Below are 129338 nucleotides of genomic sequence, written 5' to 3' on the forward strand. Positions count from 1 at the left end.
GCTCTGGAGCACGGGGTGGTTAAAGAGCAGAGATAAGTAAAAGAGTATAAAGCAAGTATAAAGCATCCTTTGAAAACACGGAATCACAATCGGGCTACAATAAGATCAACAGCAATAGCATCTGTAAAATAATACCCCAAAAGCAATTCCACCTGATGGACCAACACCTTAGCCAAATAAAAAGATATTGCGCCTCCTCTGAAATATTTCTACTGAAGATGGTGACAGAATGTCACTTGGAAGGTGCCACCACCGAGAATTCCCTGCCTGGTGTCACCACCTTTGTTGCCTCTGTTGCAGGTCGGACAATGAGCAGGACCTGTCCTGCTTATCAAAATGCACATAACACCAGTTACTTGAGTCCAGCGTCATTTAGGGCAGTGTTACTCAAAATGGTGGCCCACAGAGTGATGCCAGCCCATGAGCCATCCTCTGCCAGTCCACAGTGAGTTTCTAGGAAAGAAAGAAACAACAGGATAATTGAAAAATCACACTGGAATTCCAGCAGCAGGAAGGGAAGTGGCAGCCAGGAGGAGGAGGAGGGATGAAGGGGCCCAGACTATCTGTAGCTGCTGCGGAGAGAGAACTGAGTAGTGGCAAGAATACTCATGTCTTGGACACATCGAGCTGGGGTGAGGGGAAAACATTTTTCTGAACTGATGTGCTATGTGCCTGCATATATGACTACAACAATAATATGACTCATATATGGTCCCGGCCCCTTGCAGGTTGGGGTGGTTGGACTTGCCTGTCCACCACATTAGATAACTTGAGAAGCACTGATTTCGTCCAGAAGTGGGAAATCAGTTTTTGGCTTCAGAGTCCTATTCAGCCCCAGACCTTCGGCATCATGCCACGAAGGCTGACATGGTGGGTGGAGCCAGTGGCAAAAGAAGCAGAGGCCTGAATTTTGCCTTGTACAATAGAATAGTGTAGAAACTAGGCAAGCAAGAAGTATTATTGGAGTTCAAGGACACATTTCAGTCAGGCAAAATCACTTGAGGAGGGTGCAAAGCAGGGCTGGTGAGAAGTTTGGCCTGGGGAAAGTGCAGGTGTGGCTGGCAAGCAGGTGTGGCTTAGGGAGAGTTTTCAAGGGCCAGACAGAGAGTCTTTGAGGGCCACATTTGCCTGTCAGGCCTGAGGTTCTCAATCTCTGGTTTAGGGCTCTGTATTCTAACAGCAAAACTTTGAATTGGGCTTGGTAGCTCACATCCTTATTGTGTAAGGATAATAATGGTTCTGCTGGGGCCAATTATCAACAAGAACCTTATTGGATTTGGGTATCTTCTGCAGCCTATCTGGACCTAACTTCCAACTATCAGTAACAGAAAGAAAAGTGAAAGGGAATTTAATTGCTTTGTCCCTATAAGAGGCCATGTCAAAATGGCTCAACTGTACAGTTCGGGAACATTCCCTCCCCATCTTCCCAATTCATGATATGAAATTTTGTATAATTTTTTACAGCTTCTCTTTTAGAAACCACCGGGCAAATTAATTCACCTGTAAATAGGCCCGCTAAGCAAATAATAATAAACGTCAGCATCTTTTAAAATCCCCCCAATCTTTACACCAGCAGCTAATTGTTGTTGTTTAGTCGTTTAGTCGTGTCCGACTCTTCGCGACCCCATGGACCCCATGGACCATAGCATGCCAGGCACTCCTGTCTTCCACTGCCTCCCGTAGATTGGTCAAACTCATGTTCGTAGCTTCGAGAACACTGTCCAACCATCTCGTCCTCTGTTGTCCCCTTCTCCTAGTGCCCTCCATCTTTCCCAACATCAGGGTCCTTTCTAGGGAGTCTTCTCTTCTCATGAGGTGGCCAAAATATTGGAGCCTCAGCTTCAGGATCTGTCCTTCCAGTGAGCACTCAGGGCTGATTTCCTTCAGAATGGATAGGTTTGATCTTCTTGCAGTCCATGGGACTCTCAAGAGTCTCTTCCAGCACCATAATTCAAAAGCATCAATTCTTCGGCGATCAGCCTTCTTTATGGTCCAGCTCTCACTTCCATACATCTCTACTGGGAAAACCATAGCTTTAACTATACGGACCTTTGACGGCAAGGTGATGTCTTTTTAAGATGCTGTCTAGGTTTGTCATTGCTTTTCTCCCAAGAAGCAGGCGTCTTTCAATTTCGTGACTGCTGTCACCATCTGCAGTGATCATGGAACCCAAGAAAGTAAAATCTCTCACTACCTCCATTTCTTCCCCTTCTATTTGCCAGGAGGTGATGGGACCAGTGGCCATGATCTTAGTTTTTTTTTGATGTTGAGCTTCATATTTTGCGCTCTCCTCTTTCACCCTCATTAAAAGGTTCTTTAATTCCTCCTCACTTTCTGCCATCAAGGTTGTGTCATCAGCATATCTGAGGCTGTTGATATTTCTTCCGGCAATCTTAATTCCAGTTTGGGATTCATCCAGTCCAGCCTTTCGCATGATGAATTCTGCATATAAGTTAAATAAACAGGGAGACAATATACAGCCTTGTCGTACTCCTTTCCCAATTTTGAACCAATCAGTTGTTCCATATGCAAACTTTAACGTTCAGTTTAAAAACAAACTGAAACAAAGAACAAGCTTGTAGGTGGGAGGTGGGGTGAATGGAAAAGCTGAGAATTACATTCTGACTATCATGGCTCCCAGATACAGGAAGCTCCCTGCACCGGAGCTTTGCCCTTGCACTCATGGGCAGAGCTTAGCATGCTTGAATTTGCTCCCCAAATTCCTTTGCTGGTTTTCCACGCAAGGAGGAATGGGGGGATAAATTCAATTCATTTCACATTTAAAGGTGAAGCTACCTAAAATGCACTTTTCTGAAATAATATGAGAAGGGAAACACAGCCATCCTTTTGACATTCACGCTTCTCCGAATTTTGCAGCGCAGTTCTCCAGCCGAGTAATGTGTACAAAAAGGCATATGATGAAGTAAACTGTGCATTACAAAATGTATATATGAGTTTTAAAAGAAACAGATGCATTCTTTTAGACTAAATTACTCTAAATAGGCTTATTGGACAAAATTGCATACAATCATGCATATGGGGGAAATTCACACTAAAATGCCGGCGAGTATTGATGACGACTTTTTAAAGAATAGTGAACTGATGTGGAAATGTGGAGAACCGAACTTAATATTTGAAAAATGAAAAGCTGAAATTGACAGGTCCTCCCTCCCACCATCTCTCCACACAAACAGAATGCCCAAAGAAGGCTGGCAAATGGGCCAGGGTGTTGAGGAAGGGGGTCCACCGAAGGACATCTTGCCCAAGGACCCCTAAGATCTGAGGCTACCATTGCTTTCTATACATACTTTACTTCTGTGACTGTATGTTGGAATGCATTTGTCTCTCCCCCCCCCATTCTCAGTTATCACTGTTGTTGTGTTAATGTTGTGGGGGGGGGGAGAACTGCTATATCTGTTGGTAGCAGAATTCCAGAAGAGTAAGTCTATTATAGTCAAAGCACAGATTCATGTGGTACCTTATAGATAGCCGGGCTTTGGCCCATAGTTTCATTTTCAAGATACTACAACTCTCTATCTATCTATCTATCTATCTATCTATCTATTTCTGGGAAATTTAAAAGGTAAAGGTAAAGGGACCCCTGACCATTAGGTCTAGTCATGACCGACTCTGGGGTTGCGCGCTCATCTCGCATTATTGGCCAAGGGACCCGGCATATAGCTTCCAGGTCATGTTGCCAGCATGACAAAGCCGCTTCTGGCATACCAGAGCAGCACATGGAAACGCCGTTTACCTTCCCGCTGTAGTGGTTCCTATTTATCTACTTGCATTTTGACGTGCTTTCGTTTTTTTTAAAATATATTTTTATTAATTTTTCCAATTAAAACCAATTATATCACATTATTTCAAATTATACACATATAGATCAATCAAACCGAATGTTATACCAAATCATCTAACATTTTTTGGGGGTTCCCATGCTTCAAGAAATTGGGGATTCCTCGCAACCGTCTACTGCCGTCTTTTTTCTAAAATTCAAATCGTCTCTCCGGGTCCATAATAATCCAGATCTTTCCCTTACAGTCACATAGATGTTTTCCTCTTTCAACCGATTGTTTCCCAGCTGCTGAGATAAATATCAAACAAGGTTTCACAAATGTTCTTTCTCCTGTGTGGGTTAATCAGTCCAGCCTCCCCATAAATCTTCTTGGTCTGGAGCTCCCTGTTGCGTCGTCAACACGAAGCAGCGCCATCTTAAAAAACTCAAATCACTTTCGTTTTCTCTCATAACCATGTAGATTAACGATCTTTGTAAAATTTACAGCTTTTCCAGGCAGAAGATCCAAACATCAAACCATAGACTCTTGGTAAATTAATGGATCTCCTTGCCCTATAGCTGAACTTAGCTTCAGGTCGCTGCTCCAATTCAAAGTGCGTCACAGCTCATAAATCCTCCGAACGCGTCCAGGCACTCCTCCCGTCCAACTAGAGGGGGGCTTTTCTCGTCGGCAACTCCACATCTTTAAAAAATATGCTCAGTAACAACAGTTTATAAAGTTCAACTCACACAGTCTTTTGCTTCTCTTTCACTCCAAACAAGCCAGGACATCGCGTCTGGGAAGGTACGAAGTAACTCATATGAAGAAAAGTAAAAAAAAACTCACTTCCCTTATCGCTCCGTCCCCATCAATCCTTCTTCCAGATGAAATACAGCCTTTGACTCCTCTCCCTCAGCAGCATAAATTTCTCAGCAGTAAACAGCGCTTCTTCCCCTCCTTCTGAAGTATGTCCATAGATTTAAGCCTAATTATCTTCTTTAACCATGGAAATCCCCGCCATGCAGATTAGCGTCCGGGAGTCCCGGCCCTCGTAAGTGCTTCAGCCCAAGCTCCCCCCACTCCAAAAACAGTCGGAGTGGGTCTGGGGGCATCGCGGGCCAGCGGCCCCTCTCCGTAACCCCCGGAGAGGGTAGGGGGTTGCCATTTACTCCCCTAGCAACCGCCAAATTCCTTACGAAGGTCGGAGGGATGGAAAACAGGTCCGCCATTCCTGCAGGCGGGAACCGGAACCCATTTTGACGTGCTTTCGAACTGCTAGGTTGGCAGGAGCTGGGACCAAGCAACGGGAGCTCACCCCGTCACAGGGATTTGAACCGCCGACCTTCTGATCAGCAAGCCCTAGGCTCAGTGGTTTAACCACAGCGACACCTGGGAAACTTACCAATGCCTTATTTTTCCATGGAAAAAAACCTTCTATTTCATAAATTCATTAGTAACAATGAATTGATGCCAACTGAAAATACAATATTACACAAGCTTGGAAGTTTCAAAGTTTTTAGCTTTGTTAGCCAAATAAAAGTCAAATAAATGTGCTAAATGAGATCACTCTCTAGGGGAGCCTTCCTCAAACTCGGCCCTCCAGGTGTTTTTGGCCTACACTCCCATGATCCCAGGCTAGCAGGACCAGTGGTCAGGGATGATGGGAATTGTAGTCTCAAAACATCTGGAGGGCCGAGTTTGAGAAAGCCTGCTCTAGGGCATCAGAAAACTATCAGGGGAAAATTGATTCCTCCCCAAGCAAAGTAACATAATTTGCAATGGAAACATGCCCCCCCCCAAACCCACCCCATATAACTGCTAGCGATAATAAATAGTTTTACAGAAAAATAGGAAACACCTTGGGAGCCGACAGAGACCTACCTCTTTTTGATAGTGGAGGAGACCACAGAGAGGGCAGATCAATAGTGTTTAATATATTGCTATTATTATTCAGCATGAAACCAGTCACCAAAGATTTTTCTATGACATAAGGAAGTGTCCTTGGTTTCTCTCTGCAACATCACTACTTTGGATTTTGCGGGTGCAAATGTGTTAGAACAAGGTGTAAGCAAATTTTAACAAGATAATCTCTCCTGATGAATTAACAGGGGTTATTTTTTAGGAAGTTTGCCTAGCCTGCCAGGGATATTTAATTGGCACTGCACACCTCGCCAGTATATTTTCTCAAGTGCTGCTCTTGGGGTGGCACCCGCGAGCTTATTATGGTTGGCAGACCACTTGTGTTTAATAGGAAGGGTTCTTGTGTTTAAACGAAGGTTTTCTTTCCTCTTCCTGCTTTGCGTTCTTTGCACTGGAAATGTGACACATTTAGCAATTACATCTGCTGTGGGTTGAGAGGGAGTGGTTTCTTTAAAACCACCTGCAGCAGTGGTGGGAATTTGAATGAGGGACACTTAACACACTGCAAAATAGTGGATTGTTCAGATGTGTGTGGTGCAAGCCACCCACTGCTGGTTGGAAGTTGTTGCCTTAAGTTATGCCTCTGGCACACCCACAACTGGCTGGTGGCCCCCAGAACTGAATGCATACTCTCCAACATTCATCAGATGAAAATAGGGACAATTCTCACTCCGCCCTCCAACTGACCCTATTCCCTGCCCCCCCCCCCAGCAGAGCATTTCCACATACACTTCACCAACAGAATACAGTGGAACCTTGGTTCTCGAAAGGCTTAGTAGACGAACAAATTGGCTCCCGAACGCCGAAAACCTGGAAGTAAGTGTTCTGGTTTCCGAACGTTTTTCGGAAGCCGAACGTCCAACGCGGCTTCCGCTTGAGTGCAGGAAGCTCCTGCAGCCAATCAGAAGCCATGCTTTGGTTTCTAAACGGTTTTGGGGGTCGAATGGCCTTCCCAGAACGGATTGCGTTCAAGAACCAAGGTACCACTGTACAGCACAAACACCCCCCACTGCCCTCCACTGCCCTTCATTCCAATTTTGTTTTGTTTTATTCTTTGGTAGATTTACAACAAGAAAAACTCACACCAATAAATAAATTTTAGAAAGGAGCTAGGTTAGATGTGGTCACCCAAAGCATTTTTATTTTTAAACCAAGAGTCCACACACTCCCGGTACACTTTTCATGGTTGTGTTCCAAACAGTCCCAAGTCTTGCAGAACCAAGAGTTGTGCAACTGAAAGTAAACCATATTGACTGGCAAAATTCTTTACTAATTTTTAGATTGGATTTGCTGAGGGACATATGGGCAGATGAGCACAGAAGATTCACCACCGTACTGTGAGATTTCTCACCACATTTAAACTGCAAATATGTGTGTGTGTGTGTGTGTGTGTGAGAGAGAGAGAGAGAGAGAGAGGGAGGGAGGGAGGGAGGGAGGGAGGGAGGGAGGGAGGGAGGGAGGGAGAGAGAGAGAGAGAGAGAGAGAGAGAGAGAGAGAGAGAGAGAGAGAGAGAGAGAGAGATCTCACTTGAGTGTCCCGGGCAGCTCTTCTCAGCTCCCTGCTGCCATCACGAGGTTTGTTTTCTGCACTGCAGAAACGGTTGGCGGGGATTTGTCAAGAGCAGTACTCAGCTTCCGGAAGAGGCAATGTGAAGAGACAGAGAGCCTATTGTGGTGGCAAGGTTAAGAGAAACAGAATCATTGAGGTTAATCAACATCCTGCAGCAGACAATGAAGGGCTCCAGAAGGGCTTCAGGCTGTATTGCAGAGAAACATGTGAGAGATGAGATTAAATTCATTCACGATGCCTGAGACCAGGATGAAAGGCTGGCAGCTCCTTGCACATGTTAATGAAGCTGCATACAACTTTCCTCGGGCAAAGGAAACACACGCGCCACTGGGAGCAGATCCCATTTCCCACACACACACACACACACACTGCCGCAGGATGAACCCCAAACCATTAAGAAAAGAGAGACGAGAGTCAACTATTCGTAAGAATTTGGTGTTGCATCTCACTATTGTTCTACTTATGCTAATCCTGTTTTATTCATTTATTGTTTCACAATGTAGGTACCACTAGGGATGAGAGAGAAATTCAATTCAGTTTGCATTTAAAGGCAGATATACTGTACCTAATTCGCAGTTTGCAAAACCATATGCAAACTGAAACACAGGCATCCTTCAAAATTCACACATCTCTGAATTTTGCAATGCAGTTCTCCAGCCAAGTAATGTGTACAAAAATGTGTGTACACATCACACACACACACACACACACACACACACACACACACACACACACAATGTGCACAAATGCATATATTGGTGGGAAAATGCATTATATTGTGGGGAAGATGCTTTGCAAAAATGTATCTACTAGGCAAAATTGCATGGACAGTATACTTGTACATTAGGAGAATTTTGCACTAAAATCCTGGTGATTTTTTAAAATTGGAAACTCATGTGGCAATGCGGAAAATTGAATTTAAGATTAGATAAATGAGAAACCAAAATGCATAGATTTGTCTATCCATAATTTAACATGTAAAACCGTAGTTTCTAAGCCATGTACATTGAGGTTACAAAGAGACACCATAGAGATAAAAATGGTTAAAATTAGCCATACCATTTGAAACACGGAAATAAGAAAGCCTTCACCAAGTGCCAGACATTCAACAGGGAGCAGACCTGGCTGATCTCAACCAGGAAAGAGTTCCATAGAACTGGACCCACAGTACTGAATGCACAGCTCCTAGAGCAGGGGTGAGCAACCTTTTTCAGCCGTGGGCCGGTCCACTGTCCCTCAGACCATGTGGTGGGCCAGACTATATGGGGGGGGGGGGATGAACCAATTCCTATGCCCCACAAATAACCCAGAGATGCATTTAAAATAAAAGGACACATTCTACTCATGTAAAAACATGCTGATTCCTGGACTGCCCATGGGCCAGATTTAGAAGGTGATTGGGCCTCATCCGGACCCCGGACCTTAGGTTGCCTACCCCTGCCCTAGAGGATACAAACCCTGCATTTATGCCATGGTGGGCCACCAACAGCAACTCCCACAAGACCTCAGTGAGCAGGCAGAAGATTCAGCCAGTCCTTACAATATGATACTCAATTCATTCAGTCATTGGCTTGTATCCAACATAAGGTAAAGATAAAGGGACCCCTGACCATTAGATTCAGTTGTGACCGACTCTGGGGTTGCGCGCTCATCTCACATTATTGGCTGAGGGAGCCAGCGTATAGCTTCCAGGTCATGTGGCCAGCATGACAAAGCCGCTTCTGGCAAACCAGAGCAGCACATGGAAACACCGTTTACCTTCCCGCTATAGTGGTTCCTATTTATCTACTTGCATTTTGAGTGCTTTCGAACTGCTAGGTTGGCAGGAGCTGGGACCAAGCAACGGGAGCTCACCCCGTCACAGGGATTCGAACCACCGACCTTCTGATCAGCAAGCCCTAGGCTCAGTGGTTTAGCCCACAGCGCCACCTGGGTATCCAACGTAGTGCTCAGTTAAAGTCACTTAGTGGTATACTTGCTCTGCGGGTGAAATCTTTTGCACCAGGAGAGCGTTGTTGCATTAGAGAATGCATAAGCAGGTTGGTGGTAACTCTGTTGTGCAGTAGACTGTGCAATCTGTTGCCTGAGTTGCCACTAGCACAGCTATTGCATTGGATTCGTCTGCTGTGCAACATTAAAACCCATTTGCTAGTGCGACAGCCTCTGCAGCTATGGTGGCTGTGTGTTATCTACACTGTCAGAAGTAATGTGTCTCTGAATGCCAGCTGTTGGGTGCTGCTGCCCTCAGGTCCTACAGTGGTACCTCGGGTTACAGATGCTTCAGGTTACAGACTCCGCTAACCCAGAAATAGTAGCTCAGGTTAAGAACTTTGCTTCAGGATGAGAATAGAAATCGCGCAGCAGCGGCAGCGGGAGGCCCCATTAGCTAAAGTGGTGCTTCAGGTTAAGAACAGTTTCAGGTTAAAAATGGACCTCCAGAACGAATTAAGTTCTTAATGGTACCTGAGGTACCACTGTATCCTGCGAGAACAGGGTGGTCCTTTGGCCTGATCCAGCAGGGCTGTTTTTATGCTCTTATGTTAATCCTAAATAAATAAACGAATAAAATAACCTGGAACAAGCTCTACTGATCTACCTTACAACAATGAAAAAGTTTGTTTCTCTCTCTCTGTGTGTGTGTGTGTGTAGGGATCAAAAGCACTCATTATTGAAGTACTTATTGCTGGGCCTAATTGCTACCTGCCCATCAGCAAAGCAGAGAAGGGCGGGTTTTTCATTCTTTGCTCTGGATTTAGGTTTGTACTCCCAGGGCAATCACCTTTTGTCCCTTTCCAAGAATGCCCTCAACAGTTGGGCGAAGGCGAAGGAGGGGTTCTTCGGGGGTGGGGTGGAGGACATGCAGCAGTCCTACGGTATTCATTATGACCGAGGCTATTTGTTTGTTCTTGGTTTACATTCCTCCCATAACTCTAAGCAGAAGTCCATATGGATACTATCATCAATCATACATTTGCTGGGCAGGAGGATTTTGTGTAAATATTCGTTAGCACAGCATATAGCCAAAAGTACCAATATAAAACAGACCTGCTGATTCACCCTATTTTGCCATTAAACACCAACACCTGGGGCAGATTCCAGAGAATCTCCTGACCTACAGCCAACTTCTCTCTCTTTCTCCCTCTCTCTCTCTCTTTCCCATACAGCTGGCCAAACATCTGGGCAGTGAAGAGTTCGCAGGCTCAGAACAGGCCCTGCCCAGCCAGGCTGGCTATTGGGCAATTCTGGACAGGAAGATTTACAAAGGACTTCCTGTTTTGGTCAGGATGCTGTCCCAGCAATAATGTACTTCAGGCCTTCTCCCTGATTCCCAGCTCCTTGCTCACTCAGGCAGTTGACTATTACAACTCAGTTTTGAAGTGTCAATCTCGGGTTAAGTCACCAGTGGGGAATCTCTGGCCCATGGGTCTAATTCAAGCCCCTCCATTAGACACAGGAGGCTGTTTTGGCAGTCAAATTCACCTGCCCTACACCCAGGGCTTTTTTCAGCCGGAACTCACCAGAACTCAGGTGGGCGCCATTGCCATTATAAGAGAACAAGGGAGGCATTCATAGTGAGTTTCGGCACCTCTTTTCCCAGAAAAAATAGCACTGCCTACAGCTGATATCATAGACCAGCATTTCCCAAGCAGTGGGTTGTGCTCCATAAGTGGGTCACAAAGCCTGTGGGTTGTGGGCTTTATAAGTAAACCCCAGATAATTAATCTTTAGCTGGCATGTGATCAAAACCTTTATAACTTTGTTTTTGCAATAATAATAATAATAATAATAATAATAATAATAATAATAATAATATATTATTTATACCCACCCATCTGGCTGGGTTCCCCCAGCCACTCTGGGCGGCTTCCAACAAAACATTAAAATACAGAAATCCATCAAACATTAAAAGCTTCCCTAAACAGGGCTGCCTTGAGATGCCAAGGTCTGGTAATTGTTGTTCTCTTTGACCTCTGGTGGGAGGGCATTCCACAGGGTGGGTGCCACTACCGAGAAGGCCCTCTGCCTGGTTCCCTATAACTTCTCGTAGCGAGGGAACCGCCAGAAGACCCTCGGCGCTGGACCTCAGTGTCCGGGCAAAACGATGGGGGTGGAGACGCTCCTTCAGGTATACTGAACCGAGGTCGTTTAGGGCTTTAAAGGTCAACACCAACACTTTGAATTGTGCTTGGAAACGTACTGGGAGCCAATGTAGGTCTTTCAGGACTGGTGTTATGTGGTCTCGGCAGCTGCTCCCAGTCACCAGTCTAGCTGCCGCATTCTGGGTTAGTTGTAGTTTCCGGGTCACCTTCAAAGGTAGCCCCACGTAGAGCGCATTGCAGTAGTCCAAGCGAGAGATAACTAGAGCATGCACCACTCTGGAGAGACAGTCTGCAGGCAGGTAGGGCCTCAGCCTGCATATCAGATGGAGCTGATAAACAGCTGCCCTGGACACAGAATTGACCTGTGCCTCCATGGACAGCTGTGAGTCCAAAATGACTCCCAGGCTGCGCACCTGGTCCTTCAGGGGCACAGTTACCCCATTCAGGACCAGGGAAAATATACTGCAAAATATTGCAATACTGTGTTGACACTTGTAAGCAAACACTGAAAGGATCAGGTCTTGCTTTTTGATGCATTGGAACCTCTCTTTAGTGGCTGGCAAAAGATTCAATGGTGGACCCAACAAGGTGCTTATAGGTGGTGAGTACATTTTTGCTTGGATATCCCAAGTAATGCTTGTAGAATTGGCTAACTTGCAGTTAAAATGCACAAAGACAATGGCTGTCGAAGACCTGAGGTCTAGCATTCCTGTGATAATATATCAACAGGTCACCATACCAAGTGGATTCCCCATGCCAAAAATGTTGGGAACCACTGTAATCTATGATTTCAGCTGCAGCTAGGGTTGCCAAGTCAGAAGTATCTCAGACCATGAAATGTATGGGCTGAAAGCTGAGATCTACAGGTGGCACCCTGTGATGTCATGCTGGGAAGCTCCTGCTAGTATCATGGTGCTGGAGATGGAGGTTAATTGGGAGAAGGGAGCAAAGGTGGGCAGACCCTTCCCCAACAGTCTATACTATAATTTGCAGGATATGTGTTAGGCTTCAGGTTAGGGGTGGTTTGTCTCATTTCTCAGCCCTAAGAAAAAACAGAAACAGGCCACCATGTCATGTCACCACCCCACCTTCCCATTGCCACCACCTCCCTTAGCTGGGTTGTGTTGTGGCACCCACAAAGATTGCAAAATCTCGTCGGAAGCTGGCACCACTGCCAGTAACGGGGTGGGCAGGGCAGGGCACCCATGGAGACACCGCCTCTTGTGCTTCTACTGCCCAAGACGACTGCCTCACCATACCTCATGGACAGGCCAGCCCTGCTTTGGGTCCCTGTTACCGAAGGAAAGAAGATTCCTTTGGGAAAAGGTCAAATATTCAAGCAGTTTCCTAGCCAAGCAGGCCGGCTTCTGCATCCTATAATGGTCTCATTTGTTAGCCTGATCAATATGTGCATCTGCATCATTTGGTTGATCGAACACTTGTCATTTGTATCTGTTAGCACATTCTTGAAAGCATATAATTTTGTTTTGTGCTTAGTGAACAATAATCATTCTTTCAGAGCCACATAGTCGATAGCTCAGTTGGTTAGAGCATGGTGCTGATAATGCCAAGGTTGCAGGTTCAATCCCTGTATGGGAAGGATACATTATTCCCGCATTGCTGGGGGTTGGACCAGTGGTGTAGCAAGGCCAGGTGGTACCTGGTGCGGAAAATTTCTTGTCACCGCCCCCCCCCCCACCAACATTGAAATTATTAAAAGAAGGAAAAATAAGATACTTACAGTTGCAAGTGCTATTTTCTGGTTTATTTACTTCACATTGTGAGCATAAGCACTTAAAACCCATTTCCCCTAACTTTATCCTCTGCCCTAGAGCAGGGCTGTGTGGGTGTGCGGCTGCGCCTGAAGCCCGCACTGGGCAGGCGCCTTGCTCATCAAGCCTGTCTCACCTTTCCCACCACAGCCACAAAGCGAATGTAGGCAGGGAGGGAAGATTGTGCTCCGAGTGTTTGTCTTCCCTCTCTGGCTCTGTGGCGGTGAGTGGGGAAGAAGGGGGAAGGGATGGAGGGCGGGAAGGCGAATAAAGGCAGGAAGGAGCCACCTTGTGCTACGCTCCTGAGGGGACTTCCTTGGAGGAAGCCCCACGGACGATTGGTGGCTGAGCCCAAGGGGGGCGCTGCGTTGCCTCAGCACAGAACCAGACGCACCAGAACCGCTGCCTTGCCTCTTCACCCTGCAGGTGCAGAAGGAGGGAAGGGAATCCCAGAGAAAACCGGATTGTGACACATATTTTTGCCATTTTGTCACCCCCCCCTCAGTGATGACACCCAGGGCGGACCGCACCCCCCCCTTCCTATGCCACTGGTTGGACCAGGTGACCTTTGGGGTACCTTCCAATGCTACAGTTCTATGATTCTCAGATCCTTAATGCCAGTTGCTGGGAATCACAAGTGGGCAGAGAGCTGTGGTGCTCAGGTTCTGCTTGCAGGCTGCTCATAGGCATCTGGCACTGTGAGAAGAGAAGGATGCTAGACAAGATGGTCCTTGGGACTGATCCAGTAGACTCTTCTTATGTGGCCATATCACATGGCTGAATCATGTTCAGCTTGTCATCTATTACAGTCCCGAGATCCTTTGCACATGTAGTAGTGCAAAGCCAAATAAGGTAAAAGGTAAAGGACCTCTGGACTTTAAGTCCAGTCAAAGGTGACTATGGGGTTGCGGCGCTCATCTCGCTTTTAGGCCAAGGGAGCCGGCGTTTGTCCACAGACAGCTTTCCAGGTCATGTGGCCAGCAGGACTAAACCACTTCTGGCACAATGGGACACCGTGACAAGTGCCAGAGCGCACAGAAACTCCGTTTACCTTCCCGCCACAGCGGTACCTATTTATCTACTTGCACTGGCGTGCTTTCGAACTGCTAGGTTGGCAGGAGCTGGGACAGAGCAACGGGAGCTCACCCCGTCATGGGGATTCAAACCACCGACCTTCCGATTGGCAAGCCCAAGAGGCTCAGTAGTTTAGACCACAGCGCCAAGTAACTACCATCCCATTTCATGTGTGTGTGTCTCTAAATGCAGAACTTTGCCCTTGTCTCTGCCGAATTACATTTGGCTGAGTTTTCCGCTCTATAAGTAGCTGTACTTTTGCAGAGGAAACAGCTCAGGATATACGTAGATGACATATAGTATTGACACATCAATCAGATTCTGCACACTGAAAGGATCTGTTTAATCATTATTGTTGTCGCTGCACCCAAATGTGGCATTTCACTAAATAAAAGTATTCTGGCAGTTTAAATCCAGCACAGATGGGCAGGCTTCAATATCCTGAAATGAACCCTGTCAGCTGTGTGTCTCTTACAGGCCACCCTTGGCACCCTCTGTGTTAACTTACAGAGGTCCTGTGCCAATTCCCCCCTCCCTGATTGTACATCTGAATTCTAAATACAATCTGCGAGGCCCACACAGCTTTCTTTGTTCCTCGCGTCCATCTGCATCAGCCGTCTCCAGTAGGCAATGTGCTCAAGCGCTCTTTGCTTTCAGATTGCGCGATCAAAGCGCACTGAAGTCAGTGGGGCCTTTTAATATGTGCTGTTCGTTTCCAAAGAAATGCGGGTTGCCAGCTCACGACACGAGCCAAAACAGCTCCGAGCAAATATTCAACAGTAGTATTTCTAACTGTTTCTTTCGGTTTTTCTTTGTCCGTTCCCCCACCCTCAACCTTAAAAGTGGCATTTTAGTTTAGAACAGGCATCCCCAAACTTCGGCCCTCCAGATGTTTTGGACTACAATTCCTATCTTCCCTGACCACTGATCCTGTTAGCTAGGGATCATGGGAGTTGTAGGCCAAAACATCTGGAGGGCCGCAGTTTGGGGATGCCTGGTTTAGAAAGTCACATGTGAATTGTTCATGGGGCAATTTCATCTTTAATCTCAATTGTTTGAAGGCAAGGGTGGAGAACCTCAGGCCTTGAGGGCACAGGACTCTCATTCTGGCCCTTGGAACACTCCCCAGGCCACACCCCCTCCCTCCAAGCCATATCACCCAATGGTCCTGCTTTGCATTATGAATGTTTTTTGCCTGGCTGGAATGTATCCTTGAACTCTGCCGATGGCTCTTGCTTCCCTGGATGAAGGCTAGCAAGATGTGTGTGAGGGTGTGTGGAAACTCACCTACCGTACAAAGGTAACATTTGCATTAATTGTGCTGCCCGCTTTTGATGCCGGCTGCACCCAGGACTCAACTACATTAGTCAAAAAACAATGTTGTGAATGCATTATAAACATGGGACACCAGATGGCGCTGGAGAGCAAAAGAAAATCTCTGCAATTTTTCATAGTGGTTCCCCCCCCATTTGTTATAGCGATTTAATTTCTGACTTATTGATAGCGTTTTCCTCCTGTGTGTAGATCCATCCGTGGTGGCATGGGGGTGGGGTGGGGCAGGAACCCTCTCTTGACACCATTCAGGAATCTGAGCTTGTGCACTGGAAATCAGTCCGTGATGGTAGTTGTATGCATGCTGATGTTAGCTGGGCACATCCTCTTTCCCAGTTTGGCATCTGCCTTAACTTTGCAAATGTCACTTCTGGAGCATTTGCTTTGGCTGGCAAAAATCGGTGTGAGCCAAATCCCTCATATGCTACCACTGGCTTAAGTTTGCTTCTTTCAATTTTACATTATTTTATGGGGGAAATGAAACAGAAACACAACAAGAAACTCCTTTTAAATTCTTGAAGTTACCTTCATGTTTTAGGAAGGAATTAATAGGGCCCCCTGCCACTGGAGAAGCGGCAGCAGTGGTGAAAGCTTGCACAGATCTCTTCCAGGGCTTGTGAGATCTCTCTGGAACCTGCCACTGCTGCTGCCACCACTTCTTCTTGTTTATCCTGCAGTGGCAGCAGTGGGCGGGGAAGCGTGGCCTCAGGCAGGTACAGTAGTGGGATATCCTACCTCTGGATCCCAGTGGGATCCCACCGCCTGAGCCAATTACCTCAGTTTGCCTAATGGCGAGGCCGGCCCTATGAGCAGAACCTAATTATCAGCATTTGCAAAGGCAGGAACAATCTGTGCTTATTATCAGCGACTTGCCTTCTCAGTTCCCCAAGAGCCAAGTGTCGGAAACAGAGTAAACCTAAATCTTCTTCCCTTCTGGGCAAATTTCCTGCTCTAAACTGCAGCACGTGACGAAGCCTAAACGCTAGGGCTCTCCGCGAAGCATGAATATATACATAAGTGATAAAGCCGAAAGGAACTTGTGCAGCGAGCTTGTTTGCAAAGGACAATTTTCCAAATCAGTAGCCTTGCTCTTGATGAAGAGGGCGGTAAGTTTAAGGCGAGCTCTTGGCGCCTCCGACAGACCCGAGGCCATTCATTATGTGCCGTGCGCTGAGCAAATGAATGCTGGGGAAATCAGAGGCATGCCTTGAGCATAACTGGAAAGCTGGTAGCAGTGAGCTGCTAAAGAAGTTACTTATGCCAATGAAGTCGTTCCACGCAGCAGAAGGAGTGTTATTTATCTATCTAGAGCAGACATCCCCAAACTTGGGCCTCCAGATGTTTTGGGACTACAGTTCCCATCATCCCTGACTACTGGTCCTGTTAGCTAGGGATGATGGGAGTTGTAGTCCCAAAACATCTGGAGGGCCGAGTTTGGGGGTGCCTGATCTAGCGCATGTGTACATCTTCAGCTGAAAAGGTTCCCAGAGCAGCTTGCTTACAAGCAAAACAAGACAGTCCCCACTAAACCTAAAACAACAACAACAACAACAACAACAACAACCAATAAAAAGACACGCAAGGGGAAAGGAACAGGGAGGGAAGAGGAAAATCAAAATCAGAACTCAGGCACCAATTTCTATACTGTTCTTCCTATATTGACCAGTTGGACCAGTTCATGGGCAGAAGGTGCTGAATGAAGCTGGCATCTCCAGCAAAGCTGGTGAAATGAGTGAGCCCTGCTTCCTCTCTCTCCCACTGAGGCAGTCTGAGGGAATGGCAGCCCCCAGGTGACAAGCAGATGGGAGAGGAGGTCTAATGGAGCTAGCCTGCCAAGGGGTGCCAACTTGAATAAAATATGGGGGGGGGCAGGTAAGCCCATAATTGATCACATGGCATGCACACACCATTTGAATGGCAATGCCCATTAACTTTGAGCCATGGATCCCTCAAGTATTTTATTGGGGGGGTCACTTAACCCTTTAATAAGTTTTCTTTTCCCTCCTAGAAAAACTACACAAGACACTATCTTTTGAAGTTTAAAGAACACATAACTTTTACTTAGTGTACTTGTGGTTGCAGATTGAAGAGACAATGTGATACTTAAGTTGTTGTTGTTGTTGTTTAGTCGTTTAGTCATGTCTGACTCATCGTGACCCCATGGACCAGAGCACGCCAGGCACTCCTGTCTTCCACTGCCTCCCGCAGTTTGGTCAGACTCATGCAAACTTAAGTTGCTAATACGTCTTAAATAGGACTCAGCTACACTGGTCAATTATAACGTTATAAAATGTGACACCAGAGGGCGCTGTAGAGCAGCGATCCATCACCCATGGCAAATTGTGTTGAGAGCTATATATTTTTTAATAGTGTTTTTTTCATGTCAGTGAAGATCCAGCCATAGATTAAACTGTTACGGATTAACTAGCTCCGAGACAGACAGCACAACAAAACATACTTGTTGCTCTGGCTGTTAAGACTGTTAACTATCGTAACTGAAATAATGGCCATAACGGCCACAGAACATACGGCCTCACAGAGTTCTACAGCTCTTGCAATTAACCCTTTACATACGGTAGGCATTTTGGATACTAACATCCCACCCAGGCTGGCTGCAAGAATCACTTGAGATAGGAAGCAGGGCTCATTCAATCAGCTCTGCTGAAGGATTTCCTCTGCCAGGCAGGGGCGGAGGAAGGGGGGTGCGGTCTGCCCCAGGTGTCACCACTGAGTGGGGGGGGGACAAAATGCCAGGCGGCACTCACCGCGGTGCCTGAACCATGTGTTTCACCTGGGAGAAACACGGTGGCTTGGGCCCGCACAGGCTTTGTGCTGCCCAAACGGTCCGCCCACTACCTCCCCCCCAGCTTTAGGGCAGCTGAGTGGGAGGAGGCAGGCAGACTCCGGAGGTCCCAAGGTGCACTTTGCCCCTATGGATGGCTCACCCCACTCCATGGGCTGCTCGCCCCAGGTGCCCGAGCGGCTTCATCTGCCGCTGCGGCCAGGCCTCCTCTACCTCACTTGCTGCTTGGTAGATGCCATTCTAGCAGCCTGCTTCAGTGAGAGAGATGGGAAGAGCCCCTTCTGCCTCTGAAGTGTTTCCATTCCTGCTGCTCGTTCCCTTCCTTTATTCTTTAACTTTAAGAACCGGTGCCTGTATTTTTATTTTATTTTTCCCTCTTCCCTCCCTGTTCCCCTTTCCTTTTGTGCCATGACTTTTAGATTGTAAGACTGCAGACGGGGGACTGTTGTTTGATTGTTAACCACCCTAGAAGCACCTTTGGTTGAAGAACAGCGTACAAGTGCTCTAAAGAAATAAACATTAAAACGACTAGTCTGGTTTTCTTGACTCCAAACAAAAAAACCCCACTTACCCAGGCATGGTTGGAGGGTGAGGATCCTGCCCTGTAGTTAATAGTTGCACAGGAGAAGGGATTTCAGCGAGGGTGGCTTGTCACGTGAGGCTTCTTTAATGTAAAAGTGATAATATTTGATGTTTTATGTTTTTGATGTTCTGTTGGGAGTCACCCAGAGTGGCTGGGGAGACCCAACCAGATGAGTGGGACATTATTATTACTATTATTATTATTATTATTATTATTATTATTATTATTATTATTATTATATCACTGGGGGATCTAGTCACAGATCTTCTGTGCCTCAATATGAACAAAGGAGGAAGCATTGGGTGTTTCCCATGATTTTAAAACATTTTTTTAAAGCATGGAATTATTTCATGTCTAGTGATAAAGTTAACAGTTTGACCCATTGTGCTATCTTGCAGTCTCTGCTGCCATCTGGTGTGTGGTACCTATAAAGCTGGAATGTCCTGAAATGTCTTGGCTGTTAACTTGAAAAATAAATATGGTAACCCAATTCAGCCTTTGTCAGCCTGGCATTCTCCAGGCATTTTGGACTACATCAGGATAGGAGAAAATTACATATTCAGCCAACCCTAGCAGGAACAGATTGGCCCCCATTCCAGAACCCTTCATCAACAATCTGATCTTGGTCTAAGGCAGCTTCCTAGGTAATTCATGCAATTTGCAGGAATTCCTCATTCTCCTTTAACTTCCACATCAGGATATCTAAAACAGATCACCTTTAAGATGCCATAGGAGTCTTTGCTTCTTTTCCTGCAGCAAACTTTGATTTGATTCTACGCTTGTGGTGTGGTTGCTGCTTCCACATTTTTGAGTCCCAAACCTAGGGATGGGCAAAGGGATCTGTCCATTTCAATTTCTCATTTTTTCCACCCTTAAGTTCAATTTCTCCAATATTTCCACAATAGTGTGCACTTTGTTTATTTTTTTTAAAAAAGTACTCTGCTCATGAAAATTCATTAGCATTTTAATACACATTCCTCCCAATATACATATTTTGGTATGCGATTTTGCCCAATGAACATTTTTGCAAACCAATTTCCTGCAATGCAATGCGTTTTTGTACACGTTACTTTGCTAGATAGCTGGGTCGCAATATTCAGAGGAATGCGAATTTCAAATCCTAGGTGTGTTTGGGTAGAGCTATGCACGAGATTCGGTTCAGGCCTGAGCCAAATTGGGCATATTGGGAGGACATCAGTTGGGTTGGGCTGGGTTAGGAAGGCCCCAGATCACTTCAGGTCAGGTTGGGTGGTCCCAGATTGACCTGGGGCTGCCAGGAAACAGAACATCAAACTGCACCACAACTGCATCTTCACAAGAGAATGTTGGGCAACCCCTGCCATCCTTTCCTACCAGACCTCTCCTTCTTCCCAGGCCGTGAAGCAGCACTATGCAGGATCAAATCCTGTTGCTAATGATAAAATAATAATAATAATAATAATAATAATAATAATAATAATAATAATAATATTTATAACCCACCCATCTGGCTGGGTTTCCCCAGCCACTCTCGGCAGCTCCCAACAGAATTAAAAGAACATTAAAAAACCTCCCTAAACAGGGCTGCCTTCAGATGCCCTCTAAAAGTCAGAAAGTTGTCTATTTCCTTGACATCTGATGGGAGGGCGTTCCACAGGGCACAGAAGGCCCTCTGCCTGGTTCCCTGCAACCTCACTTCTCGCAGGGAGGGAACCACCAGAAGGCCCTCGGAGCTGGACCTCAGTGTCCGGGCAGAACGATGGGGGTGGAGATACTCCTTCAGGCATACTGGGCCAAGGCCAGCTTTAAAGGTCAGCACCAACACTTTGAATTGTGCTTGGAAACATACTGGGAGCCAATGTAGGTGTTTCAGGACCGGGGTTATATGGTCTCAGCGGTCACTCCCAATCACCAGTCTAGCTGCCACATTCTGGATTAGTTGTAGTTTCCGGGTCACCTTCAAAGGTAGCCCCACGTAGAGCGCATTGCAGTACTCCATGCTTACCAGCTTCATGGTGCTGGTTGCTGTTCCTTCATGAGCAAAGGAGCAGCACCCTGCAGGATCAAATCCTGGCCACTCTTGGTCAGCTGGGTGGAGAGGAGGAGATACAGTGTCGTCTCCTCCCCCTCCCCCTCCCCACCATATGTTAAAGCCCGACCCCCAAAGTATGTTGGGGTTGGGTCTGGGGTGAGGCAGGTGGTCCCTGGGTTGACCCAAGGCAACATCACTCTGATTAGGGGAATGGGGGAAATCAGTGGGGGGCTGTGCACAGCCCTGCGTTTCGGTTCATGTTCTGAAAGTGCAAATTAGGTTGGTTCGCCTTTAAAGGTGAACCTGATCCATTTCCCTCCCCTGCCTGCACTGCAACACTGATTCTTGAAATGCAGTGAAATGCACAGGCAGATGATATGGCATCTTCCCATGCCAGTGCTGCAGCTCCCCAGGGATGACACAGACAGGGCAGATTTCCAGATCTTCTGTTCTGTAATAAAATGATGTCAATTTCAGCCCCCTTTGGAAATGCAGCAGCCGTGCCGTATCTTCGAGGTTTCCTGGATACCAGATGTTGTGTCTGTTCCTCTGGGCCTGCTGCTTTTTCAGAGAGGTGAATGCTGTTTGTCTTATTGATATGGTGGCTTCACATTAGATCATGTTACAGATACCAAATCTGATTATGCTGGAAATCCGATTAGCCTCTCGTCCTCCCAGCCCCAAAGCTGCTCTCCAGACAAAGTGGCGGAGGTGCTGAATATTTGACACTGGCAGACTTTTGCTTGATACCTGAGCAAAATCAAAAGATTTGCACAATCTGAAAAGAAACCAGTGCCTGGCCTGACTGATCTCTGCTGACTAAGGTAAAGGTAAAGGACCCTTGGACAGTGAAGACCAGTCAAAGGCGACTATGGGGTAGTGGCTCTGATCTCACTTTCAGGCTGAGGAAGCCAGCGTTTGTCCACAGACAGCTTTCCAGGTCATGTGACCAGCAGGACTAAACCGCTTCTGGCGCAATGGGACACCATGACAGAAACCAGAGCACACGGAAACGCCGTTTACCTTCCCGCTGCAGCGGTACCTATTTATCTACTTGAACTGGCATGCTTTCAAACTGCTAGGTTGGCAGAAGCTGGGACAGACCAAGGGGAGCTCATTCCATTGTGGGGATTTGAACCGCCGACCTTCCAATCAGCAAGCCCAAGAGGCTCAGTGATTTAAACCACAGCACCACCCGTGTCCCTAACTATGTCCCTAACACCCGTGTCTGCTGACTATGCCATGCTCAAACATCTGTTATACCCCATGAGCCTGTGATCCTGCATTGGGATCCACTGGTGAAGCAGAACTGGAGGAAGATATGGGCAGCCACCTCTGCCACCTCTGCAGGGTTTTAAGGGCAGCCCAGAAGGTTGTAGGATACCACCCTTGTTGTTGTTTAGTCGTTTAGTTGTGTCCGACTCTTCGTGACCCCATGGACCAGAGCACGCCAGGCACTCCTGTCTTCCACTGCCTCCCACAGTTTGGTCAAACTCATTTCCCCTGATGGTCAGAAACAGCCTTTGCCTTCCAAGTCGTGAGGTCACATGATTGTCTGATGATATAATCTAGGACTGCTTTGGAAGCAGCAGGGCAAGTTTCACCCTTTGTATCCATTGTACCAAGTGGAGTGACATTGATTTAAACCCTGCCCCTTTTGACTGATGCTTTCTCTCTGCCATGGCAGCACAGGGCGCTGAGACTACATCTCTGCTCCGCTTCCTTTATAATTGATGTGGAGATCCTTCCACGGCAGGGAAGCACAAAGTGCATGAAGCATGGAGAAGCATGACAGTGTGTGAGATTTAGGGCAGGCATTAGAAACTGAGTGCGGAAAGCGCTCATGACTCAGGAAATTTCAAGGTCGTCCAACACAAAACGTGCCCGAGTCACAGAGCAATTTTATGTCCTGGAGATATTACTATATTTCATTGCCTCCGAAAACCCCAGTGATTGCCTGTCGCCGCTTTTCATGTATCTCCGTGTTTTATCTTGGAAGCAAAATGGATCAATAGTATTCATTTTGTAATGTTTATTACCAGAGGCTTAATCACCAGCTTGCTCGATATCACACAGATATTTGGCTGAACTATAACTCCCCTCCCACCTGGCCATTGGCTATGCTTGCGGGCACTGGTGAGAGTTGTGGTTCAACCATGTCTATGCGGCCGAAGGTTCCCTCCACCTGCTTTCAACAGAAACACAACCCATCTCTCTATAGTTGGGAAGACTGTGACCAGGAAAGCCTATGGGCCTGCTCCGCCTGTGGTCTAAGTACTGCTAACTGCTGATGGGGAACTTCAAGGCCTCTGCAGCCACTCTTCTGGTTCTTGATGCCCAAACCACACACTTTTACCAAACCACCGTTCAAACAGAGGGTTGTCCTCTCTAAAGTTGGACCCGTGGCCTCGCTAACCACCACAGGCAGCAGTAAAAAATGAGAAGAGAGAACAAATGGTATTCAACATGAGTCCTACCAAGAAAAGACCCACTGAATTCAATAGTTTATGAACTAATTATCATGGCCAATGTTGGATATCCCCCAGTGAATGCAGCAAAATGAGACTGAGAAGAAAGGCAGGATATAATTTGATTAATAAAATAATGAGTGTCACAGCGCTGCCAGGCAAGGAATGTCCAGAGCGAGAAATTAACTCATTATTGTCAAAAGTAGACTTACACGTTAGGGGAAGGCATGACCATCAGCCCTGCGTCTCTCAGCTACCCCTAGGTGTGCATTTGATGAGGCAGTTGCCGCAACAGACAGGCCCCAGCCCCAACTTCAGCTTCTGTATCTCCTTTATTTGAGCTGTGCGCAAGCAGGCAAAGACTACGCCTGTGTGCAGGGCCGTCTGACCCATAGGCCAAGAGTCCAGGGCCTGAGAGTTGAGTCTGGGAAAGAGCCCATCTGTCTATCAGAGCGCCATGACGGGCTCTTCTGCTGTGGGCGGCTCTGCGCCGTGAGTTCAGGGGCGACCGAGCCAGCGAGACGCTGAGGCGGCTGGCTGGCTCCACCCTCCTGCGTGCCTGGGACTGGGCAACCGGGGGGGGGGCACCGGGCGGATATTTGCACCCCGGCACTGCATATGCTTAAGACAGCCCTGCCTGTTTGTAACCTGTTTCTGCTCCTCTCACTGCAATCCTCTTCTGGTTCTGGGAGACAGTGAAATAGGAGATGGGGAGGAGGAGAAGGTATGGAAGCCCTTGGCTGTCCACCAGCCTGACCTCTCTCTCCGTGCTCCTGCACCTGTGCTTCACTCTCCAATCCAGCAGCTTCTCCTGCCTCCACCTCTTGTCTCCTGGCTGTTACAGGTTCTCCCAGATCACTGCTCCCTTCATCCAACCCTGCTTCTTCCAGCGTCCAGTCATCATACTGGCAGGAACTCTGCTGGACCTCTTGTGTCAGCCACCCCCTTTCCTGTATCTCTGCCAATTGCCTCCGAATTTCTACCTTCTGCATTTCAGCTGCTTCCTGTTCCTGGTTTCCAGCAATTCAGGTTCAATGCCAAATAATCAAATTAAGATGCTTTCAGAAAAGTCCCTGGTGGGATGAATATATTTGTGACATCCAGCCTACGTTCAAAAGGACCTGAGAAAGACAGTCTGACCAGAGTCACACATGGAAGGTTGTATATTATCTGATGCTTGCCTGAGATCTTTGGTCTTATAGGGGCAGCCAGCAAAGTTAGTTCAGAATCTGAAGTAGGCAGGGAGCTTGGAATCCAGTTCGGTAGACTTGGGCAGCTCCAGGGGGCCCTGCTAATGTAGCTGCGGGATATGTTGTCTCTGCAGCAAACTATATCATGTCTAGGTAGTCCTGAAAAATGGCCCCACTTAAGCTGTTATGCAGGCTTCCTCAAACTTGGCCCTCCAGATGTTTCTGACCTACAACTCACCATAGCTGCCAAGTATCCCGTTTCCGCCGGGAAAACCCCTTTTTTCTTACCGTTTCCTGGCGGTCTCCCGTTTAGTGAAAAATCCTGGTATTGTTCCTTAAATCGGCTTCTGCCCGGCGGCCATTTTTCTGGTGCCGCTTTGCCCTTCTATGGGCACCAGAAAATGGCGGCGCCGGTGCCGGAAGTCGCTTCCGCGCATGACGCAACTTCCGGTGGCGATTTGCCCTTCTATGGGCATCAGAAAATGGCGGCGCCGGCGCCGGAAGTCACTTTTACGTGTTTCCGGTCATGCACGGAAGTGACTTCCGGCGCTGGCGCCGCCATTTTCTGGTGCCCATAGAAGGGCGAAGCGCCACCGGAAGTTGCGTCACACAACTTCCAGTCATGCGCGCGCTGCCGATCCCGGATCTTTACGTCCCAAACATGGCAGGTATGCAACTCACATGATCCCTAGCTAGCAGGACGCGTGGTCAGGGATGATGGGAATTGTAGTCTCAAAACATCTGGAGGGCTGAGCTTGAGAAAGCCTGCTGTTATGGCTGTGAGCATCGCAGGATGCTTCAAAGGAACAGTTTAAGGAAATTATTTATTGCAGAAAGGTATTTCTTTTAAGTAAAAGCTTCTGGACACAACGCTAGCTGTTCTTGTTCCATTTTATCCATTTCTATAATCTTAAATCCACACACGGGAACTTGGGCTTGGTGACAAGGTCCTCAACCAGAGTTTCCCAAACGTGGGTCTCCAGCTGTTGTTGGACTACAACTCCCATCATCCCTAGCTAGTAGGACCAGTGGTCAGGGATGATGGGAATTGTATTCCAATAATAATAATAATAATAATAATAATAATAATAATAATAATTTATTATTATTTATATCCCGCCCATCTGGCCGGGTTCCCCCAGCCACTCTGGGCAGCTTCCAACAAAATATTAAAATACAGAAATCCATCAAACATTAAAAGCTTCCCTAAACAGGGCTGCCTTAAGATGCCTTCTAAAGGTCTGGTAATTGTTATTCTCTTTGACCTCTGGTGGGAGGGCATTCCACAGGGTGGGCGCCACTACCGAGAAGGCCCTCTGCCTGGTTCCCTGTAACTTGGCTTCTCGCAGAGAGGGAACCGCCAGAAGGCCCTCGGCGCTGGATCTCAGTGTCCGGGCAGAACGATGGGGGTGGAGACGCTCCTTCAGGACCGAGGCCGTTTAGGGCTTTAAAGGTCAGCACCAACACTTTGAATTGTGCTCGGAAACATACTGGGAGCCAATGTAGGTCTTTCAGGACCGGTGTTATGTGGTCTCGGCGGCCGCTCCCAGTCACCAGTCTAGCTGCTGCATTCTGGATTAATTGCAGTTTCCGGGTCACCTTCAAAGGTAGCCCCACGTAGAGTGCATTACAGTAGTCCAAGCGGGAGATAACCAGAGCATGCACTACTCTGGTGAGCAGGTAGGGTTTCAGCCTGCGTACCAGATGGAGCTGATAAACAGCTGCCCTGGACACAGAATTGACCTGCGCCTCCATGGACAGCTGTGAGTCCAAAATGACTCCCAGGCTGCGCACCTGGTCCTTCAAGGGCACATTTACCCCATTCAGGACCAGGGAGTCCTCCACGCCTGCCCGCCTCCTATCCCCCAAGAACAGTACTTCTGTCTTGTCAGGATTCAACCTCAATCTGTTAACCGCCATCCAACCTCCAACCGCCTCCAAGCACTCACACAGGACCTTCACCGCCCTCACTGGTTCTGATTTGAAAGAGAGGTAGAGCTGGGTATCATCCGCATACTTGTGAACAGCTGGAGACCCTGGGAAACCCTGTTCTAGACTAAAGAATGGGGATTTGGGGTCCTCAAGTTGTTGCAGGACTGTACCTCCCCATCACCCCTGACCATTGGCCATGTTGACTGGGACTAATGGAATCCAATAAAATCTGGAGAGCCACAGGTCCCTCACCCCTGTTCTAGACATTTCTGTTGGTTATAACAAAATAATTGGTTGGCTCCAATACTTTGGCCACCTCATGAGAAGAGACGAATCCTTGGAAAAGACCCTGATGTTGGGAAAGATTGAGGGCACTAGGAGAAGGGGATGACAGAGGACGAGATGGTTGGACAGTGTTCTCGAAGCTACGAACATGAGTTTGACCAAACTGCGGGAGGCAGTGCAAGACAGGAGTGCCTGGCCTGCTCTGGTCCATGGGGTCACGAAGAGTCAGACACGACTAAACGACTAAACAACAACAACAAAATTTATTTAAAGATTATTTTTTAGATGAAAGCTGCATTTAAATACGATTGTGTGACAAAATACTCATTAAAAATTTACTAATTTAAATATGCATTTAATTTGCAGCTTAATGCGGACAGGGGATGGGATGGAATTATGAGTGAAAACATGTTAAATTGGCATGGGTCAAAAATAGCCAGATTCACCCATCCCTAAGTAGGTGCTCAAGACTATTAACTGATGCTTGAGACAAGACTGGTCGATCAGCCAATCTAATCACTCCGTTTTATTGTCATTATATCATTACATGAGAGGTTTATTTGGCACCGGCATGAAAAGGGGCGATCCGGCAGCTTGACTCCAGTTTATGAGCAAAACAGAATTTCATAGGCTTCTGTGATGTTCCATACAGTTATCTTAACCCATTCCATCTGGGAACTTGAGATAAGCCTTGCAGCTGAGAGTTTGGAGGAGGGTATTTTGGAGTTGATATATCTGTGATGTTTGGCTGTTTATTTGTGCTTGAATTTAATCTGTGGCTTGATTGGCAATTATGCCAGCCAGGCAATTTTGTAGGATTGTGACTCGGGGGGGGGGGGGTTGTAGAGAGAGAGAAAAAGAAAAATGAATGAAGAAATGGTCTCACTTAATTTATTATCATTGTAGTGCAGTTTTTGTAACAATAAGGACAAAACATGTGCAGCACAGGAATGTGTGTGTGAGAGAGTGTTCATGAAAGTCGTTTGTTATAGGTTTGGGCACCTTCCCCCCCCCCCAACAATCGTTCCTGAGATCAAGGAGCACGTTCTCATCTGTTGGGTACATTTGAACACCATTTTGAACCAAGATGGTGGAATGAACCTTCCAAAGCTTCACTGGTTTCAAAACAACTCTTTAAAAATCACCTGATGCTTCTTAATCATGAGAGAGAATATTACAGTGGTACCTCGGTTTACAAACACAATTGGTTCTGGAAGTCTGTACTTAACCTGAAGCGTACTTAACCTGAAGTGAACTTTCCCATTGAAAGTAATGGAAAGTGGATTAATCTGTTCCAGATGGGTCCCGCGGAGTACTCAACCTGAAGCATACTTAACCCGAGGTATGAGTGTAATTCGTTCTGGAAGTCCGTATTTAACCTGAAGCGTACTTAACCTGAAGCGAACTTTCCCATTGAAATGGGAAAGTGGATTAATCCATTCCAGACGGGTCCGCGGAGTACTTAAACTGAAAATACTCAAACCGAGGCGTACTTAAACCGAGGTATGAATGTACTTAAAAACTTAGTATGGCTACAAAAGAGCGACAAAACAACTTGGGTAAGAGAAGAATAGTTCAGCCATTGCATTTGGGTTGCCTGAATGCATACAGGGTTTAACTATGGCCATTTAAAGGGGACATTTTTCAGCTAACTATGACACAGTAGATTAGCTGGGAGTGTGAAGAAAAGCAAGCTGCCCTCAGCTACAAATCTAGTGGAGAGAACTTAATGTTCCGTCTTGAGAGAGGAGACGTATAAAGTGTGCAAAGGCCGTGGGTGCCCAATATAGGCAGCTGAAGCCTCACATCCTTGCAAAATCTCAGCCAGAGGACTCAAATGAAATGGATGTTGCCCTCCAGGCATGTTTATCTGGCCCTCAGGACTCTCCCCAGGACGCCTTACTGGCCCTGCCCTGAACTCTCAAGTGCTTTTGCCTGGCTGAAATGTGTCTCTGAGCTGTGATAATGCCTTCGCTGGATGGAAAGAGGGTTGTGTGTATGTTTGTGGAATGTGGCATAGCCTACTGTGGAACAGCGGTGTAGCGTGGGTTGCCGGTGCCCAGGGCAGGGCAAGTGTTTTGCCCCAGCCCTGACACAAGGTTCCCCCAGAGCACAGCTTTAGGAAGCGCCGGCGTTACACACTTGAAATGCAAACGCCGCAAAATTACCCTTTTAAAGTGGCGGCCACAGTAATTCTTGACTCAGGGTTTTATTTATTTCTAGCGTCCAAGGCAGGCTGCATCGTTTGATGATGATTTTTGTGCGCCTAATGGAGTAGGCTTTTCCGTGGGAAAGCTCATGCCTTGATGAATGGGTTTGCCTTTACAGTGCTACGAGACGTGTCGTCTTTTCCCTTTGCTGCAGCAGACCAAGAGCACCGCAGCTGCTCCCTTGGCCATGAAGGAGGAGACCAAGCACTGCTGCTACTGTGCTACAGGCTTTGGTGCACTGTACCTTTAAGATTATGTCTGTGTTTCCAGCTTTCTGGTCTTTCCCAGACTTCGGAGTGCCAGATGCCACCAAGAGGGGAAATAAAGGAGTCCGAGATCCGTCAGCTTCTGGTTCTGCTTTGAGATACCTGTTGGTACCCAACGCTTTCCCCCCACGTTCTCGAGATCTGGTTGTTGTTGCTGCTGCCTTTCAAATCCCTGAGTTTTGAAACACCCAGAAACTCCTGAGATGTCGTCTGGAGGTGCTTCTTCAGCAAAGTCCTGCAAGAGGTCGAAAACGGTGAAGCGCCATGCCAGCATCTACACCTACCAGGAGCCACCCCACAGGTGAGAGATTGCCTTTGGATTGGCTAGGCTAGACTAGACTAGACTAGACTAGACTAGAAAGGCTTTGGGGAACCAGGTGCAAAGAGAGACTGCCAGTCTCCTGCCCCTGTTCAGGGTTGCTTGCACAAAGCTGCTGCTGAGGTTAGATTCTACTCAGCCCTTATTAAGCATCCTTGTTTACAGGGTGAATTTGTCCTGCATTCATCCTGATTTGCTTACAGGGTGTTTATACATCTTCATGTTATTCATTCATGCCACCCTTTTCGGTGCTTTTCCTTGTCACTTTCCAAACTGCAAAAAGTCAGATTCATTTTTTAAGGGGCTTTGCTGCACACTTCAACCCACTTCAGTTGCACAAAGCTAAATTTCTGGTATGCACCGCAAAATAGTGACAGTCTGGAGGAGCTCTAAGAGAGGGAATTTAATTAGGTGCTGATTCTCTCATCCTTGCCTGACAGGCTTCACCAGGCAAAAGTGCCCCCTTTTATTCAGCTGTTCCAAGTACAAGAGCATAGTCCCTTTGGGGATTTTCTCATTCTCTCTCTCTCTCTCTCTCTCTCTCTCTCTCTCTCTCTCTCTCTCTCTCTCTCTCTCTCTCTCTCTCTCTCTCTCTCTCACACACACACACACACACCCCACATCTACTTCCTTGTTCTTATTAGAAAATCGTTGATGTCCCTCCTTCTGTCACTCAGACACCCAAGGAGTCTAACACATGGTTTTAAAATTAACACACTCAGGACACTATTCTGGGTATAGCACCCACGCAGTCCAAATTAACAATCTAATCCAAACACTGCTTTTGCAACTGGCCATTTGTAATGCCCTGAAATGATGCATGCAGGAACCCACATTTTAAAATCTTCTTTGCCTGCAAGTTTTCAGATGCTGTTTCTCTGCACTTCCAGGGTTGAACTCCAATGCAGTGGATTTCTATTTCTGAAAGATCCCAGCTTTATTGATTGATTTCAGCAGGGTGGCAAGCAGTTAAATCTCTTTAGTTGTTTGTTTGTTCGGAGATTCGTTTTATGAATGTAGGAAAGTGTTGTCTTCTACATCTCCTTCACACACACGTCTTCACAACCACCATTACAAAGAAGAATACTGTCCATGCAGTTTATGCCTTTAGATGCTGTCTGAATACAGTAAATGTATATTGTTATTATTATTGTTATTGTTATTATTATTATTATTATTATTATTATTATTATTACAAATAGTAGGAGCATTGTAATATGTGTACCCCCACCTTTCCTCCAAAGAGTTCAAGGCAACTTACATAGATCTCCTCCTTCCCATTCCACCCTCACAACAAGCCTGTGAGGTAGGTTAGGATGAGAGATAATGACTCTGGCTCAAACTTCATGGCTGAGTGGGGATTTGAACCCTGGTTTCCCATGTCCCAACCCAACTCTCTGACCACTACGCCACACTGCCCCTCTTATGTGCAACAGGAAATTGTTAGCAATGAGTCTTGGTTTTAAAAAAAAAATCAGGCACATGATTGGTGGCATACGACCTACTTCCCTCAGAGTGTAGTCCTGTGTGTGTCAACTCTAATGTAACGGGAACCCAAATAAGCTCAGTGAGGCTTACTCCCAGGTAAGCATATATAAGATTGTTTTCCTCCCTGTCCCTTTTCCCTTGTGTATTGTGGATTCCTTTTAGATGGTAAGCCTGTGGATAGGGACTCTCTTGATTGTATGTTTGCCCCTCTGGGAATCTTTTTGGATGAAGAGTGGGGTACAAATGCTCTAAATAGATAAATATATAGGATGGCAGGCTCAGTGGCAGAGGAATAATATTGCTATTTTAAAACAAAGGTTGCCGTCATCATATGCATATTTACTTTGGAGCAAATCCCGTTCTGGGATCTGTTGTTGTTTAGTCGTTTAGTTGTGTCCGACTCTTCGTGACCCCATGGACCAGACCCATATAGATTGTGGGATCTATATCTGGCTAAATATGCAGAGGATCTGGTTGCAGAATCCTTTATTCGCAGTCCTGGGGAATTGATGGCCTTGAGCCATTTATTCTTTTGTTATTGACACAAACACACACTTCCAGAACAGAGCACTGTGTTATCAGTGTGGCTCAGATGGAAGGTGAGGCAGAGCTGCAATTAAATGTGCAGCAAGTGCTTGTCGCTGGGCTTGGGAAAGGAAGCGTGAGGGCTCTGGCAGGTTCCTAGCGTCCTCCATCCTTCTTCCCAGAGCCTAGTGAGCCCTTTCCCAGCTTTGGAAAGAAGGTGGGAGGGCTCTAGGACCCTGGGAGAGCTTTGTGCCTCCTTCCCAAAGCCTGCCAAATCATTTATCCAGCTTTAAGAAGGCAGCATGAGGGCAGGGGGCACTCAAATTTTGGCCTCCCCCCGCCCAACATGACAAGTACAGCCCGTACTTGTCAAAGTACTCTTGCAGCCCACTTGGTATAAAAAGTTAAGCGCCCTGGTCTACAAATAAAGTGCCTTGGTCAAGCCTTGGAGTCAGAAAGACAGGTAGCCCTACTTATCTGGGACAATTTCGGCTCTCTCGGTTTTTTATTTTAACAATCTTAAATTCAGTTCTCCACATTTCTGCAGCAATTTGGGATTTTGTTAAGGAAAACAAAACTCCCCAGGAAAATTTTGTATTGTTTTATTGTGAGTTTTTCCCAGTAAGCACATTTTTTCATACAGTTCTGACTGATGTGCACATTTTTTGCAAGCAATATTATTCTACTATAATTTTGCAAGATACTTTCACTCATATGCCCATCGTTGTGCACACTTTCTCCTAATATATGCCATTTTTGTCAACACCGGTTAGAAAAACCGCACCACAAAAAAATTCAGATAACTGTGAATAAAAGATGGCCCCGTTCATTTATTCTCTTATTGTTTCGAATGTGAAAATGTGATAGATGTGTCTTTAAATGTGAACTGAGCTGAATTTCCTCCCTGGGCTAGATTTCCCTACTTGGGAGTAGTAAGCCCCATTAAACTGAGCGATGTCTGATTAGAGATGTGTTGAATGGAGGCTCTGTTTGTCAGTATGCTGTTTAAAGCGCAGAAGCATTCAGAAAAGATAGAGTAAATTAAGTGCCAGAGTCACAAGGATTGAAATATGCAATCATCTGTATGATGGGGATTTCTAGATTATCTGCACTGATGCAACCTTTTGCTTTTGGCTGAAAAATCACTGTGATGATAACTCACCTTGCGCTGTGTGTGTGTGTGTGTGTGTGTGTGTGTGTGTGTGTGTGTACATGCACCATGGGATATCGGCCATACCTAGCAACTCAGATGAAGATAATGGGGATGAGAAGGTCGACAGCAGTGACCCAGAACAGATCTTCCAGAACATACAGTTTCAGAAGGAGATCATGGCCAACATCCGTTGCAGACCCTGGCCCATGCGGCAGAAACTCAGGGCGTTAAGGTAATGGAAATTCTCCAACAACATCAGTCATTTCTGAAGCATACACCCTTGTGGGTTTACGTGATCTCAAATCATTTACACTTTCCAAGAAACGAATCAATGGCTGCATCTGCCTAGTGATAAGCAGTAGGCAATATTCTGTAAGTCAACAGTAGGACCATTTATCTGCAGGATTTCAGAGGGTGATCTTCTTAGTTCTACCTGGAAAAAACAAACAAACAAACAAACAAACCCCATCCATCTGGCCAGGTCTCCCCAGCTACTCTGGGCAGCTTCCAGCAGGATTTTTAAAAACACAAAAAAACATCAAACATTAAAAACTTCCCTAAACAAGGCTTCCTTCAGATGTCTTCTAAAAGTCAGATAGTTGTTTATTTCCTTGACATCTGGTGGGAGGGTGTTCCACAGGGCGGGTGCCACTGCCGAGAAGGCTATGTCAGGTCTCCTTCAGGCACTGTAGTGGTTAAACACCATCTTCCTTAGTTTTTGTTTTCTTAAATTTCTTTGTTTAAGAGAAAACATTGAGTGGAATTACATACCCTCCAAGTGTCCCTATTTTCCAGGGACAGCCCCAGATTTACAGAAGTTATCCCAATTTCTGATTTGATCCCAGAATGTCCCACTTTTCCTTAGGACATTCCTATTTTCATCAGAGAAATGCTGGAGGGTATGGAATTATGCGACCCCAGAGCCATGTAAACCTTTAGAAGACATCTGAAGGCAGCTCTGCATAGGGAAGGTTTTTTTAAAAAAATGTTGAATGTTTTATTAAGTTTTTATATTTATTGGAAGCCGCCTAGAGTGGCAGGGGCAACCCAGTCAGGAAGGTAGGGTCTAAATAATAAAGTTGTTGTTGTTGTTGTTGAATAGGGCACCCCTAGTTTCATCAGAGAAATGTTGGCGGGTGTGGATTTAGCATTGTTGCAATACTCCAATTTCTTTTAAGTATAGAGAGGGAGGGGGAGTTCCACAGGGCAGGTTGCATTTTGCAGCAGTAATTCGCGCTCCTTGGCAAGTTCGTTAGATGTTATTTATGAGAGGGGGACGTCAGGAGCTGGGGATGTAATGAGATTTTGGCCACGCAAAATGAATCTCTCGTCTTCCTTGGCAGACAAGCCAAAGAGATTGTACTGAAGTACGAAGGTCGGCTGACTCGAACAAGAGGCTACCAGGCTGCCGGAGCGGAGGTTGGTCTGCTTTTCATTACAAGCTCCTGAACTCGCTTTCCGTGAAAGTGATTGAGGATTTCCATTTGCAGAGGGAAATGTTTCCAAGACATCATTATTAACAAAATGAAAAAGAGGGCAGCAAGGTAGAGGTTGCCAACGTATCTGTCAGGAAGAAATTCTGCAGCGGAAGCTTTCACAGCCTTGCAAAATATAAAGGACTAGCTGGCCCTGCCACGCGTTGCCGTGGCTAATCCCTGTGACTGCCACCACCCTGTGTCGATCCATGATGTATCCCGCCCCCTCCTCCCCCCACCCCAGCTTATCCCTGTGATTCCCCCTCCTCCCCCCACTCCCAGCTTATCCCTGTGATTCCCCCCTCCCTGTCCCGACCCATGACGTATCACGTCCACTTCTCCCCCCACCCCCGGCACATCCCTGTGACTGGTCCCACCATGTCCTGACCTATCCCGTCCCCCCTCCCCCCAACCCCCACCTAGGTGAGTCAGTACCTCCATTCGGCCTAGTATGTAAACGGCAGCTGAGGTGCTGTTGAGAGGTAAGGTTCTATAGGTGTAGTACCATTGTAGCCGCCCCTAGAGGGCACTGGTTTGCAACCTGGTTCTTTTCCCAGCATGCACTTTTGGCTGAGTGGTTTGTTCTGGAACATGTTGTTTTTGGGGTTTTACATGGCGCAGGTGTGGCATCTGTCTTAGGTAACTTTCTAAGGTCCTTCGGACATTCGCTTTGGATGTTGTGTTCAAATTTGAACGCAATCGGTGAAGCGGTTTCGGAGAAAAGTGGATAATAATCCACATGCCCAGTTTACATTTTTATATATATAGACTAGTGGGACATGTCTGGCACTGCCCAGGAATTTTTAGAAGTGTAATTTCTGAGTTTGGGCCCCTTGTGCCAAAAATTGCCCAAAGTCATGCCCAAGCCACATTTTGGTCTGCCATCTTGTTTCAAAATGGCAGACAGCAACATTGACAAAAACTGCCTCCTCCACCTCAGGAGGCCTCACGCTAAGTTTAGTGTCAATATTTCAAGAGGCAGCTGAGCCTTCCGAGAACCATTTTCCAAAATATTGTTACAGATTTGGGAAGGAACCGTTAAACCCTAGAAATTAATAAATGGTAGTGTTTACCCCTTAGCCTTTTCTTCTCCTGAAGATGTCCTGCAAGGCAGTGGAGGTTTAGGAACAGAGCTTTCCTTCTCCTAGATGGGCTACCTTCCCAGGTTGATGAGCCCCACCTGCCCCACACTTCCCTCTCCGGAATGTGCAGAAACCGCTTTCTTGACTGTTGCACCCACTAATGGTATTGTTCACTCAATCCACCGGAGCCTGTTCTTACATGCAGAGGAAGTCGCTGATTCACCAAGGGTTTGAGACCCATTGGCTACCATCATCTGGTTTAGCCGACCAATCAAAGCCGTTCCTGTCACATGCTGACAGCTTCTAGGAGCCACAGGTGGGAGCTGAGTGCAGGGTGGGGCCAAAGTTGGACAAACCACCCTAGAAGGAGCATGTGTCCCTCACCAGAGGTACTTACTGAAGTGTAGGTGGGTTCCTACGAGGCAAGATATAGCGATAACAGCAAGAACCTTTATTGAACCACATAACAGGGGCAAAACAACTGTTATATACATTTCTGAAGGCCTGGGCCTCTCCCACTTCCAACATGATTGGCTGTCTAAACTTCCAAGCTGCAAATCACGACTCAGAGTTGAAGGGACAATGGCAGAGGCCCAAATCCTGAAACAACTGTTATATACATTTCTGAAGGCCTGGGCCTCTCCCACTTCCAACGTGATTGGCTGTCTAAACTTCCAGGCTACAAATCACGACTCAGAGTTCAAGGGACAATGGCAGAGGCCCAAATCCTGAAATGTTCTGTGATTGGACATCATGTATCGAATCAGAACACAGGAGCTCGGAATCCTTAGTCGAGACCATAGCTGCCAAGTTATCCCTTTTTTTCAGGGATTTCCCCTTATGCTGAATAGGCTTCCTCGCGAGAAAAGGGAAAACTTGGCAGCTATGGTCGAGACTCAAGCTCAGGCAAACACAGACCGCTGAATACATAACACTAACCCTCCCCTAACACCCCGTGGAAGTTGTAGGCTAGCCACATCTGGAGGCTGGCAGGTGCACCTTTGCTGCTTTGCAATATATTGCCTGTAAAGCTTTATCTGTGCTATTGGTGTGGTTTTCTGATTGATCGAGAAGGTCTGTGCCATCTGTTAATTTTTTGTTTAATTAAAATACTTCCACTTACAGCAATAAAGCCTTGGAAGACCGTGACATTAATTAGGTTTGACCATGGCATTGATTATTCATGAGTTAACAAAAATCTGGCTTTAAAGAAATTGACTGTGCATGAGCAACTAGCGACCAGAGAAGGCGGCCTCTTGAGACTGACTAATGGGCTGAACCATCCATCATAGGCACGGCAATGTTATTGCTTTCTCAATACCATGGAGCGAAAGGGTCAGATGAGAAATTTTGCCCAAAGCACAGTTCAGCATGAAATGGAGAGTTACTCCATGAGCAAAATGTCTGAGGAATTTTAAAAGAAATACATGTTAACAAATGTCAGAGAACTTTCTCCTCTGTGCCAGGTTTGAGAGGGACGCTGGGGGGTCCCCTGCGTCATTGTAGTCATATGTTTGTTTCCATTTTGTTTTGCCAAAAAGTGTGCCCAAAGTGGCTTGCAACATATGATAGGAACACAAAAGTTGTTGTTGTTGCTGCTGCTGCTGTTAATACCCCGCCCATCTGGCTGGGTTTCCCCAGCTACTCTGGGCAGCTCCTAGCAGAATAATAATAATACTGTAATAATAATAATAATGCGATAAAACATCAAACATTAAAAACTAATAGAGAAAACTTGGTTGTGGCTGGAGAAACCCAGCCAGATGGGTGGGGTATAAATACAACAACAACAACAACAACAACAACCACAAGAAATAATAATAATAATAATAATAATAATAATAATAATAATAATAATAATTTATTATAAGAATAATAATAAGAAGAATACAGTAATTTATTATTGGCCAAGTACATTTTCCAACATACTTGGAATTTGTTTCGGCTACATTGCAATGTAAACATACACACACTGTTCCACTCACAATACAAATAAGCGAAGAAACCCACCCATAATTGACCTCCCCTTCAGCCACACTGCTACAAATTTAACAATTTAATGGCAGAAGGGGAAAAACTGTTCCTGTGCCTGGCCGATTTTGTATATGAAGACCTGTAGCGATGTCCAGATAGGAGTAAATCTAGCAGATGATGACCGGGATGTAAAGGATCTGCTGCAATTCTCTCTGCTCTCTTCTTAACTCTGGTAGCATGGATATGTAAATATAAATATAATTATTATTTAAATTAAACCACTCTGTGAATTGTAGTTCTGTGAGAGAAATGGGGGGTCTCCTAACAACTCTCCAAGCCCTTAACAAACTACACTTCCCAGGATTCCTTGGGAAAGCCGTGACTGTTTAAGGTGGTATGATACTGCTTTGAATGTACAGTGCAGATGGGACCTAAATGTTGAGAACAATTCCTTGTGTGGACAGAGTGTACTCCTTCATGTGAAATAAAGCTGTTTCTAATATGTCTGTGCTTTTCCTAGCTGTGGCGAAAATTTATTCGGCTTGCATATAACTTTGTGGTCATCTTTATTCCCTGGGAAATGAGAATCAAGAAAATAGAAAGTAAGTACGGAGAGAGGCTAATTAAGTAAGATGTTGCCTGTCATGGCAAAGTGCTGGAAATAAGGCTTTCTCTTTGGCTTATTGAAAATATTATATAATATTAGATAGATAGATAGATAGATAGATAGATAGATAGATAGATAGATAGATAGATAGATAGATAGATGATAGGTAGGTAGGCAGGTAGGTAGGTAGATGATAGATGCTTCCAATATATGTCATATTGAGCCAATTAAAAAAAATTAAATCAACATTCCCTTATTCTTGAGCTGAGGTTCTAAAGCACACTTCCCTTGCATGTTTCTACTTGGAGAGCGGATGGAAGAATCTGCCAACATCGGTTTATCATCCCCCCCCCCAAAAAAATATAAACTTTAGTTCATCTCATTTCTGAATCAATTTGTGATTATTATCAGTGCTATTTTGGTAGAAAAAGAGGCACTCACCACGAATGCCTCCCTTGTTCTCTTAGCATGGCAATGGCGCCCATCTGAGAGGTGCAGGAACTGGGTTCCGGTGAGTTGGGGGGGAAGCCCTGCCTGGATAGCTCAGTTGGGTTTGAGCATGGTGCTGATAACCCCAAGGTTGCAGGTTCGATCCCTGCATATTCCTGCATTGTAGGGGGTTGGGCTAGATGATCCACAGGGTCCCTTCCAACTCTACGATTCTATGATTCTATTATTATTATTATTATTATTATTATTATTATTATTATTATTTCTTTATTTTTACAAATATCTTTATTAGTTTCTCATTTTACACATGCTGTATTTACAATTTTCAATTGTTTTTATACATTTTGTTCATAAGATCTAACTTTCATTCTTTCTTTTTCTGTCTTCTTTACTTCAGTCCCTTGAATTCTGCACATTCTTCTTTCGTCCATCAACTTTCTATTTTTCTTTCACATATCTAAATTGATTGTCCCATTTATTTACAGTGGTACCTCTACTTACGAATTTAATGCGTTCCGAACGCACATTCGTAGGTCGAAAAAAATTGTAAGTCGAATCCCATAGGAATGCATTGGGAGAAAAAAATTGTAAGTCGAAGCATCCCTATCTGAAAATTCGTAAGTAGAAAAAATCCTATCTAAACCGCATCCAAGATGGCGGACGGAGCTCCATTTGTAAGTAGAAACATTCGTAAGTAGAGTTATTCGTAAGTAGAAGTACCACTGTATACACGTTTGTTTAAATATATCTTATAACTTTATATTTCCTGTTTTGTCCTTTAAAAAAAAAAAGGTGGTATGAAAATTCACCAGCATTTTTCTGTGAATTTCTCCTAATGCCTGGGAGAGGGCAATCTCTGTGGTAGTCTCTTAAGTTGCCAAACTCCCTCCCCCTTTGTTATGCAGCTAGTATCAAATGCTGAAGACTTGACACTTTACCTAGGCTTTTGACACTTCAGATGTATATTTTTAGGGCCTATGTTATTTCTGTGGGGACAAGTTGTTAGAAACTCTTTTTAATATTGTGTTTTAATTGTTATAACCCATCCTGGGGTTTTTAATATTGTGTTTTAATTGTTATAACCCATTCTGGGTTTTTTAATATTGTGTTTTAATTGTTATAACCCATCCTGGGACCATGGGGGGGGGTGGTGGTGGTGGTGAATAGAATAGAATAGAATAATAGAATAGAATATAGAATGATAATGCTAATACTCCCCCCCCCTTTGTGATTGAAGGTCACTTTGGCTCTGGAGTTGCCTCTTACTTTATTTTTTTGAGATGGCTATTTGGAATCAATATTGTTCTCACCATCATGACAGGAACATTTGTTGTTTTACCAGAGGTAAGCAATGCTTGGATGGTATTTCTTGGTGGGATGTGTGGAGAGTTCTTATTTATTTATTCATTCATTCATTCATTCAGAAGTTTATTATCGTCTATATATATATATATATATATATATCTTTAAGCAGTATACAAAAACACAAAATCATACCAAAAACAAAACAAAACAAAAATCATGAAAAACAGAGATACAATTTTTTTTTAAAAAAAAAAACAACACCAGCAAAATTGCACTATAAAAACAGGAATTTGGTAATAGGAGTCCAGTCTTATTTGTTAGGTACACTACTGTCTGCCTGCTACAGTGTGGTGGGGGAGATTTGGCATGGTACCGTATGTGTTTGTTTGTTTGTTTGTTTATAAATTAAAGCATATATATACTGGCTTTTGGCCCTAAAAGAGCCGCTCTAGGTGGTTTACATCTTGATACAATTTAAAAACTGAAAGCAATAAATACCTAGGTTCATATGCAAAGAGGCAGTCCTTGAGGTATTGCGGTCCTGAGCTGTTTTCACGTACCCTCCAACATTTCCCCGATGAAAATAAGGACCTCCTATTCCATAATAAAATGAATAATACTGTAATAATAATATAAATATTAATAATAATAATTTTTTATCATTTATGCCCAGCCCAACTGACTGGGTTGCCCCAGCTAATCTGGGCGGCTTCTAACATACAGTCATACCTCGGGTTACGGCTGCTTCAGGTTGCGTGTTTTGGGGTTGCGCACCGCGCCAAACCCGGACATCCCGGAACAGGTTACTTCCGGGTTTCAGCGCTTGCACATGTGCAAAAATGCTAAGTCGCTCTTTGTACATGCGCATAAGCACCTAGTTGCGACCTGCACGTGCGCAGATGCACCGCTGCGGATTGCGAACGCTGTGCATTGCGAACATGCCTCCCGCACGGATCACATTCGCAACCTGAGCGTCCACTGTATATAAAAACATAATAGAAATTAAACATAAAAAGCTTTCCCTTCATAGAACTGCCTTCCAAAGTCTTCTAAAAGTTGTATGTCCTTGGCTTGGGGGGCTCACATAACTGCACACTCTCACTTCTCACATAACTGCATTTATCTTATGAAAATAGGGGCGTCCTAAGGAAAAGCAGGACATTCTGGGGTCAAATGTCAAGGTTTCAGGGAATTACGATCCCTCCCTGGTGGCAGTCAAAAAGCAGATAATTGAAAAGAGTTCTTAACCACGTAATTTATTCAGTATTCACAGAGAGAGACAAAGGAGCACCGTTTCTATAAAGTAATGGCGTTGCTCCAAGTCAAGTCCCACCCCTTCAGTCCCTCCTAATCTACATCACCCCTGCACCAGCTGATCAGTGCTTTCTGCCTCTGAGATTTCTGTTCTGTTACTCTCATGGCCCGCCAGGTTTGGGGAGAGGGAGGATCAGGAATGCTCTCCAAAGACACTGAGTCTGCCAGCTAACTCTCCCCCGGTGCTTCTTCATCTTGATGCTCCCCCAATATTTTCCAGCTTTTCCCCTCTGCAGCCTCTGAACTATGCCCTTCTGCAGACCACTGTTCTAAAACTATACTGTTCTCCTCTTCTCAGAAGATGCAGATCCATTCCTCCTCAGTCCAGCCCCTGACCTAAAATCAAAAACTGAGACAGCTTCTGTAAATCCGGGACTGTCTCTGGAAAATAGGGACACGCAGAGGGATCTGTTTAAAGCTTTGTTTTGTTATTACAGATCCTGGCTGGAGAGCCCTTTGGAAGCACTCCCAGCAAGAGCATCCCTGCAGGGCAAGAAGAATCTGCACAAGATCTGGATACGATCTGGTCTTTGGGGGCAAGGCGAAAAATTATAATGTCATATCAGAGATTGGTTGGGCCTTTTTTCTTTAGATGGGCTGGGGGGGCTACCCTACCAGATGCTGATTTATCTCATTGGTGTCTCCACAGGGTTACCTGCAGTACTCGGTTTTATTCTACGGCTACTACGGACAGGCGAGGAAGATTGGGACAGCAGGCTACCGACTGCCCCTTGCTTACTTCCTCGTCGGAATGGCCGTCTTTGCTTACAGCTTCATCATCCTCTTAAAGAAGTAATGCAGCTCTTTTGCTTAAGGCAGGAGTCGGCAACCTTTGGGGGATCGGGGCAGACGTTTTTGAATTTCGAGAAAGCGCTGCAGGTGCCGGTCACAAAATGGTTGCTACGGGGCATGTGGGAGGGGGGGAGCAAGTAGGGGCTGGGCATCAGGTTCAGCCAATGCCTGAATCCCAAATCCAAAGGTGGGCCAATTCAGGGTGGGATCCAGGCTTTGTCCAAGTCAGGTCACGGTTGCCCTGAATTGGGCCACCCAAAGCGATCCAGAGTTGTAAGGGGGCAGGGAGTTGGGCAGGGAAATAGAGGCAGATGGCCTCTGCAAAAAAACAACAGCATGGGTTTGTTGGCAAGCGGGTTTCTCAAACAGCACCACACTGCAGGAGAACACACGTGCTCAGTCAAACTGAGCAGGATCGAACCCTCTGTACACACACACACAATCCCCTGAACTAAAGTTATCCAACTGGAATTGCTCCCCCCGTCATACTTACATTGCTTCATTTGCTAGCAAACGAACTAGCTAGGATTGAAAAATGTGTAAATAAGCAAAGGCATAAATAAGCAAAGATGTTTGGGTGGTGTTTTAAATGAACCATGCCTGCATCCCTACTGGTGCTAAAAACAGTGTTTGGGAGCAGATTTCATGGTAGGGAATACCCATTTCAGCATGAACAGTCATCTCCCGGGAGGAATCCTCTATTTATTTGAAGAGCTGCCTGGTCCAAGTATGGCTTTGAGATGAATCACAATGGAATGAGGAACAGGTGGAGGAGCCATAAAGTTTCTCACCTGCAGGTAATATCTGGGCAGCAGACTGAACTGGCACCTGTACAACCTAGCCACAGTCTTCCCCATAATGGCAAGTTGCCTTGCATTTCTGTTTAAATTATAGTGATAATTTCTTAATTCGCAGCTACACATTTGCATGTGTAAATTTAGTGCAAACCCATTCCCTCTTTTGTCATCTTGGTTACCTGTGCCGGACAGGTGTGCTGATTTATTGGGGGTAAGTCACACGTCCATTACTGGAAGCCATTTCCCATAGCATTTGCATGATGTGCAGGACAAACCATAATTGAAGGCCATATTAGACATTGTGTTTGCTGTGTAGTTTTCCCTTTCTAGTTGACTTAAGAAACAACAACCCTGCTCATGTGTGGTAGGGGGTGGTGGTTTGAGATCCACAAAGGGATTACAACCAGGCATGGGAGATCTTTAACTCTTTTGCCTCCAGAATTCTTGTACCTGCAATGGGAGGATTAATATTAACATTATTAGTGATTAGCCATTTGCAATCGGAGTGTTACTTTCATTCAATGCCTGTCCAAACACTGTGCTTTGAATGTCAGTTCGCACATTCAACGGAGGAATTCGGTGATTGGGGATCAGGTACATGTATGAACCAGCTCTTGAGCAACTCACATTTATGTGACGTCTCCACTGCTCTTATCTAGGATGGCTAAAAATTCAAGAATGAGCCTAGCAAGCGCTTCTGATGAAAATTATACATTTTGCTGGCGGGTCTTCTGTGCCTGGGATTATCTCATTGGCAACCCTGAGGCTGCAGAGAGCAAATCAGCTGCCATAGTTAACAGCATCAGGGTAAGCAAATTGTCTCTGTAGCCGGAAGAGATGCCTGCCTGTGATGTTGTGCAGGAGGCAAAATAGGTTACGTAGCGAATGCAAAAAGAAAAGGAAAATGCAATACATTGATGCTCCAAAGGTGCAATTCTTGTTAGTGTTTGAAAGTAACACTGTTCAGTGGTAATTGTTTGTAGATGCAGCTCTGCAAACGGCAGACAGAACCTTGAAGGGCTCCATGGAAAAAACCAAATATTCTATTCCCCCCACCCCCAGGAAATAGATGACTTTAGAAGAATCAAGAGCTCTTCTTTTAATGGATTGCTAGCTACAGGGCATTGTGACCTGCCAATAAACGATAAAGCTGGACATGGAAATAGCAGCACATGTTGTTGTTGTTGTTGTTGTTTAGTCGTTTAGTCGTTTACTCTTCGTGACCCCATGGACCAGAGCACATCAGGCACGCCTGTCTTCCACTGCCTCCCGCAGTTTGGTCAAACTCATGTTCGTAGCTTCGAGAACACTGTCCAACCATCTCATCCTCTGTCGCCCCTTCTCCTTATGCCCTCCATCTTTCCCAGCATCAGGGTCTTTTCCAGGGAGTCTTCTCTTCTCATGAGGTGGCCAAAGTATTGGAGCCTCAGCTTCAGGATCTGCCCTTCCAGTGAGCACTCAGGGCTGATTTCCTTAAGAATGGATAGGTTTGATCTTCTTGCAGTTCATGGGACTCTCAAGAGTCTCCTCCAGCACCATAATTCAAAAGCATCAATTCTTTGGCGATCAGCCTTCTTTATGGTCCACGTATTATATAAGAATTCAAATGGTCTGCCTCTCTTTTCTGACTGGGGGTAGTAAAAACAAGAAAAAGGGGTTGTGGCGCCTAAAAAGCTTGACTTGCACCCTAACAGTTCTCTAACACCTTAGAGCAGGCATCCCCAAACTTCGGCCCTCCAGATGTTTTGGGACTACAGTTTCCATCATCCCTGACCACAGGTCCTGTTAGCTAGGGATGATGGGAGTTGTAGTCCCAAAACATCTGGAGGGCCGAGTTTGCTTATGTCTGCCTTCGAAAGGGACAGGAGAGTCCAAAAGGGGGCTGACCCAACAATGCAATCCTATGAATGTCTACTCAGAAGCAAGTCCCACAAAGCTCACCACATGCCATAGGAGCCAACTCCTAGGGGCCAAGGTCCCTTTGCCCCCCAATAAAATATTTGAGGGGGCTGCCCCCCAAAGTTGATGGGCATTGCCATTCAAATGGTAAGCATGCACTGCATCATGTGATCGGTTATGTGGGGCTTACGTGCTCTGCCCCCAATATTTTATTCAGGTCGGCACCCCTGCTACATGCTATTATTTCTGTGTTTCTCCCATCACAGGAAGCCATACTAGAAGAACAGGAAAAGAAGAAAAGCACAAACATGTATGTATATGTACAATATCATTTCCCAGCCTGTGTTCCACGATTGCAAAAGTGGCATTGTCTCCCTCCTGTCCTGTTGAAACAATATGAAAATGACTTGCTGAAGCAATATCAATACTTTGTCCTGCTCTCGTGTAAAGGGCCGTGACCATAAGCTTAAGGATCATCGCCAACATCCTTGTTCTCCTCTCACTCGCCGGAAGCATTTACATCATTTACTTCGTAGTGGATCGATCCCAGAAATTAGAGCGCACCAAAAAGGAGCTAACACTCTGGGAAAAGAATGAGGTAATAAAAGCACATCCTCTTATTCTCTGTCTGCATTATGGGGGTGATTAGAGTGACCTTTGTTATTGGGTTAAAGGTAAAGGGACCCCTGACCATTAGGTCCAGTCGTGACCGACTCTGGGGTTGCGTGCTCATCTCGCATTATTGGCCGAGGGAGCCGGCGTATAGCTTCCAGGTCATGTGGCCAGCATGACAGAGCCGCTTCTGGCAAACCAGAGCAGCACATGGAAACGCTGTTTACCTCCCCGCTGTAGCGGTTCCTATTTATCTACTTGCATTTTGACGTGCTTTCGAACTGCTAGGTTGGCAGGAGCTGGGACCAAGCAACGGGAGCTCACCCCATCACAGGGATTCGAACCGGCGACCTTCTGATCAGCAAGCCCTGGGCTCAGTGGTTTAACCACAGCACCACCTGGGTTAGCCACACTTAAATACAGGTTTTTAAAACACATTTTCTCTCAAAATACACATTTTTAAACCTTATTTTGAATACGGGTTTTGAGCCAAGAACTGAGAGCCACAGCTCATGTAGAAGTGTGGAATCCAAGAGAGAGCAGCAGTTTGAGCTGAACATTAATCCGAGATGTGTGGATCAAGTTATTCTGCACCCCGTTTAGCAAACGATTGAGTTCCACAGGGACCCCTGCTAAAAATCACACCTGTTACTCTTCTTCCCAGGTAAGTGTTGTTGTCTCCCTCATCACAATGCTCGCTCCTTCTGCCTTCGAATTGGTTGCTGCACTAGAAATGTACCACCCTCGAACAACCCTACGCTTTCAGCTTGCCAGGTATGGGAAGGAGGGCTGGGCAAATTGTATATCATATCTTTGTCTGTACTATATGGTAGGGCTGGGTGATACCAGGTTTTCAACATGGCGGTGTATCACCAGCTAAACATCGCAATATAGTGACACATCACAATGTTGAAAAGGAAAGAGCATCAAGCCCCCTGGCCCCAAAAGATGCTGGGTTGAAACAGGTGCTTCTCCCTCTGTCGCCAGTGCCCGGCACATGGAGGGAGGAGCAAGGCGCACTGGCCCCATGAGGCGCCAGGCTGAAATTGCCACCACTCCCTCCGCCACCAGCGCCTGGCGCAGGGAGGAAGGAGAAGGAAGGCAAGGTGCTGAGCGGCAGGCAAGCCCCACCCATGATATACTGCCGGGTAAAGACGCCATCACGATCTGGTCCTCAAACTGGTCCTGGTTGATGTATCAATACAATGCCCAGGCTTACTGTATGATACAATGGCAGGGTGCAGTGGTTAGGTGGCAGAGCATCTATTTTGCATGCAGAAGGTCCCAGTTTTAATCCCTGGCATCTCCAGGTAGGACTGGAAATATCTCCTGGGAAATATCTCCTGGGAAGCCACTGCCACTCAGTGTATAGGCAAGAAGAAGCTGGAACAGATCCAAGTGTCTAACTCAATATAAATCAGTTTCCTACATAGCATTGTTAACTGACGGTAGCTTTCTGCACATGACGTTTCTGTTTTTGTTTTTTTCAGAGTTCTTGTCTTATATCTGGGAAATCTATACAGTTTGATCATTGCACTTCTGGACAAAGTGGACAGCATGAGCATTGCTGTAAGTTGCAAATATCGACCATCTTTGGGATGTAAGCTCTATGCTTTTTTATTTATGTGTTTGGCATTTATGTTCCATCTGTTTTTCTGAGGAACTCAAGGGGATGAGTTCAAGGAACAAGTCAAAATACAAAAACAATATTTCAAAAGTATTAAGAAGGTCCAAATCCATAGAGACCGACAGACAAGACACCTTACTCTATGGCATTAACCCCTTCATGCATTAATTAGACTTAAGCATGCTGGCTATATGAGGCTGGTTATCCCACACTTTGTTGCTCTCCTTTGAACTGCTCCCAGTTGGTAAGATGCTGTGCCCACTGATATACCTTATAGGGCTGTTATAAGGGCTAGAAGAGAGCCTGCTTAAGGAACCTGTCACCCTCCAAATGTAGTGTACTCCATATTCCCATTGTTCCTGACCATTGGCTGTTGGCTGATGAGAGTTGGCCACAGGTTCCCTAGCTCTGTCCTAAAAGATCTAAATCTCCATCCTGGCTGGAACCAGGATATTTTAAGCACCACCTTCTTAAAGCTTAAGTTTATGAGTTTAACTTTGCTCCATGATTTCAGGAATCTGAAGTTCACAACAACGGAAGCACCACAGTGATTGCCACCACCACCTCAGCTACTAAAACTATTAGAGAAGACAACTTTTCAACCATCATTTCCAGCATGCACATTATGAGGACCAGCACCTTTCTTCTGGTTGACAACCACACTCAAAGCTATGCTCTACCCATCAGCATGGTGACCAACAAGACAGCATCTTATGAATCCAACACTCAAAGCCACCAAGATCAATGCTGGGAGACCTATGTTGGTCAAGTAGGTTTGACCTTTATGTGAGATTAGACAGGCAGGTACCCAAGACAAGGTCTCTGCAATGATGGCAGCAGGATTGATGAATGGTTCCACCGTGGAGATCTGTTGAGCCCCTTATATGTTAGCTTTTGGACCAGGGATGGGGATTCTGTTACCCTCAAAATGTTGCTGGGCCAACTGTATTCACTGGATTGATTTCTATTCCAAACATGTGACAGACAAACAAACTTTGCTAGGCAATTTCTACTCCCATTTCTGCATTTGTTGGAATTCTCTGACATTCCTACCCATGACTAAAGCATGTGTGACATTGACACAGAATAGAAATAGTTTGATCCATCTATCCCTCTTCCTGGCAACAATGGAAGGCACAGAGGAACATCCCTTGCCCTGGAATATGATATTTTTGCATCCTTCCTGTTTCAGGAAATGTTGAAGTTGTCGATTATTGACATGCTCTTCACCGTGGCAAGCATCCTGTTGATTGACTTCTTCCGTGGGCTTTTTGTCCGATACTTAAGTGACTGTTGGTGCTGGGATTTGGAAAGCAAATTTGTGAGTATATATTCCCAATTAGTAAAGAAGGAGAAGGGGAGGTAAAAACTCGGGACACATTACACAGACATGGAGGTACCTGTGGGAATATTACATCCCTATATTGCATCGCCCAGCCCTTTTGCTGTAACACAATGGCGCCGGGAGATTTGTGGACCCTGCAGATGTTGTTAGACCATTAGTCACTCTAGTGGGGCTGATGTGAGTTGCAGCCCAACAAATCTGGAGGGCCACAGTCTCCCTACTACTGATGATTATATCTGTGATTATTATAACACCTCCAGTCAATAGGTGGTGCTGTTCCACATCCTTTAGTGCCCAGTTAAGGTTCTATACCAGGCATCCCGAAACTTCGGCCCTCCAGATGTTTTGGACTGCAATTCCCATCATCCCTGACCACTGGTCCTGTTAGCTAGGGATCATGGGAGTTGTAGCCCAAAACATCTGGAGGGCTGCAGTTTGGGGATGCCTGCTTTAGGGCAAAGAATTATATTGACAACAGAATGTGGGGTATTATTACATTAAGAGTGCCATACATGAATATTTACTCTGAAAAAGTAGCTTTCTAGTCCTGTACTTCTGTTTACTTTGCAGCCAGAATATGGAGAATTCAAAATAGCAGAAAATGTCCTGCATTTGGTCTACAATCAAGGGATGATTTGGTAAGTGAGTACACATATGGAATTTTGTGGGAGTTGTGTTGTTGTTTTTAAAAGTTGTAATTACAATTTATTTTATTTTTATTTTATTCAGTATTTGCATTCCACTTTTCTGACAATGATACTGAGCTCGAAGTGGCTCAGAATGGCATTAAAAATTAAACAAAGATTGCAGTCACTATTAATCATATCAAAAGCGCAACAGCATATAAATAAGGCAGAAAACAAACAAATTCATCAAACAGTTATCACATTTCAATACAATCTCATAGTGATTCAAAATAACTTTCTATGCGATAGATCTAGATGGTGTGTGAACTAAACAGGAAAAAACAAGTACTCTCGTCTCCACTGATTCTGGAATAAAATGTCATGTGTACATGGCTTGAAAGAGCTTGCAATTACCCCACCTTTTCTGAGATGAGCGATGGCAAGCTTGCTTACCTGTATCTCCCCTCTCCGCTGGGCCTTCCTTCCCCCAAATTCATCACTGCTTGGGGGGACGGTGCTTGTTTTCTCTCCTAGGATGGGAGCCTTCTTTTCGCCCTGCCTCCCAGCGTTCAACGTTCTCAAGCTGATAGGGCTCATGTACCTGCGGAGCTGGGCTGTGCTAACTTGCAATGTCCCCCATCAGCAAGTCTTCAGAGCCTCAAGGTAGGTTAGTCAGTGAATAAGTAGTATGGCCATAGGGTTGTATCCAATGCTACTCCTACTCAGAGTAGACCCACTAAACTTAATGCGCACACAGTCAACTTAGGCCCACTAATTTTGATTGGTCTCCTCTAAGTAGGACATTGTTGGCTTCACACCAGTCTAGGGAGTAGGAAAACAGTAACTTCTGCTTGTATATATTAAACGAATGAGTCTTGCTTTTATTTATTTATTTTAAAAAATAACAACTGCTGTCTTGCTATGCTTTATTAAATATTACTGGGGGGGGTTAGAGAAGAGATAGCAGGCTGCTGATTTTGGTGACAGCCACACAATGGCTGTAAGGGCCACCTTGGAATGTTTGTGTGTATAACAGGACAAGCAAAGAACAAAGGAGGCACTGCCCTTCCAACCTTAAGTCTGCCCTCAGCCAGCTCCAAACTACCTACCTTCCTTCTTACTCCGGGAGGTGGAACTGCCTGCCTCCTTCTCTTTCTCCTCCCTTGCGCTTTGATTTTATAGGCCACAACAATGTTCAGGATAATAAAGAGTAGTACAAATCAAATGTAAGCATCAAGCAGGTTTTAAAAACGACAGGCATTGTGGAACTTCAGAAGGAAGGCCGCAGGAATCTAGCTTGCAACCTTCAGTGTGGGCATCACGAGGCATTCTGGTGCAACCAAATAAATGACTTTTCTTGGTTATATCCCCCAATAACCAAAACAGGAACTTCTGAGGTGGGGCAATGCCGTATATCTTCCTTCCTAGCTATGGGATACAGTGGAAGGGAGACTTTGGGGTCAAGTTTGATAGGTAAGATGGCCAGGGAGGAGGGAAATCCTACTCAAGGGAGGATTCCCCTAGCAAAAGAATTTGCTCTGAATGAGTTAGGGTGTTGCTAGAACCCGTTATGCAGGGGAACTGGGTATTAACTATTTCTTTCCTTGTAGATCTAATAACTTCTACCTGGCTATGCTGCTCTTCATGCTGTTTTTGTGTATGCTTCCAACCATATTTGCTATTGCCCGCTATAAGCCATCCCTCACCTGTGGGCCGTTTAGGTGAGTTGATGCTAGTGAGGCTTTATTTTGGGTTTGTGTGTGAGAATCCTTGTTGTTGTTTAGTCGTTTAGTTGTGTCCGACTCTTCGTGACCCCATGGACCACAGCACGCCAGGCACCCCTGTCTTCCACTGCCTCCCACAATTTGGTCAATCAAACTCATTTTAGTAGCTTGGAGAACACTGTCCAACCATCTCGTCTTCTGTCATCCCCTTCTCCCTGTGCCCTCCATCTTTCCCAACATCAGGGTCTTTTCCAGGGAGTCTTCTCTTCTCATGAGGTGGCCAAAGTATTGGAGCCTCAGCTTCAGCATCTGTCCTTCCAGTGAGCACCGATACAATCCTTTTGAAGTCATCTAGCCTATGCACCCTTGCTCAACACAGGAACCTGACACAGGTTCGGAAAGACAAAACCCAGATGTGCTCGTTTCCATAATTTTCTCCCAGTCCTTTCCCCGCTTTCCCAACAAACGCAGGCCTAGCCACCTAAACAAGATTTCCAGTTATGGCTGTGAAGCTTACTGGGTGACCTTGGGCTAGTCATTGCTTCTCAGCCTCAACCCTACCTCACAGGGTTGTTGCGGGGATTAAATGAGGAAGGGCAGAACCATGTACATCACTTTGAGCTCCTTGGAGGAAAAGGTGGGATATGAATGCAATCAGTAATATGGCTGTTACCAAAAGACAACTATGAAGTGTTTTACGATGCTGGGGATTATTATTTTCTCTCCCGAGAGAGCAACTGAATGTTTTTCACCCTAGTGGACAAGAAAAAATATATGACATCGTGTCCGAAACCATTCAAGCTGACTTTCCTGTCTGGTTCCACAAGATGATGATTTATGTGAGCAGCCCGGTAGTTGTCCTCCCGGCTTTATTGCTTCTCTTGTAAGTCTATAAACCTCTTTATCGATTTCACTGCCAGCATTACAGTTGCTGTTGACCTACATGTTCAGAACATCCTTTGACCCTTCTGCAGATGGTATCATTTTAGAATGATGACAAGTGACTAACAGCACGGTGGAATATGCTCTCCCATGACAAAATCTCCCCAGGCATAGAAAAAGTAGCATGTAAAGAAACACTTTAGACCTGAAGCTTTCTTCCTGACATGCTGTCTTTCCAGATTTTATTTTTATTTTTAATGGGGAGGAGCTTCCAGTCTTCCTATTTATAAACACACACACAAGCATGCACACATGTTTGGATTTGGGGCTACGTCCCATTGAGCTCAATAGGACAAGTGAGCTGTGACTTACTTTCATTCTGCTAATTTCAATGGGTTTTTTAGCGTGACAAGCTGTCTCTGGTTTGGAGCCATACATCTGTGCATGTATGTTGTCCTCAGGTGTTCACAGGGTAACACATACAATCAGCAAAGGCCACCCTGTCCACTTCAGCTGAACACTTCAATTGAAGGTTGCTTGGAAAGGGAACTGTACACAAAGTTCTCCGGTGAAATGAAGTCCAGTTGTGTGCATCATAGTTCACACAGCGGTCTGGATCAGGGGTTTAATGTGTACTTAAGTCTTGTTGATAATGGAAGATTGGTGCACGGTGTATTTTGGATTGGGGGCTACCTGGTAATCTTTTAACCTGCTCTTATGTAAGTGGTCTCCCATTTCAGTGTATTGATCAGCTTATTGATCAGGTCCACACCTGCTTAGTTTCAGCAACTCGGCAGGGTTAGAAGTTTACACAACATTCGCTGGTCTTTGTGGAAATGATTGGTTTGCAGTTATAATCCAATTCCTGTCCTCGCACCAGAGCAATGTGGTTCAGTGGTGACCCTGTGTTTCTCTCTTCCAGCATGCTAATTTATTATCTGCAGAGTATTGCTAGGTCGTTAAAATTCACTAACAATCAACTGAGGATGCAGATCCAGAATGTAAGTACCTGATATCTTTTGATTTTTAAAAGCTCTCATTTCACATGTTTAGTGGCATTTCATAAAGGACTTAGCACCAAAATATTGAGTGGGTGAGGACTGGAAAGAGGAACTGCAGTATTTGTTCTGCATCAGCAATTTGTACTGGGTGTTTCTGTTATTGACAGATCCTATTAAGTCATGCCAAGTGTTTTGTGTGCATTCTAGGAAAGAACTGCAGACAAGAAAAAAGTGGTCCAAATGGCAGCAGGTGAGAAGAAATGCTAAACCCACAAACAGGAACCTAAGAATCACTTAGCTGTATTTGATTGAATGCTCTTTGGGAGCACAGACCATCTATTTCAGCAACTACCATACTTCCACCAGAACCATTATGAAATCATGTCACATTTATGTCAGTGGGAGACTTAGCATCAATATTGTTGGGTTCAAAAATTTCCATTGCTTTATTGTTCCGCTGAAAAATTTGTTCTGTGAGCTCGTGACTAACAATGAATGGATGGCAACTGCAAATACAATATTAGACGGGTTTGACAGTTTCAAAGTTTGTAGCTTTGTTTGCTAAATTAGAACACCCTGGGCAGCTTCCGACATATATAAAAGCATAATAAAACATTAAACAACTTCCCCATACAGGGCTACCTTCAGATGTCTTCTAAACATTATATAGTTAGTTAGTTAGTTAGTTAGTTAGTTAGTTATCTCCTTGGCTCGGGGGTCGCATACCCTCCAACATTTCTTCAATAAAAATAGGGACGTCCTAAGGGAAAGCAGGACATTCTGGGACCAAACCAAAAACTGGGACAGCTGTAAATCTGTGACTGTCCCTGGAAAGTAGGGACACTTAGAGGGTCTGCAGTTGTGAAAACAAATGTCCTAGTAGTTGACGAATAAAGAGACTATAACTGTGTTCTTGATTCAATCCGCATCTTTAGCCAGAATACAAACTACAGAAGGAAACAACATAAGGCCAGAGCAGGAGAGTGACATCATCAGCCAGGAGTCCTCAGCCCGGTGCTCGACGCCGAGGAAGAACGGCAGCGTGGTGAACTTTGAGTCGCCCAAAGGCAGGAGAATACAAACCATCTCCCAGTCTGTAGCACAGCCTGAAGTAGCCAAGCCAGTCAGCCCACCGCCGGCAAATGTTCCTCCTGCAGCTCCAGCGCCTATAGCGGCTCCCTTGCCCGTAGCATCCCCAGTGCTCATAGCTCCGACACCTGTCACTCCAACGCCCTCTCTGCCCAGTGTACCGAAGCCGAGAGCGGAGCCCATCGCCAACAGGTAAAACCCTCCTCTTGAGCTCTGGAAGTAAATGGAGGCCCACAAGAAGCAACTTCAGTTGTTGCGTTCGTGTTACGCTATTGCAGTTCATCAGAAGAAGGGTGCCCAGGTAGTCCAGCATCCTGTTCTCACAGTGGCCACCAAATGCCTATGGGAGACCCACATGGATGCAACAGCAGTCTTCCCACTAGTGAATCTCTCAGAAACTGGCACCCTCCGGCAGAGGAGGTGGATCAATAGAGATAGGGAGAATTATTCGAAGCTCACCTTGGATTGTTTTGGAGACTTAACTTGCAAACGAAGCAACAACGAGAAGACCTAAGTCTTTTTCCTCTCTAAACCAATATGAGGTCCTATTCCTCAGAGTATGAAGAGCCAGCTAGAACTTGCCTAGTTGCTGAGATTGGAAACCAAACCATGAGATTGCATGCCAAGGCACCCAAGCCCCAAAGTTCCCAGGAGAACAATAAATCACCCTGGCACGGAATATTTGGTTTATGGGTTCAAATAGGCCACAACTTTATTGGTTACAGATGTGAGCAGTTTGGCTTAGGCATTGGGGTGAAGCCATAATAATAATAATAATAATAATAATAATAATAATAATAATAATAATTTATTATTTATACCCCGCCCATCTGGCTGGGTTTCCCCAGACACTCTGGGCGGCTTACAACAGAAAAATGAAATAAAACAATTAAACATTAAAAGCCTCCCTAAACAGGGCTGCCTTCAGATGTCTTCTAAAAATCTGGTAGCTGTTTTTCTCTTTGACATCTGATGGGAGGGCGTTCCACAGGGCGGGCGCCACCACCGAGAAGGCCCTCTGCCTGGTTCCCTGTAACTTGGCTTCTCGCAGGGAGGGAACCACCAGAAGGCCCTCGGTACTGGACCTCAGTGTCCGGGCAGAACGATGGGGGTGGAGATGCTCCTTCAGGTATACTGGACCGAGGCCAGGCTATGTCTTGACTCCTGCCTGTCTGCAGAGAGTCCATGGAAGGGTAAACCACTGATAGGGGGGTGCCCTATAACTTACGTCAGATAGTGGCACCCTGTGGGGTCCTCGTAGGGGCTGTGACATGGCCCTAGCCCACATCCAGGCTTCAGACAGTATTCACACCCCGGATTCCTTTAACAGGATACCCTTACTGAGGAGGGGCAGGTGAGGCAGCAACATCCCCTTCAACCAAACAAAGGCTTACCCAATGCCTAACCTCACAAAAGTTGTGACAATTGCTACTAGGTAGGCGAAAACCAAATGGCTGGTGCCAATTTGCCAAGTGGGAAAAATTCCTACAACATGGCGACTGGCAACTGCCATAGCAAGGTCATATCAAAGCATGAAAAGAGGCTGGGTGGGTAGGGTGATCTGATGAAAAGGCAAGGAAGAGTGAGGCAACCGGCCACGCCGAAATAAAATGACCCCACCCACCCTGGCAGCAGATTAGATGGGGCTGTCCCCAGCACAGATGACGCAGCCAACTGTGATGCAGGGGGGGGGGAGGCAGCGTACTTCCCCCTATGCCGGAAAACTGTTGAGGCTCGGCTGGCTGGCTGCAACCCCATTCACCAGATAAAAGCTGAAGAGACTTGTGCTTGATTTTATAACAATCAAAGTGCTTCTGAATATCTCTGTTGTGAGCACCTGTGAATGTTGTTAACGCAGAACAGAAAGAGCCTGTTTTCAGACTGAATGAAAACGTATTTAAGTATTTCTAACGTCTTTCATACAGAGAAGTTTACAAAAAAAAGGGACAATAAAATTACAAAACTTGAGAACAGGGGTGCCAACTTGAATAAAATATGGGGGGCGGGGCCGGTAAGCCTCCCTCTGCATAATCACATGATGCGGCATGCACACACCATTTGAATGGCAATGCCCATCAACTTTGGGGGGCCCCTGCCCCCTCAAATATTTTATTGAGGGGCCGAAGGCCCTTCAGCCGCTAGGAGTTGGCTCCTATGTTTGAGAATAATACAGCAGGTCATCCTAGCCAAAGCAGATTTATACATGTGAAAAATGTGGGGCACAAACACCCACACTTCACCACATGACATGTGTAACAGCAGCAAAGAGTGTACAAAAAACCCTCAAAGCTGGTAGCATTTGACAATGTCTCTTTCAGTTGACCATTACTGATGATCTTGCGGAAGAACACCCATTTGATAACAAACTGGTGTAGACTAAGGACGTGAACTAACACGAAAACAGGCCTTCTCTGCAGTGGCTCCCCGTGTGTGGAATGCTCTCCCCATGGATGTTCACCTGGCGCCTTCATTATACACATTTAGGTGCCAGGGAAAGCCGTTCCTTTTTAACAAGGCCTTTGGTTGATCTGTTTGATATCCTATGCCCTTTTAAAATGTGATTGGGGGGGGCATTATTGGGTTGTTGTTTTTATTTGGATTATATATTTTGTGGTTTTATATTTTGATTTTGTTCTGTGAACCGGGCAGTATATAAATTCAATAAATAAAAATAATAATCCACACTTCTGCTTGTGCCATGCCTAGGAAGCATAGTTCTGAGCAGTTATCACTCATTTCCAAGGGAAAATCCGTTTTTTAGGTTAAAGGTAAAGGGACCCCTAACCATTAGGTCCAGTCGTGACCGACTCTGGGGTTGCTGCCCTCATCTCGCATTATTGGCCGAGGGAGCCGGCGTACAGCTTCCAGGTCATGTTGACAGCATGACAAAGCCGCTTCTGGTGAACCAGAGCAGCGCACGGAAACGCCGTTTACCTTCCTGCTGGAGCGGTCCCTATTTATCTACTTGCATTTTGACGTGCTTTCGAACTGCTAGGTTGGCAGGAGCTGGGACCGAGCAACGGGAGCTCACCCCGTCGCGGGGATTTGAACCGCCGACCTTCTGATCGGCAAGCCCTAGGATCTGTTGTTTAACCCACAGCACCACCTGTGTGGTAGACTGGGACCAATGGCAATCCAGGCAAAACCCAAATAGTTGGCCCCAATTGAGCGCTGAAGAGCTGTTTTCCCCAGGGAAAGAGGAAGTGTGAATAAGCCCTGAATTAATCTTCCTTCTCTCTCTCTCTCTCTCTCTCTCTCTCTCTCTCTCTCTCTCTCTCTTTCTCTGTAGATACCCAAGTGCTGCCCATGGAAGTGCAAGCGACCTCTGCAAAGCCAAGGCTTACACCCCTGTGAAGTACAAGAAGCGTCTAGAAGATGTTCACTCAGAACCTCTGTTCAGGAAGAGCCTCCGACAAGCCAACCCAGAGGCGCGCGGCGCTGCCGGCACCCCTGCTTTTGTGGGCCGCAGGTCTCACACGGCCAGGTACTTCCTTGTCAACGAGCACGAACCCCGGAAAAAGCTCCTCCGCTCCACCACACGGCTGCCGAGGAATTTCCGAATGGACGAGTCAGGGGACATCGTGGAGCTGTATCCGAGGAACATCCGGAGGTACATGGTTCGGACGCCACACAGGGCCTACTCCCCTCATTTCAGCGAAGAGGAGGAAGAAGAGGAGTTGAGGAGAGCTCTGGCCAATAGATCCCACCGCCCACGGTCGCTCTCCGATCTCCGAGCAGCCCCCCGCTTCTACATTGGGGAGTGTGCTGACAACCAGATCCTTAGTAGCAAGGCGCTGGCTAAGATGCACTACAAATCTTGGGAAGACGGCTTTGGGCTCACCTTTGGCAGGCCCCCTCACGCCCACCGGAAGATTCACCTGAAGAACATTGAACTGGACCCACGCTACCCGGAGCAGCACCCGAAGGCGAAATCCAAACACAAGCCCGAGCCATCCCCAACGGAGTCTGACTCCATCTCTGTCGAATCGAGCAGTGACCAGCCAACGAGCGGCAATGACCAATACATCCAAGTCATCCACAGCAAAGACAAGTACCTGAAACCTGGAGCAGCGTTAACCAGGAAGAAATCCAAGACTGGGGCTGACTTGAACATGGCCGAGGCTAATGAACTGATATGCTCAAATGTTTAGTGGGGAAGGACGAGGCTGCTTCATTCGAGAGCAGAGGTTCCTAAACTTATTTGGCCTACAGTGCCCACCCACCCCTTCAGAAAAGAAAAGCCAGTGGTACCTTGGTTTTCAAACCTAATCCATTCCGGAAGACCGTTCGACTTCCGAAACGTTCGAAAACCGAGGCACAAAGGGCGGTCTCCCAGTTCAATAGAGAAAGTTGTGAAAAACAACAGATACATGCAGCAGAAGCCGTTCGACCTCCGAGGTGCATTAGAAAATGGAAGCATTTACTTCCGGGTTTTTGGCATTTGAAAACCAAAACGTTCGGCAACGGAGACGTCCGAAAACTGAGGTACCACTGTACTCCGTGCGCCAACCCCACCCCCCAGCAGGAAAGGTTTTTCAAAACTGGACGAGGGGTAGAGTACGCCACGGGATTAAAAACCCATGGTGTGGACCAGAGTCCGATCTGCCCCAGGGGCGGTGGCACAGCCCACCTGCCATTGGCCAAAAAGGCAGGCAAGCTGAGATCCACTTTCCAGGCTGGGTGAACCACAGCTCCTATCAACCATACCTGCCAAGTCTCCCGCTGAAAAATGCGGGATCAGCAGCAGCACAGCACCAGAAGTTGCATAGAAGCAACTTCCAGGGCCACTCTGACCATGTGTGGGCACCGGAAATAGGGCAGAGCGGCACTGGAAATCGCATCTACACATGCCCGGTGGCCATCTTGGTGGTGGCCACCACCATGTGGCCACCACCAAGATGGCCGCCAGGCATGCGTAGAAGTGACTTCCGGTGTTGCTCTGCCCTATTTCCGGTGCCCACACATGGGCAAAGCAGCACCCAAAATGGCAGCTCCCTGGCAGGTAGGAAATCCAGGGGATTTCTGAGATTTTTTTCCATTCGGGAGAACAGCGGGAAATGGATTAAAATCCAGGGGTTTTCCATGAAAAATGGGGTACTTGGCAGCTAAGCTATCAACCCAACTGGCCATGCTGGTTGGGGCTGATAGCAGCTGGGGTCCAGCCATACCCAGAGTGCCACATGGTACACATCCCAGCTTTTTTAAAAAAAATTGAAGCAAAGAGGCAATTGCATTGTACTTGGAGCAGATACCAATTAGTCCTTATACTAAGCAAGATTCTCTATATTCAATTATTCATGGCTGAACTGTTACTGTGAAATGATATTGCAGCAGTAGAGAAAGGCATTTAAAAGCACTCAAAAGAAATGTACAGAAAACATTGTGTGAAACTTATTCCACCCTCTCATGAATCTTGGTGTATCCAATCTAAGTATACTCACAAGTAAGCCACAATGCATTCAAAAGGATGTATTCCTAGGTTAAGTTTGTATAAGAACACAACAGGAAGTATTGTATTCTGCGTCGTTGCCAGAAGGTGGTGCTGCTGAGTTGCTCTGTTATGCTTGGGTACCACCTATGGCTGGAGGATGGTACTACATCTTCCAGTTCAGCAGTTGCCACCTGACACAGTTAGCCCAATAGGGTTCCACCTGGCTGTATAAAATCGCGAGGATTGGTGGCTACTTGCTCCGAGTTTGTATGACAACCGCTTTCAGATTGCAAACCTACTTAGCAGCTCATTGCCTGTTCTGCCTCCAGATCAACAGTGCACTTTCTAACTCTGTACAATACAATGCTCATCACTGGCATTAAATAAAATATTAAAAGCGGTAGTTGAACATAGTTGAAAACGCACATCTGGTCAATTCCCTTCTTAACATCAGTGTTAGTACAGTGGTACCTCGGGTTACAAATGCTTCAGGTTACAGACTCCGCTAACCCAGAAATAGTACCTCAGGTTAAGAACCTTGCTTCAGGTTGAGAACAGAAATCATGCTCCAGCGGCGCGGCGGCAGCAGGAGGCCCCATTAGCTAAAGTGGTGCTTCAGGTTAAGAACAGTTTCAGGTTAAGAACGGACCTCCGGAATGAATTAAGTTCTTAATCAGAGGTACCACTATATCTGCTTTGCTTCAGTTTTGCACAGTGCCCATTTCCAATACAATGACTAACGCTGCAATATTATAAATCAGTTTAAAGTTTAATTGTTCTAAGAGGTGAAGACAAATCTCAGTGAAACAGCAAAATATATTGGGCTGGCCCTAACACAGAGGAGGTGAGAGGCTGGATTCGTATGTTTACACACAGTAGCAGCGAAACTGGTTCTTCCACATTTTGTGGAAGGTGGAGACAAAAACGGATTGCAAGGTTGGTCTGTAAACCCTGCCTCCTTATTTTATTGGTGATGTCAGGGCCGGCTCTACGGCCAGGCTGGGTGGTGCAGGGCGCCACGGCGCCAGCCCGCCAGGGGGGCGCCACGCAGCCCCGCCTGCCCGCCCGCTCGGCCGCGCAGCAAGCCCGCCCACCCGCCCGTCGTGCAGCAGCGCCCTCGGCAACCACGCTGCGCACTGAGGCCGCCCGCCTGTCGTGCTGGAAAATGGGGCGGCGGGGGGCGGCAGAGGGATCCGCCGCACCACGGCGCCAGGGCGCCAAAGGTGCTTAAGACGGCCCTGGGTGACGTACTCCACAAGGGTAACTTTATAGTGAAGCAAAAAGTCTGGTGGCACCTTGGAGACTAAGAGCACCACAGAACGGATCGTCTGTACCACTTGTACCTTGGTTCTCAAACTTAATCCGTTCCAGAAGTCCGTTCCAAAACCAAAGCATTCCAAAACCAAGGTGCGCTTTCCCATAGAACGTAATGTGAAACAGATTAATCTGTTCCAGACTTTTAAAAACAATCGCTAAAACAGCAATTTAACATGAATTTTACTATCTAACGAGACCGTTGATCCATAAAATGCAAGCAATAAACAATGTACTGCAGTCACACAATCAATCAGTAGCTGAACTGGGTTCCACACAGTCACAAAAACAAACAAAAAAGAGCCGCAAAAACAAAAACACAAAATAAATAGCAAAAACAGACAGACCTCAGTATAACACTCAAAACGGAAGAGTAGCACTCAAAACAGAGCACGTTCAGCTTCCGAAAAACGTTACTTCTGGGTTTGCAGTGTTTGGGTTTCAAGTCGTTTGAGTACCAAGGCATTTGAGAACCAAGATACCACCGTACAAATTATTATAGTCCATCTTTCCTCCTAGGAGCTTAAGAACTCTGACCCTTCCCCACTTTGCATTTGCAATCTGCTTAAATCAAGCCAGACCTTCAGTTCATCTGCCTCATTGGTCTTCAGCTGGAGGCCAGGAGAATGCAGTACCACAACCTCATCTAAACTGGGCCACCATGGCAACACTACCAACATATAGATATATCATGGAAATGATGGGCCCTGAGTCTGAAAAGGCTGAAGATTATTGATTTAGCTTGGTATTGTCTAGAGCAGGGTTTCCCAAACTTGGGTCTCCAGCTGCTTTTGGACTGCAACTCCCATCATCCCTAGCTAGCAGGACCAGTGGTCAGGGATGATGGGAATTGTAGTTCCAAAGCAGCTGGAGACCCAGGTTTGGGAAACCCTGGTCTACAGCAACTGGAAATGGCTCCTTGGGGTTTCAGACAGACGCTTTCCCCAGCCATATTTGCAGATGTGAGGAGGAGAAAGACACACAGGAAGTGGGGAGGACGAGGCTTCTTGTTATATGAGAAGACTGGCAATGAAAGAGAGAGGCGTGTTAAATAGGGCATAAATGAAAAAAAAGATCCAGTTGAAAGTGTAAATGGTTCAACCAGAGTGGGCGTAACCCTCTCCCAGCTGGTAATGAGCTGGCAAAGCAAGATTTGTAGCGGGCACAAACAGAGGGCACATTTACTTTCTACAGTGGGCTAGCCACACCCAGTCCCTGTTGAGCCCAAATCTGATAGCGTCAAATTACACATGAATTCCAGCTCCACAGCTTGGAAGCGTCCCTTTGAAACAGGCAATATATGCCATTGTGTGCTAGCAATTGCCATTCTGTTACAGCTGGTGAAATTGGACTCTCAGGAGGATTGGTGGGAACAAATTGGACATGGCTGTGGCACACCTCTCTCCTGCACCTGGGTCTTCGGGTCTTATTTTGCAATAATACTTTCACCCCCATCTGCAGCTCAGTTGTCATGATCATCCACTGCCTGCAGAAGGCCCCGGGTTCAGTTCTGGCATCTCCAGGATCAAGTGATGGCAAAGCCTAAACTTTTGGAGAGCCACTGCCAGTCCCAGTAGACAGTACTGAACTAGATGGGACAAACTGTGGGCAGCTTCCTATCTATAGAGCACAGGGATTGCTGGACTGCAACACCCATCAGACTTAGCCAGCATCACCTATGGTCAGGGAAGAGGCAGGATTTATGTTGTGGGGGGAGGCCTTTTGTTGGGGGGGGGCAGAACCAAGCTATCTGTGACTCAATTGGTCAGCTAGCTAAGTACTTTTATTTACATGATTTGGGACAGCTACTCCCCTCCACCCACCTGACTATGCCCAGGGGATCATAGAATCATAGAGTTGGAAGAGACCACAAAGGGCCATCCAGTCCAACCCCCTGCCAAGCAGGAAACACCATCAAAGCATTCCTGACAGATGGCTGTCAAGCCTCCGCTTAAAGACCTCCAAAGGAGGAGACTCCACCACACTCCTTGGCAGCAAATGATGATGGGAGGTGTGGTCCACCACCAACAATATAACTTTTTTTAAAAAAATCCCTGGAGAACACGCTACTACCGGTAGCAGAGGTGGAAAGAGGGGAAACATCAGGTGCTTGAAATAAGATTCATTCCAGGCCTGAGTCCTGACTTATTTTGGAATACTGTAAATCCAACAGAGCACGTTTTTAACCCAAGTAAGGATTTGTTCCAAAAAAACACATAGGGGCTGAAATAAATCTTATTTCAAACACATGGAGCACCCTCCCCCTTTTTCTTTTCTTAACTGCATAAATAAATACGTCGTGCATTTGTAGAGTTGCCTGTATCCTAAAAAAAACTGATACATACTACAGTAATGTCTTGATTACACTTTAAATTGCTACCATAGCTGCCAAGTTATCCCTTTTTTACAGGGATTTTCCCTTATGCTGAATAGGCTTCCTCGCGAGAAAAGTGAAAACTTGGCAGCTATGATTGCTACCCGAATCTTTACTGATGGTTCTGGTTAGTGCTTTCTCGAATTCTCCCAGAGTCCCAGTAATGCGACTGAAAACTGAACTGTGAAAGGTTCCTGGGCGCACGGCCTCTATTTTATAGTACCAACTTTTATTCCCGCTTCAATTAAAATGTACTGGATGTTCCCATCTGTATAGGGCACTCCCGTGGCGAAGTGCCCCTTATTGTTGAAATTTTACCCCGGCAACGCATTGACGGAGAGGGGCTAAAGTTGTGTGTGCTGCTTTAATTTCCCCTTGGATGAAAAGCACGCACCGCCTTCTCCTTTAAAGCCGCGGCGCGGGGAGGGGGGCAGCGGGAGTCCGGCAACCAGCCACCTCCCTCTCCCACCCGATTCAGCAAGCGATGGCACTCAGCAAACCTCTTCCCTCCTCCTCCTCCGTTTTACACGGGAACCACCGCTCCGCTCCGGGCCATTGATCCGCCCACGTGCGCAAGCGGCGCTCCCTGGGACAAGCCGGGGAGAGCGGCCCCGGCGCCGCGATGCTGCCTCCAGGCAGGGGCGCTTCCCCGCAGAGGCTCGGCCCCTTTTCTGGGCCGGCCTGCTGGGCAGCTCCGTTTCCCCGCTTCCGAGCTTCTGGGCCAGCAGCCGGTAGCGCCAGAGCCATTTTGCCCTCCCGCTCGCCGGCGACATGGACTACCGGGAGGCCGCCAGCTGGGCTGCGGAGCGCCTGCAGAGCTATCGCAAAGACTGCAGCGGGTGGCGCAGCTGCAAGCGCACGGTGAGGCCCGCGCGGCGCGCTTGGGGAGGTTGCCCCCCTTCTCACCGCAGAGGGGGTGAAATCCCGGTGACTCTCCTTTTAAAGTAGAGGTTGGATAGCCATCTGTCATGGATGCCTTAGTTGAGATTCCCGCATTGCGCGGGGGGGGGGAGGAGGTTGGACTAGATGACCTTGGAGGATCCCTTCCAACTCTACAGTTCTATGATGGTACCGCTTTTGGAAGGGGGGATGCGCCTAGCTTGCTCGTCCTGGGAGAGCGGCTGCCGGTCCGGGCTGGCAGGTGGAAAAAGAAGCTGGCCCGGGATGTGGTTGGTAGCTTTCCTCGTGCGCGCATTTAATGCGTAGCCCAGGACGCAAAATGCGAGCGAGCTGCTTCCTCTAATGGCAAACAGCAAAAGGAATTGGTGACAAAGGTTCTTCCCGGGGCCACAAGACTCTTTGTTGTAGCTGCTGAATGTGCGTTGAGAGGCATCTGTTCTGGCTTGAGAGTCCCCCGGGACCTTACAGCGTGGGGTGGGTGCATGGGTTATTGGAAAGGAGGAACAGTAGTAACTCAGTATATAAAATTGAGTCTGGCATTGGAGAAAGTGGACGGGGAAAAGTCTCCTCTCCCCCTCTCTCGTAACACTAGAAGTAGTGGACATAAGACAGAGCTGAATGCTGGAAGATAAGAGAGAGCAATTCACCCAGGGCACAGTTAAATCTGTGGAACTCGCTGCCACAAGAGACGGCGGTGGCTTTAAAATTGGGTTGGGCAGATTCATGGACGATCTGAAACGGAAACCTTGGAGAGAAAATGGGGAACAATGGGTTATTTAGAAGGGGCGGGAGAGGGCATGAACCTCCTCAAGTGCGTGAAGAGGGGCTTGTATTCTCCCCCCCCCCCCCGGCCGCAGCCGCGGCCCCTGCATCTCTGAAATGTTGGAGGGAATTCATTCAGTTCCCTCTCCCCTATGGTGTCTGTTCATGCTGCGAAGAAGCAAGCAATGTAACACTCATTGTTTAGCCTGGTGGAGGAGGGGGAGGGGGAAGGAATCAGCATGTCTCATTGGTGCATCCCAGGACACGCTACAGTGTGGTGTTGCTGGCTGGGAGGAGACAATGTGGTTTCAAGGAAGCTGGAGCCGCCAAACTTGTTTTCAGTACAGTGGCATCTCAGGTTACAGACGCTTCAGGTTACAGACTCCGCTAACCCAGAAATAGTACCTCTGGTTAAGAACTTTGCTTCAGGAAGAGAACAGAAATCGTGCACTGGCGGCAGCGGGAGGCCCCGTTAGCTAAAGTGGTAACCTCAGGTTAAGAACAGTTTCAGGTTAAGAACGGATCTCCAGAACGAATTAAGTTCTTAACCCGAGGTACCACTCTATGAGGAATTTCCCTGGGACAGTGCCAGATTTACCGTACTTATAAGCTAAACAAGCTATAGCTTAGGGCCCCACTGTCTTGGATGTACATTTCCAAAATATAAGATAAAAAACTAATAAAATTAAACCTACAAGCAGCAACAGTGCTTTGTGTCGGGTAAGGCTCCTATTTGTTATGTGCAAATGGCTTTAGTTACCTATTAGGTCCATAAATTACCATATAGCATATATTCAACACACAAAACAGTGATAATTTGCTGTTGACAAAGGACAGCTGGACTCATGTAAAAATGAGTACTTTAAATTGTAAAACAGACAATTCAATAAAAATTATATACAGACATTCTCCTATGTGAACACCTTGGCATAGTGTAAAGACTCCCTTGCCCTGTCACTGCCCCCTGGTGTGTACACAAGCAGAAATTAACAACTTCACTGCACCCATAGATATTGGGAGAAAGTCGGCTCTGTTCCTGTTGATGCTGTAGAAAGTCCCACGTTCCATTTGCAGTATTGCCAGTCAGTGTAGACAATATTGAACTACATGGACCCAATGGTCTGACTTGCAATAAGGCAGTTTCGTATGTGTATAGACAGGCTGGTCTAGTCTATGAACATTTATGCCACACTAAATGTGTTAGCCTTTGAAGTGCTGCAGACTTCTTTGTTTCGAAAGGTACTCTATTTGAATGCTGGCCCTTGGCATTATTCCCCTGAAACAAATAAACAAGACTTCCAAATATGAGTGATGCATCTATTGTTGTACAGTATTTGTATCCTTTGTATGCTTTTGAATTATGGTGCTAGAGGAGGCTCTTGAGAGTCCCATGGACTGCAAGAAGATCAAACCTATCCATTCTTAAGGAAATCAGCCCTGAGTGCTCACTGGAAGGACAGGTCCTGAAGCTGAGGCTCCAATACTTTGGCCACCTCATGAGAAGAGAAGAATCCTTGGAAAAGACCCTGATGTTGGGAAAGATTGAGGGCACTAGGAGAAGGGGACGACGGAGGACGAGATGGTTGGACAGTGTTCTCGAAGCTACGAACATGAGTTTGACCAAACTGCGGGAGGCAGTGCAAGACAGGAGTGCCTGGCATGCTATGGTCCATGGGGTCACGAAGAGTCGGACACGACTAAACGACTAAACAACAACAAATTTGTATCCTACATTGCCGTCAAGGAGAAGAAGGCAACTTGGATCGTATCCTAATCATTTGTCTTCTCAACAAACATGTAAGATGTAAGACAGATACCGGTAGTTGGTGGCTGTCACAAACCCAGTGAATTTCAGGGCTGAGTAGGGATTCAGGCCTGCGTTTCCCTGAATTTAATCCAGCGTTCTAACTAATTCAGCACACTGGTTTAAGCCACACACTCTTTGTCCCAACCATGTTTCCCCACCTGCAATATAAGAGGATATTTATTCTAACTATCTTACAGGACCATTTGGGAAATACTGAGATAATAGATGTGTAGAGAGCTTGAAACACTTCTAAAGTGCTATATAAATGCTGAGTTTTTTAAAAGTTTTTTTTTTTAAAAAAATAACCTCACTCGACACAGTTATACTGTGGGGGTGGATTTTGACTGATTTAATTTAATTTTTCTAGAATGAACTTTCAATATCTTGGAGACCATCAACGGAGTTTCGTGGAAACATGTAAGTAAAGTTGCACACAAACGCACACACCCAAAATGAGCATATTTATTAAGGAGGTAAATTACTTGGGGGGTGGGAGGTAGATCCCACCACTTTGGTCACATCTGCAGTACAATCCTATATATCCTGTGAACTGCCCAGAAATCTTTTGATGAAGGGCAGTATCTATATTTAATAAATAAATAATAAATAAATAAAAATATGTGTCTGTTCAGAAATAAGTTCCATTGGGGCCGATTGCCAAATAACAAATATAGGATTGAATGGGCAGTTTCCATTCAGTTTTTATACATCTAAGTTCTCAAATGTACGTTGCAAGCACAATTCAAAGTGTTGGTGCTGACCTTGAAAGCCCTAAACGGCCTCGGCCCAGTAAACCTGAAGGAGCGTCTCCACCTCCCATCATTCTGCCCGGACACTGAGGTCCAACTCCAAGGGCCTTCTGGCGGTTCGCTCCCTGCGAGAAGTGAGGTTACAGGGAACCGGGCAGAGGAGGGCCTTCTCGGTGGTGGTGCCCGCCCTGTGGAATGCCCTCCCATCAGATGTCAAGGAAACAACTACCTGACTTTTAGAAGACACCTGAAGGCAGCCCTGTATAGGGAAGTTTTTTATGTTTGCTGTTTATCATGTTTTTAATATTCTGTTGGCCAAGAGTGGCCAGATTGGGTGGTATAAATATTATTATTAATAATAATATTTCCAGATTTTGAGTTTGTGATAAATTTTTGTTGCATCTTTCTCTTTCAGCCTGCAAGAGAGTTAGGTTGAGAGGCTGCGGTTTTCCACCAAGTAGAGCAGGCTTGCAAATAAGCCACACAAGTTACTAGCCTGCAGATTTTCTCCCCAGCCACCCCACACAGCCTCCAACCAACTGGCAGACTAATTTTTAAAAATGCCTTCTACCAAGTGGACTATAGGAAGAAGAATAGGGTGACCAGTCTCTCCCCACCCCACATCAACCCACTAGGTCCATCCTGGTTGTGGGGAGACTCCCCTTTCTCCCCACCTGGCATGGACACTGAGCGAGCTGGAGGAAAGAGGGATGGAACAATCCATCTCTCCTCCCCCAGCCCATACCTGTATGAAATTGGTAGTCACCTGTGGGGGGGCAGGTGGATTGTTATGTACAAAGCCAAAGCAAAGTCACCGTTACGAATAATGCATTTCCAGTACACATGACATTTGATTTGAGTTTATCAGGTGGATGATGGGGCATTGAAAAATATCTAGCACCAGAGGTCTGCCTACGGAGACCGAAATAAAATGAGGGCAATTTTTAAATTATTTGTTAATGTCTGTATGCCCCCTTTTGTTCTTTCTTCCCCCGAAAGATACAAAGCGGAAGGGATTATGCCTGCAAAACCGGAGGATGTCTTTAAATGTTTGAAACCAGAGGCGGGTGGACTTCGAGAAAAGTGGGATCCAAATGTGAAGGAGATTGAAGTCGTTGAAGAGATTAGCGAAGTAAGTATAACACAGTTGGACTGTGGCAACTGGTAAAGTGTAGCTGCTGCATTTTGGGTCCACCCGTGCTTAACGTTTAAAATAGTCTCATTTCACTTTAAAACAGTCTCCAAAATCATGGGAAATGTAGTTTGTTAAGGGTGCTGAAAGGAGTTAGAGAACTTTATTCCCTTCACAGAGCTACATTTCCTGTAGTGGTTTAACAATCAATCCCTCTTCCCAGGGAACTCTGGGAACTGTAGCTCTCGGAGGGAATAGGAGTCTCCTAACAACTCTTGGCGCCCTTAGCAAACTACAACTCCCAGGATTCTTTGGGGGAAGCTATGACTGTTTGAAGGAGTATGATACTTCTTCAAATGTATGGTGCACATGAAGTCCGGGATGGGGTACCTGCAGTAGATAAACTAATAATAATAATTTAAAAAAAATTAAAAAAATAATAAACAACTTTATTCGCATTAGCCAAAGGCACAATAAAACGATACAATGTATACAGAAAAAGATCTGATAAAAGCACAAATTAGAATTCTGAATTATCAATCAGTTGGTGGCCTTTATTCTAATTGCCCCAGCAATGTAGCTAGCAACCTTAGCTGTTGTGTGGTCATTTAGGTCTGATAGAAGGAAATGCATTGTGGCCATCCATGGTTGAGCGTTGATCAACAAATACGCCTAAATATTACATCATAGCCCTGGTTTGTGCTTTGTAGGATGTTTCCATAGTCAGAACTATCACACCGTCGGCTTTTATGAAGATCATCTCTCCGAGGGAGTTCATAGACGTCGTCCTGATTAAGCGGGATGAGGACGGAACCATCACATCTAATGGTAAGATGGCCAACGCCTAAATATATTGGCCTGCATAGGCTGGTGCCCATGTTAGTATAAGTACTTAATACCAGTGGCTGTAGGTATGGATTGGCAGCAACTGGGGGCAACCAGGAAATTCCCTTTCTGTGGTACTTGACCTGTCATGTGCCATCACACACACACACAAACACACACACACACACACACCACTGCTTAGATGTTGCTGCCATCAAGCAATGGTCTCACATGTGTGACCTGATGCTCTGAAAGCCAGTAGCCATTCAGTAACAGCATAGGTGAGAGACCCAACAGTCTCATACATAGCACACAATGCAACAACCTGAAAATTTCAGTTTTGATCCCCACCAACAAAAAACAAAAAAATTCCTAGATGCTGGCAACTAAGCAATTAGCTGGCTATTTCAGATCTCTCTCTCTCTCTCTCTCTCTCTCTCTCTCTCTCTCTCTCTCTCTCTCTCTCTCTCACACACACACACACACACACACACACACACACACCGTGCTGCAAACACTGTGCTTCTTGCCACCTAGAAAGCTACCTTGCGTCAAATGAGACCATTGGTCCATTCTAGGGTGTGTACTTTCTACCCTGACTGACAGTGGGAAATTAGGATCCTTGGGATACATGCCAAGCAGATGCTCTACCAAAGAGTGGACTTTCCCCTAAAAATAAAGTAAGACTCTAGTCCTCATGGATAAAGAAACATAGGAAGCTGCCTCATTCTGAGCGAGATATTGCATTTTAATGTTACACCCCACCCTGACCTTAAAAGTGTTCCTTCTGCATTGTAAGGCACCCCTCTTGCTGTTCTTTATTACAGTCGTACCTTGGAAGTCGAACGGAATCCGTTCCAGAAGTCCGTTCTACTTCCAAAACGTTTGAAAACCAAATTGCGGCTTCTGCAGCCAAGCAGAAGCCACAGAAGCCCCATCAGACGTTTGGGTTCCGAAAGAACGTTTGCAAACTGGAACAATCACTTCCGGGTTTGCAGCGTTCGGGAGCCAAAACGTCTGAGTTCCAGGGCGTTGGGAATCCAAGGTACGACTGTATTTCTACTATTACTTTGAAACTGAAAAGGCTTTCTTTTCCCCAAAGCACTAAATGGACTTTATCTTGTGCATTATTTTTATATCTCTTCCTTGCAGCGACCAATGTGGAGCACCCCCTCTGCCAACCTCGACCAAGTTACGTGAGAGGCCTTAATTATCCCTGTGGCTGTTTCTGCATCCCGGCCCCAGGGTACGATGGGTGGAAATGTTGTAGTATCACAAGCATGTACAGTGGTACTTTGGTTCTCAAACTTAATCCGTTCTGGAAGTCCATTCCAAAACCAAAACGTTCCAAAACCAAGGCGCGCTTTCCCATAGAAAGTAATGCAAAATGGACTAATCTGTTCCAGAGTTTTAAAAACAACCCCTAAAACAGTAATTTAACATGAATTTTACTATCTAAAGAAACCATTGATGTATAAAATGAAAGCAGTAAACAATGTACTGTAGTCACACAATCAGTCAATCAGTAGCTGAACTGGGTTCCACACAGTCACAAAAACAAACAAAAAAGAGCCGCAAAAACGCAAAATAAATAGCAAAACCAGACAGACCTCAGTGTAACAGTCAAAACAGAAGTGTGGCACTCAAACTAGAAGCGTAACACTCAAAACAGAGCACGTTCGGCTTCCAAAAAAAGTTCACAAACCAGAACACTTACTTTGCAGTGTTTGGGTTCCAAGTTGTTTGAGAACCAAGGTACCACTATATATATATAGTGCATGTTGTTGGATTCTTGCTTTTGTTGAGTGGGAGGAGTTGTTACAAAGTTTAGGCAAAGGTTTGCCCACCATCCCACTAGATACTAAAGTCTCTAAAGGTGGGATACAAGGAGACTGGATTTGCTGAGACATGCAGTCAGCTTGCTGCGGGTAAAATGGCTGATTGCTCTGCGAGCAGCTTCTTCCTGGTTCATTTTTTGCAAAGGCTTCTGGGAGGTTGGGGCCTTTGAAGCCGGGGTATCATAATGTCCTCTTATTTCCAATATATGCAGGCTTTGAGCACTCTTGCTGTATGGGGCTAAAACAGCACACATATTCCCGAGTGGTTTAGCAATCAATCTCTCTTCCTAAGGAATTCTGGGAATTCCAAGCAATTCTCTATACCCTCAACAGACGACAACCCCCAGGATTCTTTGAGGGAAGCCATTCCTGTTAAAATGGTACCATAAGGCTTTAAATGTATAATGCAACATGGGGGACATTGCCACATGTCCTGCCATTCTGATAATGGCCACATTAACACCATACAAAAGCACTGTGATACTAATGGAAACAGCCGTGGTTTCCCCCCAAAGCATTCTGGGAGCTGTAGTTTTCAAAGGGTGCTGAGGGTTGTCAGGAGACTTATGTTCCTCCCACACAGCTACATTTTCCAGAGTGCTTTAACAACCAATCCCTCTTCACAGGGAATTCAGGGAATTACAACTATGTGAGGGGAATAGGGGCCTCCTAAAAACTCTGAGCACCCTTAACGAACTACAGCTCCCAGAATTCTTTGGGGAAACCATGACTTCTTGAAGTGGTATCCTAGTGCTTCAAGTATCGGAAACCTCAGGCCACATGGGTGGGACTACAGAAATGGGCTCCCCTGCATCTCTGGCTAAATGGTGATTTCTGCTGACTTATTTTGGGCTTGTTGGTTTGTTTCTCTCCCCACAGGGAGCCATGTAAGACGCAACTCCTCAGTTTCTTTCAGACAGACCTAGGCGGCAACCTTCCTCAAACAGTTGTGGAGTCCTTCTTCCCAAGCAGCATGACCGGTTTTTACAGCAATCTGACCAAAGCAGTGTTAAAACTAGCGGCTTAAGCAATTAAAAACAAACAAACTCCAATTGAACTTGTGAGCGCACAGAATTCTGCGATTGCCCTCATGCTCATCATTCTGCCCGGACACTGAGGTCCAGTACCGAGGGCCTTCTGACGGTTCCCTCATTGCGAGAAGCCAAGTTGCAGGGAACCAGGCAGAGGGCCTTCTCGGTGGTGGTGCCTGTCCTGTGGAACGCCCTCCCATCAGATGTCAAAGAGAAAAATAGCTACCAGATTTTTAGAAGACATCTGAAGGCAGCCCTGTTTAGGGAGGCTGTTAATGTTTAATTGTTTTATTTCATTTTTCTGTTGTAAGCCACCCAGAGTGGCTGGGGAAACCCAGCCAGATGGGCGGGGTATAAATAATAAAATATTATTATTATTATATGCGAGTGCATAAGTTACTGGACAATGTGGAGGTGTGGGATTCAAAACTGTGGCAGCTTTGGGGTGTGATCGAAACAAAGCAATTGCAAATCCCATTGGTTTTTAGTTGGGGAAGATTTTTAACAGATGCCTTGACATCAAGCAGGGCTTGCATTACAGTGCTTTGGTATAATCCTGCGCTGGTGGGTATTGAGAATCTCAACAGCATTTGGGGTGGGGTGGGGTGCAACATTGCCTACCCCTATCCTAGTTCTTTTGCCTTTCTATAATAATTAAGAACTGCGGTTTTCCAGTACAACAAGGAACCCCCTTTTGATTTCAGTTTTTTTTAATCCTGGGCTGTCATGAGTCCTATCATCCCACTTTACAACACCTCTGGAATCCCTGAACATTTTTTGGTGTTCTGAAGCTACTACCACCTCTGCCGTGATGGCTTTGCTTGTCCAGACGCCTATATAGACTCAGTGTCGTTCATTCTAATGATGCGCTTCCAATCCAAGCACCGAGGAGTCAGGTGCTGCTTGCATGACAAGCAAAACATGCTAGCGGAGGAAAAAACATGGGTGGGAGTGGCTCTTAAAAGGAAACTATCTGCACACTTCTGCCCTAGGGTGGGAAGCACATAATTGCGATCGCCTCCCTGTAAAGTCAGCTGCAATCCAGGTCGATAAGATCTGGGTAGCCCAGCAGCCTGAAGCAGAATCCGATGTGTGCTGCAATGCATGCATGGAACTATGGGAAATATCCCTGCCCTCGTTTGCTTGACTAATGAAGGCAGTTCCGCCCCATTGAGCTGAATGGAGAAGACCTTCTAGTACCCCTGTGCCGCCTTCCCTTTCTCCTTATGTTTTGTGTTGTTGGGGTTTTTTTAGATTGTAAGCCTGCAGGCAGAAACTGCCTTGTTTCTCACGGCTATGTGTAAACAACTCCGGATACCTTTGTACAAATGCCCTATAAGTCAATAAAAACACACACACTTGGATCTGGCTTTAGGTTTGCAAGGCCTTACAGTTGGTGGGCATCCTTAGCCATGCCACTGTATGTTAGCACAAATTCTCCTTGCTGTGGATTTGCTTTTATTCCCCTTTACCAAACAGCATTCAGATAACAGTGCTGTGGGTAGTGGTGAGAGCATCACACAAACACCCACCTCTGCTGGTAGAAAGCCTGGCTTAGCCTTTGCTCTAACATGCTAGTCTTCTGGGTGCAGGGATATTTTGTGGAGAGAAAGAGAAGCATTTAAGCATGTGACCTCCTCCCTGTCCCACCATATGCTATTTGGTTGATCACACAGCTCAGGCAATAAAACTCTTCTACACTTTCTGTTTTTATTGACCATAAGATGGTTAAAAAGGTAAAGGGACCCCTGACCATTAGGTCCAGTCGTGACCGACTCTGGGGTTGCGGCACTCATCTCGCATTATTGGCCGAGGGAGCCGGCATACAGCTTCCGGGCCATGTGGCCAGCATGACAAAGCCGCTTCTGGCGAACCAGAGCAGCACACGGAAATGCCGTTTACCTTCCCGTTTACCTTCACCTATTTACCTACTTGCACTTTGACGTGCTTTCGAACTGCTAGGTTGGCAGGAGCTGGGACCGAGCAACGGGAGCTCACCCCGTTGCAGGGATTCGAACTGCCAACCTTCTGATTGGCAAGCCCTTGGCTCAGTGGTTTAATCCACAGCGCCACCTGCGTCCCAATAAGATGGTTAGCACCTTGTAAATTAATCATAATCATAATAGATGGTGCTTTTGAGCTGTCGCTGATGTGTTTGTGTTGCGGCTGGAAAGCCATGGTAACCTTGAAGAGTGATGGCCAGGCAAGTTCATTAAAGAGGAGTGAGTGGTAATTACAAGTAAACTAACAGTGATTACAACAGTGATGATTTATTTGGGCAACATAGAACAGAGTTGAAAGATGTTGCTAAATCAAGTGTCCCTGAGCCGGATATGCCCCGAATCCACGCACGGCCCTTAAGTGACGAGGCCATGGGTTCCCGTCAGTGTTGCACTGTAAGCAAAACCATGCGCCCACTTTCTACATCTTGCAGCGATAGAAGGTGGCTCATGCCGAAATGTGCCACCTAGACTACACATGTGGTTCCCATCCATCAAGGGGATCCATATGTCCAGAACCACTTCCATGCGCCATTCTTCCCTGGCAGATGTGGGTGCATGAGCAATGTGCTTCATCCACTCATTATGCAATCAAGACATGTTAATTCATCAGCGTCTGTTTCACCCCCAAGGTGATTTACGGGGTTTGGCTCTTGAGTTGCCTGTTAACAAAGCCTCCTTTTAATTAGTGTACCGCTCGCGGCAGCTGCTTTATTAATACTGGGACCACAACCAACCAAACTTTTGACATACACCTCTTCTCAGTCCTGGCCAACTTTCTCTTCGCTCGCAACAAACATCTGGTGCTGGGCATCTGGGTCTTCTGTGGCTTTTGAGTGATAAATGAAAGCTTTTTTTTTGGTCATGGTTTAACATGGGCAGCAGTTCAGCCTCTGTTCTTTCCTTTTTAAAAATTGCTGTCATTCCTCTCCATGGAGAGATGCAGTCGTTTTGCTGATGGAATTTTTTCTCTTGATGACAGCATTAATCGGTCCATCGGGCAACGTCTTGATGATGTTCCAGGCCTCGAAGCGAGTGAGTCCTTGCATCAAAGTTGTGTGCACCTGTAACAACTCGTCGCCAGGCTGAACTGCGGGGCTGTGTCCCAATGCCGCCCCTAAAAGAAGCAAAAGGAGTACAATAGACGGCTTATGAGAAGATGGTATATGGGAAACAGCACAAACACAATGGGACAACCAACCCCAAACTCCACCTCTTCCAATGAAGCCTTTGACACAACCAGTAGTTCCCATTCCTAACTGCAGGGATTGCCAACCTATACATCTCATTGTACCACAATTCCCATTGTGCTTGACCATTGGCCAGAGGCAAAAATACACATAAGAGACATTCTGCAAATGTCACCAGTGTAAAGGTTGCAAACTCCAGCATTTATTGGGACAGAAATTCAGTGCAAAGTTATTGGGACACAAATTCAGTGCAGGACATCTTTGGGAGAAGAAAAGGCTGAGGAGTAAACCCTGCACAAATCCAGAGTGGAGTCCATAAGACGTTTGGATGGTGCCTTGTACGCCTCCTTCCAGCAACTTCTGCAGCCAAGCTGGTGCCAAATGTATTACTCTGCTTTCAGTGAGGCTGAGAGGAGGGTCTTGTCTAGGCAGCCCAAGACCTCCATACACACTGCCTAGGCTTTCGCCCTGGGGAGGTCACTTCGGTGCTGCAAATGCAGCAAACCAGTGCAAGACCAGCTACGAGTTACTGGTCTCTGCAGCCACAGCAGGCGCTGTGATTCTCTCAAGACTCTGCTCTCTGGGTAAAGAGTTTGATAGGGCACATTACCGTGCATGTTAGGTCCTGCTCAGTTCATGGAACATGCTCAAGTCTGTTCTGTGCTTTTCCAAGTTAAATGAGCACATCTGTGCTGTTTGCAAGGGTCAGGGAAGAAGGAAGAAGGGAGGAGGAGGAGGAGGAGGAGGAGGAGGAGGAGGAGGAGGAGGAGGAGGAGTAGTAGTAGTTTGGATTTGATATCCTGCTTTATCACTACCCGAAGGAGTTTCAAAGCGGCTAACATTCTCCTTTCCCTTCCTCCCCCCACAACAAACACCCTGTGAGGTGGGTGGGGCTGAGAGACTTCAGAGAAGTGTGACTAGCCCAAGGTCACCCAGCAGCTGCATGTGGAGAAGCGGAGACTCGAACCCGCTTCCCCAGATTACGAGTCTACCGCTCTTAACCACTACACCACACTGGCTGTTTAATACATACCTGGGTTGAGCCTCTGTGCCAAGGATGGGCAACCTGTGGCCCTGCAGATGTTGGACTACAACTCCCATCATCTCCTACTGTTTGCCATCCTAGCTGAGACTGAAAAACCAACAATATCTAGAGGGCCACAGGTTCTCTGTCCTTCCTCTATGCAAACTAAAGATCCCCTTTGTGAGCGTCACAGTATCTACAGTTTGAAAAGGAATAATGCTCAACTATTTTGCAGCCATTACATACCTTTAAAAAGTCTGTTGACAATGATTGGCTTATCTCCGTTGATGGAGCCTTTCCCTCCTTCTAAACTGAAACCCAAACCTGCAGATGTCTTCTCCAGTGTAACTGTGAAGATCAGATCTTCAGATGCTGTGTGGAGACAGAATATTGTCAGAGGGGGTGTGTGTTGTTTTGGATGGGCTGAAGCTCAGTGGTAGAGAGCGTGCGTCTCCAAGTACACCTGGGAAGGATCTGGCCCCAGCAGTAGTATATGGCCCCTGGAAGATTACCCAGAAGGGAATGTGGCCCTGGGGTCACCTTCTCTGACCCCAGGGCTTTTTTTCAGCCAGAACTCAGTACTGGCACCTCTCAGGTGGGCGCCATTGCCATTATATGAGAACAAGGGAGGTGTTCACGGTGAGTTCCGGCACCTCTTTTTCTCAGGTCAGGACCCTATTGTTTATTTAAGCCTTCTTAACAAATAACTCACTAGACTCCATTGAAGTTTCACTTCCTATAGAGGCGGAGGATGTGATGGACACATTGGGGCTGCTTTCAGCCTCTTTGGGTTTTCTCGTGACGATGACTGCCAGCTTCGGGTGCCGGGCATTTCGCAAGATCTCCAGTGCTTCGTTGTGAGTGTTGCCTTTGAGCGACTTCCCGTTGATCGATAAGACCTCGTCGCCTTTCTGAATAGTTCCTTCCTGGCATGCAAGCCCACTGGGGAAAACTCTGTGGACCTGTTAGACAACACAACCACATGCATAAAAGAAAAGATGTGTGGCATTTTCAATTCGACATATCAAACAGCATGGTTTTATGAACATAAGAAGAGCCTGCTGGATCAGGCCAATGGCCCATCTAGTCCAGGATCCTGTTCTCACAGTGGCCAACCAGATGCTTATTGGAAACTGGCGAGCAGGACTCAAGCACAAGAGCTCTCTCCCCTCCTCTGGCTTCCAGCAAACTAGTATTACAGAAGCATTAACTGCCTCTGACCATGGAGACAGAGCCTAGCCATCATGGCTAGTGGCCACTGTTAGCCTCACCCTCCATGAATTTGCCAGATCCTCTTTGAAAGCCATCCAGGTCTTGGGACCTGCAGACCTCCCAGCCCAAATTAGCAAATCTGTTCCATCTCCACACATTAAAAAAAAATGGAGGGCATAGGAAGTCATTGAACTTGCAATGTCCCTGCCAGTGCTGGCCCAATACATTTTGCTGCCTGAAGCGCAGCATCTTGCTACAACCAACAGTCAGATGCAGTCATAGACTTGGAAATCTATGCTCAGGAATGTTATAATTTGCTAATGAGCGAACTGCATTTTTCATGCCCATAGCTCTTCATATGCCTTGGGATGAAAACAGAACAAGGTTGCTTCTGGCAGAGAGGGGAAACCTCAGACCTTGGAGCCAAATGCGACCCCAAGCTTCTCTATCTGGCCCTCAGGAAACTCCAGAGGGCCGCACTCCTCATCAGTCCTGCATCATGCCCTCTGCAGATGCTGCTGTCTGGCTACACATGGTCCGTGAATTCAGCATGTTGAAATCTCTGAGTTCTGTATAGCCAGAATATCGCCTATTGCATGTACAAAAGTAAGAGCTCCACCCACTTTTGTCGCTGGCCACACCCCTTTTCCTTTGGCCCTCCCCACCACTGGAATGTAGCTCCCCAGGAAGGTCGTCCGTGAGAGAATGTAACCTTTGGGTTGGGGGGGGAGTTAACCCTCCGCTAACTTACGGTAATGGCTTTGTTTTCTAGGTCTACTCCTCCTGCTAGGCTGAAACCAAGACCAGCGCCTTCTTCTTTGTGCAGAATTGTGACATGAATGTCGCTGAGTTGCTGTGCAAAGGGAGAAGAAAGTGGATCTCGGTCAATGCAGTGGCCAAATGTACCGATGCGGGGGGGGGGGCGCAAGCCAGAGCGCCATGCTCTCAATAGCTGGCTGGAGGAGGAGATTCCATAGCAGCTCTGCAAAGTGACAAGCTTTTTTTGGCTGAAATCTCCTCTTCAGCACATTAATGGAGCAGGAGCCTTCCTTTGCAAGTAGATTGCTCTGTGTGTGGGCACCCTTGCGGTGCCAGTGAAGCAGACTTCGTAGAGCTTTGCCACATTTGTCAATATGGAAGATCAAGGATAAGGAAACCTGTGGTCTTCTCGGGGATGGGGGACTCCAGCTCCCATCACCCCTGACTCTACTGCCCATGCTGGCTGCGGCTGGTGGGAACTGGAGTCTGGATGGCACCAGGCTTCCAACATCCTTGCAACCTATCTCCCAGTGATGTATTTGCTGCAGAAACAAGCAGTACTACACTGCAGGAAACAGAGCCACAACCTTTTGTTGTGGAGGTTTGGCTGGGAAGAAAGAACTTCATGGAATGTTTCTGGAGGTGTCCCCGAATCTCCCATCACCTCCTTCCTTTTTCTGTTTTGGGCATCCACACATATATTCCTTTATCTGTGCAAGTGAATCTTTAAAAAAAAAAGTCCCATGTCTACTCATAAGTAAGTCCTACTGAATTGAGTGGAGCTAACCCCCAGGTAAGTGGGGTTGTCAGGATTGCATCCTTAGCATGTTTCACAAAGGGCAAAATGGAGTCTTATGTGGTTTTATTTTCATTTACTTTGTAAGGCTGAGGGTCTTGCACAGGAATGATATTGATCTGACTGTTTGCCTATGGAGATCTTGTGCAAGACCCTTTATCTGGGCCTATCAGAGAAGGGGTGGGCGGAGTGGAGGATAATTTGGCCTAGGCCTCAAGTGCAAAGCAGGTCTCCAATTTAAACGCTGGTTGGTTAGTTTGTTTTTTGGTATTTGATCAGCATTGCAACTTGTCTTTATGTGTGTCAGCCCAAAATGTGCCAGACTCTCTCAGCTTAGAGCTGCAAATTTAAGCAAATAAGAGACGTGCTTTCGTAAAATACTTCTTTGTTGTTGTTGTTGTTGTTGTTGTTGTTGTTGTTGTTGTTGTTGTTAAGTCATACAGATTATTTTGTTTTTCTGTGTCGTTATTATTATTTATTTGCCTGAACAGCTGGAAGTGGCCCAGGCCCATCTGGTTCTCCAGGAGGGCAGGAGTTGGTGCCTTTTAAGCCTTTGGAAATAAAATGGATCGGTTCTGCTCAGGTCAGGAGCAAACAGAAGTAGTGGTATCATGTTAGAGACCAAGGATGGATCAATTAGGGTGACTAGGGCCCTTCCGTGCCACCCACAGCCTGTCCCCACCTGCCTTTTCACTCCTAAGCAGCTCAGGGAGTGGCATTGTCCATCAGCTTGAAGTCAATGAGGAGAAGGATGAGGACAAAACTAGGTCACACTGGCTCTTCCTGTCATTGGCTGTGGCTGCACCTGTTGGGCTCCCTACCTTCCAATGGTCACCAGCCTCCACTGCCAAAACGTCACCCCACACATGACAAACCACCCACCATTTCAAAGTACTCTAACAACCTTCCACACCAGTGGTGGCTTGCAAGGCATATAATTGGTCGTTTCATGGCGCTGTGGGTTAAACCACAGAGTCTAGGGCTTGCTGATCAGAAGGTTGGCGGTTCGAATCCCTGCAACGGGGTGAGCTCCTGTTGCTCGGTCCCAGCTCCTGCCCACCTAGCAGTTCGAAAGCACATCAAAAAGTGCAAGTAGATAAATAGGGACCGCTCCGGCGGGAAGGTAAACGGCGTTTCCGTGCACTGCTCTGGTTCGCCAGAAGCAGCTTTGTCATGCTGGCCACATGGCCCAGAAGCTGTCTGCGGACAAACGCCGACTCCCTCAACCTATAGAGCGAGATGAGCGCCGCAACCCCAGAGTCGGACACGACTGGACCTGATGGACCCTTTACCTATTTATCAATACTTAGATGCTCCTGTACTTTGGCCACCTCATGAGAGGAGAAGACTCCCTGGAAAAGACCCTGATGTTGTGAAAGATTGAGGGCACAAGGAGAAGAGGACGGCAGGACAAGATGGTTGGACAGTGTTCTCGAAGCTACCAACATGAGTTTGACCAAACTGCAAGAGGCAGTGGAAGACAGGAGTGCCTGGCATGCTCTGGTCCATGGAGTCACAAAGAGTTGGACACCACTAAACGACTAAACAACAACAACATGTATCAAATGCTCCATGGTAAGGGGAAAATCCATCTCTAGTCCTAACCCAACAGCTGAAAACCACTGAAAATGGACAGTGTTGGGGAAACTGGAAGTGTCCATAGCAAGACACTTACCTTCAACGTTGCCTCGTCTAAGGACTTCACCTCCTCCATGAGTTTCTCCAGTTCTTCAGGGGTGAGCAGCGATATGACAGCCTGTCCTGAGGAGGTGCCTAAAGGTTGAGGGGAAGAGTGTATCCTCTTGTCTCCCTCCTTTTCGCTGCCTGGCCGACTTGCACTGTAGTCTCTCAGCTCGGAGAGGCTGGCCGATTGTGGATTAGGAAACAAGAAACACCAAATTATCATACTGTAGTAGGCTTTCCCTGTGACCCACCACACACCAGAGGACTGTTGGGTCCACTGCAGTGGGTTTATTGTTAATGGGCTTTTCCTTCCCAGAATGACTTTGATGTCCGAATTCCTTTAGCAAATACGTACTTTTAAAATTTATCAAAGGAAGCTCAAAGGACCTGATCCAGATTGGGAGTTGGGGTGGGGTGGTGGGAAGGCTTTACCCCTCCATCGTCCCCCTACTGCCTGATCCAAATTAAGTCCCCTTCACCTGTTCTTTACATTGGGATAGATGGTCTCTCTTATGTCCATGTGGCACATGGACACAAGCTGCAGGTGTGTGTTTGGGGTGGTGGTTCTGATCTGGATTGGAGGTCCTGTGCCTGTTATTTACTATTTTAGAAATCCATTCTCATACTTGTTCAATGATTCTCCCCCCAAAGAATCCTGGGAATTGTAGTTTGTTAAGGGCTACAATGCACACAGCGGTTTAACAATCAGCCTGTCTTCCCAGGGCACTCTGGGAACTGTAGTTCTGCGGAGACTGGGATCTTCTAGTGATGCTCAGGACCCATAACTAACCACACTGCCCAGGATTCCTTGGAGGAAACCATGACAGTTTAAGGTGGTATAGTACTCCTTTAAATATATCGTGCCAGAGAGGCCTTAGAGCCATTCATTTAAATGGGTCTACTCTGAGTAGGGCTAACATTGGGTGCAAAATGACAAAATCCCAAAAGAGATGCGGCAATGAAGTGTGGGTCACTCCCCCCCCCACTTTCTGAACCTGAAAATATTCAGTTTTCCCCAGACTTGGGTCTCCAGCTGTTTTTGGACTACAGTTCCCATCATTCCTGACCACTGGTCTTGCTAGCTAGGGATGATGGGAGTTGTAGTCCAAAAACAGCTGAAGACCCAAGTTTGGGAAACATTGTTATGAATGAAACTCAGATTAAAATGTGATAGGGAGGTCAAGACAGGATATGGGACCCAGAGGTGGCTTCTGGGGGGCTGTCGTCTGCCCATCTCTGGCCTAAACTGTAAAGCAGGAATGAGGAACCTGTAACCCTCCATATGTTGTCGGACTGCAGCTTCCCTCATCCCTGCCCATTGGCCATACTGGCTGGGACTGGTGGAATATGAGAGTCCACCGAACGTCTGAAGGGCCCTAGAACCCCAATCCCTATAGAGTAACTGATGGCACACAGGAAATTGCTCACTGATCAGAAACACACATGTAAAAATCCCAAGTAGGAAGGTCTTACTTAAGAGAAAAGCTGGTATCCGAAGAATGAGCTTCATGCGTGTGTAGGAGAGTTGTCCCATTTTCTTCTGTTTGGGGGGTTGGTGACCCATTGTGTGCCCTCCGTGGGTTTTTTCCAGAACACAGCGGGGACTGAGGAAGGGAATGCAACGATTTCATTAGAGCCGATGAGAAGTGGTTGCTGATGGAATAGATCTTGCTGCATTTCTCTCCGTCCATTTTCTGCATCTCGCAAGATTGGGCCGAGGTAAGTGGGAAACTCCGGGCTCTTTTGCTGGGTGCTTTGGCGACTTGTGAGATGGGCTCCGCACCTTGTAATGGTGTTGATGTCAAGGAAGATTCAGTGGGGCTACTGCTACACGCTTTTGGACTCGGGGCATAGTCCCCTCTTGAACAAGACAACGAATCTAGGCCAGTGACATCAGGATATGGCTGAGGGTGGATGAGTTCAGGACCTTGAAAGTCAACACTCTCACTGGGAACTTGTTTAGGATGAACCGTGACTGAGTTTGACTCCCTCCTATTGGAAGATCTTTCGTTCGGCATTGATAGAAGTTTTCTGTTTCCTCTTTCTGGAGACTGAGGAGTGCCCAGACTTTCGAATGAGCTTATTCTTTGCTTTATTGAAGACCCTCTAGGCGAGGCCCGGATTATCTTCGAAGTACAACCCACTTCATTGTCAGAGACGCTCTGGTGTTCAGCCGTGCTTCTGGCGGCTGCTGCATCAGAATTTCCTTTCTCCAACCCTTTCAGGCTCTGACGAAACCAGGCTGGCTTAGGGGCTACTGGCGGCCCTTTCTTAGCAAAGTCGCCTTCATCGGATGACCTGGGTGCCTTTGAGTCACCCTCTTCCGTGTCTGATCTCTGCAGGGCTGCTTCCGAGCAGCTAGAGGTTTGGTTTCCTTCATTTGGGTCCATGGTTGGGTGCAAGTTTAAGGGGCAGCTGCCTTCTGACATGCTGGGGTTAAACAAGCTTTTGATGCAGTCCGAAATTCGAACCCAAGGGTCTTCAGTTGTAGCCTCAAGGCTATAATCTACCCGTGCCTGCCTTCTGAGCACAGGCCGTTGAGTTGGTGAAAGAGTCTTCCCTGTATTGGGGGAAAATGTGACTTAACAGGAGCATCGTGCATTCCTATAAATGCACCATAATGGTTAACAGTGCAGAGGGATGTTCATTTCATTCCAAGATTTAACACAGATAGGAATCAACAAGTCAATTTTATTGTTTTTCAGTTTCTCATTGTTCTAGTCTCAAGCTTAGATCTCATTTCCACATCACTTTGCAAGTCCTTCTGAAAATTCATTAGCATTTTAGTGTGAATTTCTCCTAACGCGAACGTTTTTGTGTGCAATTTTGCCTCATGTACGCATTTTTGCAAAGCGTTTTCCCTGAATGTGATGCCTTTCTGTCTGTTACTTTCATTAATCTGTGCGTTTTTATGCAAACTTTGCCCCCCCCCAAAAAATGCACTTTTGCACACATTACCTGGCTGAAGAACTGCATTGCAAAATTGGGAGAAGTACGAATTTCAAAGGATGCCTGCATTTCGGTATTGTTTTGGAAAGTGTGAAATAAATAGGTTTGCCTTTAGACACAAACTGAATCAAATTCCCTTGTCCCCCTGCTGCATAAACCTGTGGCCATGATCACATATGATTTCAACTCTTTTTAAATTTGAGTCAATATGATTGTAGAGTTAAAAGAGATTGTTTGTTTGTTTGTTTGTTTGTTTGTTTGTTTATACACCACCCCATCTACTAACCCAAGTTACAAACACAGTAAAACAGATAATGATGCAGTAGGGCAAAAAAAATGTATCTGTTTCTTCCCCTTGTTCTCCAATGTTCCAACAAAAGCTCCATTCTACAGCCGAGTCTCCTGGCCTAGAGCTGACTACTGAAGCAGCTAAAGGTTTTCCCCATGCAAGCCATGACTTCTTCATTGAGTGGCTGCCGCTGCCCATAGCCCCTGTCTCTGGTGGCAGATGCAAGAGGTGCTGGAGGAACAACGATGTTGCAAGCCTCTCTCCTGGTTCTTAGACCCAAATCTGCTAGCTTGAAATTCTCACCCATTGCGTTTTCCAGAGGGAAGAGCTAGAATCAAAGGATGCCCATGCTACGTCCTAAGACATATAATATAATATAATATAATATAATATAATATAATATAATATAATATAATATAATATAATATAATATAATATAATATAATATAATATAATATAATATAATATATAATATAATATAATATAATATAATATAATATAATATAATATAATATAATATAATATAATATAATATAATATAATATAATATAATATAATATAATATAATATAATATAATATAATACACTTAATAACACTTAATATACCGTAATATAATAATAATATAATATAATATAATATAATATAATATAATATAATATAATATAATATAATATAATATAATATAATATAATATAATATAATATAATATAATATAATATAATATATTATATTATATTATATTATATTATATTATATTATATTATATTATATTATATTATATTATATTATATTATATTATATTATATTATATTATATTATATTATATTATATTATATTATATTATATTATATTATATTATATTATATTATATTATATTATATGAGATATAGGAGTATAATCAGCCATACTGACAGGCTAAAAAATAGCTTCTATCTGTGGGCTGTTAGGCTGTTGAACGGAAAATAACATAGCGAAATTGACTTGTGAGGTGGTGTGTTGTTTGATAAGAGATTGAGTGTTTGGGTGGGTGGGGGAGGGAGGCAGGCTCGTTTAATTTCATTGTGCACAGGTACAATTGTACACAGGTTGCACAATGACAATAAAGGTATTATTATTATATATTATAATCTCGGTCTGATTCTATCTGAGCGACCCTTGAAATTGCATCACTATTTATTTATTTATTTATTTATTCATTCATTCATTCATTCATTTATTACGAAATGCCTTCACAAACTCACAAGTCCACCACAAGGGGGCGGTGAGGTGAACTCTCCCTCAGTCCTGCTTCTTCCGTGGGACAAGTAGATTTCAGTTTACAACAGGGTGAGTTTTCTGCAGCTGTGTCTGAGCTACTGTCCTCCCTCCCTCCAGTCTACTGCAACAGGAAATGAACGCCGGAACGCTACATATGTTTTCATTTGGGGGGCCATTCATTTTCCTGAATGAGCAACGCCCTCTATAGCATCTAAGTTAAGGCTACTTCATATGAATAAATATTCGTTATAATACCAACTCAGCTGCTTATGCCTCCTCTAACTTTGTTTTATTTTTTTTAATAAAAAAAAAAGATCCAAGTTTTATTTATTTATTTTTTAAAGAGACTTAAAATAGCTCTAGTATCTTTGGGGGGGATAGAGAGAGTGGTCTAGATTTTTCTAATTGCATTTAGATTTTTCTATGCCACTTCTACTCCAACAGCCCTCCAGGGACCTCAGAACGGTGAACATAAGAACAACCTCGTGAGTTAGGATAGAGAGAGAAAATTATGGAGCATATATCATGGTAAGCCAGATGGCTGCACAGATGTCCTGGCCCCCAGTTTGCTCCTCCCTGGGTGTTTTGGGTTAAGGGAGGGTGAGAAACAAACCAAGGTTTATGGATTTATACACCACTTCCCAGTATATGTTTATGAAGTAGAGTAGAAAATAAATCATCAAAATAACAGCAGGTATATTAAAAATGACCTATGCAGAACAATCTCCAAAACAGATCTTAAAAGCGCCATATCGCAAAAGTCTCCACAGAACACATGGTAAGAATAAATAAACCGTCCATTCCTCAAGATCATGTTCCACTTTTGCTGCCATTTATCTTTCTACACCAAAAGTTAGCTGTGATTAAGGCTGCCTTCCTAACAGTGCCGGATTTACGTATAAGCTAAGCAAGCTATAGCTTAGTTGGGGACCCCAAAAAAATTAAAGGAAAAAAAAACCTGAATGTACATTTCCAAAATATAAGATAAAAAAACAAATAAATAAAACCTACATACAGCCACAGAGTTTTGTGTTGTGTAGGCTGCTATGATGTAAGTAATGGGCCAAGCCTGCTAGCCTGCTCCCTAAAATATCACTGGTTTGCCCATTTCTATAAATGGGGTGCCTACATTCTGTATGTGCAAATACCTATTAGGTCCATAAATTACCATATAGCATATATTCAACACAAAAAACAGCGACAATTTGTTGTTGGCAAAGGACAGCTGGACATATAAAGGGCCCCATTACCTTCAGTAGCTTAGGGCCTCATCAAACCTAAATCCGGCCCTGATTTCTAAGGCTTGTGATTCAGGTTACAACTTAGCTTGGAACCAATCCCATTGAACTCAATGGGACTTGCTTCTCAGGGGACATGCGCAGGATCGCACGGTAAGGCTGCAGTCCTGTGCACGGGTAAGACACAGTTCCTTCCATGCATTTGATTCTGTTGCATGTCTCACTGAAAACCATGCAGCTTTGATTTCCTACACACTTACCTGGGAGTAACCACCACTGAATACAGTGACACTTCCTTCAGAAGTGTGACTACTTCATAGCAGATGTGCTGCACTGGCTAGCTCACCAAAATTCATTTGTTCCACTGGGCAATCCTATACATGCCTAGTCCGCATAAGTGTGCAGTCTTGTTCATAATTTAACATTTGCGTAAATTCGCAATTTAAGACGGAGCAGAAATTTCCTTCCAAAATAAATTCTCTTTGCTGCAGTTGAGTACAAGTGATGTTTGTCAGCATACAAAGAAACATACCTTTGCTGGTTTTTCTGCCTTGGGCTGTGGCTCCGACAAAGGCATCTGGCTGCTCTGAAGCTCTGGGTGCTAAAGAGCTCGCAAAAGCACCGTGAGTGACAACTGTCTTATTCCTCTGCCGCAGCAGGTCTTCTGCTTCCTGTGGAATAAACAGGAAGCTCAAGTGTAATGAGGCCCGGTTGCACAAAAACTACATTCTCTGCACCCACAAGCTGACACCTGCTCTCTAGAATGGCGGGGAAACATTTGCGCTGGGACTCCTAAGGAAGAATGAACCGATGATTAAGGATGCCCCCAGATTGTCAATATTTTCCGACAAGGATTCAAGTGCATTCTGGGAAATTTAGGGTTGTGCAATTAAAGTGGATTACAGCTCAGAATAGACAGATACATCCTTTTTTGTTTGTTTGTTTCTCCCAGCTTCTCATTCCTTCCTTCATCAATTCTCTACATTTCTGCATCAGTTTAGATTTGTTTTTAAAGTCCTCATGAAAATTTGTCAGCATAATTTGTCAGGATTTCTCTAAATACAGTAAGCAACTTTGCAAGCAATTTCCCCTAATGCGGAGCATATTAATTTCACTAATGTATGTATTTTTATGTACACTTCTTCCAATATACACAAATTTTGTAGACATTTGGTTGGAGAACTGCATCACAAAATTCAGCTTCAAGGGACGGATGTGGTTCCTGTTTGCATATTGTTTAGGAACGTGCAAATTACATACATGCACATTAAAATCTCAATCACACCAAATTTCTCCCCGTGCCTAATTTAAACTGTTCTACTGTCCTAACACAACAAATTCACTTTTTTTAAAAAATGACTTTCTGCAGTTAGGAAAGTGACAGGGATATGCGTTGAAAAGTGTGGAATGAACAAATTATTGAGTGGGAAGATTTATAAACACTCCACAAGCAAATCAAGATGAATACAAGATGACTGCTCAGACATATAACAGCCCTGCAAACAAATCAGAATGAATTACCCAATAAAGACTGAATATGATTGAACGTTTACATAAACTTTTTAGGAGGAATGACCAGTGATAAGGGATGTTGCAATCCAACATCTGCAGGGCACCAGTTTGGCGAGGAAGGAACTAAAGCAGACTTCTTCAAACTCAGCCCTCCAGATGTTTTTGGACTACAACTCCCATTACCCGTAGCTAGCAGGAACAGTGATCAGGATGATGGGAATTGTAGTCCAAAAACAGCTGGAGACCCAAGTTTGGGAAACCCTGATCTAAGGGGTTGCCCTTCCTCAGGGTTAAATGTCTGTGGATGTTACTGGTGCATATTTGAAGGGTGGAAGACGAAAAATCCTACCTACAATTTTTTACCATAATTGGAACTTCATTTTAAAAAAAATCATTCTGCAAAGTTTCATACATTCTTGCAAAACTTTGTACCAGTGATATATTTGTTTTGCTTGCTTTGCATATATGCTACCTACAGGACTGGATGCCTCTTTTGAATGCCAGTTGCTGGAAACTGCAGGAGGGGAGAGTGCTGTTGTGCTCAGGTCCTGCTTACTTTCTTCCCTACTGTTTACGAAAAACACTCTTCCCTAATAATGCATTTGTGTGTGTTATTTTCACAAATACAGTGGTACCTCCAGTTGTGGACGAGATCCGTTCTGGTGCTCCAGTCGGATCCCGAGGTTTCCGGAACCGGAGCTGCCTGTTCTGCCCACACACGCGGTGCAGTAGAGCGCTTCTGCACATGCGCGCATGGCAAAACCTAGAAATATACTTCCGGGTTTGCAGCGTGTGTATCCTGAAGGATATGTAACCAGAGGTGCACATAAGCAGAGGTACCACTGTATATGCATTTATCGGCAACACTTGATGATAATAATAATAATAATAATAATAATAATAATAATAATAATAATAATAAATTTATTATTTATACCCCACCCATCTGGCTGTTATACCCCACCCATCTGGCTGGGCTTTCCCAGCCACTCTGGGCAGCTTCCAGCAGAAGTATTAAAATACAATAATTTATTAAACATTAAAAGCTTCCCTAAACAGGGCTGCCTTCAGATGTCCTCTAAAAGTCTGGTAGTTGTTTTAATCTAGCACATGCATTTTTCTACAAATTGCTTGGTTAAAGAACTACATTGCGAAATTCGGAGAAGTGTGAATTTCAAAGGACATCTCTGCTTCTGTTTCAAAAAGTGTGAATTAGATAAATTTGCTTTTAAATGTGAGCCGAACTGAATTTCTCCCCCGCTTACCCATTGACATCACTTCTGCCCAATGAAAGTGGACGTCCTTCCTAGTCCGAGAGTCACTGCTCTGAGAAGGTGTGGATTTTACCAGGGAGGTAAAATCCGCACCTTTGAGGCTCCTATTTTTGTTGGCTCCATTCCCTGGGAAGTTGTCTTACCTGAGCATTGGAAGGAGGTGGGCTCCCGTCCCCTTGCAGCCTGGGCTTCTCTTTCGCTTCTCTGCTCGCCTGCTCGCTGCTGGTGCAATCCTGCTTGAAATACTTCCTCGGCGGAGGTTTGGGCTTTGAGGACCTGGGTTTCCTAACCAGGATCTCTGTCGACCTTTTTGTATTTTTCAAGAGGTGACCAGCATCTTTCAGCGTTGGTGGAGAGGAATCCTTCTCCAGGCTAGTTCTAGAGGAAGAATACAAGGAGCCAGGCTGTCTTGTAATTGGTGCATCAATGCTGTGTCCTTTTTCTTTCATATCAGCCAGCGGGTAGGGAAGGCCGTTGCCACAGGATGGCCTGGGATTGTAACTGCTGTCGCTGCTGGAACGGATCATAAGCTTTTGGGAGCGGTGGCTGGAATGAGCATTATTCCTCTCTGAGTATTTTTCACATGGAGGTCTCTTGTGCCAGCTGTTTTCCAGGCTTTTAACACCTACATTTTAAAAACAAAGAACAGTTTTTGAGCGAGGAAAAAGACAATGACCAGAATCTAAACACCCACACAAGGATGACTGCAAATGACAAACCTACATGGCAAACCCAGTGCTCTTTTTTTCTGGTGAAAAGGTGGGGGAACTCACCACGAAGTAAGTTTGTTCATTTGTTGCAGGCCCAGTCACAGTGCCCCCCTACGAAGCGGAGGAAAAACCTGGACAGCTGCAAACCATAAGCATTTCCAAACCATATTTCCAAAGGATCTGCTTATTCAGTGTCTCTGATGACAAATACGTTACAAAAAGACACCACTCTGCTGCAAATTCCAGCAGGTCTCAGTGGCTGTTCAAAGAACTCCCAGCTGATGAGCCTTACGGAGCCGGTTCGTCATGGGATTTGATTAAGGCTCCTTCCACCCTTTCCCCTGTGAGTAAGCAGGCAGCCCCCAGCAGGCGAATGATTAAAGATTTTCTAACGGTGGTCCGAATTCTCTCCCACTAACATGTTTCATGGGGAAAGCCTGGGATCTAGATTGATGCTCCTCTGTCCAGTGGTGGTCCTGATATCAGATACTGCCAGACTCCAGAACTTTCAGGGGTGAAGGCCCATCACATATTTCTGGAGCTACATCCCCTCCAGAAAATGGGGCAGATGGACTTCGAGATACGATTCAAGTGGGCCAACGTCAGAAAAGGCATTCAATTTTTAATAATTTCTAAACCAGCTGGGATTTCCTTACCTTCTGTCCGCCACTGGTACCTCTCCCTTTCAAACTTGTTGCTCTCCACCGCTTGTGAAATAGCCTCCTTTAGCTGCTGTTCAGAAACCTACAAAATGTCACAGATCACAGAGCTACTTGTGGAAGCTGGAAAGTTTGGCTAAAGACCATGAGGATCATCTAGTCCAACTCCCTGCAATGCAGGAATCTTTCGCCTAACGTGGAACGCAAACCCAGAACCCTGAGGTTAAGAATCTCATGCCCTACAAATGGAACTAAGCTGAAATAGCACAGTAGAGCAACAGAGACATCACATAGCTTGACTCCAAGAATATATAGGAGGTTTGGGGTTTTCTGATGCTGTATTTCACCTGATACTTGCAGCATACATAAAACCCAGAGGGTTGTATCTAGCTCAGTTCTACTCAGAGTAAACCCACTGAAATTAATAAGACTAAAATGTTGTTGTTTAGTCGTTTTGTCCTGTCCGACTCTTTGTGACCCCATGGACCAGAGCACGCCAGGCACTCCTGTCTTCCACTGCCTCCCGCAGATTGGTCACACCCATGTTAGTAGCTTCGAGACTAAAATAGCCATGTCTATTACTTTCAATGGGTCTTCTCTGAATGGGACTAACACCAGATACAAATCTGACTTGATAAGAGGGTGTCTTTGGTGACATATACAGCATTTCCTTTCTCTGCCACCTACATTTTGGGGACCCTGAAACTTGAACTGTTATGGGGGGGTGCCCTTCGCAACCAGCAACAAGGTCTGGGTAGCCACTGTTATGTTCTTCAATTGGGTTGTTCCACAACAGATCACATTTTTTAAAAAATAAATGAACTACTACATCTCCAATTAAAACTGCTGTACTGGATTATCTCACAGGTCAAAGTCACTGTTGTGAACAAAAATTTCCTATGCCTTATAGTTTTTTTGGTTACTGTGACATTCTGCTTTTACAACATCTGCGCTACTGACTCTCAGACTTTGGGGTTGTTGAAATATATACCCTAAAAAATTAATCAGTTTGAGATGTGAGACTCAAACAGGGTTTACTAAACCAAAAATTGTTAAGCAATGTGGACTCAAGTTGCTTCTAGGGCCCCTCCGGGATTGGGGCCCCCTGGATTGGCAGGGGGTTGGATTGGATGGCCCTTGTGGTCTCTTCCAACTCTATAATTCTATGATTCTAAGGTTAAACTTCATTAGTTTCAAAGTAGATCCATTCCTGGCCACCTGCTATCAAGACTGAAAGTGTCTTACATAGATTGCTAGGAAACAATTCTAAAGTGAAATCATTTGAATAACTGCTTTCTTTTTTTACATTCAGGAAGCTAAAAGCCACCAGATGACAACATGTAAAGCATTTGAGTTGCTGCTAAATGGCACTTCGCTCACGAGGCTTAAAGACAAACAGAGCAGTAAATGAGTGTACATAAGCCCTGAGCATTTACATTTTAAAGTAAAAAAAGACGCTGTGACGAACACCCAATTTGCAGTAGAAGAGAAGCTTCACCTTTTCCACATCCGCCACATAGAATCATAGACTTGTAGAGTTGGAAGGGGTCCCAAGGATCATCTAGTCCAACCCCCCTGCAATGCAGGAATTTCAATGAAAGCATCCATGACAGGTGGGCACCCAACCTCTGCTTTAAAACCTCCAATCTTAGCTCCTTTGCTTCTTCTCCATCATGGTGGTTCCCAACGCATGTTGTTAGCAACCCTACGAGGGTCGAAGCATCTGGGGAGCGACTCCCTTGAAAGGTAGTGCAATCTCCTCCTTTGAAGGTTCGTAAGGAGAGGTTGGATGGCCGTTCTGCCTCGTATGATCTAGTTGAGATTCTTGCATTGCAGGGAAACACTGGTCTGCAAGCGCTCCAATTAGAGAACTGCCTTTACCAAAGGTGTCATGGCCTTTGAAAACACTGGAGCTCAGGACGCAAGGGAGAAACATGCTAAGAGGAAGGCACGCTTGGCAAATCCACACCGTGATCAACTCCCGCCCGGAAACCAATGTCCCCACTGTGGAAGGACGTGTGGTTCCACAATTGGCCTCCACAGACACTTGCAGACTCATTGTTAAAACCGTGTTTATGGAAGACAATCTTACTCGGCTACAAGTGATCGCCAAAGAAGAAAGAAGAAGGAGGACTAGATGACCCTCGGGGGTCCATTCCAACTCTACAATTCTATGGTTCTATGACTACAACCACCACCTCTGACGGTTGGCCAAGTTGGCTGACGATGATGTCTAACAAGGCTCTGTGTGAGCCTGCCCCATATGGCATCCCACCAGGGCCAGATTTTGGTTTGATGAGGCCCTAAGCTGCTGAAGGTAATGGGGCCCTTTATAGGTCCAGCTGTCTTTTGTCAACAACAAATTGCCGCTGGTTTTTTGTGTTGAATCTATGCCATATGGTAATTTATGGACCAAATAGGTATCTAAAGCCATTTGCACATAACAAAATACTTATTTTATCAAAGTACATCCAGGGTTTTTTTCCTTTAAATTTTTTTGGGGCCCCCAAGAGAGTGGGACCCAAAGCTATAGCTTGTTTATCTTATACGTAAATCCGGCACTGTATCCCACCAGAACTGCAGTTGGGATATCTTCCTGGGCAATAAAGAGTTAAAAACCAGGCCTGGACTATCAATGCCACACTGACCCAAGCTGTCCATTGGGGCCCCTTAGACAGGAAGAGCAATAAAAGGTAACAGGGTCTTCCCGGTTGTGACTCCATGGCTCAGTCCTCACACTCAAGCATCATCAGAATATGGAAGCTTCAAGCTTACCTGAGGATCAGGGTGTCTACTGATGATAATCTGCACAGCGCCGGGATTGCAATGACTTAAAACTGCATGGACCTCATTGAGTGACATGTTTTGGACCGATGCCTCGCTGATTTCCACTATTTCATCTCCGCACCTTCCAAAATGGATAGGGGGGAAAGCTTATATATTTCAATCCGGAAGCCAAGATGTCATCCATTTGTGATTATTTATTTTAGCAGACATTTACAGACCCTCCAAGTGTCCCTATTTTCGAGGAACAGCCCCGGATTTACAAAAGCCAAGGATTTAAGCTTGTCAGTGCAACTTTCCCACTGTTTTGCCAAACGTAAGAGTTCTTTGGGCAATAGCAACACAAGTGGAGGGAAGTTCAGCGGTTTTATTAAATAGCAGACTTGAATACAGCACAAAAGGCAGCCTTTTAAGAAAAAAAAGATAAACTACTTCCCCATTCTGCTATTGGGAACGCCAGCAACTGATAACACAGACCCTGCAAGTGTCCCTATTTTCCAAGGATACTCCCAGATTTACAGAAGCCATCCGGGTTTCTGATTTGATCAGAACGTCCCTATTTTCATCGGAGAAATGTAGGAGGATATGGAGTTATGTGACCCCCGAGCCAAGGAGATTACTAACTATACAACCTTTAGAAGACATCTGAAGGCATCTGTTTAAAATGTTTAATGTTTTATTATGTTTTTGTATACGTTGGAAGGCGCCCAGAGTGGCAGGGTATAAATAATAAAATTATTATTATTATTATGGAATGGGACGTCCCTATTTTCTTCAGGGAAATGCTAGAGGGTATGCATTTACTATTGATGGCCTAAATCAGGGCGGTCCAACTTTTCATACCAAGTGGGCCACAACAGTCCTTTGACCCAGAACCTAGGGGCCACACACAGCCTTGTTGTGTGGTGAGGTGAATAGCAAGGCCAAAATTTGTTTTTGTTTTTTAAAAAAAAGTTTATTAGTTATACTTTTCAAATTTATACATTTCATTAGTTTTGCAATCAATTTTGCATTTCAAAATTTGACTTCCTTCCTCCTCTTTCTGCAGTTCCTTAAATTTATTTTTTTTATATCTTCTGCATATCCAAATTCATTTGACTTGCTCCTTTAATCATCTCCTGTAAATATCTACTCTTATAAGACTGCAGGTTATGACAATAATCCTGCTAATGTTTTTTATCTGTTTACAAATTATGTGTAAATAATCATTAAACCATTTCCATTCTTTTATAAAGAGTTTGCTATCTTGATTTCTCATTCTTCCGGTAAGCTTTGCCATTTCTCCATATTCCATAAGTTTTTGTATCCGTTCTTCTTCCTTTACTGGGACGTCTGCTTCTTTCCACTTTGGGGCAAGTAACATTCTTGCCACTGTAGTAGCATACATAAATAAATTTCTATACAATTTAGGAAGTTCTGTCCCACAAGGCCAAAATTTGACGCTCCAGTTTGTTAAGGGTGTTGAGGGATGTTAGGAGACTGCTATTCGCCTCACAGAGCTACAATTTGCATTGTATCGATCACTTTTCCCAAGGAACTCTGTGAATTGTAGCTTTGTGGCGGGAAGAGGAACCTCCCAACAACTCTTAGTGCCCTTAAGAAACTACAGCTCCCAGAATTCTTTGCGAGGAGCCATGGTGGGTTCAAGTGGTATTATTGTGCTTTAAATGTATGGTGTAAATGTGGCCTACAATATACTGTATTTTTCTGTGTATAAGACAGTGCTTTTTGCTTTAAAAAGGGAGGATTGGGTGTCGTCTTATACACAGATAGTGAATGCGGGGGGGGGGGGAACGTGCGATTAATGGCAGCAGCAAGCAGAAGATAGGCAGTGGCGACTGAGTGGGTGATTGGTGGCTGCAGCAAGGCTTGCTGCCGATTGGCTGTGGCTGCGGCAAGTGGGCAGGCAATTGGTGGCTGTGGAGAGGCGAGCAGGTGATTGGCGGCTGTGGCAAGTGGGCAGGTGGGCTGTTGGTGGCGGCGAGCGGTCAGGCAATTGGCGGCTGCAGCAAGGCATAGCTGCCAAGTTTTCCCTTTTCTCGCAAGGAAGCCTATTCAGCATAAGGGAAAGCCCCTTTAAAAAAGGGATAACTTGGCAGCTATGCAGCAAGGTGTGTGATCGGCAGTGGCCATGGCAAGCGGTCGGCAGTTTCAGGCAGGCGGGTGAGCAATTGGCAGAAGTGACCTCCCTCACCACCCATTAAAACTAAACTTAATTTCTTAATTTTGGGTTTAAAAAAATAGGGGTCATCTTATACACGGGGCCGTCTTATACACGGGAAAAATACAGTAATTCTATTTTCCTTCCTTTTGGTCTCTCAGTCTGTAATGGGGCAGAGGGTGATAGAATTAGGTTGCAAATGACTAAGTCCCAGAGGGCTGCCTGCCCAGGAGAATATCCCCGAAATATACAGCGTGTGGAAGTCATGCAGGTCTGAAGCACCCATTCATCCTTCACACTTTGGTGACGTCTACAAACTTTCTTCTAATGCGCCTTTAGCTGCAACCAGACCTGTGGTGCATGATTTGTCAAGTGTGTTGCACCCACAGTTTCCTTCCTTCCTTCCTTCCTGCTTGCTTGCTTGCTTAGCCTGGCCTTTCACTTTGGGGGTAAGGGGGAGTGAGTGTTGCTTAAACACTTCCAGCTTAAGCACAGAAGGCAAAAAAAGAGCAATGCGGTCCAAGCCCAACTGGTATATGCAGCACAATTTAGCTTGCTAATGTGCAAGTTCTCATATCGTTCTAGGAAGTGTGCATGCGGTTTTTAAAAGCACCAGCAGTTGGGGCAGTTTGAGAGTGGTTGCTCTGTTGTCCCTAAAAAGTGTGTGTGTGTGTGTTGCGTGCGGAGGCTGTTTTGGTGTCAATCCGGTGCAAGTTTGTTGTGTGGACACGCCCTTATCACTGCCATGTGTGTGGAAGGGAAGTTGGGCTGACACCATCAGTTTCGAGGTTCTTGTTTTAATTTACAGTGGTACCTTGGTTCTCAAATGCCTTGGTACTCAAACAGCTTGGAACCCAAACACTGCAAACCTGTAAGTAAGTGTTCCGGTTTGCGAACTTTTTTTGGAAGCCAAACATGCTCCATTTTGAGTGCTACGCTTCTGATTTGAATGCTACACTTCTGGTTTGAGTGTTACGCCGAGGTCTGTCTCAGCGTTTTTTGTGGGGGGGTTTTGCGTTTTAGTTTTTGCGTTTTAGTTTTTGCAGCTCTTTTTTGTGACTTTGTGGAACCCAGTTCATCTATTTATTGATTGATTGATTGATTGATTGATTGTGTGACTGCAGTACATTGTTTATTGCTTTCATTTTATGGATAAATGTTCTCGTTACATAGTAAAATTAATGTTAAATTGCTGGTTTAGGGGTTGTTTTTAAAAGTCTGGAACGGATTAATCCATTTTGCATTACTTTCTATGGAAAAGCGTGCCTTGGTTTTGGAACGCTTTGGTTTTGGAATGGACTTCCAGAACAGATTAAGTTTGAGAACCAAGAAGGCCCTTTAACAGCTTGGGCCCAGGACTATCTGACATAGGTGCCAACTCCCAGATTGAAAAATCCGGGATCGGCGCGGCGCAACACCGAAAGTCGCGCTGCGGCCATTTTGGAACTGGGCAGAGTGGCACCGGAAATTGCTTCTACGCATGCTCTGCCCATTTCCAAAATGGCCGCAGTGCCAGAAATTGCTTCTGCGCATGTCCAGAGACTCCAAACATGCGCAGAAGGAGCCTCCCTGGGCCGGTAAGAATCCGGGGGATTTACGGGGTTTTTAAAAATCTGGGCTGCCAGCGGGAAACGGCTGGAAAAACGGGGGTTCCCCGGGGAATACGGGATACTTGGCAGCTATGCTATCTGATCACTGAGGTCTTGGGGAGAGGGTCACTGTCTCCATGGTTCAGGTGCATGACTCATAAGTTTGCATTCAGTGCATTCTGTGTTGTGGACCAAGCCTGTGCATCCCGCTTCCGACTGAGATTGTATAGGCCCCCTCCTTGCTGAACTTCAAGTGCAAAGCAAACACTGATTCCAGTAGGCATTTTATGTTCAGTTTTATGATGCCTTTATGATGTTTTATTCTATGTAGTGTATTGTTTATGCATATCAGATAGAAATGCTAACGGTTAAGTGGTATATCAATGCCTAAAACGAATAAATGAAAATTGACTGCAAATATAGGACCATCTTTTCTCTATATCTTTTCTGTAATTCGATTTCCTCGTGTATTTTTTCCCCAGCTGCAGTCCAGCAGTTAGTGGCTGCCCCCCCTCTCTCTCTCACACACACACCTGCTGAAGAAGCTATTCGGTCTCAACATACCTGAGCCTTCCATCCATGTGAGCTACAGAGCCCGGAGAGAGGGCATGAATGAATATTCCTGATATACACTGAAAATAAGGGATGCTGCATAATCCGATGCCCAAACCCACGCCAGCCTCTGAGGAAAATATATCAGAAAGATGCAAAAACAAAGACAATCTGTTACGTTTTTTTGGATTATATAAACTGCCTGTAAGTCATTAGATGAAAACTTTGAAAATTAGATTGGTTTCTTCCCTTTCTGTCTAAATCAGGTGCGGGGAACATCAGGTTTGGGGGCCAGATGTGGCCGTCGGGGTCTCTCTATGCCTTCCTGCCTTTGGGACTATCCCCTCTCTTGAGGCCACACCCCTCCTTCCCAGATCCCACCCCTCAGTGGCCCTCCTCCTTGCTGGCTTGGAGTGTTTTTGCCTGGCTGGCAAAAGTGCCTTTTGAAAAGTGGGGTTGGTGCTTGCCTGGTTGGAGAGAGGTGTATATGTGGGGACATCCATCATTTGCATAGCCAGAATGTCTACTGTATAAAGGAAGGAGTCACACCTGTTGCTCGGCCCACTTTTAAAAACTGACATTTGGAAATTAGGTTTAAGATTTCTTCACCCCTTTATAAACACTGGCAATTTCCCCCTCACCTTGCCCTACTCCTCTCAGTAGACTATGACTTATTAAATCTGTTTGGGGGCAAATACTTGGCACCCCCTCTCCCACCCAAAGGGGGAGTTATATCCAACTACTCAGAGTAGACCCCACTGAAATCAATAGACTTATGTCAGCCAAGACCAGGCATCCCCAAACTGCGCCCCTCCAGATGTTTTGGCCTACAACTCCCATGATCCCTAGCTAACAGGACCAGTGGTCAGGGAAGATTGGAATTGTAGTCCAAAACATCTGGAGGGCCGAAGTTTGGGGATGCCTGGCCAAGACCATTCATTTCAATGGACTTAAAAATTATGGAAGTAGTATTCTGAAAGATCTGGAGGGTGCAATGTTGGCTACCGTGGAATTAAATCATTAAATCATTGTGCCCTCCAGGTCTTTTAGGATACTACTTCCATAATTTTTGGTCATGCTGGCTGGACCTGATAGGAGCTATATTCCACAACATGTGGAGGACAACTCACTGGCTATCCCAATTTAGTTGAATTCAATGCCCAGGAATGACCACCGATTTGGGAAAAGCCGCCCAAGGGAAAGCAGAGCTGCTGCTTCTGTTCCTTGGTGCTCCGATATTTCTGACACTCACCTTTCTTTAGGGAAACTTCCATAATGATCCTGTCATTGGGGTTGGCAGAGTTCAGGGGGAAAGTGGTGCCTTCTGAGCCAAAGGAGCTGTTCTCCTTGGTGATACACATGCTTGTGCTCAGGGAACGGCAGAGGTGGGAGGATAAGTAGCTTGCGGCAGAATGTGGGGTGCTGAGGCTAGTCCGGACCGTGAGTGTGAGAAGACCTTTCTTGGCCTGCTGGAAACAAGGAAGCAACATGAGTTGTGTTAGTTATGTGTATAGAGAGAGAGGCAATGGGGCAGACCCAAACATTAGGCAGAGTGAGGCAGCTGCCCCAGGGAGCAGACTGGGGGGAATGAAAGGACAACAAATTGTTGGGTTACTTGATTTAGTATTCTTGTGTTTTTGCTGCCCGGAAAGCAGGAGAAAGTACTTGTGCCATTTTCTGTCTCAGCTGCAAATTGACAAATCTGTTCTTTTTATTTTATTTTTCTCTGTTTCTCAATTCTCCCATCTTATGTTGCAGTGTCCACATTTTCAGGTCAGTTTGTGATTATTTGTTTTTTAAGTCCTCCCGAAAATTCATCAGCATTTTAGTGTGCATTTTGTCTAATAAATACATTTTTGCAAAGCAATTTCCCCTAATGTATGCTGCTTTCACTAATATTTTTATTTTTATGCACCACCACCCCTATATACAGGTTTTGGTACTCATTATTTGGCCGGCAAAATGCATTGCAAAATTCAGAGATGCGCAACTTTTGAAGAACGGCTGTGTTTCAGTTTGCTTTTTTTTTCAGAAAGTGTGAATAAGATCACATTTCTGTTTCAACCCTAGTCTTGAGTGCCAAACTAACTTGGCTGACCTTCTGTACTCAGCACCATGACCTGAGTGTGTGTGTGTTGGGCAAGGGGAGGGGCGGGACTTCAGAGATGGACGTAACCTTGAATTTCTGCAGAGCTTCGTGATGCGTGAGTCCGTGCATAGATTCTCCATTCAGTTCCAGGATTTCATCCCCTGTTAATTGAAAGAAATAATCCTGTTAGGTAGCCTTAGCTTTGTTTATATGTAACACCATCGCTCCAATAGATGTCACAAACAAAGATTCCAAACCATTGTGCATTTTCAGTTTTCACTCAGTATAAATGAGTGTGCGCGCACACAAACAAACATACTGCAAAGCAGATGCAATGTGCAACAGGATGTATTTATTCTATTTCACAGTTACCCACTTGTTGCATGTCAAAGCCCCAAGCCACCCCCCATGAGAGCCAGTGTGGTGTAGTGGTTAAGAGCAGTAGACTCATAATCTGGGGAACCGGGTTCGCGTCTCCGCTCCTCCACATGCAGCTGCTGGGTGACCATGGGCTAGTCACACTTGTCTGAAGTCTCTCAGCCCCACTCACCTCACAGAGTGTTTGTTGTGGGGGAGGAAGGGAAAGGAGATTGTTAGCCGCTTTGAGACTCCTTAGGGTAGTGATAAAGCTGGATATCAAATCCAAACTCTTCTTCTCTTCTTCATGAGAATAAAGACACCAGGACACAGAATTTTAGGTTGATGTTAATGGGCAAAATTTAGGCCACAACTTTATTGGTTACAGAATGTGAGTGGTATTGGCTTAGGCATTGGCATCAACAGACTATATCTGACTCCTGCCCGCCTTGCCGGGAGTCTGGTAAGGATAAACCACCAGTAGGGGGAGCCCTGCCAATGTGGATTGACTTGAGCACCCCCTGGGTTCCCGCTGGGGTCGTGGCATGGCCCTAGCCCCTCCCCAGGCTTTGGACGAGAGCCACACCCCCAGATTCCTTTAACAGAATACCCTTGATCACGGAGGGGCAGGTGATGGCCGCCCCTCCCCTCCCCCCCACAACACTCTTCCAATGCCTAACCGCCTAACCTTATAAAGTTGTGACGATTGCTACAAGGTAGGCAAAAACCAAGTGGCCGGTGCCACTTTGCCAAGTGGAAAAAGTCCTACCAGGCCCTTCAACGGCGACCAACCGAAGTCCATAGCAAGGCCAACATCGCAACCTGGACAAAGGGTGGGAGTCACAAACGAAGATTCCAAACCATTGTGCCTTTTCAGTTTCCACTCAGTATAAATGAGTGTGCACGCACACAAACAAGCACACTGCAAAGAAGATGCAGTGCACAACAGGATGTATTTATTCTATTTCACAGATACCCACTTGTTATAAAAAGAAAAGATCAGTCTGCATATACAGAAGCAAAGTTCTCCCACCTTCTTGCAGCCTTCCATCTGCAGCGGCAGCTCCTCCAGGAAAGATAGTCTTCACATATATGCCAATAGGGCCATAAATACTGTCTTTGCCACCCACGATGCTGAAACCAAGGCCCTAAGGGGAGGATGCATGGGGAGCATGTTTAGTTGATGAAGCTGTTTCAAAAAGGCTTTCCCAATTAAATGTAAATGCTGCACATTACAAAGGTCTTGCCATTATTTTATTTTATTTTTGGCCAAAGTTCTTGAGCTTTCTTTAGCTTTGCCCAAAGTTGTTTTTGAGCTCAAAAATTGAAGTTTTGCAGCTATTTTTATGGAAATTCACCAAAAATCTGCACTTCTGACATGGGTTACCATACATCCAGATTTTACCAAATCCCTGCTATGTCTGGGAAATTCCGTATGGCAGGCATGTCCAACAGGTAGATCATGATCTACTGGTAGATCACTGGACGTCTACGGTAGATCACTGGTAGATCATTGGCTCCCCCAAAGAAGCTGAACAACTGCAGCTCCCCTAAAAATAGCTCAACATTTTACCTTCCCCCTGAAAAAACTAAACAACTTTGACCTGAACCCCCCCCCAAATGGGCCTTCCTCCTTCCTAAACAAAGCTCAACAAATTTGACCTGAACCCCAAAAAGGGGGTAGATCATTTTTAACTCTGTGAGTAGATCACAGTCTCTTGGGAGTTGGCCACGCCTGCCGTATGGCAATGCTATCCCACCCAACCCTCAAAAATACAGATGGGAGAGAACTTATGAAAACTGATAGATAAAACCTACAATTTCACAGCTATGCCATTAGTTCCACTGAGTTCAGTGTAATTACTCTGAGATAATTGAGAATACAATTCCAGTCCTACTGAACAATGTGTTGGCCATGCTGAATGGGGCTGATGGGAGTTTGAGACCGGTTAACTATGCCTTCCTATATCCCTCCTAAGTCTAAGCAGTATTGCTTAGCAGCCTCTTGGAAACCATTCCTGCCCAAGCAGGAATTAAAATTAACATCTCACCTTCCCTTGGCCTTTCATTAAAACAATATTGGAGATGACAGAGGCTTGAAGACCACACGTCGCGTGCATCAGCTGGGCTGTACTCAGCGACCGCGAAGACCTGGAAAGGGGCTGCATGTTCAACGAAAAGCAACAGGTCAATGCCACTTGAAAGGACAGGAGACCATGGATGTTATGACTAGGGGTAGGAGACAAATAGGGTTTAGAGAGAGCTAGTGTGGTGTAGTGGTTAAGAGCAGTGGACTCGTAATCTGGGGGACCGGGTTCGCATCTCCACATGCAGCTGCTGGGTGACCTTGGGCTAGTCACACTTCTCTGAAGTCTCTCAGCCCCACTCACCTCACAGAGTGTTTGTTGTGGGGGAGGAAGGGAAAGGAGACTGTTAGCCCCTTTGAGACTCCTTGGGGTAGTGATAAAGCTGGATATCAAATCCAAACTCCTCTTCTTCTTAGTTTGAATTTTAACGTGAACCTACTCAATTCAAAAAATAAAAAAATTCCTTCCAGTAGCACCTTAGAGACCAACTAAGTTTGTCATAGGTATGAGCTTATACCAATGACAAACCAATGACAAACTTAGTTGGTCTCTAAGGTGCTACTGGAAGGAATTTTTTTTATTTTTTGTTTCGACTACGTCAGACCAACACGGCTACCTACCTGTAACTACTACTCAATGCACACTTTCTGAAACAGTATGAACACTAAGGTCCAGCTCCGACGGCCTTCCAGCAGTTCCCTCCCTGTGAGAAGTGAGGTTACAGGGAACCAGGCAGAGGGCCTTCTCGGTAGTGGCTCTCACTCTGCACAATCAGAACAAATTTCAGGAGCCAAAAAGGCATATTGAAAAATGTGATTTTTGAGCCGTCTGGCCCCGAAATGGCAATTGGGCATTCCGTTTTGGCAACTGTAACCCTGGTTTAAGGGGTCATTTGGCGCCTAGCTTAGATATCTGAGTTTCTAGCACTGCTCCCATCATTACTGACAATTAGTCACTCAGGCTGGGGGTGACAGGAGTTATACTTAAGAACATCTGGAGGCCACCATATTAAATTCCTCTACTCCTACCAAGAGAGTCTTTCCTTGGGCTTCCTAGCATGGCTTGAACTGGAAACTTTATGCACCATGAAGCATATGTTCTACTACCTAGTTACAGCCAGACTGAGAAGATAATGCCTGGATGCTTAGAGATGCTGTGGGCAGCCTCCTCCATGCATGGATAGCTTTGGGTTCATTGGAGGCATTAATTAGTTAATAAGGTAAAGGACCCCTGGACTGTTAAGTCCAGTTAACTATGGGGTTGTGGCACTTATCTTCCTTTCAGGCCGAGGGAGCCGGCATTTGTCCACAGACAGCTTTCCGGGTCATGTGGCCAGCATGACGAAACCGCTTCTGATGCAACAGGACACCGTGACGGAAGCCAGAGTGCACGGAAACGCCGTTTACCTTCCTGCCACAGCAGTACCTATTTATCTACTTGCACTGGTGTGCTTTCGAACTGTTAGGTTGGCAGGAGCTGTGACAGAGCAATGGGAGCTCACTCTGTCACAGGGATTCGAGTCACCGACCTTCTGATCAGCAAGCCCAAGAGACTCAGTAGTTTAGGCCACAGCGCCACCCGCATCCCTTTTATTAGCTAATAAAATAATGCCCTGGCACACACAGTTTGGCAACAACAGCCCTAAGCTCTTGGAGCTGTGATGGAAAATAGGTGACTGTTCCCTTGACAGGAGGGAAATTGGTAGCCATAAAGCTGTACACCAGCTGTTCCCTGCTAAACATAGCTCTGCCTTGTTGCTGCGGCCATCTGATGGATTTCCTCTTACGTTTACAGAGGCTCTTCCTGCTGAGGTGTCCAGCTGCTGAGAGAGAGACTTCCTGTTGCTGTAAAGGGAATGGGACTGTCTGTATCGGGAGGCTGATTTCTTTGCCATGGGGCTGTCAATTTCCCCTATCCAGTATGGACTGACACCTGTTAACAATAACACACAAGAGAAGGGAGAAGGGTAGGAAACAATCAGGGGTGCATCACAAGGGCCAGAAGATAAGAGAGAAACTGCAGCAATGCAAGCATTTCCAAATCGACATTTTCAAGGCAGATATGGAGGATGGAGAGGTGTGCATCTCTAGGGGGCGGAGGTGTCGCAGCCCCCTCAATATTCCTTAGCGGGGGGCTCAGCCCCCCGAATATTGAGGGGGCTGGCCGAACCGCCAGGCTGAGCACGGCACAGCATCAATAGAAGGCCTGCACGGTGTTGGAAGATGCTGCGGGGACCAGCATGGCCTGCTGCAAAGTCACACTGGCCTGTGCACCAGCTACTCCCGACACCAAGCTGGCAGGTGCAGCCAGTGGTGGAGCTTCATGCTCCGGCTCCAGGGGGGGCGAAGAGCAGGTGGGGTGGGGCTAGTGTGCATCCTGGGAGTGTGGCACGCGTCTTGGGGGTGCGGCATGCTGCCTGTGGGGGCGTGCCGCCCAGCGCGGGTGGGGGGACAGCCGCGATGGCACCCCACCGGGATCGCGCTGCCAAGGGCAGTGCATTCCCCCAATGCTCCTCTTCCTCCACCAGTGGGTGCAGCCTTATGCTAGGCCTCGTTCCAGGCTGTGACGGCCTCCACAGCATCTCCTGGCACCGTGGGGACCAGTGCGGCCCAGCAGAGGCTGCCCCAGCCTACACGGCATTGGAATGGATGGAGGATGAATTTGTATATATAGGTTATCCTAGGTTATATATTAGCAGAAATATGGGGAAGCAGTATTGTAATATAGCACTTGACGAACCCGAGAGAGAGATAAGTGGAAGTCAAATAGGGGAGGAGGAGATAAAGAGATATAAGTAAAGGGGAGTATAGATGGAAAGTATGATTCTTTTTCTTTTTCTTTCTTTTTTTCTCTTTTATGTTTTGTTTTTACTCATAATTTATTTAGGGTTACGAGTATTATAATTTAAGTTGGATTTGAAGTGAATGTATGAATTTAATTTTTAAGATATATGGTTATTATTTCATTATTTTATCCTTTTTTCTACTATATATGATTTTGTATGTTATTATTATCATTTCAAATGTGTGTATGCATTTATGTGTGTGTTTATTTTACAGCCTGGCACCTGTAGAGGTTTGTGTGTAAAGCTAGCCTACTGTACAAAGTTAAAATTTCCCTTAATTGCTTCACCCACTATGGACTTTGGCCTTGCCCACCATGGGGCATCTTCAGCCTCCGTCCTTCCTCCTCACACACCCATTTGCAATATCACCATGGCAATGTCTATTATTATTAGTATTATTATTACTGTTATTATTTTTCAGGTTACTTGTTGCCTCATAAAATACATCTCCAGCCGATGTACATATGCAGTTTTAAAAACAACCACCCAGTTCAACAAGGCAACAATGATTCTGCCCTGCCTTACAGCGTTGTTTGCCAGGATTACCAAGATAACATACGGGGATTGCTTTCGATATCCTAAAGTGCTATATAGTTATTCAAATTCAGATAGATTTAAAAATGCTGATCTTCAGCTAAAGACTGCTCCCAGAGAGGTTTGCCAATCACTTTTAAAAAAAAGACCTTGTAATCTAAGAAGGCACGACACAAAAGGAAAATGGATGTGGGGAGGAGGAGGAAATAACAGCATTAAGTGTTAAAATATAAATCGCCGCTAGAACTTACTGGCTGAATTGCTGCGAGTCCTCTGACATTTTGCTTTTGTCTGTAGAATGGAGCCATTGTGTATGTCCTGTTTAACAGGCTGTTCTTTGCGAGAGCAAACTGAGGATTCCTGGAATGGGAAGATTTGTGGAGAAAAAGACTAGCTTAATCTTTTAAGGGGGCAATGTTTACTCTGAGCTTGCCTGAATACGCTGGAGCGCTCTCCTGTCTTGGCGTGGAACACCAATAATACCCCTCGCCAAAACGGGAGAGCCATTTGTCATACCCATGAAAGAGATTCTTGAAAACTTTAGCAGACTTGTATGATGAGTCCCCTGCATGTTAAATAATTTCTAATTAGGGTTAAAGAATCTTTGACTAACAGCTCAGAGAAAGCTTAGTTTTAATAGCTATGTGGCAGGCTGGAAATGGGAGAAGGTTGGCTCTTTTCAATATGAACATAGGAAGGTAGGAAGCTGCCTTATACCATTAAGTCTATATAGCCAAGCATTATGTACACTGACTGGCAGTGGGTCTCCGGGGATTCAGGCAGGGCACTTAACCATCCCTACCTGGAGATGCCAGCAACTCTACCGCTGAGCTACACAGCCCTTCTCATAGCACCTGGTTCTGCCCCTGTTGAATATCTGCCTGGATTCCACAAACCGCACATTGATAGACATTGCTGTTAGGGCAGCCATGTATCCCACCCCCCGCCAAGAATGCCCTTGGGAGGACTTGGGCCTGTTTTCAACATCTGGATTTTCAGAAAATCCCATCGCAACTTGCCATCAAGATTTCTTGTTGAGTGGCGACTTCCTTTTCTCCCACAGCAGATGGCGCTTTTGTTAAGTTACTCAAACGCCGTGGCTGGGTATCTTCCCCATACAACACTTTGGGGGAATGGCATTAACATAGAAAAGCATGGAATCGTAGAATTGTAGAGTCGGAAGGGACCCTGAGGATCATCTAGTCCAACCCTCAACAATGCAGGAATACAGAGCTGTCCCATGTGGGGATCGAACTTGCAACCTTGGCGTTATCAGCACCATGGTCTCACCAACTGAACTGATAATCACCTTTCCTTCCTGCAGTGTTCTCGATGGTTACTTTTTGTGTGTGTGGCAGCTGTGCCATTAAGAGCTCTGGGACAGGCAGCAATTCAAGAGGAGTCAATTTTTCCCAGTGTGGCCATGCCATGGAGAGGAAAAGTGCACCTCTTTAATTTCTGCCTGCCATGCAGGTATTAAAGGCATAGGTGCCTGCGGGGGGGTGGGGGTGGGGGGTTGAATGTGTGTGCAACTTCCCTAATACCAACCAACTTGGGTCCTGTCCATGGTGCTGCCCAGTAGTTCCCTGCTACGCATAGCTCTGCCTTGTGGCTGATGATGCCGTCTGATGAATTTCCTCTTACATTTACAGAAGCTCTTTCTGCTGAGGTGTCCGGCTTGCTGAGATAGTGACTTCCTGTTGCCCGAGCAGCGTACGGATAGTGGCGGAATCCTCTGCTTGTGGCGGCAGTGGCGGCAGAGGGATCCCACCGCCGTGTGTACGGCACTCGGGCGGTGCCGGCGGCAAACTGCTATGTACAGTGCATGTGCGGCGTCACTACGTACAGTGCATGCATGCGACACCGCACGTACGTTGTACGTAGCGGTTTGCTGCCGGCACCGCTCAAACGCCATACAGATGGTGGTGGAAACCTCTGCTCCACATGGATCCTCCACATGCGGCTGTGGCGGCGTGATGGCTGCTCATGTCGCCACGCACAAGGCAGCAGGGCGAGTACCCCGCAGGGTGCCTTCTTTTCACACACACCCCCAGACATCGCACCCGGGGCGCACTGCCCCCCCCCCTGTGATGCCACTGCCAGTTGGAAGAGACTTGCAACAGGGCCTTGTAAGTGGTGGCTCCTATCTTCGGAGAATGGCCTAGCTGGTGAAGTGTGTCTGTCTCCCCCATAACTGACTTCCAGGAGGATTGTGGGTTTTTTTTTGTTTTTTTAAAGAAACCATTCTGGTTTACACCCAGACCTTTGAAGGCTGAAAGATACTGTTCCTGGCAACCTTGAAATTATTAGCTATGAGAATGTGTGGCTTTATGTTCATGCCATCAGAGTCCTTCCAGGAGGACGTATCAGGGTCTCTTCTTAGAAAATGGACCCACACCAGTAATCAATAGAGATTTCTTTCCCTGGTGCTCTGTGCTCCTACGGCTATTGCTAGGCACTGGCCTGCTCTTCCCCCTCTGGAAAAAAGAAGAAGGAACAAGTGCTATTTGCCTCCCCTTTGGCTGAAGGAGCAAGTGGGCACAGACAAAAAAAGAAAAGAGGAAGGAGGAGTCATGCAGGGCATCTTGCCAAAGTCTCCCCCCCCCACACACACACACCTGCAGACCTACCAGGAGGTCTCTCCATACTCCCACTTACCTTGTTAGCAATGACTAAGTTTACCAGGCCTTTTGCCGACCGGATGAGCGATTCCGCTTCTTTGCTGGAGAGCTCCTTAAGAGATTGTCCGTTGACAGTGAGAAGTTCGTCGCCAGGGCTTAGACGGCCATCCCTTTAAAAACAGCATCAGATACACACTGTCATTGACGTTAGAAAATACAGTGGCACCTTGGTTCTTGAACTTAATCCGTTCCGGGAGTCCGCCCAACTCCTGAAACTGTTCAAAAAACAAGGCGCAGCTTCTGATTGGCTGCAGGAGCTTCCTGCACTCAAGCAGAAGTCGCGTCGGATGGTCGGCTTTCGAAAAAAAGTTCGCAAACTGAAACACTCTCTTCCAGGCTTGTGGCATTCGGGAGCCGATTTGTTCGAAAAGTAAGCCGTTCAAGAACCAAGGTACCACTGTATTTATTTGGAACTGGAATCACTTCCCTGGGGCTGCTTCTTTCCCTGAAGCTCAGGTAACTTAGAAATTTGGAGACTGCACAGAGGAGGTTCATTTGCCCCTTACCAAAAATTGCCCCTCACCCTCCACCCCAACCAGGTGATGCTGGAATGGGGCATAACAACACAACCTGTAAGGGAGAGCACATAATGTGTTGAGTTATTAAAATACTGCTCTGGGTGAGCTGCTGTGATGTCATGCAATGTTCACCAATGTTCTAATTGCTCAGTATCACTGTTTGCAAACCCACACAGCCTGTGCACTGTGATGAATCGTGCAAATAGATACATGCATGCATAATTAATTCCAATAATAGAATTTAGTTATTCAGTCCAGAATTGTGGGTTGTGTTATTATTATGCTAATGCCCATCGCCTGTTTTGAGCCTTTGTAGAAGAGGTAAATTAGAAATATGAGTAACCAAATACATTCATATTCATCATCTTTAAGTGAACATGTGAGGTACCTCTGGGCAGCTCCTCCGTCAATCACATGGCTGACTGTGAATTCTTTTCCAAAAGCAGAGCAGTTGGGAGTCCTGGAGACTTGAATTCCCAGCCCATCGGTCCCCGTGGCTATGCAGAGCTTCCAAATGCAGCTGTCCTGGTTTGGAAAAATTTGGAACTGTATTTAAGGTAAGAACTGATGCTTCTCATGAGCCCAGCTATAACATTTGGATAGCCTAAAAAATAGATGTGCTGATGTATTCATACAAATCAGAAGACATTCTCTATCCCATGCAGTCTTTATGTACTTTGAATCTGCATCTTAGCAGATAACATCCCATCCAACATTTCCCTGAAGAAAATGACCGCTCCATGCATCAAATGTGTCGTTATTCCACTCAGGGGTCGCCTGGGGTTTGGGGGACTCCGCCTGTCCATGCAATGTCCCATATGTCTGTTTAGGATGTTCCTATTGCGTGGACAGGCGGAGTTCCCCCAAACCCCCAGGTGACCCCCTGAGCGGAATAAAGACGCAAGACAATGTGCCAAGGGATTCAAATTGGCCACAACTTTATTAAGATTCAGATGTAGGGAGACCTTGGCTCAGGCATTGGCCGTTATCCTTCCCAGTCCCCAGCTCTGGGAGGCTTCAGGATTATCCACATGTATGGGGGTTGGGGCTGGCTCTGGAGAACATATGTTCAAGCAGAGAGAGCCCGCCCCCTGTTCGCCGCCGCTGGAAGGGGGAAGTGATGAGGCCTATTGGTATGGTGAAGGCTTCCCCCAATACCCCGATCTTGTTGCCGCAAGGGGGTGAAGTCTCCGCCTCACGCCCCTCCCTCTAGGAAAATCGCCAAAGCCTGACACCGCCAAAGTTGTGACGTATTGCTACGGGAAAGGCAAAACCTGCCAATGCAGGAAAATTCCTTTCCAGCCCTTCAACAGCGGCCTTGACGTAGCAGCGCCTGTGAACCTGTAGAGAAAAGGTTAACCTGCAAAAGAACATGAATGAGGGTGTGGAGGGTGGGAGAAGCTCTGGAACCAACTGGTGCTTGGAGGTAAGATTCAAATTCTCTTGTGTGAGCCGGACAGTCCCTCCCCTTACCTGGCCATCCCCTGGCAACACCTCCCCAGGCAGGATTGGACGCTAGACTTGGGTAGGCGGAGACCCCTGGCATCCTACCTGGGAAGGGGGTGCCAGCCCCGAACTACCAGGGAGTCGCCCTCTGGGATCAGGGGGCTGCGTGCGACCACGCAAAAGTCGCCCCCCCATTTGATGTGAGGAGTGGTCATTCTGGGATCAAGTCAATAACTTGGATGACTTCTGTAATTCTGAGGCTGTTCCGGGAAAACTGGGACACTTGGAAGGTATGCAGATAGTGTGGGGTGTTTTCGGCTGTGATCCTTGATAAAGTTGAGCTCTTTTATTAGTACTTTGTCACTCTAACGAGGTCTACTTGATTTGGAGAAAAAGCTAAGATGGCTTTTGCGGTATTGTGACATACATTCCTTGTGTGCCTTTAGGGATGTTACTTAACTGCACATTTCAGTATTTTTGACGTGCCCTTTGGCAGCAAAGCAGTTAGTTTAGTTTTAGTTCCTTTTCTGTTGGTAGTTAGGCCCAGGAAATTCCCTGAAGGAGCCCAGCCTTGTTCTAAAAACATTGTTGCTGACATGTAGAAGAATTTCAGCCTCCGATCTAATAAAGTTTTCACACATTACTGTTCCTTTTTTTAAAAAAACCTGCAGTTTCTTTCTTTCTGCCTATCTGCCCTGTTTTGTGGTGATGGCTTTACAGTATTGGTGTTTTTCTTTCAATAAAAATAAAAATCTGCAGTGTTAAATGGATCAGCTTAGTTGCTTACAGAGTGATGCTGATATTGCCAAGGTTGTAGGTTTGATCCCTGTATGAGACAGCTGCTTTGCAGGGGGTTGGACTAGATGATCCTCGGGGACCCTTCCAACTTGACAATTCTATTATTTCTTTTATGGACAAGTCATATTTCAAAGGTATGAATTCTCACAAGCTTCCCAGCATCAAACACTAAATAGCATTACACAACAACTGTTATTCCTCCATAGTCATTCCTATATCACCTCTTATCAAAACATTTTTACAGGGTGTTGTACTGCAAAGATGTGATGTTAGATGCCATTATCTCTGCCTGTCTATCATCTTGTTGAATGGTTCTGCTAACATGAATTGGACCTGAAGGGTATTGTTTTCTTTCACCCTTTTTGCAGACGGGTAGATATTTTTGGTCCCTGCTGCTTGCTTGAAAATGTAAAGCCCACAGTCTTTTATTTGTTACTTCTGCCTAAGGAGGGCAGAGAATTTTGAAATGGCTTGCATTTTAATGCAAACCTGCCTTATTTGCACTTGCCAAAACAATATGTAAACTGAAATGCAGTTATTCTTCAAGATTTGCATTGCTCCATATTTTGTGATGCACTTATAGTTATTTTTATATATTTAAAAAGTTTATATCCCACTTCTCAAAATATACCTCAAAGCGGTTTACAGGAAAAATACAGTTCTCCAACCAAAAAAAATGCGTATAAGATTACATATATTAAGGGAGAGCTTAAAGATGCATAAGTTTGTGAATATAACGAACAATATGCATGATCTTAGGCAATTTGGTTTTGCAGAGATGCATATAGAAGGAAAGATGCACACTAAAACGCTGTCTAATTTTAATGAAGACCTTACAAAAAATCGCCACCCACTAACTGATGTGGAATTGTGCCAATCTGTACTTCAGTGAAACTGTAATTGACAGAATCACCCATCCCGAGTTCTACAGCTCGCTTTTATGCTGTTGTATCTTGGTGTTGTATCTTGGTATCTTCGAATCCCCACAACGGGGTGAGCTCCCGTGCTCAGTCCCAGCTCCTGCCAACCTAGCATTTCGAAAGCATGTCAAAGTGCAAGTAGATAAATAGGGACCGCTACAGTGGGAAGGTAAACAGCATTTCCGTGTGCTGCTCTGGTTCGCCAGAAGCGGCTTTGTCATGCTGGCCACATGACCTGGAAGCTGTACGCCAGCTCCCTCGGCCAATAACGCGAGATGAGCACCGCAACCCCAGAGTCGGTCACGACTGGACCTAATGGTCAGGGGTCCCTTTACCTTTTTACCTATCTTGGTGGGGGTGGTGTGTACTGGTTTTGAAATCTAGGCGCTAGCTTATGGACATTTCTTTATGCAACATTAACATGACAATATTTAAAGTATGAAATCTCATACGTGTTTTAAATTCTAGGCAATATTGCATGTCAGCTGTTGTGTACTAGTATCATAGAATTTTGTAGTTGGAAAGGATCACAAGGATCATCTAGATTCTAGTCCGACCCCCTGCGATACAGGAATCTTTTTCCCGACGTGGGTCTCAAACCCACAACCCTGAGATTAAGAGTCTCATGTTCTACAGACTGAGCTATCCCTAACTATGCAGTTATTCCTGTATCCACTCTACTCCAAGCCGTGGAGGCTTTCGCACTGCTTCAAAATCCCGCAAAGCCCCTTTGCCAGTGGATGACAGTAGGCAAGAGAAACAGATATGAGCAATGATACTTTTCTCATATCATTGCCTGTCTCTCCAGCCTATGGCCTGGGGCACCAGCCCTAAGAGGCACCCGTAACATTTGCAACACAAGACCTGTCTCCTAGCATTTCCCTCCAACTAACAGCTTTTAAGCCACATTTTGCTGATGAGAGGTGCCTTTTAAGACCCCAGCTTACCCCTGCTGTGTGTGCTGTAATGACAGCTTTGTATCATAGCAATGCTCTCTCTGTATTCCTGGTAGGGTGAGCCTCCTGCGTTGCAGAGCACATTGGATGAGCAAGCCACACAGTAGGGGGGGGGGTAATACCCTTGGCACGGAAATTCATGCTGCCTTGGGAAAGGGACACGGTTCCGGGGTTTGTCTCCCGAACATCTGATCAGGAGAAAACCCATATTCAACCAGGGAAAGGCGCGGGGGGGGGACCTCTTACCCAGATCTTAGGGAACACCAAACATCCAGTGGTCAGGTGTGACCCTCCTCCTACCTTGATGAAGAACTTTCTCTTCATATTCTTGCAGCCATCGCTGGCCGCAGCCCTCAGCTGCATCATGCTGGTGATCATAAAAGGATCAGGAGGACTGTCCTCGCTTGACGATGCACATGTTAATTGAAGCCGAGGGCAGTAGTCGCTTTCCTCTTGACCCCAGTTGGCCTGCGTTTCGAAGGGATTGGGGTACTTCTCCTCTGGGCTCGATCCGTCGTCGCTGTTCTTGCCATTGCAGAGGATGAGGGAGCGTGAAATGGAGCGCAGGGTTTTCGACTTCCGACTCTTTGTGCTGTTCTGTCGCTCCATCTTCGCCCACCCAGTAATCCGCTGCTTCCCATCAATTTGCCATGGCTATTACAGGGGCTTGTCCCAATTATTGCAGCTGAATATCCTGCTGGAGGAGAGAGATACAGAGAGGAGAAAGCTGAGTTGAAGATATTGCTGTTTCATCTCTTCTTCTCCACCCCACCCCAAAATAACGCACCGTTTCAAATTTGTGATATTTTTATTTTTTTTAAGACACAGGCCTTCAGTTCAGGCACAGCAACGTGATGTGATGCCTCATGACTTGCTAATTCTGTATTTTTCAGAGAAGTGCTAGGCATGTCTCCCCTCACCCCCCCCCCCTTCACCGCCTTCATCTCTTGGCTTTATATTCTTTCTATTTCTGTCTCTAAACACCATGGAAGACTCAAAACAAATATTTTGCATCGGTCCTCTTCAGTTTTGGCAATCCTCCTGTGTCCCTTCCTCCTCAAAAATACACCTAAAAATGAAAGTGGGCATGTGGCAAGCACATGTTTCCAAACATCTGTCATACAGGTACGCCGGATAGGGGATCCCTGTATCTTTTTTACCTTTGGGGAAGGAAAGTAGCTTGATTTTCTGTCCAGCCTGAAGCCACCTGTAGCTGCTTAAGGAAAGGAAGCTCAGGGCTGGCAGCTGGCCAGATGGGGACAGAGGGAGTCAAGAAACCGTATCCAAATAAATGCATTGATGTGCAGAAGTCTAGGATTGGCTGTGATTGTAGCCCCGTTCTGATTTTCAGCTGCCTATGGAGAGGAATGGAACTGCACACAGAGTCTCTTTTCCCAACCACCCCAGTAATGCCGTCTTACTTGCCTTTTCTCCAAACTGCTCCCCACCCCCTGCCATGTTGTAGCCTTTCCTCATCAGGGAATTTGGGCATGCTTAGGAAATTGATTGATCCCTGCTCAGGCTGTTTTTGCCCATCTAGCCCATGGCTGTCCACTCTGGCTAGCAGTGCAATATTTAGAGGGTGCAATACTTGCCTTGCTGCCCCGGGCACTGGCAATCCATGCTATACCACTGCTGGTGGCTCCACAAAGACCAGGATGCTTGCTATAATCAGCTACCTGGTTTCACTTCCCCCCTTTTTAAGAGTGTTTTGAGAGTAGGAATTGCCTACCTTCAGAGAAGTCTGCCCCGTTGTGTTCTGTATGAGCCACTGTTTCAGGTGAAAAAGGGTAACTCGGGCAGAAAAGCAGGGGGTGAACTCTTCTTAAGTTAGGTCTGTGTGTCTCTATTAGGAATAATGGGGTAGGTCCATCGCATCAAACTCATATGAGGCAGAACTGGCCATCCCCAGTGGAGGCTGATTGAAAAGAAGCAAGAGGAGAGCATGGAGTTTCAAAAAGAGCTACTGGGCAGCTTCCACTTGTGTATAGTTTGTAATAGTTTGATTTAAATTTTATTTCTCATGGCACACTAGCTGTTATCTATCATACCTGCCAAGTCTCCCGCTGAAAAATGCAGGATCAGCAACGGCACGGCTCCGGAAGTTGCGTAGAAGCAACTTCCGGGGCCGCTCTTCCCATGTGTGGGCACCGGAAATCGGGCAGAGCAGCATGCGTAGAAGCGACTTCCAGTGCCGCTCTGCCCTATTTCTGGTGCCCACACATGGGAAGAGCAGCACCCAAAATGGAGGCTCCCTGGCAGGTAGGAAATCCGGGGGATTTCCAGGATTTTTCTCCATTTGGGAGAACAGCGGGAAACAGATTAAAATCCGGGGGTTTCCCATGAAAAACGGGATACTTGGCAGCTAAGTTATCTATATTGACACGTAGTTAACTATTGTAGTAACCTATCTCTACAAAGATGATTTCCTCTTCTAACATCTTAAGGGAAGTGCTTTTTTTAAAAAAGATCTCATTGAATAACGTATACATTTACGCCTTGTGGAATTAAATTATGCAAAGGAAACATGTTTAAACTAAAAGCCAAAAATATGCATCGTACAGATGCTTTTGAGGATTTTGTTAAGTCTGGGGTTTTGTAAGTAGACCAACCAAGAATTAGTTTCCCCAGAAGGCAGTTTCCTTTCACTTTTGTGTTGCTCCAAATTCTAGAATATAGTTTTTGGCTCAGCAAACTACATATTTCAGGATAAATATTTCAAATTAAAATGTGTACCAAAAATGCAGGCCCAAAATGATGTGAAAACGAAACCAAATTTATGAATGAATGCTCATGAAACTGACACTGACTATCCTTACCAGGAATGGATGAATCTTTCCATTTCTGTATCTCTGAGAATCTCATTTTCCCAATCTTAGAATTCTTTGTGAAAACTCATCAGCATTTTAGTGTGCATTTCTCATAATATACACATTTATGAATGTCATTTCCAGTAACACTGAAGACACTCAAAACCATTTAAAAGCACCCACACACTACAACACCCACCCTCGGAAGACCTGCCACAACAGCCAGTTAGTAGCCAAAGGACTGTTGGAACGAAATTATGGTGCCAATACCATCTTCTGAGGATTTTATGTGCTCTAAGAGAATTGAAGCATGCACCCACAGATTTGGCTATTGGGGGTTTTCCCTCCTGGGCTTTGCTTGTTTCTTTCTTTCTTTTTCTTGAGAAAGATAACAGAGGAGAACCAAATTTGTGGCGCAGTGTCTAGCCCCTCTTTGCCTCATCTGTGAACCCCAGGTAATCAAGGACCTGCTCATCCTTGGCTAAAAGGGTTCATGCTGTACATGGAAATGGACTAACCCTGTCATAAATCAGAGCCACAACAGCAACCACAACAGAAGCAATTACAGCAGAAACCAGCCCGGCGTTGAAACCAGCCCAGCTGCTTCCCTTAAGCATGATCTATCGCCTTGGAAGGAGAAAATCTCAATAAGAGAAGAAAGGAATTTGAGACCACCTTCTGATAAATGTTCACTTTCCTGGAAGGAATGCATTCGGGGAAAGGATTAATAAGGTGCAGGTCAAAGCGGCACAAGCAGGGATCAAAAGAGCGAAAGGGGGGATAGATAAGATGGATTTCCTAGGCCAAAGCTGAATAAGTGTTTTTATGGTAGACCGAAGTGCTTTAAATTTTGACCCATGAGCATTGTTTACCTTGACCCAGAGTTCAACATAATACACCTGCCTACATATCCACATGTGTGTGTGTGTGTGCTCAGTTTAAAACTAAGGTGGTCATGTGACCAAGTTACCATTTGAAGGGCTGTCTAACCCAGGCATGCCCAAACTTCGGCCCTCCAGATGTTCTGGACTACAATTCCCACCATCCCTGACCACTGGTCCTCTTAGCTAGGGATCATGGGAGTTGTAGGCCAAAACATCTGGAGGGCCGCAGTTTGGGGATGCCTGGTCTAACCCAAGTCTGGTTTAAAGATAAAGAAACGAGAGCAGTGGGAGCAATAGAATTGCGTATCCCCAGTTAGCCCCAGGATAGCAACCAGAGCAAATGCCCAGGACATAGTCTTTCTCACTGTGGTGACATGTACTATATTTGGGGATAGTGGGGAACTTCAATTCAGTTTGCATTTAAAGGCAAACTTACCCTCATTAGCCCTTTCCAGAATATTGCATGAACCAAATACAGCCATCTTTGAAAATCCACACTTTTCTGAATTTTGCAATTCAGGTCTCCAGCCAAGTCATGTGTACAAAAATGCACATATTTGGATACAGTGTGCATAGAAATGCATGCATTGGTGAAAATGACATACAAAAGTGCATTGCATAAATGAAATGCATTGCCAAACTGTATATATTTTGCCAAATTGCATACAAAACAAAGGTCTCTTGGGAGAAATTCACACTAGGATGCTGTTGCATTTTCATGAGAACTTGTTTAAAAAGCAATTTGCAAACTGATGTGGAAATGTGGAGAACTGAATTTAAGACTGGAAAAATTCCTAACTAACAGTATTTCTATCTAAATTACAGTATTTCTAAATGTGCCCCTATACATTTAAAGGTAACGCATGAAAAATTGTGTCCTCTTTCCCCCCTCTTTTTCTTCTTATTTATGATGCTTAAGTGGCTCTCCTACCTGAAAGAAGGTTTACCTGATCTGGCTGAGTGGATCTGAAACTTTTTTTCATCCTAATTTTTTAGCTGCTAGGTGAAGGAATAAGATTCACTGTCACGATCAACCATGCACAAAAGAATAATACAAATGCCCAAAAAGTTTTGTGAACTAACGTATGGATAATTATTTTGTAGACACTTGCCCACCTGCCAAGTCCAATGCAGTCATAAGTCGATGTAGCCAACATGCCCTGATGAAGCACGCCCTCCTCCTTAAGGATTTTCCTGTATGCGCTCCAGATACAAAGTTGCCTTGCGTTGTTTTTGTAATCCAAATCAAATGTTTAACAGCTTGGCTGGCTGGTCTCTCTTCTACACACACACACACACACACACACACACACACACACACACACACGCTTTCAATCTCCCTCCCTCTGTTTTGTACTAAATGATCCTAACCTTTTTTTGTTTTTTGTTCTTTATATAAACAAATGTGCTTGCAAGGAACAGCGTCCATTCCGTTTACACTTCATTTGGGATGAGCAAACAGAGCATTTACGAATATAATAAAAAACTATTTGGCGCAATTGCAAAACCGAACTGGAGAGTATTGCTCTTAATGAAAAGGCAGGAAATGCCAAATTTCTTCCTTGCTGTAGAGATCACGAGGCTTTTTGTGTCGTTTGGCGCGAGCAACGTAGTTCAACTTCTTTCATCCAACTCTGATGAGAAGCCGAGAAGGTTCAGCACTCTCTTCTTCTTCTTCTTCCTCTTTGGAGCTTTCCCCATAAATAAAACGGGAAGGATCCGATGTGTCTTGGGCTATCCCATTGGTAGGTCTCCCCCTTCCTTATAACTTCATCTAGCAGAGCCCGGGGTTATTGCAGCGGGAGCAGGAGAGAAGCATATAGAACCATTCTAAGAAATGAAATGTTAAAAGGGACTTACAACAAAGCGGCAGCAGACTCCCTCAGAAGGCTGTTTGTCTTTGCGGCCCCGGCAGAAAGCTTCAAGTGCAATAATTGAAAACACACCCTCCGACTGTCACATGACTTTCTTTCAGTAATTCTGTACAGGGCTATGGGACACAGCTATTGTTTCCTAACCGCAAAAAAAAGGGGGCAGGGGAAAGAAAGACGATAAATGAACCCGGTGGTTTTTTTTGTGTGTCCAGGGCATCCCACCAGATGTCTTAGTGCACCCCACCCCCCACAAGAAGGGTCTTGCCATTTTGGTTTACCTTATAAAGGGTTAACTCTTCTAACAAAGGCCTGCAGTTTCATAGGATGGAGGCAGGGAATAGAGGAAGGGTTGTCGTTCATTGGCATGACTTCTGCCCTGTGTGCCCTGCTTCCATCCCCACCATCCCAGTACGTTTCCGAGCACAATTCAAAGTGTGGGTGCTGACCTTTAAAGCCCTAAATGGCCTCGGTCCAGTATACCTGAAGCAGCGTCTCCACCTCCATCGCTCTGCCCTGACACTGAGGTCCAGTGCTGAGGGCCTTCTGGCGGTTCCCTCGCCGTGAGAAGCCAAGTTGGGCAGGTTATAAATAACCTGCCAGATGGGCAGGTTATAAATAATAAATTATTATTAAAGTGGTGGCTCGCTAGACGAAATTAATTCGTTCCTCGGGTCTTTTCTTATAGCGAAAAAATTCGTCTAGCGAATCCCATAGGAAAGCATTGAATTTTTTTTTTGCCCATAGGAACGCATTAATTGAATTTCAATGCATTCCTATGGGAAACCGCAATTCGCTAGACGAATTTTTCGTAAAACGCATTCGTCTAGCAAGGCAAGCTCCGCTCGAAAAATCCTTTCGTTAAGCGGAAATTTCGTTAAGCAGGGCATTCGTTAAGCGAGGCACCACTGTATTAGTAGTAGTAGTAGTAGTAGTAGTAGTAGTAGTAGTAGTAGGGCTAGGAGAGAGGCTAGGAGAGAACCCTTTCTGAAACCCCAGGGAACCACAGCCAGTCAGTCTCCACTTGGGTCTCCAGCTGTTTTTGGACTACAACTCCCATCATCCCTAGCTAATGGGGCCAGTGGTCAGGAGTGGTGGGAGTTGTAGTCCAAAAACAGCTGGAGACGCAATACCGAGCAAGATGGGTCAACGGGTCTGACATTGTACGAGACAGCTTCCTCGGTTCCTAGGCCTTATAGTTTCCATTACATCTACAGGGCTGAAGGGGACCACACATCAGGGTGGACACAGTTTGCATGATGAGCTGGAGGGGCATATTCTCCCTCATCACATTTTATCTAGCATGAAGAGGGATAAACTCAAAGGGGGGAAAGATGGCAGCCTACTGCCCAGACATTGTTATTGTCTATTGAGAGGGTCAGGGTTAAACTGAGGTGCCTGTCATTCAGAGCCAGTTCACACGTAACGTGGAAGATTGAGGAGGCGATTTGCCAGTGCATTTTCCTTTCACTAAAAGTTGCAGGTATGGGGTCTCAGTTGAATCAGGGCTGTGAGATTCATGGCCAGTGTAGACCATGCATGAGGACTGTATGACCCTCCAGATCTTGCTGAACTACAGCCCCCATCAGCCCCAGTAGGCATGTCAATGGGCAGGGATTATGGGAATTGTTGTACAGCAATATCTGGAAGGCCTAACCCTCTAACCCTAGCCTGTCATTGTATGTTATTTTCACTATTATATACCTTTTTAGGCACACTTTATCATTTTGGAATGCATTGCTTGGCTGGAGAACTACACTGGAGAATTACAAATAGGTTCCCCCTTCCTTATAACTTCATCTAGCAGTATTTTGCTTCATGTATTGTTTTGGACCATAAAGAAGGCTGATCGCTGAAGAATTGGTGCTTTTGAATTATGGTGCTGGAGGAGACTCTTGAGAGTCCCATGGACTGCAAGAAGATCAAACCTATCCATTCTGAAGGAAATCAGCCCTGAGTGTTCACTGGAAGGATAGATCCTGAAGCTGAGGCTCCAATACTTTGGCCACCTCATGAGAAGAGAAGACTCCCTGGAAAAGACCCTGATGTTGGGAAAGATGGAGGGCACAAGGAGAAGGGGACGGCAGAGGACGAGATGGTTGGATAGTGTTCTTGAAGCTACCAACATGAGTCTGACCAAACTGTGGGAGGCAGTGCAAGACAGGAGTGCCTGGCGTGCTCTGGTCCATGGGGTCACGAAGAGTTGGACACGACTAAATGACTAAACGACTAAACAACAACAACAACAATTTGGAATGGGCCTATTTGTTCTTTAAATGCAACCTGACTTGAATTCCTCCCCCATTATCACCATGGGAATGTGACTCTCAACAGGAAGGCAAAAAGTATTATGGGGTATGGTACAAGTCCGAATGGTTGCCAAGTGTGTAGCTATTATTCTTTTAAACATGTGAAACAATTCATTCTCCAACTTAGGAAGCTGCCTTGCATTGAGTCAAGCTATTTTTGTCCATCCAGCTCAGTACATGCTCTGACTGGCAGCAGCTATCCAGGGTCTCAAGCTTGGGTTTCCCCAGCACCTTTTGTCAGAAATGGTAAGGATTGAAACTAGGACTTCTTATGCAGAAATCAACCGCTTTGCTGCTGAGCTATAGGATTACGCCTCTATACAGTTGTACCTTTGGTTGCGGATGGGATCCGTTCCGGAGCTCCAGTCGGATCCTGAGGTTTCCGCAACCAGAGGTGCCTGTTCTGCGCATGTGCATGGTGAGATAGAGCGTTTCTGTGCATGCGTGAGCGGCAAAACCCGGGAAAATACTTCCAGGTTTGCTGCTTTTGCAACCCGAAGTTTACGTTACCCGAGGGTAACATAAGCCGAGGTTCTGCTGTACATAGAATGTTCCTAAGATGCTGAACAGACCCGCCGCTAATGGAGGAGATGTATTTGTTAAGCTGCAGTTTGCACAGCAAAAGGGTTTATAGGAAAGGAAATGTTGACAGCTGTGACTTGCTACCGAAAGAGCTCGCCTGACAATTTGCCTCCTAGCCGCCCCCAGCCAGATTCCTCGGAAGGATCTGTGCTTCAGTTTGTGTGTAGGTGAAATGCCCTGGCCTTTTGGCGGCATTTCTTGCGACGAGCAAGGACTGTGAATTCAGAACTTGCAGTGTGTAAAAAGGAGGGATCAACAAGCAGCAGGCTCCAGAAAGGCAACTGCTGTGAAACCATGACTGTTTTGCTAAGATGTGTGGGCCCTGATAGGAATGTTACACTTTAACAAAACTTTTGAGTGAGTATGTATTCAGGGATGGAGAGCATCTGTGGGTGGGTGGTAGAAGAGGATGAAAGAATGTCTTTAAGGGTTGCTTTGCTTGATCAGACCGAAGGTCCGCCTAGGCCGTAATCCTCTGCTGCTTATAGCAGCCTGTCAGGTGCTCCCAGGAAGCTCCCAAGCAGGGCATGAAGTCTGTCCCTGTTGTTCATCACCGAGCTCTGGTAAACTGCACCTGAACATGGAAGCTCAATTTTGCTGCCATGTTTAACTGCCATTGGTAAAACATAGGCTCCATAAATTTCCCTAAGCTTTTTATTTAACAGAATTTTAATCGAAAGCCTCTAAGTCACGGGTGTCAAACACAAGGCCCGGGGGCCAAATCCGGCCCGCCAGACCTCATCATGTGGCCCGCTGAGCGCCCCAGCCAGCGGGACCCAGCAGCGGGACCTTGCTGCTGAAGCGCCGCACCGACTAAGCGCCGACAAACAGCTGGGGCCGGAGGAGGTAGAAAGGCGGCCAGAGCAGCGCTGCGTGGAGCGCCCCGAGCCACAGCAGGAGGAGGAGGAGGCAGCTTGCCGGGTCAGCGCCCGGCAGCGCCGCACGGAGAGTCCCGAGCCTCTGCGACGCAGCAGTGCTCTGTAGCACTTTGAATCCTCCTCCTCCTGCCACGGCTCGGCGCCTAGAACACCCGTGCCTTAAACCCTGGAACCAGGAGAGCAGCTCCAGTGAGTCAACCTCAGCCAGTCCCTTTGGTGAAGGGTGGTGGCTCACTGGCAGAACATCTGTCCTGCATGCAGAAGGACCCCAGCATCTCCAGGTACTAGTAGCTCTGCAAAGGTCCTGCATGAAACCCTAGCGAGCCTCCACCACCCAGTGCAGTTACCAAAAATCATTTTTCAATAAATTGTACAATAATTGTACATTTGAATATCTACTTGCCATTATTCTGACTATGTTTCTGCTTTCAGAGCTAGTTATTACTTACATTATTACAAAAAACAGTAATAATTGAATGCAGTGACAATAATTTATGATAATAAAGAGTGGACACATAGTCCTACAGATACAACCGGCCCTTTGAGAGTGACTGCTGATGCGGCCCCCGATGAATTTGAGTTTGACACCCCTGCTCTAAGTGGATCACTTGAAACAATATAAAATACGCATTTTAAAATACAAATGAAATTGTATATTATCGGTAGAACAAGGTGAGGTTTAAAGAAAGGATCAGAATGTAAGCAAAACTGGAAGTATTAAAAATATACATGATAAAATAAAAATTCAGGTCAAAAGTATACACCTGGGTAGGCTTACCTAAACAAATAAAAAAAATTAAGCTAATGCTAGAAAAAATATAGCCAAGGTGCCTGCCTGGCAGTGGCGTGGTGTGGGGGGCCCTGGGGTGGTTGCTCCAGGCACAAAATTGTTAGTGGCACAAAATCGCAAGTGCTTCTATTGCTGGACTCTATTGAAAAAAGTTTCTGCATGCAAACCAGGAAGTGACCTCTCCAGACAACAAAACAACTCTTCTTTTCTTATCTCTGCAGCTGTGATCTCCTGGGTGATGCATATTCCTTCTGTTTCCCTCCCTCTGCATGGCCCTGGGCACTGGCAACCCACGCTATGCTAGTGCTACCTAATGTCAATGTGCAGAGAGTTCTGAGTGTAAGGGTTTCTACAGTGAAGGATAGATACCTTGCAAGTGCAGGACAAACACTAGGAAGCATTCTCCTGGGTGATGCATATTCCTTCTGTTTCCCTCCCTCTGCATGGCCCCGGGCACTGGCAACCCATGCTATGCTAGTGCTACCTAATGTCAATGTGCAGAAAGTTCTAGAGAGTAAGGGTTTCTACAGTGAAGGATAGATACCTTGCAAGTGCAGGACGAACCCTAGGAAGCATTCGTAGGAGTGCCACTTCTGCAAGTGGAAGCAGTCAAGAGGGCATATGTAAGATAAGGTTACCCTTCAAGTAAGGGTTTGTGAGGAGAGGTTGGGGAGACATCCTCTCCAATGCATCAAGGTATTGACAGTCCAAATGGAAAGTGAGCCAATCAGATTGGAAGTGAGGTTGCGAGGGAGAGATCAATGATGAAGCAGCGCTGCTTAGCCTCCCGTATGATAAGACATATGGGAAAGGAAGCAGCAGTAAAAGAGGCGGCAGCAGATCAAGGATGAATAGGAGCGTGTGAGAGACAGGGATGGAATGAAAGAAGAGCGTGGGAGGGAAGGTAGGACGGCAGCCTGGTGTGAAGATGAGAGAGTGAGAGTGGGCGGACTGGAATGGAGGACAGAACGGGAGCATGAATGTGGGAGTGAGCATGAAACAGAGGAGGAGGGGAAACAAGCCAAGGGCCGGGTAATAAGCAGGCAAAAACCAGGGAAAGAAATGAGAGGCGGGTGTAAGACCCTGACTAAAGCCAGAATAAGGGACCAGAGCATCACCTGCGGTGAATTAGGAGAGGAGAGATTACAGCCATATGAAAGGAAGTGGGAAGCTTTAGCAGAGAGGCAGGAAACAGATAAGCGAGGAAAGGGATTTGGGAAGTCTGGGGCAGCAGACCCCCAGCGGCAGGCCAGCAGGCAGGAGCATAAATAAACAAATTATAAATTTGCCTGCTGATGAGGAGAGCCCTGACCTCGAAAGGAAGAGGGGCCTACTAGGTGGCTTGGAACATATAAGGCACCTGGAGGGGGATGAAGGGGGTAGGAAGGACTTTTCCATGTCATGTTGAAGGTCACAGTGGGGATGTTGCTTTCGGATGTTCCCAAATGGTAGTGCTCCCTGCAGATAATCATGCAAAGAAACCCTGGCTTGTCTGGAGGAACAAGTACACTCCCTGATATGTTCGTTTTCATAACTCATAGAATAAAGGAGAGAGTATTCTCAACTAGGGATGTGCAAATCCGTCAATTTCGGGTTCTCTTGGTTTTTCATCTTTCCAAGCTTAAGCTCAGTTTGCAAACTGATGTGATGGCTTTTCCAAAAGAATTATAATGAAGATTCATTAACATTTTATTATTTTTTCTTAACAGACACCTATCTGAATGGCAGTTTCCCCTAATGTACACATTTTTGCAAAACAGTTTCCCCTAATATAATGCATTTTTCATATATTTTCATTGACATATGCATTTTTATGCACACTTTACCCCATTATGTGCATTTTTGTGCCCACATTACTTGGCTGGAGAGCTCCCCAACAAAATTCAGACAACTGCAAATTTCGAAGGATGGTTGTGCCGCCGTTCTTCTATCGTTTTTGGAAAGTGTGAATGGGGTAGATTTACATTTCAATTTGAACTGAGCTAAGTTCTCCCCCACCCCAAGTCTCAAAACAGAGAACCTGCTAGATGGTCAGCCCAGCTTCACATGTAACTTGAATTCAAGCCCCAGTGTCAGCATGCAGAAAACCTCGGGCAGCTTTTGGGAGTGGAGTATTCCACCAGGCCTTTGTGGAGCTGATGCTTGTCCTGGGCCAAGTGGCTGCATGTGAATCTATATTTCCCACAATGCTCCAGGACAATGGAACCATCAGGCATTGTGAGGGCACTGTCCAAAATCTTAAATGATGGCTTGATACCATCTCTTGCTCTAGCCAGGAATAGCCATAGGCGGGAGAAGGGAGCCCTGGGAAAGAAGGAGAGCCCCCTGAGGACTCATTCAGACCTGGAACCAGCCTCACTGGAATTCTGCCTTCATCTCTCCCACCACCACCACCACCCTTATGCTCAAAATGGGTTATTGGGTTGGTGCTTTTATTTTGATTACATATTTTGTGGTTTTATAGTTTGACTTTTGTTCTGTGAACTGCCCCGAGACCTCCAGGTATAAGGCAGTATATAAATTAAATAAATAAAAGCCCCAGTCACTTTTGCCTGTATTAATGGGACCCTATGTTACAACACTTCTGACCATTATAGTTACTCTTTTCCGTAATCTTCTCAGTTCTGCAATATGTCTCCCATGCAGAGTGCCCTTAAATCTCACCGTTTTGATCCTAGGATCTTATGACCAACTATTTCCCCACCCTCACCCCCTAATAACTGGTTGCTGTGCAGCATATAAATTATTTTGGCTTTGGAGCCTTACTGATTTATATGAAATTGCCAATTTGGCATTGCAATGATTTATTTATTTTTAAATCATTTTGTGGACTTTCATCTACGTTTTGAATACTAGTTTCTTTTAAAAATGAATAAATCTGGCCTCTTTTTTAAAGTGGTTACTCCTAAAGTAGAGGCTGAAATAAAGACCCCTTTAAAGCCTGAATTAAAGGAGGTATTATAAATACCATTTGACAACACAGCCCAACCCCAACCCCAATTTTCAGGAAAAGTTGTCTGGTAATATGAAAAGTTGTCTGGTAATATGAAAAATGCTCAAATTTGAAACTGAATGAATATTTGGAGATGGAAGCTTTTTGACTAAATAGAAGTTATTTTAACCACAACCAAAGCTCTTATCTTTATTTTCACAGGTTTATCACCCCTTCCCCTTTATACTATAGAAACAGCGGTCAGATAGGCTGTAACAGGAGTGGGGAATATGTGGCTCTCCAGATGCTTTTGAACTCCATCTCCCATCATCCATGACCATTGGCCATGTTGCCTGCAGCTGATGGGAGTTGGAGCATAAGAACTGGAGCCTAACAGTGTTTAGGTTTCTTTAGTGTAGATTCAACTCAGTTCCATCACTGTCTAGCTTCTCGGCTGGTCTTATGTCCTGCTTGACAGAGGATAGCTTCTGTCTGAAGGAAACCTGTACTGTATTTGGAAAGCTATCCAGTTCAAGTCTGGTTTAAAGATTTGTAAAACCCTAAGAAGGTACAAGGGGCCATGGAGGTTGCGCGTCAACAATTAGCACGTGGACAGCAGACTCTGCAAGCACATAGGGTTGCCAGACTCAACAGTGGACAGGACTTCTGTGCCTTTAATTGCCCTGCTCTCTTTTGAGTCTGGAAACCTTAAAGAGAAACCAGCAGACCCTTTGCTTGGAAATTAAACAAAGGGTCTGCTGGTTTCTCTTTAAGGTTTCCAGACTCAAAAGAGAGCAGGGCAATTAAAGGCACAGAAGTCCTGTCCACTATTGAGTCTGGCAACCCTACAAGCACACAGGCCAGCTGATCCCACAATCTTCCTCACTTTGGCTATTTCCCCACTGTTGCACACAGCCATATTTTAAAAGTAAGGTGGCAGTTGGCCCTCCCAGGTTCAAATTCTGTGAGTCATGGTCCAGCGAGAATTAAATGTGCAACTTTTCTTCTCTGGCGATCACTTGTAGCCGAGTAAGATTGTCTTCCATGAACAGTGAGTCCGTAAGTGACTGTGGAGGCCAATTCTGGATCCACACGTCCTTCCACAGAACATAGGTTTCTGGGTGGGAGTTGCCAAGCGTGCCTTCCTCTAAGCGGGTTTCTCCCTTTCGTCCTGTATTCGAGCGTCTTCAAAGCCCATGACACCTTTGGCAAATGCTCTTCTCTAATTGGAGCGCTCGCAGGCCAATGCACAACTAACTTAGTCTGGGCCCAATCCATACTGTCCACGGCAAGCTGCAGTTCTGCGTTTGTGACGCTGGCCTTAACATTTTGAAATCCACAGAAATGATACTACTAGGAAGTAGCGCTTGGCAGTCACTGCAATCTCCTTCTTCTTTGAAAGCCCATGCAGCAAGAGGCCCACACAAAGAGGCAGCAAGGACTAAATTTAGCTCATTTCAGGTTTTCCGAGAGTTTAATATTGCTGTTGCAAGGGGGGAGGGCTTCCCTCTATTGCTTAGAGAAGCATGTTGTCACCGGCCCCCTTTAGCCCCTTAAAATGTCTGGGGCCGAGTCGGAAGAATTCACAACATCTTTGGGAGCTGTTGTTATTTCAGCTGCAAGGATTTAGCCGTAAGTATTCTGTAAGTCTTTTGTCGTGTGTTTCATGTGCCCAGCAAAAGGCAGAACTGCTCGGTTCAAAATTTTCCTTCCTTTTTTTTGGTCTCGGATGAATTCTGAACTCTCCATTCCTTCGCTTACGTTCCTTTCCTTGATCCCCCCAAATTCTGACAACTCCTCCAAGTTGTCAGCACACTTTCATTTTTAACGTGAGGTTTTACTGCCAAAGATTATCAGTGTTAAGCTCTTGCGGCCAGCCACCTGGCTCCTTACCCATGTAACCAGCATGATGTGAAAGCCTCTTATGCCTGCTCCCCCCCCGTATAATATCTCAGCATTAATAGGAGGCACAGCTAGTTATTTCAGCATAAAGCCCTTATGTAACCCAGCAGGTTTACATTTAGGAAGACAGGACTGCATATACCAGCTTAAGCAGGTATTCAAATCTAGCTCCAAGGAGATATATCCCTGCTATATTTTCTCTGACAGAGAAAACAGCACCTTTGGGGAGCAGATTGCGGGGGAACCCCAAACAATTTTTGATGAGGAAACAACATAGGAGAAAATGTTAAATAACACTGAAGTTCCAATCTGAACTAGGTTCCTCCACATCTGATTTGCACAACCATTTATTTGTATGCTTTTCATTTTTAAGATTCAGAAATAATATTTTCAGAGAAGCTTACAAATGAATACATAAATAAATGAATATATAAGTAAATATGAGTGAATGAATATGTGAATAAACCTATAAATGCTTCTTGCACCTGCTTATTTACTTTAATCTGTACGTTTTAAGGAATCCTTGCGGTGTGACAATATAGAATTACATGAATATAGAATTACAAAACCCCATAAGATATTTTTTTTTAAAAAAAAACAGTAGCATTTTCATACAAATGAAATGATGATATGCATAGGGAAAAGGCGGCTTCCTTTTTTCTAAGAGGCATGTAAAAACAGCGTAAATCAGCTCAGATAAAACAGATAAAAGACAGCAGAGAAGGTGCCTGGTGAGTCTCCCAGGGGAGAGCATTCCACATGCAGGGTCCCATCACCAAGAAAGCCCTCTCCCTTGTCATCACCTACCTCACCTACGATGGTTCCATCCAAGCCCATTGTCAACAACTGGCATCCCTGGGTACCTGCCCGGGCACCAGTACCCCAGCAAGGCCCACTGCTGCTCATGCCCTGGGCCTCCCTTGCTTTATTTTCAATCAGCGGCTAGTGCAGGGCCGTCTCAAGCATGTCAGGCGCCCTGCGGGCCCAGCGCCCTGGCACCCCGCACCACCCAGCCTACCCCTAGAGCTGGACCTGGGCTAGTGACTGAATCTACTCACCCATCTGATTTTCCCACAATGTCTCTGACTTTGTGATGTTTGTGGGCATTGGGGGCAATTGATGCTGCTGTCCAGTGCTACAATCTCAAGTATTCCCTTATTCAGCTGAATGTGTTTTTTATTATTATTTCAGCTCGCATATTTCAACTCACATATTTCAGCTCGCATATTTAAATTCTGGAATTTGTTGTCATGGGTTTATATATCGCTATGCCCCTTGAATGAAATCCTTTCATTTTGATGACCAAAAGGTATGTGGGTGCCTGTTAATCTTCTCTGAACATAGCCATCTAGAAGTAGCGCCCTCTGGATTCTATTGTACTTAAAGGTAAAGGGACCCCTGACCATTAGGTCCAGTCGTGACCGACTCTGGGGTTGCGCGCTCATCTCGCGTTATTGGCCGAGGGAGCCGGCGTATAGCTTCCAGGTCATGTGGCCAGCATGACAAAGCCACTTCTGGCAAACCAGAGCAGCACATGGAAACGCCGTTTACCTTCCCGCTGTAGCGGTTCCTATTTATCTACTTGCATTTTGACGTGCTTTCGAACTGCTAGGTTGGCAGGAGCTGGGACCAAGCAACGGGAGCTCACCCCGTCACAGGGATTCGAACCGCCGACCTTCTGATCAGCAAGCCCTAGGCTCAGTGGTAAATGTTATGTGGCCCCAGCCTTTACAACATTATATAGGAAACTTAAACGGCTTGGTTAAAAATAATCACTCACCATTATCAAGGGGTCAGATCCATCCTTTACATTTCATTGCCGTGGCTCGATCAAGGTGAAATACACAACACAATAACTTTCTGCAGTAGTTAAATGTTGCGTCCTGTTGCTAAAACCAGTCTGTAAATCCATAAAAGTTTTCGGATACCTTGGTGTAAGTCCAGGGCACACAAAGTAATGTTTCAGT

The 129338-nt window shown here is 45.7% G+C and overlaps 3 protein-coding genes across 5 annotated transcripts; 2 read left to right on the top strand and 1 right to left on the bottom strand.

Moving 5' to 3' along the window:
- The first annotated feature begins 29497 nt into the window (after positions 1-29497).
- On the top strand, positions 29498-57531 carry TMC3 (transmembrane channel like 3). The gene is made up of 23 exons (XM_035131751.1): positions 29498-29583; positions 32853-33011; positions 34123-34198; positions 37831-37912; positions 39605-39711; positions 41424-41522; positions 41636-41778; positions 43235-43382; positions 44741-44784; positions 44925-45072; positions 45751-45860; positions 46577-46655; positions 47228-47482; positions 47906-48034; positions 48629-48696; positions 49219-49347; positions 50295-50405; positions 51166-51291; positions 52213-52291; positions 52499-52541; positions 53227-53451; positions 53527-53572; positions 56670-57531. The coding sequence occupies exons 1-23, from the start codon at positions 29498-29500 to the stop codon at positions 57529-57531; spliced, it is 3354 nt and encodes a 1117-aa protein (XP_034987642.1).
- Positions 57532-63143: 5612 nt separating this feature from the next.
- STARD5 (StAR related lipid transfer domain containing 5) lies at positions 63144-72912 on the top strand. Its single transcript, XM_035131343.2, has 6 exons — positions 63144-63360; positions 66336-66385; positions 67717-67849; positions 68560-68677; positions 69827-69920; positions 71392-72912. The coding sequence occupies exons 1-6, from the start codon at positions 63271-63273 to the stop codon at positions 71537-71539; spliced, it is 633 nt and encodes a 210-aa protein (XP_034987234.1). The 5' UTR covers positions 63144-63270; the 3' UTR covers positions 71540-72912.
- Positions 72913-73797: 885 nt separating this feature from the next.
- Positions 73798-118096, bottom strand: IL16 (interleukin 16). 3 transcript variants are annotated; one of them, XM_035131849.2, is made up of 21 exons: positions 117968-118096; positions 112714-113107; positions 108682-108818; positions 107753-107885; positions 105346-105454; positions 103502-103647; positions 101680-101790; positions 100662-100776; positions 99359-99432; positions 98435-98651; positions 97195-97312; positions 92872-93004; positions 90094-90181; positions 88871-89352; positions 86474-86612; positions 81681-82767; positions 80200-80386; positions 77721-77822; positions 76470-76719; positions 76004-76129; positions 73798-74660 (listed from the first exon to the last, which is right to left on the bottom strand). In XM_035131849.2, the coding sequence occupies exons 2-21, from the start codon at positions 113020-113022 to the stop codon at positions 74464-74466; spliced, it is 4260 nt and encodes a 1419-aa protein (XP_034987740.2). In that variant the 5' UTR covers positions 113023-113107; positions 117968-118096; the 3' UTR covers positions 73798-74463. The 3 variants fall into 3 exon arrangements, with proteins under 3 accessions (XP_034987740.2, XP_060138381.1, XP_034987739.2); XM_060282398.1 differs by having other exon boundaries at positions 98435-98648; positions 112714-113110; positions 117968-118095; XM_035131848.2 differs by having other exon boundaries at positions 112714-113110; positions 117968-118095.
- Between the last annotated feature and the right edge of the window lie 11242 nt (positions 118097-129338).

This window comes from Zootoca vivipara, chromosome 14, assembly GCF_963506605.1.
Source record: "Zootoca vivipara chromosome 14, rZooViv1.1, whole genome shotgun sequence".
NCBI classification, from domain to species: domain Eukaryota; kingdom Metazoa; phylum Chordata; class Lepidosauria; order Squamata; family Lacertidae; genus Zootoca; species Zootoca vivipara.

Bases quoted from the DNA above. Each gene is read 5' to 3' on its own strand.
- TMC3 (XM_035131751.1), top strand. From the start codon at position 29,498: ATGTCGTCTGGAGGTGCTTCTTCAGCAAAGTCCTGCAAGAGGTCGAAA. The intron at 41,523-41,635 runs GCAAGGCGAAAA...GTGTCTCCACAG, and splicing joins ATACGATCTGGTCTTTGGGG to GGTTACCTGCAGTACTCGGT. The intron at 53,573-56,669 runs GTAAAACCCTCC...CTTTCTCTGTAG, and splicing joins GCGGAGCCCATCGCCAACAG to ATACCCAAGTGCTGCCCATG.
- STARD5 (XM_035131343.2), top strand. From the start codon at position 63,271: ATGGACTACCGGGAGGCCGCCAGCTGGGCTGCGGAGCGCCTGCAGAGC. The intron at 66,386-67,716 runs GTAAGTAAAGTT...TTCCCCCGAAAG, and splicing joins ACGGAGTTTCGTGGAAACAT to ATACAAAGCGGAAGGGATTA. The intron at 69,921-71,391 runs GTACGATGGGTG...CTCTCCCCACAG, and splicing joins TTCTGCATCCCGGCCCCAGG to GGAGCCATGTAAGACGCAAC.
- IL16 (XM_035131849.2), bottom strand. From the start codon at position 113,022: ATGGAGCGACAGAACAGCACAAAGAGTCGGAAGTCGAAAACCCTGCGC. The intron at 90,182-92,871 runs GTAAGCTTGAAG...GACATTTTGTAG, and splicing joins GTAGACACCCTGATCCTCAG to GTTTCTGAACAGCAGCTAAA. The intron at 89,353-90,093 runs GTAAGGAAATCC...TTTAAAATGTAG, and splicing joins GTACCAGTGGCGGACAGAAG to GTGTTAAAAGCCTGGAAAAC.